The 112,181-nt window shown below is 44.8% G+C and overlaps 2 protein-coding genes across 13 annotated transcripts; both read right to left on the bottom strand.

Annotated features, from left to right (window-relative positions):
• Positions 1 to 22,777: 22,777 nt before the first annotated feature.
• On the bottom strand, positions 22,778 to 111,789 carry CPNE1 (copine 1). Of its 12 annotated transcripts, none has more exons than XM_043527472.1 (17): positions 111,659 to 111,732; positions 107,972 to 108,022; positions 62,978 to 63,106; positions 61,541 to 61,720; positions 48,012 to 48,086; positions 47,665 to 47,736; positions 38,384 to 38,467; positions 37,095 to 37,184; positions 32,952 to 33,047; positions 32,021 to 32,107; positions 31,883 to 31,942; positions 31,258 to 31,391; positions 28,835 to 28,889; positions 28,701 to 28,752; positions 27,199 to 27,332; positions 26,223 to 26,459; positions 22,778 to 24,077 (listed from the first exon to the last, which is right to left on the bottom strand). In XM_043527472.1, exons 3-17 carry the CDS (start codon positions 63,104 to 63,106, stop codon positions 23,961 to 23,963), a joined length of 1,602 nt encoding a protein of 533 aa, XP_043383407.1. In that variant the 5' UTR covers positions 107,972 to 108,022; positions 111,659 to 111,732; the 3' UTR covers positions 22,778 to 23,960. The 12 variants fall into 12 exon arrangements, with proteins under 12 accessions (XP_043383407.1, XP_037771785.1, XP_043383405.1 ...); XM_037915857.2 differs by lacking the exon at positions 32,952 to 33,047 and adding an exon at positions 32,787 to 32,885; XM_043527470.1 differs by having other exon boundaries at positions 107,972 to 108,054; positions 111,659 to 111,699.
• Positions 95,175 to 101,224, bottom strand: RBM12 (RNA binding motif protein 12). The gene has a single exon (XM_037915852.2). It carries the CDS (start codon positions 101,222 to 101,224, stop codon positions 98,585 to 98,587), a length of 2,640 nt encoding a protein of 879 aa, XP_037771780.1. The 3' UTR covers positions 95,175 to 98,584.
• Positions 111,790 to 112,181: the final 392 nt, after the last annotated feature.

Below are 112,181 nucleotides of genomic sequence, written 5' to 3'. Positions count from 1 at the left end.
GGGCAGGGGCAGTACACGGAGCCACCTGCCTCCCCTCCTCACCCAGGGGCCGCAGGGATGTGCCAGCTGCTTTCAGGAGCAGCGTGGAGCCAGGGCAGGCAGGGAGCCTGCCTTAACCCTGCTGCACCACTGGACTTTTAGCGGCCTAAAATCTCCCAGTTTGCCTTCAGTGGCCTCCGGGAGATAGAGCCAGATTCCAGCAGACTCCTGGCGAAACCAGGAGTGTTGGCAACCCTATAATGCTGAGCAACCCCAGGCCCCCAGCAGCTCCCTGCTGTAAAGGATCTGACGCCAGAATGGGGGCAGGGAGAAACTGCACTGTGGGGGCAGGGGGAAGGGGCCAGTCCCAGAGACCATGGATCAGTCTCCCCTGCTGTCAGGAGCTGGCTGGCTCATTCTGAGCTAGCCTCAGTGCTGGATGGCCACTGTGACCGTGGCCACATCGAGGGGCAGCTCCATAAAGTCGGAGGCAACCCGAGCCCCGGGGCTTAGCCCACTTCTCACAGCAGCTCCCTCCGGAGACCAAAATAGTCCAGCTTTGGCCAAACACCCACAAGGGACAAACAGGGCATCTGGAAGACACAAAATGACTGCGGCCTAGTTACATGCCCAAAGCCGGCCTCCCCGGGGGACGTGGCCTGCAGGATGTCCCAGTCTTTGCCACGGGCTAGGAATGTAATTTCTAAATGCACTGGGCTACACCCAAGTCCTCAGCGGGCTGTGAGTAACCCATTTTTCTGGTCGCTGCCAGTTACAAGAAGTTTATTTTTGAATGGGGTTAGTTCAACGTGAAAAGCCTTCCATGTGGGGCACCCTTCCCCCATCTTTTTAATTGAAAGAAATTTTAAAACAAAAAGTCACTTCAGAGCAAAAGAGTTTGAATTTTTCTAATTGTTTTATGGGTTTTTTGACTGAAACACTGTGGGGAATTTGAGCGGAGTTCGCACGTTGTTCCGATTGCCCCAAATCTGCTTTGTACACAGAGGCCAGGCCTGACCGCCCTTCTCTCTGGTTTCCGCCTCCCATGCTGAGAAATGCGGGGATGGTCATTGTCACCAGGCCACTGGAGATGCACCCCCCGAGTGCCGGTCGTGCCCTCCCCCTCCTCTCGCCTGCTCTCTCACCCACAGCCTGGCCTTGAGGCTAGCGGCTAAGGAATGCCACCAGCAGCGTGCACAGCATAGTCTGGCGTAGGTAAACAGTTCTGCTCAGCATACACAGAGCTGCCCATTCCTCAGGAGTGAGTCATCCTGCGGGTAGCCCGTGGCTATTTCCTTTTATTCTTTTATTGCACAAGCACTTCCTGGAACACCACAAAAGCAATGCCAGGGGCTGTGGCTGTCACCTGCGGGAGGGGAATAATGGCACTGGCAGGAGTGCCGGTGGTGGCACCCCCCTCCAAACCAGGCAGAGGAGCCGCACAGAAGGTCTGGTCTATACCCAAACTGGCACCAGTTTCCTGAACCAGATTGAGCCATCCTGGTGCCAGTCTGTGAGCGAATACACCTAGGGTTGTTCTGCACACAAGCTGGCACCAGATGGATGAAATCAGTTTTAATTGACACCAGCTGCTGTGCTGGTGCCAGTCTCTGCGTGAGCCAGGTGTCAATGCAGCACCACCTGGGAAAGCAATTCAAGCTCAGCTCCTTTCCTGCTGGACTCTCCGTTGTGTCCTGGCACAGAGGCAAGTTGGTCCAATCCCTGACAATTCTCACTGCCCCTAACGCTGAGCAGGTAGAGGGGCAGGATCCTGCCTGGCCTGAGCCCCCAGAGAGCAGCAGACCTTTCTGAGAGGGCTGACAGAGCACTGTGGCCGTGCCTGTGATGCTGGCTCCATGCTGGAATCAGTGGCCTCCGCGGTTTGTGCTGCTTTTCCAGTCTGGGCTATAGCTAGAGTGGCCCTAGTGAGTGCACGGACACCGGTACAGCGTTGGCTGTAAGGGTACGGAAGGCAGTGATACACCTGTCCCACTAGACCTGCTCCCACCTAGGGAAATAACATCACAGCTTTCTGGCTTCACGCCTTCCCCACCCACCAAACTCTCCCCCCAAGCTGAGCTCTCCAAGTCCCTACACATAACCAGACTCTAGTGCCCCCTAGTGGGAAGCTGTTTATTGTAACATTCCTTTTGTCACCGTCCTCTGAGCTGGTAAAATTAAATATGAATCCCATAGAATGGGACGTACGTAGCAGGTTATCAGACCCTGCTGTTCATAGCACGTCTACGGCTGGACAGCAACTCTGGTCACTCACTCGTAATGTGCTTGGCAACTAAGGTCTTTTCCTCTGGGAGAGTTGTTCTGTCTCATCTTAGTATTGTACCAACTCTTGCATATCCCTTCAGGCAGTTTGATGTTGGAGGGCGTGAGTCAACAGATGACCTATTTGCTCCTGGATCTCTGGTGGGGGGGTGTTTTGAGATTCTGTTCCAATATTGATCTGGGTTTCTTCCATGTCCTGCTGATCCAGTCTCAGTGGAGGGTGTATTTCACCATCCTTCACATCCATGTTTTGGTCTTGCCTTCATATGTGCAGTTTCAGTGAAACGTGCTCCTCCACTGCTAGGCTATATGAACAAGGGTTCATCTCTTCAACGTGTGTAACTTGTCTGCAAGTGCATGATTTGTCCCGAGGAAATCATTTGGTCTTGACAGGGTCTCCGGTTGTAGTTCTGGGAAGTCTTTAGCTTGTTTGTTGTACTAGCCTTTGGCCTTTGTGTCACTCTTCTTTTTTGCTCCTTCCACTCCTGCCGGTTGCAATGATGCTGAGGCTATCAGCACCAAGGGATGCACGCATCTTGGCATCAAGTGCTGTACTGAAAGCCTGTTTCTCCCTTCAGGAATGGCTTGCTACACATTTTCCTTACTATTAAAGAGATCTGCACAAAGAACATAAGAACAGCCATACTGAGTCAGACCAAAGGTCCCTAGCCCAGTATCCTGTCTTCCGAGAGTGGCCAATGCCAGATGTCCCAGAGGGAATGAACAGAACAGGTCATCACCAAGTGATCCATTCCGTCGCCCATTCCCAGCTTCTGGCAACCATAGCCTAGGGACACCAAATTGAGCTCTGGCAATTTTAACTGCCGGTTCGGCTTTTTCATTTCCCTGTTGCTGGTATGGTGACGATATGATATGACTGCGTTCCCACTGCCAGATAAGATGTACAAACTCACTCCCGGCAAGTGAAATGGAAACTCACTCCCGGACAGTTCATGTAGTTCCCAGAAGTCTGACTAGTACAATAATGAGGTGGCTTCTGTGGTTTGTGTTGAAAGGTCCATTCCTCCTTTGCTCCAAGGTCTGTTAGGAACACTGTGTATTTTCATTGTCTGGTTTTGCTGCTTGGCCTGCATTTCCCCACATGAATCACAGCTGCACACCAGCTCTCAGACACCCTTGGTCATGTTTGGCCAGTATATAGCATCTTTGGTTTTCCAGATACAGGCTTCTAGCCCAGGACAGTTCAGATGTGTTCTTCAGGGTGTTTTCTCCCAGTGATCTGGATATGATGATTCTAGGCCCAGATCCACAAAGGTATTTGGGTGCCTAACCCCCAGATTTAGGCATCTAAGTCCCATTTTTAGGCGCACTGCAATTCACAAAAGTCCCTCTCAGCTGCCAGCTGTAAGCTCCTGTGTTTCTGCGTTTCTGCCTCTGAGCATGAGCACTGCTGCCTCTCTGCAGGCACCCAGACACCTCAGCCCCAGACTGATCCAGGACCCAGGAGAAGCTAGGCAGGCAAATCCTGTCCACCCTGCAGGCCTCAGCCAGTGGGCACACTCAGGGGCTGCCTAACTGCACAGGCACAAGTTTGGGGTGGGGGGGGTGGGGGGGCTGTGGAATGAAGGATGACAAAGAGAGACCAAAAGGCTTTTCCTTAGCCCAGTAGTTAGGCACGCAGCTGGGACATGGCAGACCATTGGTTCAGGTCCCATCTGCCTGGGAGGAGAAGGGTTTGAACAGGATCTGCCACCTCTCAGCCGAGAGCACTAACCACTGGGCTGTAAAGGGACTCTGTCTTCCTCTGGCCCAATTGATATGTAATTGTTTAGTGGAGCCATGTCAGCAGGAGAGATTGCTAGAGGCCTTCCTCGGAATCTCTCACTCTTGCCTACCGATGTCGGGCCAGAGACAATGAGACTCTCTCCAGCCCAGCGGCTCATGCCCTCACCTGAGAGGGAGGAGACCCCTGTTCAAACCCCTTCTCCTCAGTAGGCAGAGGGGGGACTGGACTACAGCCCAGGAGAGTATCCTAGCCCCTGGACTAGGGGTTGTAAGTGAGGCTCCCCCAACTATTTTGGCCTCTGAATACCTGCCTGTGTTCCCTGCAGGGTCCAATCCTGTAGAGGTAAACATCATCTTCCCCCAGTCCATAGATCACAGTCAGAGATAGGCTCCGGAGCCAGGGCTGCAGGGAAGCACCTTTCTCCCTCAGAGGAGTGGGGTTTGAATACATCCCTCATCATCATCCCCCACTGGCTAGCTTAGACGTGCTGACTGTGTGGGTCACATGCTAAGGCGCCTCTCTCTCCCCATGCATTGCACAGGGAGCCTAGTGTTGCTCCAGTGATTTTCTAGACACTGAAAAGTTAGGCTCAGAATCACAATTCCCAAGTCCCTTTGTGGATCAAGGCTCAGCTGCCTTTATATACAACGCTGTCTTGTACACTCACCTTGTCTTGCTAGTTCTGGGGTTCTTGAGAGGCCAGGGGGCCTTTCCCTTGGTGTCTGGCCATCCTGACAGAAGGGCAGATGTGAGCACTTGTAAATCTTGTATTGGTTTGTCCTCAGATTCTGTCTAGACATGCCTTGAAATTGGCATGTAACACTGGCTTAGTTGCTAAGAACACAAGAATGGCCATACTGGGTCAGACCAATGGTCCACCTAGCCCAGTAACCTGCCATGGCTAGTGCCAGATGGTTCAGAGGGAATGAACAGAACAGGCAGTCACTGAGTGTTGCTTTCTATCAGGCTGAGGATCTCATATTCATGTCCCGTTGCCATATTTTCATGCCACAGGGCAGGTCTGGATAAGCACCCAGCTATGTACATCTCAATCCCTTTCTTGCAATGTGCATCTAAATTGCAGTTTCAGTAACATGTGCTTAAAGGCATATTGGGGCCTCTAGCATTTTAAAAAATGCTCTCGAGCAGCTTATGGTCACTTTCTACTTGGAATGGTTTCTCATCTTGGAACACCCGGGCACAAAGAATGTAGGTGATACGTACAAGCTGGGGCACCATATATTAGATAATGAGCTGAACATGAGCTTCCAGTGCAATGCTGGGGCCGAAAGGGCTAATGTGGTCCTTGGATGCATAAATAGGGGAATCTTGAATAGGAGTAAAGAGGTTATTTTACTTCTGTGTTTGGCACCGGTGTGAGCGCTGCTGGAATCCTGTGTCCACTTCTGGGGTCAACGGTTCAGGAAGGGTGTTGTTATATTGGAGAGCATTCGGAGGAGAGCCATGAGAAGGAGTAAAGGGTTAGCAAACATGCCTTATAATCATAGGACTGGAAGGGACCTCGAGAGGTCGTCTAGTCCAGCCCCCTGCATTCATGGCAGGACTAAGTATTATCTAGACCCTCCCTGACAGTTATTTGTCTAACCTGCTCTTAAAAATCTCCAACAATGGAGATTCCACAACCTCCCTAGGCAATTTATTCCACTGCTTAACCACCCTGACAGCTAGGAAGCTTTTCCTAATATCCAACCTAAATAATGAGAGACTCAGGAAGCTCAATCGACTTAGCTTAACAAAGAAAAGGTGGATTGATCAAAGTCTGTAAGTATCTGCATTGGGAAGAAATATTTAATAATTGGCTCTTCAATCTAGCAGAGAAAGATGTAATACAATAAGTGCCAGAAGCTGAAGCTAGACAAATTCAGACTAGAAATAAGACATACATTTTTAATAGCAAAAGTAATGAACCATTGGAACAATTTATCAAGGGTCATGGTGGATTCTCCATCACCAATAACTGTTAACTCAAGATTGGATGTTTGTCTACAAGATCAGTTCTCGGATTATTTTGGTGCTGTCCTCTGGCCTGTGTTACACAGGAGGTCAGATTAGATGATCACAATGGTCCCTTCAGGTCTTGGAATCTCTGAATCTATTAAACAGACTGGTCAAACTTTTCATATGCAAACACTATTGCAAGACATTCCTTTTCAATTTGGACATGTCTTTGGTGGTATGACCTTGACATGAAAGCTACCACCTCTCCCTTTTGTAGGAGAGATGCCTCCGCCCCCATCTCATGGTCAACACAGCATCTGGTTCCCTTGTCATTCATAAGGTAGCATTTCAGGTGGGATAGTTGGTCATCAACTCTTCAGTAGATTGCTGGTGGCATTGTGTTGAGATAACCATGTCCAGACTGCATATTTATCCAGTAGTTACCACAGGGGTTCACAGACATCTGAGATGTTTGAAAGAAGAATTTTGTCAGATAGTTTACAAATCCTAATTGTCTGAACTGATCTAATATCACGAGGAATGGGGACCTGTTGAATGGCTTTTACCTTTTTGTGGTCAGATCATAGCCCCTGGGAGGTCACCAGATGTTCCATGTATGGTCTTGCAGTCAATCACAATTTCATCCTATTTTCATTCAGTTGTAGATTTACTCCTTATCTCTTACTAGCAGACAGACGAGGTTGTGGCTGTGATCTCCTACAGCTTTCACCATGCTGTCTTCTTGTCCATACACCAGAACATCCTCAGCTATGATACTGATCCCTGTGAATCTTGTTTGTATGTCTTGTTGGCAGCATTGACAGTCTTCTGCTACAGGTTTGATCCCAATGGCATTCTCAACCATCTATATCTTGCTGCTGGCGTCCAAAATATGGTGAGATCGCTGCTTTCATTACCCAAGAGCACTTGCCAATATGCATCTTTGGCATAAAGTATTGATAATATTTTTGTTTTTGCCAAGTCAAGTAATATTTCTTCAGTTGTAGGCATTTGGGATTGAGTTCTTTTTAATGCTTTGTTTAAGCAGCTGGCCTGGCTTCTCAGTGGCTGTTTATCCCACTTACGGGCTCTGTGACTTGAGCAACATTGTCTTCTTTTTTCATTTGCTTTGTTGCTTCCATTCTTTTTTTTTTTTTTCCTTAATGCAATGGGTACTCTGCAATGCTTGTGCCATCCTGGCTGAATCATGTAATCTGTTGCTAGGTGTAGTGAGCCTGGAAGACATCCCAGTCTTCAAATATATCTTGGTAACCTTTTAGTAGCTTTGCTGCAGGGATGCTGTGTTCTATTGTCTACTTTTCTATGTATTCTGTTTTGCTTGTGTCTGTTGTATTAATTAACTTGGCTTAGGTTTAATGTCACTAGTAGGGTTGCCAGGCATCTAGTTTTCAACTGGAACACCTGGTAGAAAAGGTACCGTGGCGGCTCCGGTCGGCACTGCCGACTGGGCTGTTAAAAGTCCGGCTGGCAGCGCAGCAGAGGCATGGGCTAAGGCAGGCTCCCTGCCTGCCCTAGCTCCTCATGGATCCCAGAAGTGGCCGCCAGGTCCTTGTAGCCCCTAGGCACGTGGGTGGCCAGGGAGGCTCCACGTGCTGTCCCCACCCCAAGTGCCAGCTCTGCAGCTCCCATTGGCTGGGAGCTGCAGGAGTGGTGCCTGCAGGTGGGAGGACGGCACAAGGAGCCTCCCTTGCCACCCATGTGCCTAGGGGCTGCAGGGACCTGGCAGCCGTGGTAAGCGCTACCGGGACCCCGCACCCCAAGCCCCTCCCACACTCCAACGCCCTGCCCCAGTCCTGAGCCCCCTCCTGCATCCCAAACCTCTCATCCCCAGCCCCACCCCAGAGCCTGCACCCCCAGCCAGAGTCCTCACCACCCCCCCGCCCGCACCCCAACCACCTGCCCCAGCCCTGTGCAAGTGAGTCAGGGTTGGGGACAGTGAGCAATGGAGGGAGAGGGGATGGAGCAAGTGGAGGTGGGGCCTCAGAAGAGGGACGGGGCAGGGGTAGGTCCTCTGGGAAGGGGCAGGGCGTTTGGTTTTGTGCCATTGGAGAGTTGGCAACCCTAGTCACTAGGTTCGTGAATTCGCTGGTTTGACCTGAAAGAAGTGGCTTTTGTGTTGTCCGTATTTCCTGAAACATCAGCCTGTATATGTTGCCTTGGTATTCGGCTTGAAATTTACAGCGTCCTCAGAATGATGGTTTGCTTTGCTTGGTTACAGTTTTTGGCTTTGCTTGGTTACAATTTTTGTTTCTTCTCTCGCATAATGCTGAGGAATTCTTTGTAGCCTTGCACATTGGCTGATGCCCCACTACCTGACATGCATTTTCCAGTAGGTTCGTGTGCTTCCGCCTTGTCGTTGCGTCGAGTGCTACTCTGAGTTTTGAAAACCATTTATCTTCCCCTTCGTCTGAAGCATCAGAGATTGGCCACAGCGGGTGACAGCACATCACTCGTGTCCCCAGCCTGCAGGGCAGGAAGTGCCTCTATCACTCAGAGGTGAGAGTGGCAACTGTACGTCTCACATGCTGTCTAAGCTGGAGGAGGAAGGGGACTTGCTAGGCTATTTGTGCTTTGCCTTTTCGCCGCTGGCAGACAGCGATGGGTGGTGAAGACGGGGCATTCACAGCATACCTGGCCACGTACTGGAGGGAACTCACAGGACCCTTGTTACAAGGGGTGTTGGGGGTGAGATCCTATGCTTGTGATGGCATCAGCCCCCTCCTTAGTAAATCTCCTGGGCCAGACACAACTTAGCCCTGAGCCTTTGAAGAACCCATTTTTGCCCTTGAAATGCTCATACCTGATAGTTTTTTTTTTTTTTTTTTAAAAGGGCAGGAGGGGTCAGTTTGATCATAGAATATCAGGGTTGGAAGGGACCTCAGGAGGTCATCTAGTCCAACCCCCTGCTCAAAGCGGGGCCAATCCCCAACTAAATCAGCCCAGCCAGGGCTTTGTCAAGCCTGACCTTAAAAACCTCTAAGGAAGGCAACTCCACCACCTCCCTAGGTAACGCATTCCAGTGCTTCACCCCTCTTCTAGTGAAAAAGTTTTTCCTAATATCCAACCTAGACCTCCCCCACTGCAACCTGAGACCGTTGCCCCTTGTTCTGTCATCTGCCATCATTGAGAACAGCCTAGCTCCATCCTCTTTGAAACCCCCCTTCAGGTAGTTGAAGGCTGCTATCAAATCACCCCCCCCACACACACACTCTTCTCTTCTGCAGACTAAATAAGCCCAGTTCCCTCAGCCTCTCCTCGTAAGTCATGTGCCCCAGCCCCCTGATCATTTTCGATGCCCTCCACTGGACTCTCTCCAATTTGTCTACATCCCTTCTGTAGCGGGGGTCCCAAACCTGGATGCAATACTCCAGATGCGGCCTCACCAGTGCCGAATAGAAGGGAATAATCACTTCTCTTGATCTGTTGGCAAAGCTCCTACTAAGGCATCCCAATATGCCGTTGGCCTTCTTGGCAACAAAGGCACGCTGCTGACTCACATCCAGCTTCTCATCCACTGTAATCCCCAGGTCCTTTTCTGCAGAACTGCCACTTAGCCAGTCAGTCCCCAGCCTGTAGCAGTGGATGGGATTCTTCCGTCCTAAAGTGCAGGACTCTACACTTGTCCTTGTTGAACCTCATCAGATTTCTTTTGGCCCAATCCTCTAATTTGTCTAGGTCACTCTGGACCCTATCCCTACCCTCCAGCGTATCTACCTCTCCCCCTACCTTAGCCTAACCCCCCTGCCAAGATGCAGGATTTGTTGTGTCTAACCCATCCAAGACAGCTGCTCTCCAGCCTCCTTTTGAAAACCTCCAGTGAAGGAGCTTCCACGACCTCCTGAGGCTTCTGTGCCATTGTCCTACTGTTCTTACAGATACGAAGCTTTTCCTGAGATTTTTTCCTAAATCTGCTCTGCTGTAGTTTGAGCCTATTGCCTCTTGTCCTGTCCTCTGTGGCAAAAGAGAACAACTTTTCTCTATCTTTTTTTATGGCCGCCTTTCAAGTATTTGAAGACCGCTATCGTAGCCCCCCTTAATCTCCTCTTTTCCAAACTAAACATGCCCAGTTCCTTCAGCCTTTACTCATACGGCTGCTGTAATAGAGCCGGACTCACCCAGCAGCGCCTCCTGCTGGTTGTCCTTGGGAATTAGCTCATCAGCCTCTGGAGCGCCCTCTGCCGTCTGGTGATCCACCTTACCACCAGCCCCTGTCCCTCCCAGGACCCAGTGCCTCTTTGTCTGGGGCGCTGCCCCTCTGGCAGCAACCCCTCAGTGTCAGGGTCTCCCCACCCAGGGGAACCCCCCACCCACTATCCCCACTTCACCTCAGTCTTGGCTACTGCCAGTCCCCACTTAGCCCCGCTCCCCGGGCAGACTGCAGTGTATCAGCCACTCATCACAGGCGAAGGGGTTTGGACCTGCTACCTCTGTCTACCCGTGGGCTGCCCCCTTGCAACCCCAGTACCTAATAGGCCCCAATCTAGGCCTCACAGCCTGGGGGTTTCCAGGCCGGAGCTCCCCTGCTTCCCTAGCCTTTCCCCCTCAGCACTACTCCAATCTAGGTATCCCCTCAGGTCCCTGCAGCCAGGCCCTTCCCTTTCTGAATGCAGAGAGAGACTCTGGCTAAGCTTCAGCCAAGCAGCCCCTTTATAGGCCCAGCTGCGGCCATTTCCCGAATCAGCCTAGCTTCTCTTGCCCTCAGCCCTGGCTCTCTCCCAGGGCTGTCTTTTAAGCCCCACAGGGCAGGAGCGGGTAACCACCCCGCTACAGCTGCATTTCATCCTTTTGATCATCTTTGTCACTTGCCTCTGGATCTTTTCCAGTTTCTCTACATCCTTTCTATATAGTGGTGACCAAAATTGGACACAGTGCTCCAGCTGAGGCCTAACCAGCGCTGAGTAGAGCAGTACTGTCACCTCCTCTGACTTGCATCCCAAAATTGCATTGGCTTTTTTTGCAACAGCATCGCATTGTAACCCTTCTGCCTGTCAGAGTTGGCAGCAACAAGGGCCGGGTTCAGTATCTAGGGGTTCCATTCCAATAACACAATGCAAAACCGGCTCGAGCCCCCACCCAGTGACAAATATATACCACCCCCGCTGGGCGCCTCCAAGAGGCAATACTTCCCCTCTCGCAAGCACAGAGTCTGAGTGTAGCAAAAAGCCTTTTAATAACAGAGAGAAACAATGTGGCATTATGTTGGGGAAACACCACCAACAGGATTCATAACACAACCCACGAGCAAAACCCACGCCAAGCAAATTGGGGCATGTCCTTTCCCTTGGGTTCTTGAGTCCAGCAACCCAAAATCACCCAAAGTCCCAAAAGTCCAACGACCCAAAAGTCTCTGTCCTTGGTCAGGGCAGCCACAGAGTTCAAAAGTTTATCTGCAGAGTTTTTACCTTCCAACCTGGGTGGAGATTGAGGGGGGGTGGGGTGTTAAGGGGCACCTTACGTGGTCCAACACTGATGGCCCCACCTCTCCCTGGGGCTCCGCTCTGCCAGCCGCTCTGCTCGCCGTCCCGCAAACTGCTCTGCTCCGCCAGCCGCTCCACTCACCATGCTGCAAATGGCTCTACCATATAGCTTCAGGCTCCCCCACTACTTAACACAACACTCAGTGATTTCAGCTCTTTTGTGATTTCAGCTTGTAGTAGGGGAGCCTCAGTGCTGGTGCACCATTAGCCCAAAGTGAATTCAGCTCAGCAGCCTGTAACTAGACTCCTAATGGAATCAAAATTAGCTCTGATAGTCCACAGTGGAGAAAGGAGGAAGCACAGTTAGCATGTAAGACCCTCACAAGGGGGCCCACACCACCAGGTATTAATACCTGTTCCCAGCCTCTCTCAATTCACAGAGTTTTGGAACCCATGTCCCTTGCCTAGTGAGTGCTACTTAGTTGATGGCGAGTCCCTCCATCATAACAGTTCCACTGTCCTTGATTCCCATAATCAGGGTAATAACAATTTATTCTTCCTGCCCCAATAACAGAGACACTGGGGATCCCACAGCAGCCAAAGTGACCATTTGGGCAGCTATGGCCTCATTCTAGGCGGGGTGGGTGTGCCAATGCAAATGAGATCAGCCCCTGAAGTTCTTTTCCACAACTTGCCACACCTCACCACCAGATGTCAGGGTGGAGCTCATCCTGACTCTGCTTACAGCATTGTTGAGGTTGTGATCCACTAGAACTCCCAGATCCCTCTCAGCAGTGCTGCTGCCAAGCCAGTTATCTCCCATTCTCATGGGTGGCACGTATAAGAGGCTAGGCCTCCCCAAAAGAGGCTGGCCATGCAGGGGACAAGAAATGCCAGATGTGGCCCGGCACTGACCCGCTGCCTTTGGAGTGCCGTCACCAGAAGGTCCCCAGAAGTGGGGGGCCACTGGTGCCTGGACAGTGGCCTTGCCCACATCTGCCCTAAGGCCCTGCTCCCACTTGGCCTCCTCCCTAAGGCCCCGTCCCCATTCTGCCTCTTCCTGACCCCACTCTGCCTCTTCCACCAACCCTCCCCTGCCCGCCACTCCCTCCTCTCCACTCCCTCCCCATGCACAACAGGAAGAGGAGTCCCACAGCTGGGCCAGCCACTGGGAGGCTGTGAATTTAATTTTGCCGTCGATAGCCCAGTGCTCCAATTTATCAAGATCCCTCTGAATTTTATTTCTATCCTCCAATGTGTTGGCAACCCCCCGACCTTTGTGTTATCTGCAAATTTGGTCAGTATGCTCCCTATTCCTACATCCAGGTCATTTATAGAGGTGTTAAACAAGACCAGACCCAGAACAGATCCTTCTGGAACCCCACTTGAGACTTCCCACCCATCTGACATCATCCCATTAATAGTGGCTCTTTGTTGTTTAACCAATTATGTATCAGCTTAACAGTAGTTCCGCCGAGCCCACATTTCTCCAGCTGACTTATCAGAATGTCATATGGGACTGTGTCAGAAGACTTGCTGAAGTCCAGGTAAATTATGTCAACTGCATTCCCCCATCCACCAAATCAGTTGCCCTGTCAAAGAAGGAAATCAAGCTGATTTGGCATGGTTTGTTCTTGGTAAATCCTGCTTCTGCTAGCGATCAGCCCTTCATCCTCCCGGTATTCGCAAATTGAATGTTTTATACATTGATACCTGGAAAGCTACTAGAGCAAAGTCAGGCAGACTGATCTACAGTTCTCCAGCTCCTCCTTTCCCCCCCTTTTAAAGTTGGGCCACTACTTTAGCCCTTCTCCAGCCTTCTGGGACCTCTCCTGTCATCCATGAGTTTGTAAGTATTATTGCTACTGGGTCAGAGATTTCTTCAGTACCCTGGGGTGAATAGCCTCAGGCCCTGCTGACTTGAATTTATTCAGATTGGTCAGAAGATCTCTGACATGTTCTTTACTTATCCCGATCGGCATCCCTGCCCCTTTATTGTCTATGGTAACTTCGTTAGTTGTCCAGTCACGTTATTTTTTTGTGAGAAGACTGAAGTAAAGTAGGCACTGAGCAGCTCTGTCTTCCTAGCATCTTCTGTTACCAGCTCACCTTTTGTGGATGGTTTTGCAACAATGATGTTCCCAAGCTGTAGTGGGATGATAGATGGCACACATAGCCTGATTTTGGCACCAGTCCACCTTGCCATGGAGTACATCAACAGAAAAGGCTACTTTTCTATGGTATTGGAAGCTCTGGTGGATCACCAGGGTCGTTTCACCGACATCAACGCGGGCTGTTCGGGGAAGGTGCACAACACATGCATCTTTAGGAACACAGGCCTGTACAGAAAGCTGCAAGCAGGGATTCTTTCCAGACCAGAGGATTATCATTGGGGATGTTGAAATCCCAGTAGTGGTCCTGGGAGACCCAGCCTACCTCTTACTCCCATGGCTCATGAAGCCATACACCGGCCACCTCGACAGCAGCAAGGAGCACTTCAACAACAGGTTCAGCAGATGCCGAATGACAGCTCAATGTGCCTTTGGCAGTTTGAAAGGCTGCTGGTGATGTCTACTCACGAGATTAGACCTCAGTGAAGAAAATATCCCCATGGTCATAGCTACCTGCTGTGTGCTTCATAATATCTTGAGGCAAAGGGGGAGAAGTTTCTGCAGGGGTGGAGGTGAAAAGGCTCTCTGCTGATTTAGAGCAGCCAGATACTAGGGCTATAAAAAGAGCTCAATGGGGAACTATACGGCTCAGTGTGGCTTCAAGGGCATTTTAACAATGAGCCACAGTGATGTGTGTTGCTGTGGTGTGCTGTGCCTGGCATTGCTTTTTGCCCCTGATATGAACCTTGTAATGAATGCTCTGGGTGTGGTAACACAACAGAAATGCACCTATCGCTATTACCTGTGAACATCAGCCCCAGCCCCCATATGCTGTGGAATAAAAAAGATTAATTAAATTTCCATAAACAGACTTTTATTCCAAACCCAGGCAAACAGACACATTTAAAACTGAACAAAACCTATAAATACATGGGAAAGTACCTTTGCAAGGGAAAGAATAGTCATTTCCATTTCACAAACACATACACCGCCTGTGTCTCTCACAGGTCGGTATGTGTGGCTGTGATTGTGTGTACTCTCCCGCCGGTTGGAGTGGTAGGGGTAGTGCTGCTGCCCCGAAAGATATGTGGAATGTGGGAGGGCTGGTGGGGGGAGGGCGGAATTTAGGGAGGTCCCAGAATGCAGTTCTCTATAGGCTGCAGGAGGAGGCAAACATAGATCTGTTCAGCCTGAGGTTCAGTCAGAGACTGCAGCACGTCTGTTTGCTCCCTGAGCAGCGCTGTCATCTCATACTGCCTGTTTCTCCTGTCCTTGCTATCCCTCTGCATTCTGTCCTTGAGTGTGAGCCTTCAAGCCCTGTGCTCAGAATCTGAAGCACCAGAGGCTTGTAGGACCTTCTGGTACATTTCTTTCTGTACTCAATGATTTTAGATTGTTGTGTGGTTATGATTAATGAACATGTTACGTCATATATCATCATTGTATGTTAAATAGGGTTAAACTGTAAGATTTGCTGCTGCTGGGGAGGGCAGCTGGTGGGTCTGGCATACTCCCTACCCGGCCCCATGCAGCTCCCAGGAAGCAACAACATGTCCCTCAGCTCCTAGGCGGAGGTACGGCCAGGGGGGCTCCATGCACTGCCCCTGCCCCGAGCACCCGCTCCACAGCTCCCATTGGCTGGGAACTGTTAACAATGGGAGCTGCGGGGGTGGTGCCTGTGAGAAGAGGCAGCGCGCAGAGCCGCCAGGCCAGCTTAGCCATACTAGGCCTTGGAGCTAAGAAATGCTGACATAAGTAAGTGATTGAAGACTAATCCGATGCCCTAAGATTACAGGAAAAGATGTACCAATGGGTGATATTGCGAAAAATTAACAGTAAAAGTAATTTTTTGCTTACATGGCCTTGTGCTCTTCTTTCTCCTCTGTATCTGGTCAAGCCGCTCTACCAGTGTGGTGGGAGAGACACTCAAGGCCACATTTGTAGCAGCTAAAGAAACAGTGGACAGAGATACTATTGTGAGTGCATTCACTCCCCTTGATCCACACTTGTTACAAGCACAACATTCTCACTTCTCCTTGGGATTCACAGAGCACGGCGGCAGTCCCCGCCATGGTGAGCACGGCCCAGGGGAGAGGGGGACGTTCTGCTGCAGACTGTGTCTATATGCTGCTAGTCTGTGTGCTGCAATGGTGCCTGCTGACTGGCATGGGAAAGTGTCCTACTGCAGTGGAAGAAATAAGGCAGCCCTCCGCAGAGATCTTTGGCAGAGGATCGCAGACTGCTTCCAGCAAAGCTTCCTTGAGATCTCTATGGAGGATTCACGGGACATCCTGGTGCACATAAACAAACTCTTCCACAGGGCCCCCTATGCCTAGCTGTACAGGGGAATCAGAAGCAGATAGCAACTCTACCTCCACTGTTTATTTCACCACCTCTTCTAGCCTGATTTAAATAAATAGTACCTGAACAGATGTGTCCCTGCAATACTGAAGCAAACTGCATACTTACCAGAGGTCCCTTCCCCTGCATCAGGCTCGCCAGTGCTGGGAGTGGCTTGACTGCTCAGGAGTCAAAAAGAGGTCCTGGCTTGCTGGACACCCCCGCCCAATCGTCTGTCCGCCATACTGCTCCTTCTCAGGGTTCGCTTCGGTGGCCTGTGACTCCAGCTCCCCTGAAGTATCCACAAGGACCTTGGGGATGGCGGTGGGTCACTGCTGAGGATGGCATGCAGCTCCTCGTAGAAGTGGCACGTCAGCGGCTCTGCACCAGAGTGACTGTTTGGCTCCCTTGCCTTCAGGTACGCCTGTCGCAGCTCCTTGATTTCCACACGGCACTGCTACATGTCCCCGTTGTAGCCCTTCTCCCCCATGCCCTGAGCGATCTGGCCATAGATATCCAAGTTCCGACACAGCCTCCTCTCCACACAGACCCAGGAGATCCACCACCTCCTGCGCACTCCAGGCAGGAGCACGTTTACTGCATGGAGCCGGCATGGTCAGCTGGACAGTTGCTACGTGAGCTCTCCATGCCGACCAAGCAGGAAATGGAATTTCAATAATTCATGGGGCTTTAAAAGGGGGCGGGGGAAGATATATGTTTTTGTGTACCTGGTCGCTGAGCAGCAGAGTTCAAAACAATGACCAGAGGGGTTACAGGGAGGCATTGTGGGATACCTCCTGGAAGCCACTAAAGCTGACATAAGTAACACAGTGTCTACACTGCTACTGTGTCAACCTAACTACACTGGACTAAGCGCTATGCCTCTCGCTGAGGTGGAGTATTAGGTGGGTGTAGTGGGCGACTTGCATCAGTGGGAGGAACATTGTAGTGCAGACACTTACACAGTTAGGTCGCCCTAACTCTGTCGTGTGGCCCAGGCCTGAGGGTTAGAGACCTTGCTGCACAGTAGCCAAGAGGCACCAGGGTGGGAAGAGTGCGGCTGCATCACTTTGCTGAGCAGGAGCATTCAGGTGCCCCTAATGGCCACAGCTTTGCAGGGGTTTTGAACGTGGGGCTCCCGGCTGACGGGACCGGAGAGCAGCAGGTGCTTTCTGAGACAGAGGCTCAGCTCAGTCTCACTGCAGGCTAGAAACATGCCGTGTGGCTGCATTCCAGCTACTCCCAGGGTCAGCCGCGGGGCAGACAAGAAGGGGCCAAATGCATCATCTCCTCCGAACAAGAGTTCCTAGCACAATTGGCTGCATTTTAGCTACGTCCTGAGTCAGAGAACGTGAGGCCAGTGTCACAGGGCAGGACTCTCCGGGGAGCAGAATTAGATCCTGAAATGAGACACACTAGAATATGCTGTGAAAGGCCCGGCTGGCAAGAGCAGGTAACCCAGCCTGCATGAAAGCCCTGTCCTGGCTCACGCTAATGCCGTCTTGTCCGTTAGGGTCACCAGATGCCCCGTTTTTAACAGGACAGTCGCATATTTAAGCCTTCTTCCAGGTGTCCCGACTTTCTGTTAAATAGGGCCAAATGGTCCCGTATTTTCTAGGATCGTGGCAGAGAGCCGGCAGCGGGGGCAGCAAGCTTCGCTCTCCCCAGAGCCTGCCCCCGCCGGAATCTCCCTCGCTGCCTCCTCCAGCAGCAGCAGCATCGCCAGGGATGGGCAGCGAGAGCGCGCCTAGGAGCAGCCCAGGCTCCACCGCCCCTCCTGCCCCGCCATCCCGTGTCTCCTGGGCAGCACTCCCGCCTTGCATGGGTGAGAAGCCAGGGCAGGGTGTGCCCCACCTCCTCCATGCACCTGCTGTGCCCCCTGCCTGGCACCGGGGGCAGCCCCCAGGGAAGGGGGTCCCTGCTCACCACCTCGTTTCACCTTGTTGGGGACACTGGGGCATGGCCACTAGGTAACTCGAGGGGATGGAAGACCACAAGTGTCGATGAAGCCCCCTCGCACTAGGCCCAGGTGTCCTTGCCCCCCCCCCTCCCGCCTGGAGGCACTCACAGCAGCTCTGCGTACTAGGCCCAAGTGTCCTTGGCCCCCCTGCCAGGAGGCACACACAGCAGTTCTGCTGAGAATCTGCAACAATATGCTGCAGAGTCAGACTGCCTGAAACTAAGCAAGGCCAAACAGGGGAGATATGGAAGAACAATGCTGAATAAAGCAGCTTTATGTATAGTTTAACAAATGATACAGAGAACCAGGGAACTAGCTGGGAACTGAATTGGCTGGCTATATGGATACTTGGGGCAGCTTGCTATTGGATAAGTATGCTGGGAAAAAGGATGTATAAAAGCCTGTGTAACTTCCTGCTCTGTGTACAGGATTTGAGATTCAAATCTCCCTGTACCTATTTGAAGCTTCAAATAAACTTTTCTGCTTCTCCACCCCGTTGTGATTATTGGGTGTAGCACACCGGGTAACGAACCAACTCAAGCTGTTGTTCAGCCTCTCGGCACTGGGTGCCGGCAACAGCTTTTGGCGTCCCTGGGTGGGCCAGAGGCTGCAATTTAGCCTTGCCCGGACCCCTCCTGGAGGTCGAGGATTGCGGCGAGAACCGACGCCCAGTGCGCACCGGTGAGTTCACCTGGGCCTCGGAGGAGACGCGATTTGATCGACCCCGGAGGGCACAACGGTGCAACGCACGCATATAGTGGAAAAGCAGTTGTGGACGGCGGTAAAGAACCGGTCCCTTAGACATGGGGGAGAAACAGCTGCAGGCCACGGTGAAGAACCGGTCCCTTGGATAAGGTAGGAACCTTTTAAAATCCGGATTGTATGCTCTGTTGGAACCTGGGGACGCCCAGAGTTACCCTGTAGTTATGGGACAGGGACAGAGCTCAGGGGTTAGGGCACGGTGTACGCCCCTAGAGTGCATTCTAGCAAACTGGAAGGTATTTGGTGCAGATCCGATGACTAAGAGCCAATTAAAACAATTCTGTACAGTTGACTGGCCTCAATATCAACTAGAGGACCAGGAGTGGTGGCCACCAGGAGGGTCAATTAATTACAACACGATCCTCCAATTAGTTTTGTCAGTGAATGGGTAAATGGAATGAATATATGTATGTGCATTTGTTTCTGACTTTATGTACTCGACCAGATATTTTACAGCACTGTAATCTGACTCCGACTGGTTCAGTAGCAGCTAATGTTAGTTCCCAGACCCCCATCCCCACTGTAATGGCAGAGCCGGTGTCCCCTTCGGCCCCTACACCCACACCTTGTAAGTCCCCCGAGCAGACCCCAGGTGGGATCCAAATGATGAAAGGGATATGACCCGCCTTACCTCCTATAAGGAGTTGCTTTTGCATGGACTCCGTCACTCGGCTGTCCGACATAATAATTGGGCAAAGCCATATGAAGTAATGCAGGATTTAAAAGAAAGCCCAGGGGCCTTTCTACAGCGTATTCGGGACACCATTCTACAGAACACTAATGCAGACCTCGATGATCAGGCAACTGAGTCAATTATTAAGGGAATTTTTACGAGCAGAGCAGCCCCTGATATTAAGAGAAAGTTACAAAAAAAGACCTCACTGCCGACACACACTCCCCCCTGCATGTGGGACCCCTAGCGGGGTACGGAGTAACATGGGGGGCGGGGGGAGAGTGGCAACGCCAGCCCTGCGCTGGAGGGAGGGCTAGGGAGAGCAGCTCAGGCTCTGCCCGCCCTGCGTGCAGGGAGACAAGGGGGCCTCAGGCAGCCCCGCATGCGGTCATGCAGCTGGGGGGGCTCAGACCACCAGCCGCACAGGCAGGCATGCAGCAGGGCTTGGAGGACCAGCCCTGTGCACAGGGGTGAAGGAGGGGCTCGGACCAGCTCCGTGCCTGGGGGAAGAGGGCCGGGGGGGATTGTGGGCAGGTGGCAGGGGGCTCTGACTGGGGAGGGGGGTCACAGGGAGGCAGCAGGGTGGCTCGGGCCAGCCCCAGGCACCAGTGGGGAGGGGGACCTCAGGCTGGCCCTGCAAGGGCGGGAGGCAGGGCGGGCTTAGGTCGGCCACATGTGTGCGCGTGCGGGGAGGGCAGCCTGGGGGTGTCCCATTTTCCTTTTGGGAAAATATGGTCTCACCCTACATGCCGTCCCTTGGGAGTCTGGCTTCAGGGAAAGGCAGCTATCCACACTCAGTCACCTTTCCCCTCGCTCACTTGTGTTTGCAGCTTTCACGCTTTGCTCCCCAGCTGGACAAGTAGCTTCTCCTCTGGATTCCTTCTCATCTCCCTTCCACAACGTCTGGCATGTCTGGGCCTGTCTCCCTTCCAGAGCAGGGAAGCCCGCTCCAACTGTTAAATAATTACAGCACTAGTTTAGCTATCAGCGAGAGATGTAGACAGGCAACACAACCTTTAGGTCTTAATTCAGTGAAAGGGAGGGAGGGAGCGTGTGTGTCTTTGTGTTTTGCACTCCCAGGCAGGAGACCCTTTCCATGTATAATTGCCAAGTTATTTAACCAGAGAAGAATACTCCACCTTGGAACTCCCACACACTCTTTGCTAGAGCTTTGAGATCCATATAATTAATTACCTAAACATTCTAAAGCTCATTGGGATCCTCAATCACTGTCCAAGTCCATATCAAAGTGCAAAATAGTATTGCAATATTGCATTCCTTCCTTTGTTACCTTTGCCAATAGAAAGCATTATAATTAACCATTTCCTTGCATAGCTTCTCTAGACCCTCATGTTCAGGCACTCAAAACTTTCCAAACATTCACCTTTTGGAGTGAAACGTTCTGTGACTGATCTCTGCCCAAAGATTAAGTATTGTGGGGAAGTCTCAAGGATCCATCCACCCTCCTGAGTTATGGGAAAGGGGGCACATTCATCCAACTGTAAAAGCATTCTAACTCCTTTAACCCGTTTACAGCAAAAGTGGCTGAACTTTGCAAGCTGGCATGTAGCCAGCCCTCAGCGAGGAATGTGCACTTTCTTAAGCTTGAATAAACTACCTTTCATTTAGCTGCTGAGAACATTTTAAAGCAACCAATTGAGGACGCGCAGTAAATTGCTTTGGGAGTTACGCCCTACACATATGCCCATCTGTTTAAGCTGGATGTGTCACAGGTGTGTTCAGAGAACCCCTGGTCTCATGCCTGCTTTCTGAATAGCCTGTTTTAATCAGAAATTAAATGCAAACGGAAGTAACAGGATGAAGGTTTTACACTAAAAGCTGAAACATTTGCATGTCCCAACTTATTGCAATTTTGGCAATAGTATTTGTAGTATTTTCTAGTCCTGTTTTCCTTGTTCAGTGTGTAGCTCAACTTATTAAAGACTACACTGTAAACCATGCGGGATGTGTACTGCGGCCAGTTAGCACTGTGCAGCCTTACTGCTGTATCCAGGCAGCCTTGTGTTTAACGTAGATAGTGTTTTTTTACACTCAGCTCTTGGAGAGTTAATTCAGTAAAGTTTCTCTGGAGTCAAACACGCTTCCTCAAGGTCCTGGAGTTCTCAAGCAAACAATACGTTGAGTCTTGACATGACTGCATTCTGTAAACTGTCATCTGGACTTCCTGATTTGGGGGCACCACAGTCCATCCCTGGCTTGTAAGTGTTAGCTCATCTCACTTGTTCTTCAGATTGCAGGTAGGAGCATGAGATGAAGTTTGGCAAAAAATTCCATGTAACTCTGTGTTCCAACCAGTGCTTTTACTAGCCCTTTTGTTTGGGGTGGGTAAGGTGTGCCAAAGTTTTCTGGCTGCCAGTTGCTGTTAACAAAGTCAATAGCCAAAAGCAGCACTCATGGAGCCCTCATGATATTTATGCACTAAGGAGAAGATTGCCCAGCACATTCGGCAGAGTGAAGGCACTAGGCAATTTGAATTATTTTGTTCATTTAGATCCCAGCTGGCTGTGTAAAGCCCTCCGGGAACACGAGACTTTTTAAACTGCAAAATCCTTTTGGCTTTGTGAGATTCTTGGTATTTGCCTTAAGTACCACGAACCAGAAAATTCTTTCTACTGCTGCTGAGATAAGTGTGTGGAAGTCACATTGAGCAAATTGAGGTTATCAACTTCCAGTGTGATCAACCAACTGATTATTGAGCAGGGTTTGCCAGTTTCCTTCCACAAACTCCTACAGTGCAGGAAAGTTGGGCTGTATAGATCAGCTGGTGAAACAAGAACATTCCAAAAAGCTCGTCTGGTTTGCTCCCATGGGAGCAAACTACCCTCTGCTCATGAAACCTGAGCAGATTAACAGGCCCTTTAGAGCAGAGGCTGCCAGGCTTTCCAGTCATGACTAATGCGCTTGCCTGAACTGGCAAAGGCCATTGAGAGAGATTAACTAAGGGTTTGTCTTCACTGCAAAGCGGTAACTTGGTTTCTTAACCAGGTGTTACTCCTACATCTCCTCCATTCACACACAAAACCCTCACACCCAAGTTTGGTGGTGCTTTCAACCTGGGCTAGCTGGTGGTATAGGTAAGAACCTGGGTTCCACTTTCACTTAGGCTAGTAACCCACCCACTTTTGCGGTGAGGACACAGGCTAACTCACTCCAGTGCTGTAGTCCTCCAATGCCTTCCCACAATTCCCCTTGTGTGCAGAGGACAGACGAGTTCTCCCACAGTTTGCTGGGGAGGAATCAGAGCCCCTCATCCTACTACAGCGCAAAGAACCATGGGATATGCCCCCTGAAGTCCTAGTCACGCAAAGCGCCAGTGAAGACACAGTACCTCTGAGTTCTGTAGTGTAGCTGCTCATGCCCAGGTAGGCTTACTTGGGTGTAGACCACATGAGCTAAATCTGCAGGGAAGGCGTAACTCTTTCCCACTAAAGGTAATAACTGAAAAGGCACCGGCAGGAGAAACAGCATAGAAAGGAACAGGAAATAAGAGCCCACACACAGTTATAAACAAAAGCAGATTCTTTATTTGGAAAACTGAAAGTGGTGAGCATTTGCGGAGCACCAACAAGGCAAAGTTATTTTATTGCCCTTTTGAAATAAACTCTCATCTCTGTTATCTCCAAACATACCCACGGGATTATCCCCATCTTGTAACGGCAGAGAAAGCAGAAACATTACTCACTGGAAATTCAGCCTCCTTCCCTTCTGTGACAAGCACACAGGACTGTCAGAGTTACAGTGCCATCTACTAGGAGACAGGTGAACTGGGAAATCCCACCCTCCTGGGCACAACTGTTCTCTACACTCACCCGCTCTCTCTGCTTGTAGTTGTGGAAGCTCTCACTGGAGGGAAAGAGAGACTGACGGAGGCCTATATACAGAATCAAAGAACTGGAAGGGACCTTGAGAGGTCATCTAGTCCAGTCCCCACAACACAAGCTTTGAATGAAGGCACCATAGAAGCAATTGTTGTAAATAGATAACCTTATAAAATTACTTTTGCAAAATCTGGTAACTGAACTTTAAAAAATATATTTGCTTTATGAAGAAAATGTAATAGAAAATCGCATGGCACTCTACAAAGGCATAACAAAAGTTACCTGGGCCATCTAGGCAGCAGGGGGACTTTGATGCAAATCAGTATACGAGGGTTTCTATCAAGTTGATTTGGGAAGAGAAGAGAAACCCTCTGTCCAGCAATACATGATCAAAGACATACATTGGCAAACATGATAGCAATTAACTCATATTCCAATAAACTCAGCGTGGAAAAAATGTTACTTGGTTGTCAGTTTTCTGCAGTTCCATGCACCATGTGGGCTTTGAAATCTAGTCATAAATCATGATTGTAGTAAGTTCTGAAGTAACTGATTCATACGTATAAATTCTCAGAATTTGGGAGGCCAGGTTTGCTACTGAAAATTACATTATTAACTCCAATTCTTCCACATAAGAACTGCCAGTAGCTACATTTTTTCAGTGTAGCATCTCTGTAAAGAGTGTTTCATTTCCAACATTCAGCAGAAACTAAAGATACATGGTGTGTAAATTAGGGAACCAAGAGTGATACATTTCAGAGGTGCTGCGTAGTACATGAGGTGTCACAGAATTTGTATACAAAACTGATACATAAGCAGAGATGCTCTTCCTGTTTCTTTGGAGACATGCACAGCAGGTACCCTCTCCTCTACTCTTGCTTTGCTCCAGGTAGCTTCACAGGAGCCCAGCCCTGCATCTTGTAATAGGACACCAGCTGCTTAGGAACTTCAGCCAGGACTGTCTGGGAAAGAGCCTCCCGAGGAGCCTGCAGGAGACACCAGTGTGAGCAAACCAATGCTACAGCACATAATAGAGGCCAAGTTATCCATCAATTCCCCTCAGACAAGGAAAGACCCAAAACAATGTCTCTACCGCTTCAGCTTGCTACCAATCAACAGAAAAGAAACCATGAAACCTGAAGCAATATCAGGAAGGGCTTCCCTGTGCTCTGATTGGAAGAATACCAGGAACTCTGATTGGTCAGGGCAGGGCATCCTATTTAAATCTAAAGGGAGGTACAGGAAATTGTCTGCACAACTGGGCTTTACCTGGCTGCTACACTGGACGCTGCAGACTTATCTGACTCCTGACCCCTGCTTCCTTGCCATGTTCCTGATCCTTGCCCCCTGGTCTCCCACTCCAGCTCCAACCCTTGGCTTGACTCCAAACTCCAACTCCTGCTCCAACCATTAGACCCAGCCTCCCACATCCCGCCCCTGACATTAAGGCCTCTTCTATACAAGGAAGTTTTTCAGTATAACCCAAGTTGTAAATTAACTGAATACCATTGTACCAGTAGAGTCCCCCCGACCCCAGTGTGGCCACTCTTATTCTGTAGAAGAGCGCCCTTTTCAGTTTAGCATAAACCTTTTCCCAGGCAACGGACGCTAACGTGAAAAGAGCCAGTCTAGGTTTTTAAACTAAATTATATGGAGAGCCTCATATTCCCCACTGTGCAGCCAAAGAAAGAATAGCTTATTGCAGTCAACAGCAATTCTATGAATCTGACAAAATTTGGACCCCGTTTCTAGATAATTTTAGACAAAAAATATTGAGATGCTATAAGAATGCCAGACCTCCATTCCACCTAACCCCTCCACTTCCTCCCCCTGGTGCCTCCTTCCCTCCTTTGCAATATTCATGTATGTTTATTTTTATTACTGTCAACCCTCACCCTAACATGTTATGCCTATGTGGTATTGTTTGGTTTTGCACCTTTGACAAGTTGTAAAGCTGCAAAATTCTACTGCAGATCCTATAAAACAGGAGGTATTTGGACCCACACAAGCTGTAAGTTGCTTACCTTTTTGTACTTTTAATTGCCTGTTTCTTTTTGAAAATCAGTAAGAAATCAATCACAAAAAGCAGCAACCACTCTTATACCACAACAGGAGAGTCCAAACAGGGTGTCACACCAACAGAACTACATGGATACAACTGGTAAAAATCCCTGTGGGGCAAGGCCCAAGAGAAGCCAGCCTTCCCAGTACCCGACGTGCTAATCCAGAGGTGGAGGGTGCTCAAAGAACAACGGGCCAGGCTACAGCAAACGGGGTTCTTCCCAAAAGCGGCTTTGGTTTATTATTATTTGTATTCTCGTAGTGCCAAGGAGCTCCAGTCATGGACCAGGCCCTGCTGTGTTAGACTTGGAACTACTCCTTGGGGGTGGCCATCAGATCCAGCCCCAGGAGATCTTCACACAGTGCTTTGGGATAGCTCAGCTTGTCACTGTTTCTATGCCGTTTGAAAAACACTTTGCTATCCATGTTAAAATTAAAACGCCAGTTAGAATTCCATTCTGGGCCAACTCCATATAGTACAAGTTTAACTTCAACTCAAAAGTTGGGGAGAAGGTGGACAACAGCCTACAGGCAAAGCAGTGTGCTCCCATGAAGAGTTCAGAGTGCAATCCACTGGGAAGCAGGCAGGCAGGGATGAGGTGGTAGCATGCTCTGCCCTGCTGGATGCCTCACTCCTGTGCCATCGAGGTTATGGAGGCAAAGAGGTCAGGCCTAGTGAGGTGACAGGAACTTAACTCTCATTTCAGGGGAGATATTGCGCTCAGTCTTCTGATCTCCTGGAGGCTGAAAACACAGCAGAGGCAACATGCTAAGCCCCTGGTTGATCGGAAGTACCTCCATTTACTCTTGCTCCTCAACCCAACAAGCTGGGATTGCTCAACTTCTGACGGGCAGGAAACATCTCACAGTTCTCTGAGGAACAGTCTCCAGGCAATTTTGGGCCACACTTCCCCGCAGACAGCTCACTGGCTTCATACACTAACTACATGGTTAACAGAGTCTCTACAAAACCACTCCTCTCTCAGATCAAACCTGTGACAATTGTGTACAATGAGATCAGGATTAACAGGCGGTTTCTTTTCCTCATGTTAAAACAACAGATAACTTACGCTGAGGAACTGTCTGAAAGGCACGAACTGTACAATGTCTCGTGCAGCTGGCTCCCCTGTCAAGGACTTTAATACGCCGTTGTCCCCATCCAGGAATTCCATGGCTTTGAAATCAGCATTGCCAACTCCAACGATAATAACAGACATCGGCAGTTGAGAGGCATTAACAATAGCCTGCCTGGTTTGATCCAGATCAGTGATCTCACCGTCCGTGATGATCAGTAGTACATAGTATTGCTGCAAAACATTCAATCAGGCAACCAGCGAGTTTAACATCAAACCCCAGCAAAAGGCGGCTGCCTTAGCCACCGCTCCTTCTAGGAAGGGAAACCAGATGGGCTTGTGGATAAGGCACAGGACTGAGTGAAATTCTATTCCCCATTTTGTCACACAATATACACGTGACCCCGGGCCAGTCACTTCTCCCTCTGCAACGCAGATTTTCATAATCTGGACCTAGTTTTAAAGGGGGGGGGAGGGGAGTGAGAGGCTTAGTTCAATTATGTTTGTAAAGAATTTTAAGATCCTTGGACGGAAAGCACTAGGGAACAACAAAGTACCACTGAAGCCCGCACCTTGGCTGCAAAACCTGCTCTTTGATGCTGTTTTCCTTGCTGATGGTATTGTTACCCGCACAAGGCCTGGGACAGAGCCCAGTGGAGTGGGAGGGTCTGGGCTCCCCTCCCACCCTCTAACAACTAGTTGTCACCTCCATCAAGCATCAACCATTGCACCCCACCCTATTCAGCAGTAAGCACAGAGCCAGTGTTTCACCAAGATATTACAAGGTGGAGCAAAGGTCACCTGGACTCCACAGGCTGAGTAAAATACCACAGAGATCTGAGCAAGTTGGGGGAACCATATTAGAGGAGTCCAAGCAGGGAAGGAGAAATCTCTTTGCGATTCCATTCGATCGCATACAGGGAAAGTGGAAAGGTCAGGAATGCAGGTCTGTACCCGATAAACATGGACTTACAGCAGCCGTTCCTTGCTGTGCCGACTGAGCTGCAAACCTTGCCACATGGTTTATAATAGGAGAGAAATTTGTTGGCCCATAGAGTCGGACCTGAGGCAGTGCCTGGCGATAAGCATCCACAATTCCTTGGATTCCTATACAACAAGAAGGTCTGAATTACCAGAAAAGCCTTAACATTTTACCTATCTTGCTAATTGTTTTATGAGCATTATCCTTCTTGCATTTTACAATAACTGGTCACATTTAAGGTGCATACAGAAAATCATACTGGACCGATTTCAAAGCAGCAGCCAGTACTATGCATGGCAAGGATGCCGTGGGTGCCCAAGGTGGTAGTTAGCATGGTCAGTGGGAACCTGCAGAGAAGTGGCAGGGTATACGGCAGACTCCTCCCATCTTGTACTTGCCAGATTTTCCAAGAAATGACACTGATTAGTGCTACTAACATAATACAGCTGATGTGAGCATTTCCTCTACAAAAGGAGGGTTTGCAGTTGATGGACTGGTGTGTGCTTAGGCTGCTTTGACTACCAATTTGTGCAAACACATGTATTTCTGCTATCTCCCCCCTACCCCCATTTTCCTGCTTACGCATCTACTGCATATTGTCTAAAGCCCAAATTGTGAAGTCTCTGGGGCAAAGACTGTGTGTTCTTTGCTTGTATAGTGCCTAGTTCAGTGGAACCATCTCTCCATTTAGGGACCTTAGCCATTACTGGACTAGATATACTATTGAAGGCCTTGTCTACGCATGACACTTGCACTGGTTTAACTAAAATCAAGTTGTAAAAATTGATTTAGTGAAACTGTTACAAACTCTTGTGTGGACACTTAAACTGGTTTATTGATTTTGCTTCATTTTGCAATTTATGCTACACTCACACAGCCTGTCACACTGGTTTTAATTGCGTAACTGCAGGACCAAGGCTTTCTACAAAGCTGGCTTAAAGGGACAACCTTGAGGTAGCAAGGAAAGAGATCCTAGCAATGCAGTGGGCAACCAGATTCACTCTGGGAACAAATACTTGGATTCACACAGGGAAACTCGCAGATTTGCAATTTTCTGCTGGCCCCAGACAAGATAGAAAAACTGAAGTTTCTTAGATTTAATGTGCATGTGCTAGGTACTGAATAAAAAGGGAATGAGACAGTCCTAGCTCCAAGGACTTTATAAACCAACTCAAATGAAAGAACAATTAAAAAGAGGATCGTAGACAAGCTACTGTTTAACAACACAGCTTTTGAGAACAAAAGAAATAAACTGCAATACTTTTAAAAGCCACATTTGCAAAAGGATGAATATTTAGTAAACATTTGGGTGAAGCAATGATACATTTCAAATACTCTGGATTCATATGTATCATCCACAGACTAAGATCTCTGCTGCCAGAAAGAGTGGACGGTTGTTCCACTTCCGATTTCTGTGGACATAAAAAACTGAACAATTTAAACCAGCAGTTCTCCTATTCCAGAAACATTAACAAAGACAAAGGTGTGCTTACCCCGACAATAGGGATTGTTGGGGTTAAAGTTCAAGGCAAATTCATGAGAGACCTGGAAGAGAGAACATTTACATCCATTTAGTGAAACACTGACATGTACACAAGAAGTGCTGGCAGAACTCTGAGAAACCTACCTGCCAGTTTGGAGGAACCTGAGCTCCAAACCCAAATGCAGGAAACAGCTTATCTCTGCAGGAGAGAGGGAAACAATAAGAAGCCTGAAAAATTGGGATATCCACCCCCCATTGCCTCCCCTTATCGCTGCTTCAATTGATGGAAGGTGAATGCTGCATAGGACCCAATCCTGCTCCCACTGAAATCAGCAGGGGGTGGTGCAGGTCCTGTGAAAGCATACTGCTGGGGCTCAGCGCTGCAAAGCTTGCTTTGGGTCACTGAAAAGAGCTCAAATCTCTGTTCAGGAGAACACCAAACCCCTCATTCAGCAGTTCCTGCTCACATAAGGCCTGCCTACACCTTAACAGCAGCGGCACTGCAGAACAGGACTGGTGTTCTGGGACAGAGCTAAGTGCAGACACTTATCCAGAGATATTCGTTCCGCACCTTCATGAGCACCAAGACGACCCCCAGTTTTGAAAGCCAGAGAGAGCTGCATCCCCATGTCATTTCCGAAGTGCACAGTATAAAGGAACACAAGTATGCAGCAAAACCAGCCAGTGCAGGCAGATCAGCACAGGTGCATGGGATCATCTAGTCTGACAGCCGCATAACACAAGCCAGATTTATTGAATTGGCCTCGTTAGCACTACAAAAAGTAATTTTCCCTCTCTTGATATTCACTCCTTCTTGTCAACTGTTGGGAATGGGCCACATTCACCCTAACTGAATTGGCCCCTTTAGCACTGACCCCCCCACTTGGTAAGGCAACTCCCATCTTTCCATGTGCTATATATTTATACCTGCTTACTGTATTTTCCACTCTGTGCATCTGTTGAAGTGGGTTATATCCCACGAAAGCTTATGCCCAAATAAATCTGTTAGTCTCTAAGGTGCCACAAGGACTCCTTGTTGTTTTTGCTGATACAGATTAACACGGCTACCCCTCTGAAACAAGCCAGAAAATGTCACTCAGCAATTCCTGCATCAAGCCCAACCACTTCTGGTTGAACTAGAGCACCTCTTTCATGAAGACATCCCAGCTTGGTTTACAGACTTCAAGAGATGGAGAATCCATCACATTCCTTGGTAAGGGTTAATTACCCTGACTGCTAAACATTTGCACCTTATTTCTGGTTTCAATTTGTCTAGCTTTAATCTTGCAGAAATTGAAGTTCTCCACATAGATTGATCAGGTCATCTCTTAACCGTCTCTCTGATAAATGACTCCTTTAGTCTCTCACTGTAAGGTGGGTTTTTCAGTCCTTACATCATTCTTGTGCCTCTTCTCTGAACCCACCCTAATTTTCCAACATCCCTTTTGAAGGGTGGACAACAGAACTGGACACAATATCCACATCCTTGTGAATGTCTAGCCATCAGCTCAAGTTCAACATGGCTAAAATAGAACTCTTGATCTTCCCCACCATGCCTTCCCTGCGACCTCCTCTCTCAATAACTGTGGATACCACTGTCATCTTTCTTGTCACTCAGGCCCATAACTGGGATGCCTTCTTCAACTCAAACCTCTCTAGATCCTCACATCCAGGCTGTCCACGTCCTGCAACTGTTTTCTGCACAACATCACTGAGATACGGCCTCTCCTATCCATCCGTGCAGCTAAAACTCTTCCCCAGGCTCTCCACAGTTCACAGCTCAATTAATGCCACATCCTTCTCTCTGGCCTGGACAAATGCAATCTTGTCCCACTGATATCCATTCAGAATGCTGCTGCAAAGACCACTGTCCTAGCCCGTTGTTCTGACTATGTCACCTCTCTGTTTGCATCCTTTCACTGCTTCCCTCTTCTCTACTGTATCAAACACAAGCTAGCTGTCTGCACTTGCAAGGCCTTTCACAGCCTATCCTCACCCTACCTACCATCTCTAATTCAGTAATGAAAGGTCACACTTCTGTGGCAAGGGGTGCATTTCCTAGCCCATACTGTGGTGCAGAATTGTGGCACACATAATTAGATGATCTAGTAGCCCAGTGATCTCACATACTCCGGAACTGTGGAAGGATAATTAGAGATCAAACTCAATCCTGGTCATCAGAGAATGGCCTTTGTCTGACCCTACTTAACCAGAGGGATGGTCACCACAAGGAAGGGGCTTTAGGGGTTCCAGAAAGATGGTTGAGAATTCCAGTCTCTCTCTCAGGACACACACTGTCCCACTGAAAAAACTAATGATATTTCAGGTTAAGAGAGGACTAAAGCCAGACAGAGCTCATCAAAACTAGAGAGCTGGCTAGCACGTTTCCCACTGAATTAAGACTTGAACAAGCACGGCATTCAGGCATGAAATGTGTCACCGGCAACAAAAGATTAACACTTGACAGCAGCATTTTACATTCACCGATAGCCCTTGACTGCCAGCACTTAGAATTTCACATTTTTCAGAAGCCTGTGGATGAATCAGTTCAAGAACCTCTTACATACGTGTCGTAATCCTGGACCACATTCCCCACACTCCAGATGGCAGTCAGGTATTCATTTATCCCATTTGGACTGATGTAGTGAAGAGAATCTGGTGACTTTGGATCTCCATTGGAGCCAGTGAAGTCTATACCCACCTGATTAAGAAGATAAGAACAGCAGGTCATTGAAGTGTCACCAGCATTACAAGTAAGTGAGAGAAAGAAAACATTTCTATCCAGAATCTGAAGCTCACGGCTAGCCCAACACATGTGCACATGCAGACTGGCATCAGATCTCCCCAGCAGCAATGACCAAAACTGCTCTGGGACCCATCCATTCCCTGGAAGTTCCTGTGACATACCCCCAGGTCACAAGTAGGTACTGGCACCCTAATTCCTAGGGAATAGACAGACACCAGCTTGTTTACTGCTAGTGTAAAAATAAATGACCTGAGAGCAGTTTAAGAAGCTCCCTGCCCATTAGAGTTACTGTGAGATGCAGAGCAATGCTCATGACAATCAACCAAAGAAATTACTTTCTTTATCCTGATCATCTCACAGAAATACAGAGAGGAAACTGTCTATTATATAAAACCTCTGAATGATTGTCGTCATTCACAAAGACAAGAAGCAGGTGAGCAACTCACTGTGAAGTTAATCTGGCAGCCTCCCATGACGTAATCCAGGAAAGAGTATTCAGTTTCAATCTAAAGGAACAAATACTCAGGGTTACACCTCCTCTCCTAAAGGGGCAGAAAAGCTGGTAGTTTGGAAAATAAGCTTACCTTGCAAGATTTTATCCTAACAATTCCAGAGTTTTTGTAGCTCTTTTTCTTTTGTTTCTTCCCAGGGTGAATGCATTCAAATTCCACCTACAGGACACAATGCACATAAGAGCCAGATTACTGACATACTCACCTGAAGAAAGCAGAGTTCAAGAGTTTAAACCAGAGCAGTGCAAAGGATGCGATTCAACCCAGCCCGCCTCTCCAAAAAATAGTGAGATTAATGGGATTTTTAAACACACCCACAGTAAACAGACAGATTCTAACCACTCTGCCACATGCTCTGTTTCAACAATGATATTTTAAAAATAGACTTTCAAAAAAAGTCTATTGCTCTAGAAAACTGGCCTCCTGATGGTAGGGATAAGTCAGCTATGCAGCGATGACACTCTTGGTATGTCTCCTCGAGTCTGCTATGCTGGAGTGAACAAGAGGGGGAAGCTACTCTGCTTCTGCCTGATTCTCCAGAGACAAAGGAAAATTGAGATGATGAAAGCATGGCACAGGAACTAGACAAAGGGCACCAAAATACCTTCAGGAGGAGGAGATGCAAAGGCACCCAGAGTTACAGACTGGGGTGCTTGGGGTGCAAAATGTATTTACTTTTCTGGGATGTGTGTTTATGACATTACAGCACAAATAAAATTACTTTTGAATATGGAGCAGAACTCTACACTAGCACTATCCAACAATCTGTTGCAAACCCTTTGCAGTGAGTTATGGCCCCCTCAGCTGAAAAAATGGGGAAGAAAAAGAAAAAGCTCACCAGAGAGCTGCCTCCTGCTTTCTGCAGCTGAGACAGGTTAGTTTCAAAACTGCCTATCAAGTCATGTGACCCATCACTATCATAATCTGTACAATGTACCTGAAAGGAAAGAAATAGCAGGCAATGGACAAAGGTACTGTATCAGGGAGAATTACAGCTGCTCACCACATGATCTCTCGCTTCCAACAGCTTTGCAGTGATGCAAGTGAACTCCCCTATTAAATCAGAACTGGTGCTGTCATCCATATCACTAACTGAAACCTGATAGTAAAAGAGACACTCAAAGTGAATCCTGGTTAGAGACAGAGAAATACTGCTACTCACCTGTTTAACTAATGGGCAATTAAATGCAACTCACATGCACAGCAGAAGTTTTGCTTCAGTCAGGATCTCTCCCCAACTAAACTGATCTGCTTTGCTAGACTACTGAATATTGTTTACTTGTATGTTGGTACAGAGGTATAAACATGATTTTATTCTGTAGAGGGTACTCAACTGGAATATGGAGAAAGAAGCAATAAGAATGCTGTACCCAACATCTTCCAAAGTCTTTCATATTTGCATACATAAAAAATAATAATATGGACTGCACTGGAGATTGGCAGCTCCAGAGAGCAGAAACCTAGCCTGTCTTCTTTTGTATTTTGCACAGTACCAAGCAGACTATCTATATTTGAATAGTTAATCACATTTAGATCGGCCTGGAGACCTGATTCCCCAATGCTAATGCCAATGCAAGCGACCATGGCATACAGAACATGCTAAGACCTAAATCGGTTATAGCACCACATGATATTAGCCACTAGAAAGCAGTATGTATGAGGTTTTAATATGCACAAAACACACAACACGTATTAAAAATCACAGAATGCAAGTACTCCAGTGGAAACAATCAAAAACCAATGCTTACGAACTGGTGCCTTTCCCCACCTGTTCAAAAACAAACTCCATATGCTCCACTGACTTCAAAACTTACTGACTTTTGGGGGTCTGGCTTTATCAAAGAAAAAATTACCACCATCACAGGGACACAGCTCAGCACAAGCCATCTCCTCACAGTCAGCTTCTCCCAGTGTTCTACTCTCAGGACTGCTCAGGGACCACGCTTTATAAGGGTGTCAGACTCATTCTTTGGAGAGGCCCAAATTACATGTGTAATTATAGCCCACAGGGTTAAATTCAGATCTCACAAACTCCCCTTGATCCACTGCAGCTCTTCCTACTGGTCACTGGGAAATTTGCACAAAAATCAAGGGTGAAATGTGCCTTTAGCTAATAAATAATAACCAAAAGTTCAATTAAGTATCTTATAGTCACATTTGACCTCACTCAGTGGAAGAGCATGCTCACTTTTAAGACCACTGTTATTTCTTCCTTTTACTTCTCTTCCTTCCCCCATCCTTCGTCTCTGTTTCCTCCTTTCCTCTGCATTCCCCACTCTGCAGCCATTTTCAGTTTCCACCATGAGCTTCTCTACCATCCCTTTCATCACCCCATCTGCTAAAACAATTTGAAATGAAATAAATAATGCTCACATTTAGAGCACTGAGGCTGCAGAATTACCAACCTGATGAGGTAACAGGACAGGGAGTTCTCACCTCAGAACCTTACATCCTCTCCATCTAAAGAGCTACTACATCCTCCCTTATATCTGGGTGGGGAAACGCGCCCCGTGAGTCATCAGAATCCACATACTCTTTTCCTAGTAAACTCACACCTGCTAACAGAGATTGAGGCAATATTTTTTATGCTGATGGGAGAGCTCTCCTATCAGCACAGAGCATCTTTTGTACTGGTACAGCTGCGTCCTAGAGACATGGGTTACCATTGCTAGACTGTTACAATGCTCAGAAGGAAACAAACATCTCTGAAACACGCTCTTTTCAGCAATAATGGGTAGACACAGGTGGTCAACACTGACTGCATCAGTGGCCAGCTAGCAATATTGTAGGGAACAGGTCATAACCCAACTGTCAGCAAATACTTATTTCCTGCATTTGTCCAATATTTTGTGGGACCCAAGAGGTCCTCAAGGTGAATAAAGGATGCTCTACCTCCTAAAAATGAAACCACCAATATTCACAGAAGGCGGTGGCTTCTGCTCTACTCCTTATGTCATCAGATTGATGGGTAGTTATCTTGTTCTTTAAAATCTCATTTTAGTTTACATGAAGAACTAATTCCAATGAAAGATTACTTTGGTGGAAAGGAATTGCATCAGTTTAAAAAACAAAAAAGACAATCAAGGACTTCAATTTTTGTCCAAGTTGAAAGAGTTACTTATCTAAAAAAAAAAAAAAAAAATCAAGAAAACCCTGCCGAGGTCACTCACTGCATATCAGTGCAGCAGGGTAGTAGTGCAGTGTGCAAAAGAATTACTGAAATATTAGTTGGTGTCAGCACTAATTTGAGGAAATCAAACCACACCTGTTTATCTTGAACTTTGGTTAATACTCTTGACCCAAAATATCCTCACACAAAAGACCTGCAAAGCTGGTGTCCAGAAACCAAATCAAACAAATAAGACTTTGGTGTCCATGTTAAATCATTTGAACAGTTATACTAATGTATCAGAAGTGCGGAACGGAGGCTTGATTCAGTGTTTGCTATGCAGCATGTAGTCATAATAATGGCTATGAGCAATTTCTACATGAAGCTTAGGAAGCCCCCAAAGTAGACTGACTGAGGGTTCTGTGAAGCAAAAGCTGGACATGATGGCAATGAGTCAAAAAAAGGGGGTACACATCTTGCCCAATCACTCTCTCAGCAGGATGTAATTAGATTAAAATCAGGGGCTTGAACACTTGAGATCGTTAAAAATCCTATGACATTTCTCCCCAGTGTCCTCACCAAATTCTGACTTGATGTTGTATTCTTCAGTGCTATTTAACCACGGTTGTCTTTCAACCCAAACTCACCTTTCTGACTCACCTTTCCACCTGTAATCAGAGGATAATACATCCCTTCTTCACAGGCGTGTTGTGGAGTTTAATTAAATGTTTGTGAATGCTTTGAGGTCCTTGATTGAAAGGCACTATGTGGAAGTATATTATTAGCATACATTTGCCCTGAAGTGACGAATATGGATTCCTACTGTAAAGCACAGCTTTCAGAGCCTGGCACACAAAACCTTACATAATGAAATTCCTCACTCTATGCCATGCTTGCAAAGTACCGAGGATTTTAATTAGCATCAATTTGGCAAAGAGGGACAACAAACATTACCAGCATGGGCCTTGTCAGTGTCTCTCTCACTTCTCCAACGTCTTTGGGTCAAGAGGATTCCTCTTTTTTGGTCACGGTCAGGTTTTTCCCCAATTATGAAGTACATAAACTTATCACTGAAATCTTTTACCCCATATTTAGCACTCCAAGTCATACTTCAAAGCTTTTTTTCCTATTTAACAATCTCAGTAATTCTTTGGATTTATCATGCTGCACACGCACACTGACTGACATGCAGGCCTTTTGCTAAACCTTTAAGACCTGATTCCCAACACAAGGCTTCTTCGCAGGTACAATGAGACAGGAAAACCTAGAAAGAAATGTTTTTTGGGTTGACTGACCAGAGAAAACGCTGGTTTAGAAAGAACAGCATGTGGTTTTGAATTCATTTACTGTGGAAGGGGTAAATTTTTAGACTCCACCTCTAATCAGAGACTTCAGTGAATTAAAAAGATTAGGTAAATACTTGGGGTGTTTTAAGATACAGCAAATTGCCTTATGAATGTGGAGTATTATGCTGAAGACCTACTCATGACCTTGAGTCAGACTGAGTCATTTATTGTACGTAAGAGCTCAAGGAGTTAGAATCTAGACCCAAAACCAGGCCCTTTTCAAGGAAAAGCCTCTGCTCAAGCTGGCAATAGGGAAAGGGTCCCTGCTAGTATGAATGGACAAGACCAAAGATGGCACTTAGGTTTACATTGTACCATCGCCTTCCTCAGCACCATCAATTTGGTTCAGCATTGAATGACCCTCTCAGCTACATTCCAGACAATAACTGAAAGTCTGATAATTCTATCTATAGATCAGTCATTAGGGAAGAGTGTGGGAAACTTCACTTTTGCAATTCTTGACCTATTTTAAATTTGACAGGTGCTACTGCATTCACATAGATTTTGCATTTAATAAAAATGATCTCTTATTTGCTAATATTTAAATTTTTAAACAACTTCTCTAGATAAGCAAAGATTGAACAGCCTGATAATCACATAGCTAGTTAATGTCAACCCAGAGGTGGTGACTTACAATTGCAAAGGAATGAGAGAGAGAATCTAATCACTTACGCATTTCCAAAGACCATACCTTGATTGGGTTATTGAAGTCCCCTCCACAGAACGTTTGCAAGGGAACACTAAACTTCCTCCAGCATGGATTTAAATTGTTCTTAATCACCTGCAAGACAACAGACATAATAAATAATCTTGAATGGGGGATGCCACATGCAAATTGTTAAGAGTTTTAACATTGTCAAAATCAAGAGTTCTACACCATGCTGAGTATCTGGAGGCAATTCTTGAACTGGAGGTATGGCGTTTCAGACTACGTCTATTCTACAGAGCCTATACAAGCAGTGCTATGTCCGTACAGTCCCCTACAGTAGACACAGCTTACAATGACATAAGGAGTTTTTGTGCTGGTAAAGGAATACCACCTCCCTGAAGAACATTAGTTATGGGGACAGAAGCACTCTTCTGTCGACATAGCTGCATCTATCTTGAGGGGTTTGCCAGCATAGCTACATGAGTCAGAGATGTGGGGGGGGGGTTTACACCCCTGACTGACACAGCTTTGTTGATATCAATTTTAAGTGTAGATCAAGCCTCAAGCTGCGAACTTCTCAGATTTTGCATGCCAAGGACATGTCTATACAACAAGCACTACAGAGGCACAGCTGCAGCCACACCACTGTAGTGCAGACGCTTACTACAGCAACAAAAGGGGTTTTTCCATCACTATAGTAAATCTGTCTCCTCGAGAGGCAGTAGCTACAGTGGGGGTTAGGTCAATGTAACTACACTGCACGGGTCATGAGATTTTTCGCAGCCCTGAGCAATGTAGCTAGGGCGGCCTAAATTTTAAGTGCAGACTAAATATATTCTAGGTTGGGCCTGATTAATCCCGGGAGGAGAAATCCGGTAAAACACAAAAAGCAAGAGCTCACAGCTCAGGAGGTGTCACTCTTTCCTCTAAGTCAGGACTGAACTAACACTCCAACAGCATTAAGGGACACTGCATCTTTTTTCAGATCAAACATTAAAAAAGGTCCTAACATATGGCCATTAAGGAGTCTCTACTCTTTTCAAAGTGCCATAGGTCCTAACCCTACTATGCTGTGCAAAATCCCAGGGTGGATAACTACATTCTGTCTACACTTATAAGTTTGTTTGGAAAATACTTTGGAATCCTTTGAAATGAAAGAAACTTAACGAAGCGCAAGTTAGCATTTGTGGCGCCAGAGTTCAGTAGACACTAAAACTAGTTTCTGTAAAATAGCAATATCCTGTTCCCCACAGCACAATACGTTCGCCCTTTTCAGGCAATGAGAGCCGAACCTAATGCCAGAACAGTGTACGTCAGTGTGCAAACCCTACCTCTGATCTGTAGACCAGCTGCCATTTTCCACCATCACTCTGCTTGTAAAATTCCAAAAACGGATCTGATTTGCCCAAAAAATCCTGTAAAAACAAAAAATAGGAGTAATCAACCCCCCATGCTTTGTCCAAATAAATACCAAACACTTAGTGGTGGAGGTTTGGGGTAGGAGTACCTCCGTTTGGGGACGGGAATGACGGAAAGCTGGCATCCCCAGTGGGACAGAAAGCACAGAGAAGTTTGTGTGGCAGTGCACATATTACAGTGGCGCAGGTGCATCACTACAGCCATGGTTGCAGCGTGATAGCTGTTTAAAAGGTCGACCTTCTTAAGTCCTTTAAAATCGACATGCTTAGGCAGATTTGTTGAAATCTGGTGTGCCTCATGGGAGTGTGGGGTAGCATTAGTTATACGTATATGCGGTCACTTGATCAAGGGGTTTCCAGGTTACAGCCCCCCCCCCCAAAAAACAGGTTTCCTTCTGATGCCTTGTACTGTTAAACTGAGAAACTAATGACTAGATGAAACAGAGGCCTTTTGTCGGTGAACTCACACTGCCATTAAATAGTTATCATAGCCCTCCCCTATGACAAAAGGAGTTCTGCATGGAGGGGCTGGAGGATGCTGCAATGTGAGAGTTGTTGGTGGCAGCTGTATTTTGGAGGGAATGTAATCCATGTCTGGGGGGGAATTAGACATGTAAATGCCTGGGGGGATATTACGGGACAGAGGAGTGGGGAAATGAGGGGAGGGGGATTTTGGACTGCAGTGAGGAGGGAGGGGGATAAATAAGGATGGATGATAGGTGAGACAAGAGAGGTTGGGGACTCAGATGTGGGAGGCATGGTCCCGCAAGCTCTGCCAGCACACCCCCACCTCATGTACTCCACAGCTCTGTCAGTGCACCCAATCGTGCACCTGAAACCGCCCCACATCCTGCAGCTCAACCTCGTCAGCCCCAATCCTAGTGCACTCCAATCCCCATGTATTCCATAGCTCTGCCAGTGCACCTCAACCCCCTGCACTCCACAGCTCTGCCAGCATACCCCAACCCCCCTGCACCTCAACCTACCTGCACCCCACAGTTCTGTCAGTTCACTCCAACTGCACCCTCCAGCTCTGCAGTGCACCCCCACCCCCCTGCAGGCCCCAGAGCTCTGACAGTGCATCCCATCCCTCCTGAACCTCATAGCTCTGACTGTGCCCCAGTACCCTCCATTAACGCACATACTTTCACTCTGCCAACCCCACAGTTACTGAAACATATAAGCTCTTCACCTTCTTTTACAACCCATTCACTCTCACCCACAGGATGCCATCTACTAAAGGACAAAAAAAAAAAAGGCTGCCAACTTCTTTCTGGTCCCATGGAGCTGGCAGTAGCCATTGAGAATGATTTGGATACACTCCAGGGGCAGTCAGTGTATTAGATGTTAGGTGTATTTACACTGAAAGGTGAGGGCAGTAGTTGGGTCTGCTGGATAAAGGTGTGTTTGGGAGACAAGGAGATGCATGTATTACTTTGAGGTTTGTGACAGCTGGGATTATGAGATGAGGAGATCTATGTTTTGCAAACTCTAATGTGTGGGAGCAAAGGGAAGAGCTGCACGGGTACCTTCAGGCTCCAGCACGCATCATTTCAGTGCAGTGTTGTGTACATTATATAATTAGCAGGGCAGAGGGGTTTTTGGTTTTTTACACTAGGTATTGTTGGTCGCGAGCTGGGGTAGGACAGCAGTCTAAGGATGTATTATGTGCATACATTCCAGCCAAAGTGAGTGTTCTCACTGTCAGGGGAGCTGTTCTGAATGGAGGAGACAGTAGTTAGCTCTACTTGTTAGAGGTGTGCCTGTGGATTACTTTGAGGTGTGTGACTGGGATATGAGGTGGTCTATGTTTTCTACCCTTGTGTGTGTGACGAAAGGGAAGAGGTCCTTGTGTACCTTCAGGATACAGTATGCATCATTTCTATGCAGAACTGCACAGGTTATGCCAACAGCAGGGCATAGGGTTTTTATTATAGTTAGCAGTGAGGTGACACATGAGAGGATTCTAATGCTTTAATGACAGTAAAGTAAAAGAGATGGTGTCCTCTGAGCAATAAGGGAGTTGTAAAAGGCTGTGAAATGGTTCTTAAACACTATACATGTGGTATTCATTCTGGGGAGTTCGCTATGTGTGAGAGTTTACGCCAGGTTCTGGAATCTTCGGACTCTTACCATGCCATGGGTCACCATGAGTATGTGCTGTGTATATACTGAGTCATTCCCTCAAAAGGGTAGAGGGAATGTGGCGTGGGCTACTTTTTTCCACCCCACCCTGGTTTATCCTTCTATAGTGTTAGATGGAATCCTGTGGGTGACGGTGAATGGATTGTAAGAGGCGGTGAAGAGCTTGCACATTTAATCAACTGTGGGGTTGGCAGAGTAAAGATATGTGTGTTAAAGAGGCATATTGGGGAAGTGCTGAAAGAGGGCACAGTTAAGGTTGCATAGACAACCTTGACTTTACGCTATCCAATTTTCAGAATTTTGAGTTTTGCTCAACTTAAAGTTCTGCAAGGGAACAACATACCATCAAACAACTACAGCTCTGCGTTAAGGAAGTTTTTTGCCATTGAATTGATTTATTTATTAGCAATAAACCACTGTGTGCTAGGCATTTTCCAAACACTGAAGGACAATCCCTGTTCCAAAGGAGATTTGATCAGAGCCTTGGTAAAAGATATGAGCCTCGGTAAAAGATATGAGCCTCTAACCCTTGAAAGTTTGATCAACTCCGATGTTTGAAGTCTGAGTTGTTAATTGCTCCCTGGTAGTCAGAGGCGGAGCTGGGCTAAGCAGGGAGACATTGTATAAAAAGCTACTTGTGAGGCAAACTTGAGAGCCACAAACAGAGACATCTTACAAGAGAGTTTTGGAGGGAACTGCGAGATGGTGTGTGAGAGGCTTTTCTGTCAGGTACAGCTGTGTGTGTGGTTCCAAGATGGCCAGTGATGGAATGGCAGTGGTGACCTGCAATGGATGTGCCATGTTCTCTTTCCTGCCAGAAGCCAGAAGGGATTTCCAGTGCATATAGTGTAGCTTGGTGGCTGTCCAGAAAGTTCTTGGATTTGAAGGGCAAGTAGAGAATCAGAGAAGCTGAGGAATCCCTAGACAGCCAGGTTCAGGAAACATCAGCACCCCAGGTTCCAGGAAAAAAGGAGCGGGCCACCAAGGAGTCAGAGAGAAAAGTCAAAAGGAGGCCTGGTAGTTTGTATCAGGCAAGAGGTCAGGGCGGCATTTTTCACAGCCAGAGAGAGACACTGAAAAGCAGGCTGTGGCTCCCAGAGAGAAAAGGACTGCGAGAAATTCTACACAGCTAGAAGTTTCCAATCAACACCAGGTTCTCAGCATGGAAACAGTGGAAGATACCTCTCAAGATCCAGCTGGTCTAGGAATAGAGAGATGCATGGGACACACTTGCAGGTGGCAGCTCAGCCCAATCTGTCGGAAAATAAAGCCTGCCACCAAAGAATTCTCTTACCATCCAAGGAAGACAGGCAATCCGTGTTGGGGATTCAATACTCAGAAAAATCAAAAGAACATTCTGCAAGGGACAGGCAACAGGTTGGCGTGCTGCTTTTCCCAGAGCCACGACACCAGATGTCATTCTAAGATTCGATGGGCTTTTGGAGTTGACAGGAAAGGATCAATTGCTGATGGTTCATATCGGCGCTAATGACACTGCACTGAGAATATCCTGTGGATAATAAATTACTTCAGGGAACTCAGAAATATGTGGAAGAAGAAGAATGTCCAAGTGATCTTCTCTGAGTTCCTTCCTAATCCTGTCCCATCAGCAAAGGAAGGCAGAAGATTTTGGAAGTGAACTGCTGGCAAGGTAAGTGTTGTAAGGTGGAGGGTTGTGGTTTTATGGAACATTGGTCCACTTTCTATGGGGAGAAAGGGCTCTCTAGTTCAGTCCCTCTTCTACTGAAGTAGTGGCCATCCAGTCTCCTTAGCGACAGGCCAGCTAGAGTAGCCAGGAGGTCATTAAACTAATAACAAAAGGGGAGGGTAAGAAGAGGAAAGATATGAGCACTCAGCACAAAACTGACATGCTGAAAACAAAATCAACCAAGGAACCAAAGTACACAAAGAGAAGAAATTCCTGAATCACCTGTACACCAAAGCTAGGAGGAGCCTGGGTAACAAACAAGAGGAATTGAAATTGCTCTTTTATGAGCATAAATTGATCTAGCTGGTATTACTGAAACCTGGTAAGACGATTTGCATGACTGAAATGTTAAAAGTGAATGGTCATAGCCTATTTAGAAAAGATCAAGTAGGCAAAAAGGGAGGGGAAGTAGCACTCTATGTCAAAAATGGCATTAATAGTTTCTGAGTCACTGATAACTCGGAAGAAAATGATCATGAATGCTTATGAATCAATGTCCTAACAGATAAAACGCAAGATGGGGTATTAGTTGGTGTCTGCTACAGACCCAAAATCACATGAGGGAACAGGATGACCACCTCTTTGGTATATATCTATAATTAGTAAGAAGAAAATCTGTATGATCATGGGGGACTTCAATCTGAGTGACACATGCTGGAGGTCTCATGCTGCCAGTCCTATTACATCCTTAGAATTTTTAAATATTGTAGATGAAAATTTCCTAACTCAAAAAGTGTTGCATCCAACACAGGACAATTCTACATGAGACTTCGTCTCGACTGATAAAGAGGAACTTATCACAGAACTAAAAGTTAATGTAACTTAGGCACAAGAGAGCATGACTTAATTACATTTATAATGTGCACCCAGAATAAGTCCAGACCTGTGATTATATAAATATGGTGCTTTAAAAGGGCCAATTTCACAAAGCCAAAAACAATTACGAGCCAGATCAGATGGGAGGAAGAATTTAATCAGAAAAATGATAATTTGGAATCATTTAAGACGACCTTACTAGATACCCAAAAAGCCATAATCCTCACAATCAAGGAAGAAGCCTGTATGGCTTAAAAAAAACCTGGTTTAGAGGGTGAGTGAAGGTAGCTATAAAGTGACAAAGCTATAAAGACGTAAGACTAATCTACATTACAAACTTATGTCTTGGTACACAGAAGACTAGAAGAAAGCCAATGTGTTGTCAATATTTTAAAAGCGTAAATGAGATGATCCAGGTAATTACAGGCCTGTCAGTTTGACATCGATCCTGGGCAAGTTAATGGAACGGCTGTTACAGGACTCAATCAATAAAGAATTAAAGGAGGGTTATATCGTTAATGCCAATCAAAATAGAAAATACATTCTTTCAAACAAAGGTTTGTTTTTTTTTTAATGAGATTACAAGTTTGGCTGATAAAGGTAATAGTGTTGATAGATTCTCTATCACTGACAATTATTCAATCAAGATGGCGCGTTTTCTAAAAGATCTGCTCTAGGAATTATTTTGGGGCCATTCTCTGGCCTGTGTTATACAGGAGATCAGACTAGATGATCACAATGGTCCCTTCTGGCCTTGGAATCTATGAAAGGAACAATCTATGAAAGCACAAACCTTTCAGTTAAGATGAATCACAGTTAAAAGTGAACCAAAATTACATTTTCTTTCCCTTAAAACGAGGAGATTACTTACCTGTAGCTGGAGATTCTTCAAGTATTATCTGTACTCCACTAAGGGTTACGCATGTGTGCCATACACGTGCGTAATTTGAAAGTAGTGTCTGTTGGTCTACAATCCAACCTGGCTCGCCTTGTGCTTCCGTCAGAGGTGATCAGTTCCTTCTCTACCGTGAATCAGACAGATCCATAGCAGAGGGGAAGAAGGGCAGGAAGTGGAATACAGATAGGAACCACACATCTCGACGAGCCTCCAGTTACAAGTAAGTAACGTCTTCTTCATCTTTGAACGATGGCCCCTATCGTATTCCACTGAGACTGATTAACAAGCAGTACCTAAGTCGGACAATGGCGCAAGGATGAGGATGGAATGATTGTGTTGAGAACTGCTGTACCGAAGGAGGAGTTCGCCACTGAGTCCTGCAAAGGTTGCAAAGGTGTGTACAGAACTCCATGTGGCCACTCTACATATGTCCTCTGAGTGGCATGTCCTGGAGGGAGGCCATGGTCAAAGCCCGGGCTCCTGCGGAGTGAGTCCGCAACCTGGTGTGGGGAGGCAGGCCAGCTGGTAGCAGGAGTTTAATGCAACCCGAAATCCACTTAGAGATTCTCTGGGTAGAGATGGCCTGTCCTGAGCCTTTCTGCTACTGCAACAAACAGCCTGGGGGACTCCCTGACGGGTTTAATTGTCTGCAGGTCGAAGGCTAAAGCCCACTGGACTTCTAGGAAACGGAGTCAGCGTTCCTCTGCAGATTTGCGTGGCTTTTGGAAGAAAAGAGATAAGTGACTGGATTGATTGATGTGAAGCTAGGAGATTACCTTTGGTAAGAATTTGGAATGTAGGCGCAGGGATACCTTAGCACTATGGAAAATTGTGTAAAGTGGGTCCACCACCATAGCTCTGAGTTTGCCGACCCTTCTCACGGAAGTGATAGCAACAAGGAAAGTGACTTATATATAGAAGGGACATAGAGCACGATGCCAATGGTTCAAAGGGTGGTTTCATTAGCATGGGTACAACTAGGTTCAGGTCCCATTCGGGTGCAAGGGTTTGAATGGGTGGGAAGGTTCTGATGAGGCCCTTCCAAAACCTAGCAGTTAGTGGGTGTGTAAAGATAGGGTGACCCTCCATGGGAGGGTGGAATGTGCTAATTGAAGCCAGGTGGATTTTCAGAGAGTTGATGGCAAGGCCCAATGCCTTCAAGGACAAAACACAGTCCAGAAGGCGAGGGATCCCCATTGATTCTGGTAAAACACCCTTTTGTTGAACCCAGGAGGTGAAGTATTTCCACTTGGCTTAGGCGGAGGTGCAAACAGAGAAACTTGGACCCCTTAGGTGGAACGTAATAACGTCTTTCTCCGTCAACGTCTTTTGGGGGTAGGCATGCAGGTAGTTGGGGTGTGCCATAATGTTCTGGCAGGCTCAAGAATGGCATCATTAATAGGCAATGCAACCCAAGATGGTGCCAAGGAGTGGAGAATATCCAAGAGTTTATGCTGGGTGTCTTGGATTTCCTCCAGGGTAATATAGAGTTCCCCGGCGACTCTGTGCAGTAGCTCTTAGAGCTGTCTGAAGTCATTTGGAGGCGAAGGGGATACTGTAGTCACTGCCTCATCCATAGAAGAGGAGGGAAATCTCAGTGATTCTGGCGGCACCCTCAGAGCTAGGCTAAGGGATTCCTCCTCCTCCAACGGATCTGAGTGCCTGCTAGAAGGGCCCTCAGTGGGGAGGCAGGTGAAAGTTCCCTTGTGGATCAGGCTAGTTCTGAGGGAGGGCATCAGGACCAGAGTCTGCAGTATGGACAGTAGGTCGGATCCGGAGGATGTTGAGGTGGTCCCCATGGCACAGGGTACGGTGGCTCCATGGGTGCCAAGACTGGGATGGCCTCCATGAATGCACATACAGGTGGTACAATGCCAATAATCCCTCTCCGGTGTCCAATTTGTCGGAGGATGAGAAGGCAGACTCCAGGGCCATTGGAGGTACCATCAGAACCAGTGGAAGGGGACAGATCATCTGCGTGGAAGGCGAGGAGTCCCACAGTTGTTGTAGAGCAACATTCAGATGTGGAAACTACAAAACCTGAACCATCAAAAAAGAAAATCAACCTTCTGCTTGTGGCATCTGACTCAGATGATGAAAATGAAGCATCAGTACATACTGCTTTGGATCGTTGTCAGGCAGAACCCATCATAAGCATGAACGCTTATCCTCTGGAACGGTGGTTAAAGCATGAAGAGACATATCAATCTTTACTGCATCTGGCACGTAAATATTTTGTGACCCCGACTACAACAGTGCCATGCAAACACCTGTTCTTACTTTCAGGTGACATTGTAAACAAGAACCGGGCAGCATTATCTCCTGAAAATTGTAACAAAACTTGTTTGTCTGAGTTATTGGCTGAAATAGGACTAACTGGACATGTAGGCTCTAAAGTTTTACATTGTTTTATTTTTGAATTTATATTTTGTACATAATTCTACATTAGTTAGTTCAACTTTCATGGTAAAGAGATTGCACTACAGTACTTGTATTAGGTGTATTGAAAAATATTATTTCTTTTGTTTTTTACTGTGCAAATATTTGTAAACAAAAATAAATATAAAGCGAGCACTATACACTTGGTATTCGGTGTTGTAATTGAAATCATTATATTTGAAAATGTAGAAAACATCCAAAAATATTTAAATAAATAGTATTCTATTATTGTTTAACAGCACAATTAATCATGATTAATTTAATTGCTTGACAGCCTTAAATAAAAATTAATATCATGAAGTTCACACCAAGAGCCCACCACTTTTGGAGAAAAACAAAAAATGTTGATCCATTTTCAGCTCTATTTAGAATGCAACACTAAATATATAACATTGTAATCTGGTGGTTCCACAATAATTTTCTTGGAATAATAAATGGGATAAAATACATTTACTTTACAACTTCCCATATCTTGTGTGGTCTTCAATATGTCTTTGTTAAGACTGAGTATGCATTTTCCATATTTAGATTGTGTTATTTCTCATCCAGTGTTAATGATGGGACATGGACAGTCCAGGATTGTGCTACAACATAGAAGAAAAGTACACCAACTTTGCAAAGGATCAGACAGTCTCACCCCAACATAGCATGAAAGGAGCAGTCTGGAAACATCAGAAGGAAGAAGGTGGATTATTTTTTTGCCCGATGATGGACAGTAGGGCATACGGGGGAGGACTCCAAAATCTGGATAATTGGGAGAAGCTGCAGATAAGGATTCAAAACTCAACTCTGAACCTTTGGAAGTTCTCCAGTTGTTATCCCAATACATTTAATATTTAGCCTAACTCAACTTTCAATTCTACCTCAAGGATGTTTTTTCATGTAAACTGCCAATTATCAAAGACACATCTCAATGAAATCACCTCGAATGAAAGGCAAGACCAATCCCAAAAGTGTGGTTTGGTAACTTTGTATGTGACATTACATTCAAAACATAAACAGCATGTTTCTTGTTTAAGCATTTACTAAATGTGAGTACTTCCTCTTCCACACTGTTCTCCTGATTTAAAAAAAAAAAAAATTAGCGAACACAAACACACATTCAGAGCGAGCAGAACTGAACTCCACCTTACTGCAAGTCCTGAATATAGCTATAAAAACATGTGTAACTGTGTAAGAATCAATTACCTTTTTGTCCAAGTTCTGTGCTTCAATCTCTAGACTGACAACTCTTGTGTCTTTTATCTCTTCTGCTGAAATCTGTGTCACAAGAATTTAAAGACAAATTAATTTCCAGTGAAGTTTAGCAGACACTCAGGCACATGAAAGGGCCTTTGCTTCTGGTTGTAAATATGTTTTCTTGCACACACACACACACACACACACATCAAGTAACACAATTTAACACTGCCAAAAAGCAGACAAACTTTGAAATTAATTTACCCAAAGCTAATTTATTTAACCAAAGAAATTTAACTCTACATAAAGTGACAAGCTCATTCATTCTTTTAGGGATATACACAAAGCACGGTTACCGTAATGGTGCCTTTTCCTGCTGGCTTTCCTTTCTTCAACTCCAAAGGCCGAGTGAGTGTTTTACTGGAAACAATCTAAAGCCAAATGAAGACATACATAATTATGGAGTTAGACCCAGAAAACATGGTAACTCTTCAAGTGTAAATTTCCCAAAATCACCTAAGTGACAAAGTCCCTAAGTTCCATTTTCAAAAGTAACCTATACCCCTAGGAGCCTAAGCATCACTGAAAGTCAATGGGACTTATGCTCCTAAATCACTAAGGCATTTTTGCAAATTTTACTTATCCTAAAGCTATACATTCTGAGGCTACAGTATTCATAGAATCATAGAATCATAGAATATCAGGGTTGGAAGGGACCCCAGAAGGTCATCTAGTCCAACCCCCTGCTCAAAGCAGGACCAAGTCCCAGTTAAATCATCCCAGCCAGGGCTTTGTCAAGCCTGACCTTAAAAACCTGTAAGGAAGGAGATTCTACCACCTCCCTAGGTAACGAATTCCAGTGTTTCACCACCCTCTTAGTGAAAAAGTTTTTCCTAATATCCAATCTAAACCTCCCCCATTGCAACTTGAGACCATTACTCCTCGTTCTGTCATCTGCTACCATTGAGAACAGTCTAGAGCCATCCTCTTTGGAACCCCCTTTCAGGTAGTTGAAAGCAGCTATCAAATCCCCCCTCATTCTTCTCTTCTGCAGACTAAACAATCCCAGCTCCCTCAGCCTCTCCTCATAAGTCATGTGCTCTAGACCCCTAATCATTTTTGTTGCCCTTCGCTGGACTCTTTCCAATTTATCCACATCCTTCTTGTAGTGTGGGGCCCAAAACTGGACACAGTACTCCAGATGAGGCCTCACCAGTGTCGAATAGAGGGGAACGATCACGTCCCTCGATCTGCTCGCTATGCCCCTACTTATACATCCCAAAATGCCATTGGCCTTCTTGGCAACAAGGGCACACTGCTGACTCATATCCAGCTTCTCGTCCACTGTCACCCCTAGGTCCTTTTCCGCAGAACTGCTGCCTAGCCATTCGGTCCCTAGTCTGTAGCGGTGCATTGGGTTCTTCCGTCCTAAGTGCAGGACCCTGCACTTATCCTTATTGAACCTCATCAGATTTCTTTTGGCCCAATCCTCCAATTTGTCTAGGTCCTTCTGTATCCTATCCCTCCCCTCCAGCGTATCTACCACTCCTCCCAGTTTAGTATCATCCGCAAATTTGCTGAGAGTGCAATCCACACCATCCTCCAGATCATTTATGAAGATATTGAACAAAACCGGCCCCAGGACCGACCCCTGGGGCACTCCACTTGACACCGGCTGCCAACTAGACATGGAGCCATTGATCACTACCCGTTGAGCCCGACAATCTAGCCAGCTTTCTACCCACCTTATAGTGCATTCATCCAGCCCATACTTCCTTAACTTGCTGACAAGAATGCTGTGGGAGACCGTGTCAAAAGCTTTGCTAAAGTCGAGAAACAATACATCCACTGCTTTCCCTTCATCCACAGAACCAGTAATCTCATCATAAAAGGCGATTAGATTAGTCAGGCATGACCTTCCCTTGGTGAATCCATGCTGACTGTTCCTGATCACTTTCCTCTCCTCTAAGTGCTTCAGGATTGATTCTTTGAGGACCTGCTCCATGATTTTTCCAGGGACTGAGGTGAGGCTGACTGGCCTGTAGTTCCCAGGATCCTCCTTCTTCCCTTTTTTAAAGATGGGCACTACATTAGCCTTTTTCCAGTCATCCGGGACTTCCCCCGTTCGCCACGAGTTTTCAAAGATAATGGCCAAGGGCTCTGCAATCACAGCCGCCAATTCCTTCAGCACTCTCGGATGCAATTCGTCCGGCCCCATGGATTTGTGCACGTCCAGCTTTTCTAAATAGTCCCTAACCACCTCTATCTCTACAGAGGGCTGGCCATCTCTTCCCCATTTTGTGATGCCCAGCGCAGCAGTCTGGGACATCCATTGACACCCCCTGAAATCTAATATATCACCTCTAATTATTGCCTCCCAATGACACCTTGAGACACTGATATTTTACTATAAGGATCCAAGAAATTCTAGAAATAGAAAGAGGCCATTCAACAAGCCAGGTACTGTTTTAATATATTTGAACCCCACCTTCCTACCCCTAGGCTGAACATCCAACCCTCTGCTCCAGAAATGGTGTAGGGGGGGTCTCCAATACTCATTCAATCTCTGCTGCAATCACCTTCCCTTTTCACACAAAGGCAACTAAACACAGAGAAGTAGCCCTGCTAGAGTTCCCCAATTACCCCATACTCATTTGTTAGATTATACTCCATGATGTTTGATGCTTTCTCCATTTTGAACAATAAGCCATCTCTATTTTCTGAACTTAGAAATTTTAAGAATTTTTGTTCTAGATATTTGTTTTCCAGGACATATTCTTGTGCAATCATCAGAAACGTATGATTTAATCAGGATGGAAAACATTGTTTCTCCCATTGATTTAAAAGGGGCCTACAAAGGATATCTAAAATTTAGGGCTGTCGATTAATTGCAGTTAACTCACGCAATTAACTCAAAAATTAATCACAGTTTTAATCACAAAGTTAAACAATAGAATACCAATTGAAATTTATTACATATTTTTGCATGTTTTTCTACATTTTCAAATATATTGATTTCTATTACAACACAGAATACAAAGTATACAGTACTCACTTTATATTATTTTTATTACAAATATTTGTACTGTAAAAATGATAAAGAAATAGTATTTTTCAATTTACCTCATACAAGTACTGTAGTGCAATCTTTTTATCGTGAAAGCGTAACATACAAATGTAGAGATTTTTTTTGTTACATAACTGCACTCAAAAACAAAACCATGCAAAACTTTAGCACCTACAAGTCCACTCAGTCTTACTTCTTGTTCAACCAATCGCTAAGACAAACAAGTTATGGGAGATACTGCTGCCTGCTTCTTATTTACAATGTCACCTGAAAGTGAGAACAGGCATTCGCATGGCACTTTTGGAGCCGGCGTTGCAAGGTATTTACGTGCCAGATATGCTAAACATTCGTATGCCTCTTCATGCTTCGGCCACCATTCCAGAGGACATGCTTCCATGCTGATGGGGTTTGCGAAAAAAATGCGTTACTTAGAATTTCTGACTGAATGCCTTGGGAGAGAATTGTATGTCCCCTACTCTGTTTTACCAGCATTCTGCCATATATTTTATGTTATAGCAGTCTCGGATGATGATCCAGCATATGTTCGTTTTAAGAACACTTTCACAGCAGATTTGACAAAATGCAAAGAAGGTACCAATGTGAGATTTCTAAAAATAGCTACAGCACTCGACTCAAGGTTTAAGAATCTGAAGCTCTGTCCAAAATCTGAGAGGGACAGGGTGTGGAGCATGCTTTCAGAAGTCTTAAAAGAGCAACACTCGGATGCGGAAACTACCAAACCTGAACCACCAAAAAAGAAAATCAACCCACTGCTGTGGCACCTGACTCAGACGTTGAAAATGAACATGCGTCAGTCCGCTCTGCTTTGGATCATTACAAACGCGTCATCAGCATGGACGCATATCCACTGGAATGGTGGCTGAAGCATGAAGTGACATATGAATCTTTAGCGCATCTGGCACATAAATATCTTGTAATGCCAGCTACAACAGTGCCATGCAAACGCCTGTTCTCATTTTCAGGTGACATTGTAAACAAGAAACGGGCAGCGTCATCTCCTGCAAATTGTAACCAAACTTGTTTGTCTGAGTGATTGGCTGAAGTAGGACTGAGCGGACGTGTAGGCTCTAAAGTTTTACATTGTTTTATTTTTTAATGCAGTTATTTTTTGTATATAATTCTACATCTGTAAGTTCAACTTTCATCATAAATAGATTGCACTACAGTACTTGTATTAGGTGAATTGAAAAATACTATTTCTTTTGTTTTTTTTACAGTGCAAATACTTGTAATCAAAAATAAGAGCCCTGTACACTGTATTCTGTGTTGTAATTGATATCAATATATTTGAAAATGTAGAAAACATCCAAAAATATTTAAACAATATTGAATACCATTTATTGAACAGTGCAATTAATCACAATTCATTTTTTAATCGCTTGACAGCCCTACTAAAAATATTGGACTTGTGACCTTTATTTTTGCTTTATTATAACACATAAAGAAAGCCTGAAAGGAGTTGTTCGTTTGGGGTTTTAAGATTTTTTTCTGCTTGTTCTGTACCTAAATAAAAATTAGGAGTATCTGCTCCCCTGGTTTTGCTAGAGGACATGTTGGGGGTCACAGCACATGTACACTGTTAGCTCTCACACTTCAATGGAAAGAACAGGGGTGTTTGGATTTTTAATTAAAGACCTCTTCTCTTCAAAGTGTTAATCACTGAAGCTATATATATAGGTGTTAAAAAAAACTTTAAAAATAGTTTTTCACAGTCTGACTTAAAATCTCATCTCCTCTTCAGATGTAATCATTTCACTAGTTTTCCACTCAGACAGAACAGGAATTTCTAATTTAAAAAAATGCAGAAGACTATGCTATAATCACTTTAAAACTTTCTTTAGGCAGAAGCCCAGCTTCCAGCATACCCTCTTCCAGGGTTGGTCATCTTTAACCAAGTCATTAAATGTAAAATCTTCTCTGCCAGCAGAGAGAGTGAAGATCATTATCACAATTAAAATGTGCATTGAAACTCATGTACTGTACATATGAAAATATATAACTAAGCACCTCGGGCTATGTCTACACTTAAAACACCATAGCTGTGCTGCTGTAGTGCTTCAGTGTAGACACTGCAGTGACGAGAGGGGTTCTTCTGTTGCTGTAGGAAATCTGCCTCCCCAGGAGGTGGTAGCACTGTCTACTCTGGGTCTTATTGGGATCCAGGAAGTGGGCGGGCGAAGCCCGCTCACTGCTAAAGGATCCCCCCACAGCCTAAGAGGGGGGTCCACAGGACCTGGAAAACCCTGTCTACTCTGGGTGTTAGGTTGGCTTAACTATCTCAGGAGTGTCTATTTTTCATGCCTGGGAGACATTGCTGTACCAATATAACTTTGCAGTGTAGACCAGCCCAAAGAAAGACTCTTCATTGAGGGCTAGCCTCACAATAAGCTTCATTTTTTAAACTGTGCCCATTCAAGTTATTTAAATATAAACTAGGGGGTCGCACGTTTTGCAAGTTCTACAGGGTGGGCTCACTGTACTCACCTAGAGGTTCTTACACCCCTCCATTCTCCCCACGAGCTCCCAGTGTGCTACCCTCCCATCCGCCCTCTAATCCAGGGACTCCCTGTAACTGCTCTCCTCCCTGCACACCAGGCTCTGTGCATCCCCCATTCCCCACCATTGGCAGTGGCTCTATGTTTTCCCCATACCAGGGGCTATATGAGAAACCCCCATTCTATGATATTCTCTGCCAGATGCCCTGTGGGCTCCCCTTCCCCCCATTATTTCCTCTCTTCTTTCTGTCTAGGAGATAAGTCACTCAAGATGTCAACATGCTGAACTCTACTGGGAGGATGAACAGAGTTGAGATAGAGGTATTGTTATGCTGGAAGGTGCTAACCGTTGAAGGTGTGGCTCTGCTAAACAGATGCCAGAGGCTCCATGTGTTCCCCATTTTTCCCCTTCTATTTTTTTCGCAAAATAATCAGTTTCTGCCCACTGAAACCTAGAACATTCCCTGAAATTTTGAACAGATCACAGTCAGCATTCAAAAATTATCATGTTACAGACAAAGACCGACAGATGCTATCACAAACTGTGCCCAAAAAATTATTTCTTGTTTGAATGTAAAGAAAAGCTGCACACATTTTGCTCCAACTCTTTAAAAGAAACCAGCTTTGGGCTGGGAAGTTTCCATATCAAAGAACGCATCTGAGCAAGTTACAAGCAACTGATACTAATGTTTCAGAACAGCTTTTTCACTTGGCTTTTGGGAGAGTTGGCCAACCAGGATGTCACGTCGTAGAGGGGACGTCAGAAAGGCACCAGAACTGCTGTGGTCTCTATGTTGCGGGCAGCGTAGACTGATTAAAACCTAAGCAATTTAAATCACAGATTCTAATCATGATTTAAATCAGCAAACAGGAAACCCTGATTTAAATAATCAATTTTAATCTTGTTTTGCGTTTGTGCTTTGTAGTTATTTTCCTTAAAAAAGGGCTGATTCTCATTGGTTGGTACCATTAAAACATGCTGATATGCAGCTACTCACAGCCTTTCCTCCAAATTTGATGCTGATTCTTTTTGCTAATCAGGAGGATGCAGTATATCTACGCACATTTATTCAGATTCTTGATTTTAATATATTTATATCATGTTAGAAATTGGTGAAAGACTCATTTCTTATTTATTAGATGATTAATTTTGGACAGAAATTGGAATTCAATTAAAATGTGAAAAAACAGCATTTTGAAATTATTAGTCAAATAAAACTACCTTAAATGTGCTGGATACATAAGAAAAAAGGAAGTTTATCAAAACACGTTTTGCACTTAAAACTAACTGATTTATGAATCAAACGAAGTATTATCTACACTGAGTAAACTGAACAAACAGTTACCTTCTCATAACTGTTGTTCTTCGAGATGTGTCGCTTGTATCTATTCCAATTAGGTGCGTGCGCACCACATGCACAGTCACAGGAAGGTTTTTCCCCTAGCAGCACCCGTCAGGTCGGCTGTGGAGCCCCCTGGAGTGGCGCCCTCATGGCGGTGAATATAGGTCCCTGCCGATCCACCGCCTCTTCAGTCCCTTCTTGCTGAATACTCCGACAGAGGAGAAGGCGGGTGGGTTTGGAATGGACGTGAGCAACACATCTCGAAGAACAACAGTTATGAAAGGAAGGTAACCGTTTTTTCCTTCGAGTGATTGCTCATGTCGATTCCAAGTAGGTGACGCCCTAGCCAGGAGGTGGGGTTGGAGGTCATGGAATCACTGACTGGAGCACCGCTCTGCCAAATGCTGCATCGTCTCTGGGTAATAGCGTAACGAGAACTGAAAGCATGAACCGAGGACCACGTTGCCACCCTCCCTATCTCCAGGATCTGGGCCTGGGCCAGGAACGCTGCCGAGGAGGTCTGCACTCTTGTGGAATGTGCCGTTAGTGCAGGGGCCAGTACTTTTGCCAGATCATACCATGCCTGGATACAAGACGCGATCCAAGATGAAATCCTCTGCGATGAGACCGGAAGGCCCTTCATCCGGTCCGCAACTGCCACGAACAGCTGGTTCGACTTATGGAACGGCTTTGTGCATTCAATGTAAAATGTCAGCACTCGAATGTCCAGGGAGCGTAACCTTTGTTCTTGACTATCCATGTGAGGCTTCGGGTAAAAGACAGGCAGGAGAAAGTCCTGATTGGTGTGGAATTGGGACACAACCTTTGGGAGAAAGGCTGGGTGAGGCCTACGTTGCACCTTGTCCTTATAGAAAATGGTGTAAGGAGGTTCAGAGGCTAGGGCTTTAAGCTCTGACACTCTCCTTGCTGACGTAATGGTGACTAGGAATGTCATCTTCCATGACAGGTAAAGCAGCAAACAAGTCGCCAGGAGTTCAAACGGGGGCACCCATCAGTCTGTAAAGGACCAGGTTGAGATTCCACGCTGGGATAGGGATAGCTCAGTGGTTTGAGCATTGGCCTGCTAAACCCAGGGTTGTAAGTTCAATCCCTGAGGGGGCCATTTAGGGATCTAAGGAAAAAATTGGGGATTGGTCCTGCTTTGAGCAAGGGGTTGGACTAGATGACCTCCTGAGGTCCCTTCCAACCCTGATATTCTATGATAGGTTGCTTAACCTGCGGGTATAGCTTGTCCAGATCTTTCAGGAAAGCGGTGAGGTGCAGACACTCGAGGTTGGAATGATGAAGACGACCGTGGTCTTGGGTGATCAGGTCTGGCACCAGGGGCAATGCGATTGGGGTGTCCACTGACAGCTAAAGGAGCGTGGTGTACCAGTGCTGGTGAGGCCAAGACAGTGCTACCAGTATGATCACCGCCTTGTCCCTGCAGAGCTTGAGCTGAACACTGGGGATGAGTGGAACCAGTGGGAATGCATACAACAGATGGTCCGTCCAAGGGAGGAGAAATGCATCCCCTAGAGAGAGCAGGCTGCGATTCCAGAAGGAACAGAATTAGGGGCCTTTTCTGTTGCTCTTCGTGGTGAACAGGTCGATTCGGAGAACTCCCCACCTTTGGAAAATGTTGTGCACCACATCTGGGAGGATAGACCACTCGTGACCGTGGAAGGATCTGCTGAGATAGTCCGCCAACTCATTCTGAGAAACTGGGAGGTAAGATGCTTCCAGGTGAATGGAGTGGGCTATGCAGAAGCTTGAGGGCTGCCCAACATAGGGGAGAGGAACAAGCCCCACCCTGCTTGTTTATGTAAAACATCACAATTGTGTTGTCCATCATGACCCCCACGCACTTACCTTGCAATTGGGCCTGGAAGGTTTGACGTGCCAGTCGGACCGCTCTCAACTCCTGGACGTGGATGTGGAGTGAAAGTTCGTCCTGCGACCAGAGACCTTGGGTCTGGAGTTCTCCCAGGTGAGCGCCCTATCCCAGCGCTGACACATCTGTCTAGAAGGACAGAAAGGGCTGGGGTTTGTTGAAGGGGACTCCCTTGCACACCTCCTGTGGGTTGAGCCACCAGTGGAAAGATTCGAGAACCGGCACCAGGAGGGTGATCACCTTGTCCAGGCTGTTGCGCCCTGGACAGTAGGGTGACGACAGCCAAGCTTGGAGAGGCCTGAGCCTCACGAGCTGTACCGAGGCGCCTCAAGCAACCCCTTGCTGAGGTAGTAGGGTACCGCCTGAGGCTGTGTATGATGTCTGTCATTGACCAAAAGCGAGCCTCTGGCTCGGATGCCCTAGCCTGACCCGAGTCCAACACTGCTCCGATAAAATCTATCCTCTGTGTCGGGTATAGGGTTGATTTGTGCTCGTTGAGCAGGAGACCCAACCTGTCAAAGGTGGAACTTACAAAGCTGACTTATCACTCCACTTGGTCCCTGGAACGCCCCCTGAGCAGCCAGTCGTCGAGGTACGGGTAAACCTGCACCTGCCTCTGGTGTAGGAAGGCGGCTATGACCGACATGCACTTGGTGAACACTCATGGGGCTGTTCACAGGCCAAAGGGGAGGACCGTAAATTGGTAATCGTTGTGACTGACCACGAATATGAGGATCCCTCTGTGGGCAAGAATTATAGAGATGTGGAAATACACGTCCCTGAGGTCGAAGGCGGCGTACCAGTCTCGGATCCAGAGAGGGGATAATCATGCTTAGAGAGACCATGCGGACACTCAACTTTCTCATGAAACTATTGAGGCCTCACAGATCAAGGATGGGTCTAAGACCCCCTTTGGCTTTGGAGATTAGGAAATAATGGGAATAGAATCCCTTGCCTCTTATCTCCCGAGGAACCTCCTCCACTGCTCCCGCGGCAAGGAGCGTTTGAATCTCCTGTATGAGATTCTCGTGAGAAGGGTCCCTGAGGAGGGACGGGGAAGGGGGCTGGGAGAGAGGGGAAGAGCAGAATTGGAGAGAATAACCCATTTCCACCATGCAAAGGACCCAGCGATCTGAATCTGTGACCAAGCACGATAGAAGTGGGACAGATGGTTGAGAAAACAGGGAGAAGGATCCAGTGTGCAGACCGGTGCGTCAACCCCAGACATGCCTTCAAAAGGCTTACTTAGAGCCTGACGATGGCCTTGTCAAGCCCTGGCCCTGGCTGGGAGGAGGATGGGGAGGCTTGTGCCTGCCATTCCTGCCCTGCTTCCTGGAGAAGTCCTGCCTGTGCCGGGAGGTTAGAAATGCTGTGGGGGCTGTGGTTTAAAATGTTTCTGCTGGGTGGCAGGGGTATGCATGCCCAACGATTTCAGCGTCACCCACGATCGTTTAGGCTGTAAAGCCTGGAGTCTGTTTGCTCCACAAATTAAAATTCTATCTGATGAGGATTGCTTGCTGGTTAGCAATCCTCAGATGGAGCCCTCTAGTCAAGTAGACCTTCCAGACAAAGAGGTCCATCTGTTTGGAGTCTTTCGACTTGGGAGTTGGGCCCTGTTCCACGTCTCTCTCTCTCGTTTACTGCCACCACAACTAGCGAGCAGGGCTGCAGGTGAAAGAATAAGTACTCATACCCTTTAGTGGGTATGAAATATTTCCTCTCCACGCCCTTGGCTGTCAGGGGATGGAGGCAGGGGTTTGCCACAGAGATTTTGTAGTGGTTTGAATGGTCTTTAGGAGGGGGAGTGCTACCCTGGATGGCCCTTCAAGATTTAAAATGTCTACCATCGGGTCCTCCAACTCGACCACCTCTTCAGCCTGGAGCCCCATATTGCGGGCGATCCTGTGTAGCAGGTCCTCGTGTGCCTTGTTAGCGATACGGGGCAGCCTGGAGGGGGAAGACCCTGCTACTGCTTCATCTGGCGATGACGACGATCAAGCTAGAAGCAGCACCGGGCCCTCGTGGCCCTCCTGCTCCCTGGAGGCATCCTGCTTGGTGCCGTGACTCTCGGTGACGACTGCAGCCTCGGTGCCAGTTGTGGGTGCAGGAGCTGGACCCGACTCTGCACCACGAACGGACACTGTATCGGAGCCCCAAGGTGTGGGGTGGTCCCTGGCTGACGGAGGTGCATGTCCTTCTGAGGCCACAGACTGGGAACCCCTGGAGACTGTGCCCTGGGCCTGGTGGTAGGCCCATGGGGTCCAAAATGGCCATTGTGCAGGTCCCTGCCACTGCACCTGGCGCAGCACCATCCTGGCATCCTGCCTGTGCCGGTCCGACCAGTGCCAACTGGGTCTTGAATAGTTGGACTCCGCCTCCAAGTCCGATGACTGAGACCTGGAGCATGAAGACCATGGCGGTGCCAAGGGGGATGGTGACAGAGAGCAGTGCCACATGGTCAGTGCTGGAGAACGGTGCTGCGTGGATGGAGCTGGGAAATGGTGGGGCTGGGCCAGTGTCAGGGAATGGTGTGGCGGAGTGCAATGCCTCGGGGAAGGTGGACGCCTCATTGTAGCAAGTTACGATGCGACGCGCTGCGGTGCAGGAGGGCCATCCCAGCTGGTGGGGGACTGCAGAGCCAACATGGCAATCAAGTCCCTTGTGGCCTTGAAAGTGTCCGGAGCGGAAGGGAGTTCTAGCTCCTTCACCTGGCACTCATGGTCAGGAGAGTCCACTGGCACCAGACTTGACAGCCCCCGTTGAGGGACCCAAAGTCAACAGCAGTGGCTCCTGTGTTGATGGTGCTGGGAGCTCCTGCGCAGGATGCACTCCAGCAGCACTGTCCGACCCGGCAGCTTTCAGTGTGGGTGAGAGCCCCCTGCCTGTTTTCTTATGCTGCTTATGTGGCACCGGGGAGTGTGAGCGGTGTCACGCTGCTTCTACAGACTTCGGTGCTGGGGAGCACCGGTGCAGAGGGTCTCTATGGCCACAGTCCTTCCTCGGCACTGTAACATGCACGGAGGCTGGAGCACTCTGCAAGGACGTGCTCGGTGCCGGATCCTGCCGGCCCAGGGCCGGTTGGGGACAAAGGTCTGCTTCCATCTGGATCTGCTTTAGCCTGAAGTCCTGCTCTTTCTTCATCTTCGGGCGGAACCTTTTACAAATCTTGCACCGGTCTATTTGGTGCACCTCCCCCAGACACATGAGGCAAGAGTCATGGGGGTTGCCCATTGGCATAGCCTTGTGGCAGGTTCTGCAGGGTTTAAATCCTTTGGATCGAGGCATGCTCCGAAGCCCAAAGGTGGAAAAGAAGGATTTGTGGTGGGGGAAATCCCCACTCCTACTAACACAAACTAACTATAACTACAGAAGTGACTATGAAAACTGAAACTATGAAGACATGGGGAAGCACTTGTGAAAGCAAGCGACTGGAGTTCCAACAACCATCACTGGAGGTAAGAAGGAACTGAAGAGGCAGCAGGTCGACAGGGACCTATATTCACTGCCATGAAGATGCCACTCTAGGGGACTCCACAGCCAACCTGACTGGTGCCGCTAGGGGAAAAATCTTCCAAAGACTGTGCACGTGGCGCACACATACCTAATTGGAATTGACATGAGCAAGCACTCGAAGAAGGAGGATTATTTCTGGTCACCATGCCCTTCAAGGTTTTAGAACTAATAGATCTCACCTCTCATACCTTGTTTTTATTCATAGATTGGAAGAGGGAAACAAGCTTACCTATCAATTCCCAGACAGTTACTCAAGTCTGAATGAAACACTGAACTAGCTGAATAAACTGAAATGAAGAAGAGTTTTAAAGCGTTTGAAAAGAGGCTGCTGCTGTCAAAATCTGGTTTTATACTTCAACAAACTCTCATTTCAGGTGCTTAGTCAGTGACTTCCCGAAGATCGACAGTTAGAATTTCTTTAAAATTTCAGCAGCAAACAAACATTAATTTTTAAATTTAAATTATTTTAACACATTATAGTAAAGTCAGGCCTTAACACAGGTTGTTATAATTTCATATTTAATTTTAAGTAGGCTTATTTTTAGAAAGAAAAATGTATTTAAATTAAAATGGGCTTTTTAAAATCATCATTTTTTATTCACTCTGCTTGCCAAAAGATCCTACATCTGTAGAAAGAAGTCAGCTGCAGACAGAGTAAAAGATACTAAAGGTATTTTGGATGCCAAATCCCCTTTTTATCTGGGGTCAGTGCTGACAAAGGTATGTCTACACTATGGAGATTATACTGGTAGAGCTATGTCAGCATAGCAAAGCCAGCATAAACCTGTAGTGTAGACACAGTCTACATGGATGGAAGACTGTTTAGGGGACCAGTGTAGGAATACCACCTTTCCAAACAGCAGCAGCTACGCTGACAAAAGCATTCCTGTCAAAATAGCTGCATCTACGCTGGAGGTTAGGTTGGCATAGCTTGTTCACAGCCCTGACCAACTCAGCTATGTCAACCTCACTTTTAAGCACAGACCAAGCCTAAATATAGTGACTGCAGCAGAGCCAGCGCTATGAGTCAGAGATCTACTCAGTACCATTCTAAATGGAATGAAAGAAATTCTGTATTTCTGAGGGTACTCTTAAAATACAATGGCTGAGAGAACTTGAAGCCATTTCAGACTTAAGCTAGGGGCACACACTCTTTTTCTAAGGCCTGCCCTACTTTTAATTAAGCTGACATAGCTACGGCTGAAAAATGCACACCCTGGAGGGACTTAGCTATGCTAACCTAAGGCCCGGCATAGATGCAGCTAGGTGGACAGAAGGTAGTCACTGAGCGACTGCTGCCTGGGGAGGTGGATTACCTACAGCAACAGAAAAACCCCTTTTGTTACCGTCAGAAACGTCTATGCTTCTGTGCTACATTAAGCTGTAGCACCCATAATGTAGACGTGGCCTATATAAGATCAGTTGAAAGGATGAAATTCTTTCACCCCGAGTATGTCAAAGCTTCTGACATCTAAGTTTCTCACGTTTTCAGATTTAAACCTACATTTATCACTACTTTGCAGAACATTAGAGATGACATTTCTGCAAGTACCTGTCCCAGTGTACACTCAACCCCTCCAAGGTAATCATCATCATTTAAGTCAAAGGACTTGTTATCGATATCATATACGCCAAACTTCAGCTTCTGCACTTTCTCAAAGTAATAATCAATGAACAGCTTCTTGGAGAATTCAGGCTTCTGGCAGTTCTTTATCTTTTCAGTTCGATCCAACTATGCAAAGAAAGAGATGGAGACAATCACTATATATAAACATATTAACCACAATTTCCACAAAACTCTTTATGTCCCTCACCCCCAAACACTTCTTCACTGGCCTTTATATGCACCGTATCTGAGGGTCTAGGCTGCTAAATCTAGCCACTGCCACAGGGCCTGCTGACTGCTCTGCAACTTTGTACTCCCTGAATTTTAGTAAAGAAATTATATAATCAATTACCACTAAATCTGGTTTAGAGAATCTGACATTTAAGGAAAACAGACACTGACATACTATGTCAGGGGTTCTCAGGACAAATTATTTGGTGGCCTCAGAGTGCAGCCACCAGCTCTTGCTCATGGCTGCTCTCACACTTTTTCCTAAAATATTTAATTAGCTTTAGGAAAAAATAAATAAATATGCACATCCAAATCACTGTAATTTATTTATTGCTAGCTGCTAAGTCTGCTGTGAAAAGCGACATTAAACATACCAGTATCACTTTTCACAGCAGACTTACTCAGCCCCACAAGTCTGGGGACAAATTAAGCCCTAGGTGGGGGATCACGGGAGACAGCAGGGGCTATGGACAATGGTGCGGGGGGGGGGGGAGGGGGGGCGGTTTGGCAGTGCAGGGCTGGAGCCTGAAGCCCCGTGGGAAACGGAACCCAAAGCCATGTGGCAGGAGCCCGAAGCCAGAGCCTGCCTCCCTGCCACCCCCCGGCTGAAAGTAAAAGCCTGAGCCCCACCACCCATGGAAAGGTGGGGAACTCACCAGGTGTCTCCAGAGAGGGGCAGGGCCCAACCCCTGCTGGAAGCCCCAGCAACTAACACCAAAGCTGTGCAACCTGGAGCACCAGGGAAGGGGAGGGACTGCTGCCCCTCCCCGTCACAGCTCAGGAGGCTGTGGCCGCAAGAAAAGCCCCTGGTGGCCACATTTGAGAAACACTGTACTATGCGTTGACTGCCCACCTCACAGCGAAAAAGCAGCAGCACATGGCACATCATAACAGAAAAACAAACATTCCTGTTGTTTCTCCAAGTTGATAACCAAACGATTCTTACTCCATCACACTCAAGAGACATGAACTTTAAAAGTCACAAAATTTTTGACCAAATATTAATTTGTAAATATTTGCAGGATTTAATTAAGCAAATTACGCAATTACTAGGAAGAATAATAACTGGAAATATTTACAGTTAGGTCATGTTCTGAAAATATGTATTTCTGTATGATAATGCAAAACTGGAGATTATAAGCTACTTTTTACCTCTGCCCATTGATCACCGCCCACATTTTGGAGTAAGACACACAGAGGGTCAGATTTTGAACCAACATCTTTGTCAATGAGATTCTCACAGGATATGGACAATTCCACCTTAGTCACACACTGAGCCATCTGCGGAAGAGAGTTCAGAAAAAGAATAAATGCAAATGTTGATAAAGTACTTTTCAATAAAACCATGTCCCTCACACTGATAACAGTGACACCTAGCAAGCCACACAACACAGCAAACAGAACCTTAGTAGGATAAATACACCTCAGCGAGAGGATGCTTGGGAGCATCTCCCAAGAATTTCTCTTATGAAGCTCACAAGTTGATTCTCAATTCCAGTGTTTATATTCTGGGTATTTCTAAAACAAGGATTCCATTTAATTCTTGAAAATTGTACACAAGGCTTGAAATACACAGCCATGTAGAAAGATTAATTTAGGAAGTCCGGGATGCACACTTTAACACACTTGAAACTTCCTTTACCAAATAATAGCACTCCACCAGAGAAGTAGATCGCATCATGGAACAGACCACTCAAATACCCCGAGAGAATCTGCCTGAACTCCCTCCATTGCACATCCCTAGTTCTCATCTACGACCCCACAACGAAACCCATTCAGGGTATCATTAAACAGTTACAATCCATACTCAATGGGGATCACATCCTGATAGAAATCTTTCCTGAACTCCCTCTTCTGGCCTTCAAAAAAACCCCCAACTTCACCAAGCTCATCGTCAGAAGCAAGCTCCCCACAGACACACCAACTCAAAGAGGTACCAGACCCTGCCAGAACAGATACAAAACCTCCAGACATATCTCAACTGCTATAATGATCAATACCCCACACAACACACCTTTCAATATTTGTGGGTTCTACACATGCCTATCACAACACTGTCATGGGTGCACAGGTTCAGCGCTCTGAAACCACTGTGAATAGGGTTGCCAACTTTCTAATTGCACAAAACAGAACACCCTTGCCCTGCCCCCCGCCCCGCCCCTTTCCTGAGGCCCCGTCCCCACTCACTCTAGCCCCCCTCCCTCCATCGCTCGGTCTCCCGCACCCTCACTCACTTTCACTGAGCTGGGGAAGGAGTGCAGGAGCAGGTGAGGGCTCCAGCTGGCAGTGCGGGCTCTGGGGTAGGGCCAGAAATGAGGGGTTCAGGGTGTGGGAGGGGGCTCCGGGCTGGGGCAGGGGGTGCAGGTTCCGGCTGGGAGTGTGGGCTCTGGGGTGGAACTAGGGATGAGGCATTTGAGGTGCAGGATGGGGCTCCGGGCTGGGGCCAAGGGGTTTGGAGTGCAGGAGCGGGCTCAGGGCTGGGGGTTGAGATTCAGGAGGGGGTACAGGCTCCAGCTGGGGCTGTGGGCTCTGGGGTGGGGCCGGTGATAAGGAGTTTGGGATGCAGGAGGGGGTTCCAGGCTGGAACCGAGGGGTGTGGGGTGCGGGCTGGGGTGTGGGCTCCGGGAGGGAACCTGGGTGTGGGAGGAGGCAGGGGTAGGGGTGCAGGAATGGGTGCGGGAGGGGGTTCCAACCTAGGACAGGGAGTTTGCGGTATGGACTGCGGCCGGGCGGCGCTTACCTCAGGCTGCTCTGGGTGGGTGGCATAGCAGGGCTAAGGCAGGCTCCCTGACTGCCCTGACTCCGCGCTGCTCCCGGAAGCGGTCGGCATGTCCGACCCTTAAGCACGGGATGATCAGGTGACTCCGCACGGTGCACGCTGCCTGTGCCCGCAGGTGCCGCCCCTGCAGCTCCAATTGGCTGTGGTTCCTGGCCAATGGGAGCTGCGGAGCCAGTGCTGGGGACGGCACACAGAGCTTCCCTTATCGCCTTTGCACTTAGAGGCCACACATGCTGACTGCTTCCAGGGAGCTGCGCAGAGCCAGGGCAGGCAAGGAGCCTGCCTTAGCCCCGCTGACTGGACTTTTAACGGCCCGGTCATCAGTGCTGACCGGAGCTGCCAGGGTCTCTTTTCGACTGGGTGTTCCGGTCGACCCTGTTGTAGTGAGACAACCCCTCAGGGCACACTCTCACTGGGGCAAGCCTCCTTGGCTTCAGCGCCTCCTAGGTCTGACCTGATGCTGTGAGCTCCCCACAGTGAGCACACCTGAACAGGACACCTGGGGAAGCCTTACGTGCCTCCAAAGAGGCATGCACCCTCAACTTCCGCAGTCAGCAGTGACTCTCAGCCAGTGTTGTAAACCAGGAAGTTTATTAGTTGTCTGGAATATAGCATAGAACAGATCTTGTTCACACAGAAAGCAGAAAGATTCAGCAAAGTCCATCTTGGGAAGACCCAGACCCCTGAGCTCTTCCCCTCCGTCCCCCGAGTCTCAACCTGGAGACTGATCAGCATCTAGCAGCCCCTCAGTCATACCCAGTTGCCCCACCTCTATCCTTTGCCTCTTTCCCAGGCAAACTGGTCATCTGGCCTCCACCTCTCTCTTTGTCTTCCCATGCGTCAGAGCCGGCTGACTTCTTGCAGAGGATTGGCCGCAGCCATCAGTTGCCAGGATACAGACTGTCGGGTCATTGTCTGGGCCTAAGCAGTTAGAGGGCAGTAACACCTGCTCTCTAGGGGTCTCTACAATTATCACACACCGTTGTCCTACTATCTAGATACTTGTGCAACACATAAGGGAAACTGAGGCACCACACCAGTCACACAAAACATTAAAATTCCCACTTTGTCAGTGGCGTACCTCATCCAGTAAACTAAATGCCCCAACATCCATCACGTGAGTGAAATGAGACAGTCATTATGCTCTCAAATGAACTCACGCAGAAAAATGATGAGACATAAACACCATATCACCCCAGGGCGAACATTTTGCACAAAACAATCACTCCATATCTGACCTCTCAGTCTTTATCCTCAAAGGAAACCTGCACACCTTCAAAAGCTGAGCTTATACTCATAACTCAGCTAGATACTAAAAATCATGAACTTAAGACATTGGATTTATGACTCTGTACAACTATCTGTAACCCACTAACCCTCCTGTCCTATGACTCTAGAGGTGTTAATTGCACACTTCACATGAATCATTTCTTGCAAAATGTGTTAACTCCTTTTCTGTTCCACGCTTGTATTTAGATGTGACACAGAGGCCTGGTCTACACTACTCATAAGCTGCCTTACGTCGACCAAACTGTGTAAGCATCTACACTAAAACGTCCCTTCTGCCAATGTAAGTCCCCCACTATACTGACGTAATAACTCCACCTCTGTGAGCGGTGTAGCGTTTAAGTCGATGTAGTTAGGGTGATGCAGTGTCTGTGTAGATACAGCATTACTTACATTGCTTGTTATCGCCCGAAGCCCCACTGCTCCAGGGCCGACAGCCAGAGCCCTGTCTCCAGCTCTCAGGCCCGGGGCTCCGGCTGTCAGTGCCCCATTTAAATGGGTACAAGCACTCCTGGTGAGGATGCGCATCACTGACAGAAAGAGCGTAGTGTGGACACAAAGAGCCAATTTAATTACTGCAGTAGCTGTATGTCGACCTAACATAAGTCTACTTAATTCTGTAGTATAGACATGCCCTGAGTACCCTCTCCTAGACCCAAAGAGCTCTATGTAAGCTTGAAAGCTTGCCTCTTTCACCAACAGAAGATGGCCCAATAAAAAAAAATTACCTCACCCACCTTGTCTCTCTAATCTATTAATTTGGCAGGAATGAACATTAACAAGGTAGTGTACGGAGTACCAACAGAGTTCCATTGCAACAGAATATTTTAATATGCAAATTTCAGGACAAGAGTTCCCTTACTTTAAAAATGACAGTAATTATAATTCGTATTAATTGATACCTCAATTTGATTCCAGTAACAGACTCTGCAGACAACCACTGAATTCTCTAAGAAAATAAAAGCAACTTTATCAATCAAACCTAAATCTTCAAGAGAAAAACTTAGTGCACCACAGTAAAACTACAGGTTACTAAATACATTTTCACCACAAGCACTAAAACAGAAATGTCTCAATATTTTATTCAACAAAATATTATTTTGTAAAAAAAACCAAACAAAAACATTGAATGCAATGGCTAGCTAGGGTTAACACCGGCAGATTTTTTTTTTAATTTGACAATTTCATGTCTTGTAAATACAGTCTAAAGAAAGTGATCTTAAAAATTTACAACCAAAATTCTGCTAGCAATCTTTTAAAAATCTCTTGTACTGTCACTGATGAAGAAAACCTATAGACCATACAATGTTTAAAGTACAGGAATAAATATAATTTAAAAGCAAATATCCCCTTGTCTGAGATTATTTATTGTAAATTCACATACCAGGCTTATTCCCCTTTCTGCTGAGTAAAAGGAGAAAGACGATCCTCTACCTATGGATGCTTCTAGTCTAAGAATCTTTTTCCACCCCAGAGTTTATATTTTTTCTAATGTCGCTCTGTTATCGATGAAGTGAGCTGTAGCTCACGAAAGCTTATGCTCAAATAAATTGGTTAGTCTCTAAGGTGCCACTAGTACTCCTTTTCTTTCTGTTAGTAAGAGCTCTCAAATGTGTGTGTCTGGACAAATTTAATTCATTCAAAGCTAATCTTTTCCCTTTATATATCAAAGTGTGTGTGTGTGGGGGGGGGGGGGTTTCAAGCTTCTACAAATCAGTGAATGAGATTGTATCCTTGTGCAACAAGTCTTCAGGTTCTTATTCTTGCTCAAAACTGTTTGGAATATTGAACTGATAGCCATAATGTAAAAACAGGGTTGCAGGCTAACCTGGCAATACATGACTATGCGTGTACAGTTTTATATTTCATTGTATAGGGTTCCAGAGCTCTCTTTTAGGAGCTAGAGAACCCTTTGTAGAATATAATCTGTTATCTAATTCCCAGTTTGCTTTCCCTGCAGTATTTTGCTCTGTTTCAGTCCGAGGGTGACCTATGCCAACTGTCCAGACTGCCAAGTACTCCCTTTCTGACACCGGAAAAGAAAGCTTCAGCTGGAAGAGGCTGAGCCCTCCTGGTGCATGAAAGGTCTGAAATACAATCATCAGAGGGGTAGCCCTGTTAGCCTGGATCGGTAAAAGCAGCAAAGAGTCCTGTGGCACCTTATAGACTAACAGACATATTGGAGCATCAGCTTTGAAGTGGGTGACTACCCACTTTGTCGGATGCATGAAATACAGTTGTGAGTCTCTTTCCTTGCCATATAGGCTGATAGGAAATCCTGTGCAGCCTGATGAAGACTAACACAAATTTAACCACCACTACGAATCTAAGCGCAAGAACACTAGCCTCTACTAGGCAACCAGGCGGCTCGATGCGATCCACGTCTGCAAACAACGAAAGGCGGCGCTCCGGGAGCCCCCGGGGCCTGCCGCGCACAGCCAGGGGACGAAAGGCGGCCCGGGCTCGCGGGATGCTCAGTACACCCGGCGCCGCGCTCCGGGAGGCGGAGAGGAGAGCCCGGAGCGGAAAGGGAGGCTGCCTGGCTGGCTCTCCCCCCGCCCTGCGCCCCGACACAGAGACACAACCAACTTCAGCTATGGCGGCCAGCCCCGGGAGGGAAGGGCCCTGCAGGCCGGGCGCCAGCCCCGGGAGGGAAGGGCCCTGCAGGCCGGGCCCCCGCCAGGCTCCCTCGCCATGCAGCTGTGGGCAGGCCCCGCGGGCAGCAGCGCCCTGGCCAGGGAGCGCCGGGCACAGGCCTCACTCCGCTCCCCCCGGGGCAGCGGGGGAGGCAGACCTCGCCCGCCGCCCGTCTGCCCCCAACACCCCGCGGGCTGCGGGGCGCCCCGGCCCGACCCACCTCCGCTCTCCCCGCGCGATCCGCACCCGGCGCAGCAGCGGGCGAGGTGTCGGCTGCGGGCGGGCCAGCGCAGCTCCGGCGCCCTGCCCTGCCAGCTCCTCCCCGGGGCGGGGACGCCCGGCTCGGGGGAGGAGACCGCTCCCCAGCCCGGATCGCCGCCGGGCCCTCTCCGCCCCAGCAGCTGCTCGGCGAGGGCCCACGAACTCCAGAGACTGTCCTGCCGGCAGCAGGGGACTCCCTCCAGCCCCGCGAGGGGCACGGCCCGCCCCTGGGGCGGCTCCGAACAGCGAAGGAAGGGGCAGGCTATTGGGAAGCGCAGTCGAGGTAGCGGCTGAAGAGGGCACAGGGATCCCGGTAACGGCGAAGAGGAAGAGTGGCGGGGTGGGCAGGATTGTGCGGAGTCTATAACAGGAGCCAGGGAACACGCTGGGGTTGCAGCTTCCATTGGTGACAATGAGCGAGCCGCGCCTGTTTGTTCGCTCCATGCCATGAGCTAACTGACCAGTTTGACTTCGAGCAACACTAGTTCGAGGGAGGGAGTACGTTTCTCCTGGCGACAGTAGATCGCTCCGATGATAGCTAATGGGTGTTCTGGGAACCCAGGTATTTAAGGAGGATGGTGTTGAAATTCAGTGTCAGAGGCGACCTGAGGCCACGGAGTCCTCAAATATAGCCCTGGATGAAAAAAGCATTTACTAGAGCTCTTTAAGTGCTTGTGATGTCAACTATTGCAGAAAAATTTAGTTGAAGTGAAATCTTAAATGAAGTTTTCTTACAAAGCTGGTTTTGGGAGAGGGAAGTTTTCTCATTTCCTTTCTTCAGCCCTCAAGTACAGATAAGAAAATGGGCTCAGACTAGCAGAGTTGTCTCCAAGGGAATAGAAAATCCCTCCTGCTGAACCCCCACTAAATTTGAGGATTGTGCCTGAAAACTAAATATACATGTTCTGAAACTGCTTAGAATCATAGAATATCAGAGTTGGAAGGGACCTCAGGAGGTCAGCTAGTCCAACCCGCTGCTCAAAGCAGGACCAATCCCCACTTTTTGCCCCAGATCCCAAACGGCCCCCTCAAGGATTGAGCTCACAACCCTGGGTTTAGCAGGCCAGTGCTCAAGCCACTGAGCTATCCGTCCGCACCATGCTTGGCCATACAGAGTTCTCTACAGCACTTAATGCTGGAGTAGACCTCTGAAATATTAACCACAACAAATACTTCATGGTACTTTAATCACATTAAGCAGTTTTCTCCCTTTCCTGACAGTCTTTCAACGTGAAGAAATTAGTTAAAATCTTAATCCTCCGTTGTGGGTTAGATTGCTGCATATGAAATATACAAAAAAGAAAACTATCAGGTAAGAGAAGTTTTTCATTCTAGAGCCCCTTCACATCCAACAAAATTTGTGAAGGGATGTGAAATAAGCAGCTAAGAGAGAGAGGATAACTACATACTAAAAAGAGCCACTAGGATGCTGAAGGTGGACAGATTTTAAGAGATTACTGAGGCACTGCAGGTTGTGGCACACACCTTGCGAATACTACCACCACCACGTGGCTGCCTTGTAGGTTATATCATCAGAAGCATAAGAGCTTTCTTCCAGTGATTATTCCTCTCACAGATTAGCCAATAAACCCTTAGCAAAGTTAGAACTTTAGCATCCTCCAGTCCAACTCAGAAGATTTTCAAGCTTGCTTGTCCTTCTTTCTTGGGTGACAGGTCTCTAATAGTATTTGATTGCTTCTTTGAGTCAAACAGATCCTGCAGTACCTTTGTGTATATCCAAGGTGTGCCACTCTTGTGGTATTTCTATTTAAATGTATTTATTCTTAGCTTCTTCTATGGTGTTCATCACTACATGATCTGAGCATGAGAAAATACACGAGTCCAGCACACCTGTGAGGTATTATCATTGTTTTACAGATGAGGAACTGAAGTAGAAAAGTTGGTGACTTGCCCAAGTTCACACAGGACATCTGTGGCAGAGCCAGAAATCTTACTTGGATCTACTGCTTCAAACTCCAGGTCTTTAATCTCAAGGCCATCCTTCTCAGGGAACTTTTAAGTAGACAGGAGTTACGTCTACACCAGCACTTAAGTAGTTTTCCTTACTACTTCAGGGAGAAACATTGCCGAAAAGTATCAGCAACGATTCAGTTTCCCACTGTAGACAAAGCTTGAACATTTGTTTTAATATTCAGCAGCTCACACAAGTGTTCCTTGTGAACTGTTCTGAGACCCACATGTCCACAGTGATGTTCTTCCGTCTTCTAAATTATTCCACTTGCTTCTGCAATAGCAGTCTCTCTGCTGGTATCAAGGAGGCTTGGTCTAGAAATCTGTCCTGTTGCAAAAGGAAGAACGAAAGTCCCATCTCTGAGAAATGGAGGATAGCAAGGATTTCTTAGGCTTCACAGCTACTTTGGGGAATCCCTTGGAAAAAATAGCTGCCAAACAGTTTGTCTTCATAGTTCTTTGATGCTATTTGGTCTCTCTATATATACACGCTTCCAAGGCAGAGTAAAAGGTGTCTGACTACCATATTTCATGCCATTAAATAAATAAGGCTTACAGGGAAATCTCTGAAAGCTATCTTTAACCTCTTGTCATTCCAAGACATGGAATACCTAAACTTGTCTATCCAAGCAATCATGTGGAGGGTGAGGCAGAACCAGTGGCTGAGACACACAGTGAAGAATAAAAGCCTTAGAATTATGTTGACGGAATGACTTCTGTGTGTAATCCTCTGGGGGATGAATAACCGTTGGCAGGTGATCACTGTATCTCTGACAGAGATCAGTTTTGGAAGAGCGACATAGCACTTCTTGTGTCTTGGAACGAAAATCTAGTTAACTTCTGTGGTAAAATTACCACCTTTTAAATCTGTAATTGCTGTTCTGTTCATGTTTTGTACCCAGAAGAATTATAAAGAGATACATGCCAGTAACCCAACTGAGTGTTGTAAATCTCACTACGATTTAATAAAAATATTCTTAACAGGTTGCAAAATTTTTGCAAACTGTAGTAAACCAAAAGTACAATATTTGTAAATGAAGTTACTACAATGAGTGCTATAACAATGCACGTATATATAAAGGATAATCTCTCTCCCTCTCAAACATATATAATTTGTTTATTTAGCATTATCAGAATTGGGGAACGTCTATTTAATCTTTCTGAGGACCAAGTCAATACACATATAAAGCCACCGGTATTTAATCATTAGTCGTCTTATTCAACTCGTAGCAAGTCATTTTCTTTAACAAAAAAATAATATTCCTTTTAAGTGGGTTTTATACTTTAATACAGTTATTTGGCCAAACACTCAAGACTGATCATCATTTAACCCACGTGACTGATGTTAGTTGTGTTGCTTAATACACTATTGTACAACACTCAGATCCTACAGTGCTGAGAGGGTATAAAAACTTATGTAGAGTAGAATTTAATGAAGCTTTAGGAAAAGACACCCTAGTTCCATTTCCACATGTGAGTAAGCTATTATCCTATATTGCTACTATTGACCTTCCGTGTCACATTCTTTGGTAGCATTCAACCACAAATGGGCTGTGCACACAGCCTCAACAGTCTACCATTACCTCTGACAAACTAATCAGCCTGACTTGAGAGAAACCAACAGCTGAACTCAAGATCCTTTTTCCAAATGCACCTATATATTGTTCCTCCCCAGCCCAGCATAGAACACATTTAATCTCAAGTCTATGTAGTTCTTTGCAGCCCTAATATATTTGCTCCAATTCCCCAGGACAGACACTGCAGTACAACTTTGTACAATGTCTATCATTGGGAAAGACAAAGGTAAAAAGGTCAGTTAGCCCAGGCTTCTTAAACTTTACATATTGCCAGCAGTAAAAATTCCAGCAAAAAAGGAAATACCGGAAAGAGTAATTTCCACCTTCAGTCTCATTAGTGCACTCAGAGATACAGGACAAAGTAGAGCCTAATGAAGTAGAAGGAGGAGCTGCTCAGCAAACAGAACCATCTCTGTTTAGGCTTCAGTAACAGGCATCCTTTGCAAGAAGACAACCATTACTCCTCTATTTGTGTTTGCACACAGTACAAATCAAATACATAAATGCACATTTCAAATGTGTTAAAAGCGGACAAGCAAATAGGAACTGCCGCATCTCACAAAATGAAGACTTATTTGAATCTTTAAAGAAAATAAGTGAAACTCAGCCCTACCTCCCAAATGATCCCTCATCTTCCTTCCTACTTTCTCTTATTAAAATCACCAATATCTTAATTTAAACCACGTGAGCTCAGATGCCACAGTGATGAGCACTTAAAAATGTTATCATAATAGGATGTGGCCACACCCAGAAGTCTCCACCAGGCCCAACTGTTGCTCAGTTTTAGCTACGGTGTGAGGATTTGCCTTGAAAAGTATCTCAGATTGAACCATGTTTATCTGGGAAGATCCAAAGCAGAAGAGATCTTTCTTTTCAGCGAGAAAGTGGCTTTTCCCATGAGAACATCATCTACTGGGCCTAATCAAAGGAGAGTACCAAATGTAATGTTAAGCAAACAACAGGGCCTAGTGGAGAGACAGCAAGACTTCATATCTAGTCCAGCTGCTCCTGAGGAGAGTAGAGAGGAGCCTTCCCTGGAAGACTGTATTCTTTCTGAAACAACTGTCATCTTAGTAGTAAGGGAAAAGATTTTACTGCCTCTGGAGGCAGTATACAAAAGGACTAACTAGAGGAAGGGTAACCCCTTCACAAGTTCAGATAAACATCCACACTTTCATCTAAATTGACAAACCTTGAGACTCAACACATGTTTATTTGTTGCTGACAAGCCGAAATCCCCAGAGCTCTCATGCTAGTTTCCCATCTGCTGCATTCATTTTGGCAGTGACCCAAATCTGTCTACATCTCATAGCTATTCAGTGCACTGTATTAAGTTAGACGATATCAGTCTAGTTCCTGAACATGTCTATCAGAAATTCACCATCTTAACTTGCAACCTAATTATCAGTTCCAGCAGAAAGACCAAAGGTTGCATGGTCCATTGAGACTGGAGGGACATTTGGATCAGATTGGAAGCACACAGCTGGAGTAGTTTGAGGAAGCTTGTACTTCTGCTGCCTATATGTGAATAGAGGGCTCAAGGTCTGACAAAGGTATATTCACTCCAAACAGAAGTGTAAATATAGTTCTGCTAGATACCCCACTTGCTCTTTTGCTACTTCATTCAGAATTCTAGAGCAGCCCACACTAAGTCCTAGAATTCTTAAGTCTTCACTTGTTTTAATAATAGGGTTCATTTTGGGGGAGCAATGTGGTTTCCTTTAGCATTTGCTTTACCTCCCTAAGCCATATGTTTTTGGAATCTACTTTCCAATTCTTCTTGGTAAAACAGTAAAGTATAAGTTAGTTACTGTATTACTTGTATCTTGAGCTTTCAGGATAAGCAATGGACTGATAGAATATCTCAACATAGCAATCCCTTCAGTTCTTTTCCCTCTTTTCCATAAAGCTTCCTCTCAATATCCTTGAGAGGTCAGTGAAGGAATCTTGAAGGCCTCCAGTTCCTCAAGGATCAGCTTTTTATTTGTCACTATGCTTTCATCTAACACATCCACCCTTTTTTAAAAGCATGTGGAGGTTTTGCACATCTCTTCCTGTTGTCCCACACAACCCTCTTTCAGTTTTCATTGGTTCTACTGCCCCAAAACTTCCCTTTGACAAGGAGTCAGACAGCATACTCCCAAGACCACAGTGCTTCACCATCAGCACTAGTCAAACACTAGAATACTGCACAACTACTTAGTTTCACTAAGATGCCTTTTAAAAAAGGGCAGGTACTATGAAATAAAGGCGTTAGTCTCTAGGATTCATCTGCAAAGGGAAGTCTGAACTTCCAGGCCACAGGTGAAGAGGCAGGAATGCGGTGATCCCAGGATTAATATCAAGCCTTATGTACTTAAACTAAAAGGGGCTTTCCATTTTTTGTGTAGCCTTCCTCTTTTCTTTTTAAAGTACACATTTATTTAGTAACAAACCAAGACACTTCAGTCACCTTGCAAACTCAAGCCTACATTTCATTAGCATAATGCACATGGCCATCTCAGAAATAAAGTAATCAATAAGTTACCTTGTGGGTAAGCAGGGTCACATTCCCACTGATGCTCAATTACCTGAACTCTTCAAAGTATTAGTATGCTGCATGTATGTGCAATTTTTGAAAACTAAATATAGCTCTCAGACTTCTGATAAGTTACAATGCTGCTTTTGGTGCCACAAAGGTTGTACACTACTGGATCACTCCCCAAAATTAAAAACAGTTACTAACCTGTTCCATAACTGTTGTTCTTAGAGATGCGTACCACATTTCCATTCCACTCCTGGTGCCTGTGTGCTCAGCACACAGCCATCAGAAACCTTTTCCCTCAGTTGTACCCATTGGGGGCTCAAGCTCCCCCTGCTGCTGGTGCTACTGCATGCAGGTTTAAAGGGTAGAGCCACCCCTAACCCCCATCTCTGGCCAGAGCTCTGATGTAGAAGGGTAGGAGGGTGGGTCATGGAATGGACACGTGTAACAAATCTACGGAACAGGTTAGTAACTTTTTTTTTCCTTCAAGTGATTGTACATACGCATTCCACTCTTGGTGTCTCACTAGCTGTAGAACAGGAGGTGGGATCAGAGTCTATTTCAAAAAAGATCATAGAACAACTCAACCCACTCTAGCATTGTCTCTGGAGTCCTGAGGCACAGCTTTGTGGGAGGCAAACCTGTGAACTGAGGTCCAGGTTGCCGCTCTACAAATGTCTACAATTGGAATTTCTGCCAGAAAGGCCAAAGTCAATTGTGACCTTGTTGAACAAGCTGTGACTCTGTTGGGTGGAGCAACATTATCCAAATTATAACATGCTTATATAGGACGCAATCCAGAAAAAAATTCTTTGGGTGGAGACTGATTGACTTCTTACTCTGTCAGCCACTGCTATGAACAACTGGGAAGACTAAAAAAGTGTCTGGTTCTATCTAGGTAAAATGTCAAGGCTCTTCTGATATCCAAGGTTTGCAAAACCTCTCTGTTTGTACATAGCTTCAGGCAGAAAACAGACAAATTGCCTGGTTGATGTGAAAGAGGAAACCACCTTAGGGAGGAACTTTGGATGAGGGTGCAGGCAAACCTTGTCCTTAAAAAAAGGATCATATACGGAGGTTCTGAAATTAATGCCTGCAGCTCCCCTACTTTCTGGAGGATGGAATGACCACCAGAAATGCCACCTTCATTGACCGAAGCAGCAGCAAGCAGGTCTTGACAATACAAAGTTTAGATCCCATAGGGGAACAGATTCTGGTACGTGAGATTATAATTTGACTAAGCCCTTAAATAACCTTATGGACATATCATTGGAAGAAATAGAGTGATTGTTCACTTTAGGATGGAACACTGAAATAGCAGCTCGATGTACTTTGATGGAAATACCCATCAAACCTTGGTGCTTCAGGTATAATAAGTAATCCACAAACAGAACACCTGAACGTACACCGGCTGAATCTGTCTACCAATCTAGGGAGGTGAGGGCACTCTTACCACAGAGTCTAACTGATGCCAGCCACTCCTGCAGAGTTCTGAGTTGTAGTCTGGCGTACTGAACCACATAGGTGACCCAGAACCCTCAAACAGTTTTGTGCTATTGTGACCGGGCAAGCCTTCAAACCTATGACAACTGAACTGCCTGAAACCTGACACTGGAAGAAAGGCATTGGCTTGAGAGGAGTCCAGTACAGCCCTCATAAACTTTATTCTCTGGACTGGGGTGAGGACAGATTTTTCCGTGTTGATTTTAGCAGTCCCAGACCATGAAACATTGACTGGATCATGGCAACACTGCTCTGCACTTGCTGTTTGGTCTGGCCCTTGACAAGCCAGTTGTCTAGGTAAGGGTAAACCTGCACTCCTGATCTTCAGAAGAATGCAGGTACTACTGCCATGACCTTTGTAAAGACCCTGGAAGCTGCTGACAGGCCAAAAAGTAGTATAGTGAGCTGGTAATGATTTTGATTTACCAGAAATCAGAGGTATTTCCTGTGAGCTTGATTGATTGCCACATGGAAGTAGGCATCTTTCAAGCTGAGGTCAGTGTACTGGTCCCCAAGATCCAGGGAAGGGATGACAGAAGCTAGCGTGACCATGCAAAACTTTATCCTTTTTAAAAATCTGTTGTGTTGATGCAGGTCTAAAATTGATCTGAGATCCTCTTACCCCTTTGCTTTTGGAATTGGGAAACACTGGGAATAAAACCCCTTCCCTCTGAAATCACATGGAACCTCCTCTATGGCTCCCAAATGAAGGAGTAATTGATTTCTTGGATAAGAAGTTTTTTGTGAGAGTGGTTCACAAAAAGGGGCAGGGAGGGAGGGGTAGAAGCAAACTGGAGAGTATATCCTGCTTACACAGTGCTCAAGACCCAGTGGTCCCAAAGTAATCTGAGATCAAGAACTGTGGAAATGGGACAGATGGTTTGCAAAGGTCAGGGGGTTTGGGTCTGGAGATATGTTGACCTTGAGTGATCCATCAAAATGGCCTCTTTGGAGTTCCCAGGTGTCTTGAGTGGCCCAGAGACGAAGTAGCAGGAGGCCTACACCTATAATGCCTGAACCTCTTTTTTGGTAGGTCCTACTGAGGAAAAGTAACCGAAAAATCGGGGTGTCTACTGTGGACGACAGTGCTTCCTGTCTCCTGCAGGCATGTACCGACCCAAGGACTTTAGAGTGGCTCTAGACTCCTTAAGTCCATGAAGTTTTCTGTCCATCTGGTCTGAGAATAGAGAAGGACCCTTGAATGGCAAGTCCTGGAGAGTGCTCAGTATGTCATAGGGGAGACCAGAAGACTGCAGCCAGGATGATCCACACATGGCCACTGCAGAAGCCATGGTTCAAGTTGCTGAGTTTGCTACATCCAGCCCTGCCTTTAGTGGTGTTCTCCCAACTAATCTACCCTCATTGACTATGGAACCGAACTCCTGTCTAGCGTTCTCCGGAAGCAGCTCTCTGAACTTTTCCAGTGAGCCCCATAAATTAAAATCATACTGCTCCAGCAAAGCCTGTTGGTTAGTGATACACGAAATAAATCTTTCTGCCAAATAAGTCCAGCCTTTTAGCATCCTTTGATTTAGAGGTGGCAGCCTTGTGCCCTTGATGCTTGCTCTAATTAGCCATTGTCACAACTAAAGAGCCTGGTGGTGAGTGAGTATAGAGGTATTCAAAACCTTGGGAGGATTCATAATATTTTCTTTCTGCCTGTTTTAAGGTGGGAGACAGTGAAGATGGAGTCTATCACCGAGCCTTTATAGGCTCTAGTATCACCTCATTAATTGGCAGAGCTACCCTGCAGGGACCCACCATTGATAAAATGTCAACCCGATGATGTGAAAACACTCTGCCCTCTTTGAACTGTAAACCTAATTCTGCAGCCACTCTCTTGAGCAACTCCTGATAAAACTTTAAAATAATCAGGAGGAGGTGAAGTGTGCTAGATGAAATGGCTTCATCTGGTGAGGGCAAAGAGGAAGCCAAGACTGGAGGGAGTATAATCTTCTCTACTGCCTGTTGCTCTGGCACCTCCGCCTGATACTGTACCAGGCCCAGTACCACACTCTGGGGTTTGAGCCATTCAGTACATAGACTCTCCCTTCTAGACAAGGGCACTGATATGCATGGTGTGGGGGAAGATCGGTAAGTGGGGGAAACCCCCCAGGGTTACAGAAGGGCCACTGATGCAGAGCAGAGCCTCACTATCCTGGTCACATTCTAATGGGAGTTTCCACTGAAGTGTGTCAGTGGTCAGCAGGAAGAGAGGATCTGAGCAGAGACTGGGAGGTGCTGCTTTGTGTTTGAGTTACATACAACCCCACCTCCAATCCACCTAGGAGGATTTCCATTCTTCTGACTATGGTGGAGCTGATCCCATTGGTCCCAGGGCTGAGTGCAGGGAGCCAGGCGATGCATGGAGTAACGCCATTGTGGCAGGCTTCCCCCGGGAAGCAGGCAACAGCAGTGCTGGAGATTGAATCTCTGGCAGTGGTGTGGGGGGACTGGACTCTTGTAAGGATGGAGGCACCATACACTGAGAGGCAAAGCAGGTTTCTTGGTGTGACTACCCCAGGGGCATTTGCAGCAGCAAGATAGTGTCAACTTCTTCCGCACCACAAGAGACTGCCACTTCTGGCACCAGGCTCAACAGAGTCCCCTACAGCACCAGGGCCAACTGTGCCAACTTACGCACATATTTAGAGGAGAAGTGCTCAGGTTTCTAGTGCACTCTACTTGACGGCTTCTTGACCCTCTTCCCAAATTTAGAATGGGGGAAACCTTCTCTGGAAGGTTTGTATTTCTTCCTGGGAACAGGCAAGAGAGAATGGTGCTAGGCTTCTGCTAACTCCAGAGGTGTGCTCCTCACTGAAGCTGCAGCACTCGGCACCAAGTCAGATTGGGAGAGCCCCAAGACAGCACCAACAGTGGCCTGAGCGCTGCCTCCAACAGCCTAGCCTCACTAGCCTTCTTTGTCCTAGGCTTGAATTCCCTGCAAATCGGGCACTGGTCCTTTACGTATGCCTCTACCAAGCACTTCAAGCAGCTATTATGTGGCTACAAAAAACAGCCTACAGTTTGAAACCCAGTGACTGGGGCACAACTCAGTACCGTATCTAGAAAAAACTCCAAATGGGGAAACGTCCAAAAAAACTTTTTTTAAAATTAACAGAACTAAAACTTACTATCCTAACAAGACTAAGAACTAGACTAACTATGTACACACACACTATGTTCACACAAAGGCTGAGAGACAAACTGTTCTGGTATAGAAAAGAGTTCCAACAACTGTCCCGGTAAGAAGAAACTGAGGGGGACTAAGGACAGCTCTGTGCTCATACCTGCATACAGTGGCATGTGGAAGCAGAGGGAGCTCAAGCTGCCCAACAGGTACCTCTGAGGGAAAACGTTTCTGATGGATATACGCTGGGTGCACAGACACCAGGAGTGGAATACACATGTGCAACCACTCAAAGAATGCATTAATTTATCTGTGAATATTTCCTCCTGATGCCATCCTCCCTTGGAAGGAAGATATCCAATTCCAAGAGTGGGACTACTGTACACAAGAAGCTTAGTCTCAGTTCATAGATCCAAGCCAACTCAAGCATGCCAAACGATTACCACACTGAATTGCACGCATACCAGTAACTTGGAAACATTCCAACTGAGGTGACTTGGAAATCAAGTTTTATAAAAAACAAACTCTCAAAATGTTTTTGGAAAAGTACAGAGAAGCAACCCTTGAACATGCATTGCTTACGCACTGCACTGAAGAGTTGTCTAATGCATTTTGAGTCTGATACAGCGTTCCAGAAGATTCTGGATTCTTCAACACTACTTGTTTCTATGCAAAAGAAATTGATCTCCTTGATATAAAGGGACACTTCATTTATACCACTGCAACTCTGATACTGAAACTTAATCAATTTTCTGGGTGAAGTTAATTTGTATACTATATCCAGGGCCCCACACAATTGCATAATTCTGCAACTGCTCCTTGCTACCAAATCTTAGCTTTCATTTTTTAAAAAAATATTCTTCTAGCCCTTATAGTTATGAAAATAAACTTGATGTTTTAAAGTGTAAACCAATGAAGTGATGCCCGCCTGTGTCTGCAGAGAGCCTGGAGCTCTGAGAGATTTGAACTGTCCCACCCATCTCAGTCAGAGCCTTGGGGATTCTGGCATTCTCCTAAGTATCAATCCTAAACTCATGGAGGATAGGTCCATCAACGGCTGTTAGCCAATATGGTCAGTGACACAACCCCATGCTCTGAGTGTTCCTAAACATTTGACTACTAAAAGATGGATTGGATAACAGATCACTTGATAAATTGCCCTGTTCTGTTCACTCCCTCTGAAGCATCTGGCACCAGCCATTGTCAGAAAACAGGATACTTGGCTATCTGGACCATTGATCTGACCCAGTATGGCCATTCTTATGTCTCTGCCATGCTAACATCAGTCTACTGCTGCCTTTCACGCTTCAGCTTTCCCCTCAAAGAGGAGTTAATTCTATTATAATGAATGCTCCTTGACCCTTTTGCTCCCTGGAACAGTGCAAGAACCAGAGTTGGAGTCTAACTCGTAGCTAAGGAACTGGACCACATAGGCTGGATATACACTTCCCTTCCCCTCATGCAGATTGGGGGTGGGGAGGAGGTTCTGAGCCTAATCATCTGGACATCAGCATAGTCACCGAACTCCAGGGAGTGAGGCCACCATGAGAACACATCAGAAACACATGATCAAAAAATTATCATTGATAAATGATATGTCAAAGAGAATTTTCAAATGTGAGCCACAGCTGTGCATGTTTTAATGGAGCTGGAAATTAAGGTTACTTCACAGAAATAAAGTAAGTTAAATGTTACTGCCCAATTTAGGGTTTCTTGTCACAGAGTTTAGGAGCTCACGCTGTAGAACTTAGTCCCATGGAGCATATCAGGCTCCTGGATTATATCACATGGCCGTCTTACCCAATTGTTACACAGAAAATGTTACAACTATTATATCATTTGTATCTAAATGTACAGAATGACAGAAATGCCATCTCTCTGGCAATATTGGCTTTTTCCCAACAGCACACTCTTCACTGCTTTGTCCTGTCCAGTTTCAAACAACTCAGGAAGTAGAGCTTTCATCATTCCTCACAGGAGACTATTCCAGTTCAATTGATCTGTCAGGCTTTTTCCTCTTGTATTCTCCTTTTATTTTCCTTCACTCAGTTTAATCCCATGACTCCTATCTTATGACCTTTTTTTTTTTTAGATTAAACTTCTTATCCCTAGTTATCATACATTGTAGAACTTTGCCAGATTGCCAGTCCACTTTTCAAAGTTCATCCTGTAACATTCACATGTTCTAGCTTTATGAATATTATATTGGGGGGGAGGGGTGACATCAGCATTTTCTGAATTTAGGAGTCAAGTTGTACTACTGCTGTTCAAAGTATGACCACACTGCTGGCACCTTTCTGAACCCAGTGTAGTTCCAATCCCAAGTGTAGCTATGTTCATGTCACTAAATGCACCAAGAGTTTCCAGGACATGAGTCACTGGCAAGTCTTAAGAAGGAAAAGGTTTACACACTCTTTATAGAGAACTAAGCATCAGAGCCTACGAAATCCGATTGTGGGTGGTGGGTTATATGGTCTCCTCCCAGCACCACTAGCCCCTCCCTACCCCAATTCCATAACACATCATGGGTCCTGCAGCTGAGGATTGTGGAATATGGTGGGAAGAGATGATTTTTCAGCCTTTCCATCCCCAAAAGATTGAGATTCACTACCCTGCTGTTCTTTGGCAGCAACAAAACAGTCTCAAAGATAGAGGGTGTTATGAAAATTGCCCAAGGAAGTCCTGTAGTCTGATGGTAAATTGATACTTGTGTATTGCACTTCACTTCGGAATACATCAGTGCACTTGGTTTAACTGGCCAGTCAGGAGACCAAATTTCTCAATGCCCTTGTAGGTTTCGTAAATGGAGTGCTATTGAAAGTGTCAGACTGAAGACTTCTGCTTGTCTACAGAACAGCAGCAGTAGCAAAAGGTTCCATACACCATTCCCTAGCAACCTGACACAGCCCTGTCCAGGAATAATCACATTTAGGGGCAAGAGGGGAATCAAGTTTCTGTAGCCCACACAATAACCTTGGTTTCAATGCTGAGCATGCAAAGAGGGTTTTGACAGGCAAAGTCCTGTGCACAAGAAATCAAACAGATTCCATTTTTCAAAGGCCAAAGGACAGACATCAGATAGTAAACATTTTAGTCTATGATAACTTGGAATAAATGTGAACCTAAGGCCAGAGGTGAAAGGTTGTGTATCATTACCACGAGTGCCAGGGAAAACTCAAGAGGGAATAGAGTTTGCAGTAGATCTGAAAAAGCACCTAAAAATTTGAATGCCTTTCTAAACCATATCGGACTGAAAATTTTGGCTGGAAATTTCGTGAGAACAGGCTCTTGAGCTTACTCATACTTCCTGTTTTCAGGAAAGCTAGAAATATGAAGTTTGAGAGAGGTCAGCATTTCTGGCACAAGTTCTGACTGGAAACTATAGCAGACAGGCATGTGAAAATGAATAATGAAAAAATATCCAAGAACTTGTAAAAAGGTTTGGTTCAAGAAACAGGCAAAGATTCCAGATGGAAGATATTTTTCCCATATTAGTTCTCCCCTCAATACCTACCAATTCCAAGTCACTTGTTCCCCATTTAAAGTGCTGTAATCTAAAAGCCTGTAAATGACACAGGAATACAGTTCTCATATCCACTGTATCTGGTTTACATAGACTGAGGTTATGTCTACACTTAAAACGCTACAGCAGACGTGCTGCTTTAGTGCTTCAGCATAGACACTACCTATGCTGACAGGAAGGGTTCTTCCATTATAGGTAATCCACCTCCCCGAGAGGCGAATGCTTCCATCAACCTAGTACAGTCTACACATGAACTTAGGTCGACTTAACTACACTGCTCCGGGGTGTGGATTTTTCACACCCCTGCACAACATAGTTAAACCGACCTCATTTTCTAGTGTAGATCAGGTCTAAATGTTGTACCTTTTATCCTAGTTAAGCCATGGCTAGGTGTGTTAGAATGCATTAACATGAACATTTGAAAAGTGTAGTGTAGACAAGGCACGTTGCCTTTAACATACAAGTTAAAAACCTAGGAAGGAGCCTTGGCTCTACCCAGTCATCTTAGAACATCTACACTACACTTTCCAAATATCTTTGTTAGAGCGTGTTCCCTAATTGATTCCATCACACTGTTAAATCCTAGTTTAGACAAGGCCAAAGTAGTTACAGACTTATTTTTCCTTCTCCAGTTAGAAAAGGGAGCACTGTATCCTAATTCTATTTTCTCTCCTCTTCTCTGTGTATATCCGGTTCACGTTTCTAATTTTAGTTTACCTCATGGTTTCTCAGATATCCTGATCAGCTTACTCACTCTCTTATTTCAATGTGAAGAACCCCTAAACTCAAATACCATTAGAAAATTCAATTTGCTCTGTTATAAATGGCCAAGTGACAAAATGGATATATTTGTTCAATAATGTATAAATTAACCTTGAGGGATTGTCATAATTGACTCTAAGCTAAAGTGAAGAGGCAGTCCCCATTTATGATATCCAAACTTAAAGCCATAATGAAGAGTCTGATCATTTCACAAGTGAAACTGAGATTACTTGGTAAAAACATTAGCAAGCCTTCAATTGTTCCTTCTTCCTTTCTTTTAGTCCAGCATTTCCCAAAATCATGAAAGAAGAGTCCCACTTCAGAAAAATGAAACTAATAGCTACCTCTCACCCTCCTCCAATGCCACCATATGTTGTTAAAGGCCTACTCAATTTATATATCTGCAACACCCCCACTAGTCCTTTAGACACCCCCAGTAATTACACCCCAAACGTTTGAGAATGACTGGTGTAGCCCTTCAATATAGGATACTTCTTAAATGAGCAGTAAGATAATTAACATGTTGACATTTAAAGTTTCATCATTTGTACCCGAGTTAACATCCATTGAAATGAATGGAGCAGTTTGCAACTCAGATATTGTTTCAGGTTCTCTTCTGACTCAGGCAGGCTTCACTGGCTTCAGTTACACTTCTTTCATGTTTTGAAAGTGTTCTTCACAATCATACCAGCTAGAAACTACTTGTTCACAGGCAGCTAAAGTCTTCAAAATTTGGTTATTCTAAAACATGGCTGTCCCAATTTTCAGGATTCGGTTTTATTCTCTCAAATTAAAGATGTTCCTGTTATGACTGTGAAAACACTCTGTTTGGTTTTGGACAATTTTTGTCAGGGTTTCGCCTTTTTATTTTTTAGTGCGTCTGACTCACTTCATTTTATATGTTTTGTCTTGGCCTTGCTTTTATATAAATTAAAATGTCTCTGTCATCAGTCAAAACAAACTGCATAATTTCAAATTCAAGTAAAGATTCTAATACCTAAATAATACGGATAATGACCAACTGATTTGAAATCCACATCTGATCACAGATTAGCAGTAGTCTAGTCTCTACTAGCACAGTCTGCTATTGAGCACTCACTGGGTATCTCTACACTGCAATTAGATACTCATGTCTGGCTCATGGATCTCAAGCTACGGGGTTAATTGTGGTGTAGAGGCTCAGGCTTGGGCTGCAGCCCAAGCTCTGGGACCCTCACACCCTGCAGGCTCCTAGAACCCAGGCTCTAGCATGAGCCTGAAAGTCTACACCACAGTTAAACAGCCCCTTAGCCCAAGCCCCACAAGCCAGAGTATTCTGGCACAAGTCAGTTGCGGGTGTCTAACTGCAGTGTAGACAGTCGCAGTGCGTATCTGTAAACTGTTTTGTTCCTGGTCATTACCCAATCCCTCAAGCCAACAGAGAATAGCTTTTTAGGGATGTCTGCACTTGGGCCATTCACTGGTATCTATAGCAAGCCCTAGCTTATGATTTGTTGCATATAGCAGACTTGCTTTGACTACACGCATTGTGGAAACCCTTCATTTTATTAGCGCAGCCCTGCACAGCAGTATTTTCACCTACAGTAATAGATCCTGAGGGTCAGGGTGGCCTGATGGTTAAAAGCTTCTATGTACATGCAGTTAAATTTTGATAGTCCAGTAGATTCTGCTTATTAGCAACCTCTTGGTGGACAGAAAAAAGTTGCCATTATCTGACAGTTGCCAATAAGCTAAAGGCAGGTTTGCCAGGCTGCAGCCAGGGATGGAAGTACTGGGATGTGCCCATACGGGGCCCCAAGGTAGGCTGTGGGCAGTGGCAGGGAGCAGGCCACTACCCAGCTGTTGTGGCTTTCCAAAGGGGGGGGGGGGGAGGGAGGAGCTGAGGGAATACAGGGCTGTACTGTACCACTCCCTGTGCTCTCTGAGTTGCATCCTACTCTGACACCAGAGACCCAAGCTCTGCACATCCCAGCATCCCTGTTCCCCATAGAATGCCACAGCCACAGGCAGGTTTGCAGGGCTATAGACAGGAAAGGCAGTGATGGGATGTGCTGAGCCCTGGCTCTCAGCCTGGAGAGTGCAGGGAGAGGTATCATGCACCCCCCAGCGCTTCCCTGTCTGCAGACCCGCAAACCAGTTTGCGGCTGATGCTCAGCCCAGCCCCCCAAATCTACCTGCAGGCCAGGCTTTCCATAAAACAAGTTAGTAGCCAACATGCCTATTGCTAATATCCAGGTCAATTAACATTATAGTCAATTGGACAATATCTGTTCCATGCAAAATGTTTTTATTAACCGAAAGCTATTACTATCTGGGTTATTAAACAGAATCCCCTGTATTTTGAATACCTGTAGTTTGCACATTGCCATAATGCACCCATTCTTTTTAGTAACTATGAGTGAGTAAAAGCATTGAAACCACATGAATTGTAATTGGTGTAACCTGGGGAATCTGGGATCCATATGATCAAGGGCAGCTTTAAGCATATAAATTTAATTTTTCTGCAGCTAAGTGAACACAGACCCAGAGAAGGTTAGCCCTTATTTGTATTATGGTAGCACCACTGTTCTAGGCATGTCGTAAGGGACAGTCCCTTCCCCAAAGAGTTTCAATCTAAATAGACAAAACAGACAAAGGGTGAGAAAAAGGAAGTATTATCCCTATTTCACAGATGAGAAACTTAGGCTATGTCTATACTAGCACTTCTGTTGGTAAAACTTTTGTTGGTTAGAGGTGTGGGGGGAAAAAAAACAACTGACCGAGAGGAGTTGCACTGACAAAAGCAGCAGTGTGGACAGCACTATGTCAGCAGGAGATGCTCTCCCGCTGCTCATTGGGGGCAGTTTAATGACAGCTTGAGCAAACTTGGAATGAGGTCGCTCTTCAAATTTCTCTCTCTAGTCAACTCTGCAGTCTGCCTTTCACCTAATTCATTCTTCTGAAATCATTGTTGCTAAAGTTACTTCTGACCTCCAACTGGTCAAGTCTAACAGCTCTTCTCTGTCCTCATTCTTCTGGAATCATTTACTGCCTTTAACAAAGGCGACTGGCTCTTCCTCTACACATCTCCTTGCTCTTCTGAGAAAACGTATCTTGGCACTCATATTTCCGACTACTCTCGCTTTTCTTTCCCAAGGCTCTATTCTCCTTTCTTATACTCTCAAAACAGAAAAGGAGAATAGTGTGTTCTGTCGTCTTCTCCTTCTATAGTCTAGGTGATTTCATCTACTGCCATGTGTTCAACTATTACCTTGATGCTAACTACAAATACACTGTTCCATCACAGCTGCTCACCTTCTATGCAGTCCTGCACCTATAGGTGCATCTCCAATACCTTCTCCTGGAGAGCATCACTGCGACTTTAAACTCAATGTCGGAATCAGATATTCTTTCCTCTCCCCATTCTCTATTAACATCAACCTTACAGTCACCCAGGTTCACAATCTTGATTTTTCTCCAATCACATTCACACCCATGACAAATCCCATTGGTGGTGGTTCTACATTTCCAGTGTTCTTCCTTTCAGTCTTTTTGGCCATATTAATCCTCCTCTGGCAATTTCCTGCCTTACCCACGACAACTTGCTCTCTTCCCCAATGCAGCTCTTCCTTTGTTTGCACACAAACCTTCCCTATTCCCATTCCCACTTTTCTAAAATATCTGGTTTGGCTTCCCCTCTTTCCATATGGAACCGAATCTTCACTTCATTTACAAAGCCCTTCAAGAACTCTACTCCTACTATCCCTCCCCCAACCCTTACCATATTCTCTCTGCCCACAATTTCTGTCACATTCTTCATGCCACCTTTTGTGCCTGAAACAGCCTGAAATAAATGTATGCCAAACACACCCCATCTCTTTAATAAACCCTCTTAAAAAAAAAGCCATCCTTTTAATGACGCATTCCAGTTGATCGTACATCATTCTGTGTTTGTTCTGCATTGTCCATATTCATGGCTTTATACTGTACATGCTTCAGGGCAGGAACTTATGGGACCATACATCTGTCTCATAGTGGGGTATGCTATAAAAACAGCATGAACACCATTTTAGTGACTTCTTACGCAAGACAGAGTCTTTCATATGAGGTCCATCAGCAGCACCCAGTCTGCAAAAGATTTGTAGTGATGCCAATTAAGACCATCAACTGCAGGATTAACCTTGGCAATAACATCAGTGATAAACTGCTATTAAGCGCTAACTGTGGTGTGACATTCTGGCCACATACTTCTGTCCTGCACTGTAGTAAAAATGATTGAGACAGGTGACTTTAGAGGTCCAGAATTCATTCCTTTAGAATATTTTGAGATATACTGGAGTTCTCTGATGTCTGCCCAGGCATGGAATTAGTGAGGGTGTCTCACTAATAGCCATCTACATACTTCAACCCCTTGTAGGTTGATCATATTTTCAAAGTGAAAAGCTGACACTATGGAGGGGAAAAGGGTCACGGGGAAGAATTTTGGTGGAGGACAAAAAGTTATTGGGAAGTTGTCTTCTTCCTTCTCCCCCATTCAGAATGAAAAAAAAGGGACACTTTATAGTAAAGAGCAAGATGGGAGAACACAGTATTTACCCATCTCCCCCCTTTGCTGTTCTCTTCTAGTTCCAATCTCTCCCTGTCCAGTTTACCTCTCCTCCCCCCATACACCAGTAAACCTACCACCTAATTCACTCTTCACACACACACACTCTGCCAACACAACCCACTCCCCTCCTGTCTCAGAATCAGGCTAGCCCAAAGGCTAGTGCTCCCTGTGCTAACTACTCCTTCCTCTACTTACAGCCCACACGCCGCAAGGATTCCAGGAGGTGCATATGGCTGCCGACAGCCCAGTTCTCTGCAGCATATTGTCAGAGAAAACCTGTATTTTCTAATGAATTCCTTCCCCCTCAACTGGAGGTGTTTTGCAGGGATAGGAGTATCCCCCCAGTAGTGGCATGTACTGCACCCTGCAGTACAGCCACCATAGTACCTAGTTGTGACATTATTGATGGGTCTTAGCTCCATTTGGCCCTAACAAACAGTACGTGTCACTGCATCTACTTAGAGCAATACTAGCTAGTCTCACAATAAGGTGAAATATCCCAATATTTCTAAATATCCCTGATTTAGTTGGGGATTGGTCCTGCTTTGAGCAGGAGGTTGGACAAGATGACCTCCTGAGGTCCCTTCCAACCCTGATATTCTATGATGAATATAAAATGTTTAATTTGTTTGACTGATAACTCTAAGATGGTGAACATATTTCTTTTCATTTGGTGTTCACTGAGGAAGAAAAATCAAGCTAAGTTTGGGTGAGTAAAGTTTAATATTTATAAAGGTACAAAAGATATAGTTGTTGCACAGTATAAAATCTTTGGCTTATTACTGGTATTATAGTAGCAACTAACAAGGATCAGAGAGACCCATTGGACTACACATTAATGAAAAGTATAGGTACAGGAAAGGAGATGCCACACCACCTCATAAAGCCAGGCCAAAACACTGGGCAGGTACCGTATTTTAACAGCAATTACTGCTTATGCCAATGCCTTTTCTCTACCAGTATGCCCCTCATATCTGTATTCTTCCATTATACAGGAGCATCAAGATTTGGAATGATAACTTTAATGTTTCAAGAAGGTAAAGTGTAAACCAACTATTGTTTTTGCTCTTATAGTTTTTTTAATTGTTTGAAATAGCCGGTCCTCATTTTGCTTTCATGAACCAAACAGGAGGGAGACAAAGTCGTACTATCTCGAGTTCCACCCCTTCAAGACACTAAAATGAGATCCCACTCAGTGGTCTGTGCAGGACTTCAGGATACACTCACCCTACTCCTTTCATGCACTCTGACACCAGGGAAAGAATTAATGTTGAAATATTCTTACTTTCAAAATTAATCACCCCACTGAGATGAATAGGGCAGTTCACATCTTTTGGAGCTCTCTCACATTGCCTGCAAATCAGTATATTACTGACTTTGTATAAACAAAGGTTAAATAAATTTAAGTCAGTTTCTGCATCAGTTTAATTCAATCGAGTTAAACAGATGCACTTTTTTAGTAATGACAAATTCTACTCTTGGTTCAGTTTGAAGTGGTCTTCGCAGCCATAAGGACTACAGACTTAAAATTATTCTAAAATGAAAACTCTGACCTTAGAGCAAAAAATGACAGCTATCTTAACAAAAAAGTACCCAGTCTCCAAAAACCAGCCTCTTTGTTAGGGGAACGAAGAGTGATGTCACAAATTGTCTCTCTCCCTCCTTAAGAATGAGCATGCCCATCTGCCTCAGCTGTGAGTAAAGAGAATTGCTCCTCAGTTTAAATGTTTGTGACATTCAAATCTGCCAGAGATCATGCCAATGTTCTCCAGCAAAGAGAGGGGAATTAGGACCAAATTTCAGGTATTAAATTTAAAAAAGGTACATTTCTACGAACTCCAAAAGGTACACTTTTAGATATATGCTTTAAAGTCTTTTTATTTAAATATAATACTAGTCAGTGTGGCAAGTTTCCCTACAATATTTTTTTATACACAAACTGTGTCTGACCTGGGACAAAATAGAATAGGGGGGAAATGATGTTGACGATTCTTTAAAAAAAAAAAAAAAAAAAAAAAATCAAAATTGTGTTAATCTTTAAGAACAACCAACATCCAGGGCAGGATTTTCAAAAGTGCTCAGCAATGGCTTAACTGCTCCCCCTGAAGTCAATATATTTTATCCTTTACTTAATGGAAGCAGATTTAGGCCAATGATGAACTCTCATGAAAAATAGACCATGTGGGATTTTCAGAGCGTACACTTTTACATTTTAGATTACTATGTTAAATAGCACCCATATTAACTAGTCTTTCACTTTTGTTTGTTTTGCTTTCTAGTTCTCATTTACTTGCTCAATGCTGCAATATTTAGATTGTATTAACTGCAGGGCTATGTTTATATTTAAAGAAAATTCTATTCTGTTTTTACAAAAATATATTAACATCTCTACTAATCTTATTAAAGCTTACATGAAGAAAGCCTAAATTTGGGACTAAACTTGACCAGACAGTGTCCCTTTAACCAACTTGAAGACAAAAGCATTCAATTCCCTGATCTGCCACTGATTTGAGAAAGTGTCAACAGCTCAAGTCACCCTCCTCCACCTGGCTTTATTTTTGAAGCAGACTCATAATACAGTAACTCCTCACTTAAAGTCGTCCTGGTTAAAGTTGTTTCGTTAAGTTGATGTTCTATTAGAGAACATGCTTGTTTAAAGTTGTGCAATGTTCTAACGCCTTCCGCCAGCGCAGACCTGCGGGCCCCAAAGATCAGCACCTCCCCTCTCCCTCAATCAGCTGTTTCATGGCATGCAGGGAGGCTGGGAGGGAGGGGGGATGAGCGAGGACGTGGCATGCTCAGGGGCGGAACTAGGCTGGAACAGGTGGAGTGGGGCCTTGGGAGAAGGGGTGGGGTGAGGGCAGGGCCTGGGGTAGAGCCAAGGGTCAAGCACCTCCCGGCAGTTTGAAAAGTCAGTGCCTGTGGCCCCAAAAGCCTATGGCTGTCTCCAGCTATGTAGGGATCTAGATGCCCAGTGCCTCTGTGTTGTCCCCCGAATGTACCATGCAACCTGGCAGATTGGTTCCCTTAGGGGACGACTGGTCTCCCGGGCACTAACTGGAGCAGGCATTTGTGTAATCTGCTGCTCAGAGGCTAGCAGACACATCCCCACTGGGTGCTAGGGAAGGATGCAGCAGTGTCACTTTCTGTGTGCTAGTGATGAAGTGAGCTGTAGCTCACAAAAGCTTATGCTCAAATAAATTGGTTAGTCTCTAAGGTGTCACAAGTACTCCTTTTCTTTTTGTGAATACAGACTAACATGGCTGTTACTCTGAAACCTTTCTGTGTGCTGCCGCTTGCCTGCTCTGCCTGGCTCCCATGTGGAGCCCAAACCCGCAGAGCTTGCATGGGGAGGACTCCGCAGGCCTAGGAGTGGGGGTGTTGTTGACCCAAGCCCTCACCAGAACTCTGGGGCCAGAGGATTTTCACTTACCTAGTATCAGCTGAGAGTCAAACCACATATAATGTCTTTTGGCTGGTGAAATTTTTTTCCCTGGAACCTGAACACCCCCCCACACCCCATTTACATTAATTCTTATGGGGAAATTGGATTCGCTTAAGATCGTTTCACTTAAAGTTGTATTTTTCAGGAACATAACTACACCGTTAAGTGCGGAGTTACTGTACTTACCCAACCTCAGTAAAACATTAAGATCCTCAAATGAAAAGCTCTAAGTAAATGTAGTGCTAGAAGAAAGGCTCCACTTATTCCATGGCAAACTGAACCTAAATTCTGCTGGAATGGTAGCCTGGAAATTCTAGGACAGCTTTACTTATATTTTAAAATGGAGATTTTATTAAATTAGTTATGAAAATAAACTAAATAGCTGCTTTTTAGAAACATGATGGGACAGCATTAATGACATTCAGCTTTCATTGTACAGCAGCAGATTTTTTAATTGCCAGTGCATATCACTGTAGTGACTGTCAGAAGGGGGCACAGTTGTGGCTTTTGCCTACCTCAAATGTATAGAATGGAACACATTAGTATCATGAGACACAATATCTGGATGTTTCTACCAAAATAATAATGAACTAATGAAGACAGTTAGGTGGTCATCTTTACATTTCAGAGTTAAACCTTCCACTGAAATGAATATGGGCACTGCACACCCTTCATATGTATTGTTTCAAAGCAGGGAACATTGCTTTAGTTAAACTATCCACAAGAGTTAGAAACATTTTTTAAATAAACGCTTAGATTCTGGAGCAAATTTCAGCAACTATGGAACAGTCCTGATTGAAAGTTAAAAGATCAAGTAGAAGATATTATCACAATGAGAGCCTTTTAAGTTTCTGAAAGCTAGACAAAAAACTATGAATTTTTGATGGGAAGGGGCGGGGGAGGGGGGGAACAGTTCAAAATTTCACGCAGTTAGCCAAAGAAGTTTTGTTTGTCGTTTTTATTTTAACTAGTATAGACTTCGATTGTACTTTCAGTTTCCACCCAAACCTGCCTTCAATTTTGGTTGAATATTGGGTTTCTACTGATGTGGAGAACAGCTGTATCATGAAGTTTTCAAGTAACCATTTATATATATTCTATAGTGATAGGTCCAAAAGGCAAAGCGTGAAAAGCAAGAGGACTTTGGTAGGAGAAGATTCCTGTATTCACTGCATTATGTGTCAGATCCTACACATCTTCTATTGTAGAGGCTAGAGAAATTGTACTTTTCATCCACTGTCTTCGTTGCAGAGTTTTGTGCTGCACAGCCTTGGAGTCAGCCAGGAGAATACTCATTAAACCCTATTCCCAGAGCTGTAGTAACTCCATAGTGAACTAATATACAAATGATGAAGTGAGGAAAGGCCACAGTAGTTTATAGGTAATAAGAAATGAGGAAAATAAGTTTCCAAAGGGGGAAACATAAAACCATCTTTTCACTTTCAAATGGGTATTCAACTGAAGGATTATAAAAACTGAGTTGGTGCAAGTCAATCTTCTTAAGAGGAAGTATCTTTTACTGGGCTACAAAGCTTATTTTAGTACATTTGGGAAACATCTGGGAACTACATTTGCAAAGGACCATTTCATATACAACATGAGGACATGCCACAATTTGAAAGCAGAGAAAACAAGCAAATTTAAGTTCAGATCTATGATGCCGTAAGGTCCCTAGAAGTAGCTACCTTGTTTCATTCCCCTCCCCCCTGCAAAAGAAAAAAACGTACACAACATTGTTCCACAGGGACTGTTCCCATTAAAAAAATTGAGGGTCACCACATACAGGAACCTGCAGAGACAACTTTGCCAATGTAGAAAATGAAGGGTGTAGGCTAAACCATCCATTTTGACGCACATGAACCACATGTTGAGACACACTGGAGCACTGAGAGAGAGAAGTGCATTAAAACAAAGGAGAGGCAAGCTTATAAAACTATAATTACCAGACAATTCAATATTCAGACTCAAAATGACGGAAGACCTGAGACAAGAACATCCAGATGCAGCGGGTGGGAAGTATTCCCCAGAACATGGAATTTCAGGCCCTTTTCTATTGGGGGGAAAAAATAAACCCTTGAGACCTACTGAGTCAGGAAAATCATCTCTATGGAAAGGAGCTACAGCACATTCACCAGAGCAGACACCAGGAAGGAACAGTGCAGGAGAAGAGCCACAAAACTTACTTATGGAGAGAATACTAGCAACTGATAAAGATTTTTCATTTTGAGGGAAAATCCTTAAAGGGAAATAACTTGAAAACTATCTTACAATTTTGTGCCTACCTAAAACGGAAAGGTCTTATAACTAGAAATAATTAGAAAAAAGTTTTCAAGTTTCACTTTGTGCATGACACCATTTAGCGTACAGTCACTTTCCCTGTTCTGCTGATGGCTAGTTGTACTCCCTTTTCATGCACTAGTATGACATCAAGCACTGCTCTGTGCATATGAGGTCCCCATCACTATTCTTCAAGGCCCTGCAAGAGTGTTTTCCAGTAGCAGCTAAACAAACTGAAGAGGCAGCAGGCAGGAGCTTGCAGGGGAGGGGGGAGAGGGGTGGCTTGTTCTCAGACTTGCCCACTTTCCGTTCTGAAAGCTCCGTTTTAATAAACGAGCAGGAGAGCAGAAAACCCGTTTTTAAAATCATGTACGTTATCTAAAGCATGAGCAAATACTTTAGAAAAGTCAATTTAAAAAAAAATCTCAGTTTGACAGCATCTTTTGAGTTTAAATATAAATGTTTTCCAGATGTTAGTCCAGCTACTGAGTCTCACTAAAAATAATTAACTAGAATCAAGCAATCTTACTGCAGAGGACATAAAGACTGCAGACTTCCACCTACACTAAATTCCAGATTTGTATAAAAAAGTGAAGTCCTTTGATTCTGGACTTCAGTCGTTAACTTTAAGAAATTAGAGAGGAAACTCCAACACAGAATTTAAAACCAAATGAATCAGAATTGATATGGAATTAATAAAAGTGTTTATTATGGTAACTGAGATGAATTTGTTCTTTGTTAAGAACTCCATACCCTATTCTACAAAAAAAATGCCACAGAAATATACATAACAGCTATTGGATAAGATTTCTTTCACGTGTTCTTAAGAGAACACAAGTAAACTGCAGTCAAAATAAAGCAAAAAACTCTTGATCTATTTGTGGAATTCTCTCAAGAGCTCAGTGTAATCTGGCATAAACTCTTGTTGGTTTACCCATATCCCTCCCTGTTCCGGATAAACTCTGAGGATGGACATTTGTGTGTGTAAACCTATTATGAAAAGGATACTCTTGCTCTTATTTTACTGTAAAGGACATAACCTTCAATTTTCTAAACCAACAGAACCCCAATCACTAACATTTAGATTTTTTTAAATGACAGTATTCCTTTATTAATAAAAAGTTTTAGCTTTCCCAAAATACGATTTGTTGTGCAAGGAAACATTCTTTCCTGGAGTATTAAAAGCAGCAGCTTTATTTTTTTAACTTGTTTATTAAATAAGACTACTTTAAAAACAGAAAAAACCTTAGATTTAATATCATGGCACCTGCTAGCAACAATTCTTCCCTGTCAATTATAAGCCTCTTTTTAAATAAGGTGTTAATAAAAATATAATTACACACTGTTGAACTTGTTTACTAATAAGCCCAAGATTCATATTTTCTAATTAATTGCCATATTTTTACACATGATAAATTTTTCTGAGTGATAATTTTACAAGTTGAAGGGACACAGATATTTAGACCCTTCCGACTAATAACTTCTGTTTTTATGGTTTCAAATTAGCCAAGGTAACTGACAAGCAGCACCTACTGTTAATAACTAACGTCCACTAGGCTGCCACCATCATCTACCAACCTCTTACTGTTGCTAGCTACCTGACACCTGTAAGCTCAGATTTTTTTCTGTATGAAGTTTAAGTTATGGATAAATAGTATCCTAAATTTTCATTACCTTGATTTTAACAGTTTGGGACAGTTTGTCTAACATGAAAAAGTTGCTATGGCAACTTGGTGTATGACTGATATTTTCAATTAATTTTAGCTCAATGCATACTTTACACTAGCTTTAAGAAATTAATATATTTAACTACTGTAAAAGTGCACACCTACAGTGTTTATACAAAATATACCTCAAAACTCTCTAGGCAAATAGGATTTCTTAATATTTATGGAGAAATCCACAGATTTACTTACAAGTATATATTTTACACAGATATATTTACTAACCCATTACACTAAAGGACAATGAGCATATCAGCTGTTTGGCAAGATGCAGAACAGAAAACTCAAACCCTTCTTTAGAAAGTTCCTCTTCCAAATACAACACATTTACATAAATTTTTGTAAACAGAATTAAAGCTTTTACAAATGCACAACTTATGAAACAGCTTTACAAATCTTTAGACCATACAGAAAATTAAAAATAATCAGAAAATGAAAGATTTCCAACACAAACCTGCAGCTTGTTAGAAAGTCTGAAGGAACATGTGTACAAGCATGTTTCACAGTGAAAGCAATATCTAGAGTATTTTGAAACGTATACCAAAAATCCCACACCCAAATACCAAGAGGAGCAAGATGCACAGCACTGTATTAAATCTTAGATATACAAGGAATCAAATTCCAGATAGCAGTAGTTTAATTACATTTCACAACAAGAAATGCTTTGTTGTGATTCATTCAAGCTTGAAATACAGTTACCACCAGTTTCTGCAAGCCACATACTAATAAATTCTTAATTCAATTAATTCTGTGAACAATGAAGGCAGGGTTTCCTTTTCAATATTTTTATTCTAGTATGAAATATGAAGAAACAGCACCCAAATAACTGCAATATAATATGAAATTTTAATAAAAATGTACTGTTTGAAGAACAGAGCAAAACTGAAAAAAATAAACTGAAAGACTTATTTTGTCTCCTATTCAAATATCCCATCTTTCTGACATCAGTAACAGAACTTTCAGCCTTTCAAAGAGGAAAAAAAATCTGCTGTTGAAACAATATCCCCAAAGACTGTTAAAATGCATAACATGAATGTTCAGAGACAGTTTTATTAACAGGAGGCTTAATTTTAAACAGTATATACAATCACATCACTTTTCCATAGTCAGAGAGCATCACCTAGTGATCTGTCAAAAAAAAATTATACTCATGAATTACAAAAGCATCTGTGTAATGCAACCACCTCTTTATTGTAGTACACCTTTATACAATCCTTCCAAAAATTCCTGTACTGTGAAATCCTCTCAGGATGTAGTGTTGCACAGGCTTTCAAATCTCTCCTATACACCACATGAATAAAACTGTTGCCACTTGCACCTCTAAATTATGCCAGGCTACGTACTTCAGTGTTCCATGATATGCAACACTAAAAGGCACCATTTTTCTTCAACCAACGAACAGAATAGTTTATAGACTGCTGTGTTTAAGTACAATGATTTGCAGGGAACAGTGGGATTTTCAGACCAAGAGAAGAGTCTGAATTTTTTATAAGCTAAGTGTAGACAAACTGCGAGTTCTATTTTTCACTCTTCTGTAAAATTGCTTTCTGATTCTCTATTCTCCATTAAAGGCTTTACTGCACAGTAAAGAAAATGGCAATTCTTTACTGAACTGGAATTAAACAACATAACTTTATTGAAAAAAATACACAATAACTCAATGAAAGTAGATTCAAGTTTTTGGGAGAAAATAAAATTTAGTCTCTGAAGTGTCTCATAACAATATTCAGAGTCACTGGTAATTTCAAAAATTTCTTTCATATGTTTTACACTATTCTTAAAACTTTAACTGGACTCCAATATTCTAGTAATATTAATCCCTTTGGTTCTCTTAAATGCGACATTCCATGTGAGACGTTCCAGAGATGTGAGAACTACAACATTAAATATCCAAACTAGTGCTGAAAATCCTATCCCAACTGATTTATGTAATCCTAACAAATCAAGCTACTTAAACAATGATGAGTGTTTTCTAGTTGTTGCTTGTATGGCATCAACTTTATAATTCATTTTTAAGTAAACAGTCAACTCAATATATTTGAGGTTATACCTACACTTATGTGGCAAAAGTCTTATTCTGCACAGTTTTAAATGCAACAATAAAAATAACTAAAGGTTATTCCACAAAGAACAGCTTGAATTTTACAGAACAGTTCTGCTCATATGCATAGGAATTAGTTTGGTAGACACATCAGCAATGTGCATAATTTGACTGTTCACATACAGCAAGAACCTTTGAAAAACAATAAAGGTACATACACAAAACAGTTAATCTGTGTACACTGAGAATTCATTCAGTTGCAAAGTAAATTCAGGATTTTAAACAAAGCTTTGACCTGTAACAAAGCAAATTCAGCCAGCTTTTAACCAAATCTAGGAATAGCTATCTTGTTTTACAGTGGCTTGCAATAGCACCCACTCACTGACTTCATCTTAATACATAACTACTTCCCTTATCCAAAACTACATAAAACCAATCTAGATTCCTTGATAAGCATTATGTGGCCAATTCAGCTTTAGCAAACTTTTTCTATTGGTGTATAAGAATCTGTCTCTCTTCTCCACACAGCCGTACTGGGAAATTCACTGCACACTTATCCTTGCAGTAATTCTTCTGTAAATGGTTAAACCAGTGCTCTGCCTTATCAAAACAAATTTGTTTGCAATTTAAACAATCCACAGGTTCTACCCTGGAAATACTATAAAAACAATCTGGATGAATTAATCACAGCACTATGAATATCTATTCTACAAACATTTTATATGAACAGCTACCCTAAAACAAGTTTGACTTTTCTTGAACCTATAGGTCTGTCATTGAGATCAACAACAGCTGCCATTGCTTCATCACGAGACTCAAATGCAACCATTGCTTCTCCTGTGGGCATACCTTTTTCATTGTACTTTAAACACACAGAACCTGGGATCACTTGGTAACCATAAAAAAAATCCAAAATTTCATCCACTGATACCGTAAAAGGCATGTTTTGCACTTTAATGACAGTTGGCCCTGGCTTTCCAGAACCTGTTCCAAAACCAGGGGGTCCACTAATATGTAAGTTTCCTGGTCCAGGTCCAAACCCTGGAGGTCCACTTAAATGTCCAAGACCACCTGCAATACCAGGAGGGCCACTACCAAAGCTAGGAGGCCCACCTAAATTACCAGGCCCATTCCCGAAGTTTTGAGGTCCCCCTCCAAAACTTGATGGTCCACTCAGATTACTAGGACCACTCCCAAAAACTGGGACATCAATACCGGCACCAGGTAAACCACTACTTCCAACTGAAGGCATTCCTGGTCTAGAATCACCAAAGCCACCTATTCCTGGTGGTGGAAGAGGGGGACCAAATGTGTTAGACCCACTAAAATTACTGGGAAAATTAAACGGAGGGCCATTATTTGCATCTTTTGAGTTACCACCCATAAAGGAATGCTCATCACCACCAGCATTTTGCACTCCTGGCATTGCTGCATTCCCTTGCATTGGCATTTTCAGCAACTTCTTCCCTTGGGATGGTGGATTTCTCTCAATTTCTCTCATTTCTTCTAAGGTGATAATACGTAAAATAACATCTCTTCCATTCAGCTTTTTACGGTGGAGGCGCTCTGACTTACGAGCATCATCTTCTGTTTTGAACTGAACCAGTGCTTGTCCTAAACCTTGCCCATTGTTATCAACAAGAATTTGTACAGAGTTTTCTTCCACTGACAGTCCCTCTAGAAACTGAAGGATTTCCATTTTTGTAATATTGTATGGAATATTTGATATATGTGCACACAACTTTGGTGGGCCTGTTTCTCCCTCAGTATTCATCATGACCTCTCTCTGATCATAGCTGAAGTTCTGCAATCTTTTCCGAATCATGTCTATCTTTTCTAACATACCCTTTTTGGTTATGGGATGAACTTGAATAAAACGGTTCCCTATGTACTGTTTATGATGACACAAAGCTGCCTTGTAGTCAGCTTCATTCCTGAACTCAACAAAGCCTTCACCAATTGCTTTCCCATTGGGTCCATAAGCTATATAAATACTGTCTTCAACAATATCTAACTTTTTAAAGAAATCTATCACATGTTTGTTCTCTGATTCAAAGGGAAGACCTTTCAGATAAACACAGAAACCCTGCTCATGAGGAGATCTTGACCGTGACCTTTTCTGTCCACTAGGAGATTTGGACCTAGAAAGCGTCTGCGGAGGAGGATGGGTTTGTCCAGTAGGACCCATGGTTTGCTTGAAAGTTATATGACCTCCAGCAGACACCCACTGTCTCTCTGTTGCAGGACTAACTTCAACATAGCGCTGAATCATCAGCATTCTGTTTCGCTTCAGTGCTTCAAAAGTATCTTGAGGAGAGAAAAACTTAACTAGTCCATTTCCATTATTTCGGCCTACGTGATCCTTCAGCATATGTACTGCATCCACACGGAGCCCATGGAAAAAGTCTTTCACATCAGATTCTGTTGCAGAAAAGGGCATTCCATGAACACTGACATACAAGTCATCTGGATTGATAGAATGAGGTTTCATACCACTTTGAGAATTCATCTGAATAGGATTTACAGGATTCATAGGACCCATAAACAATGGATTCAAGCCACTGTTCATACTCATTGCTGTTCCAGACCCATTCATTCCAGTAGGTAAAGGTGCTATGGGTGGAGGATTCATAGGAGGCATTCCTGACATGGGAGGCATAGGTGTCATTGGTGGTACAGGAGGAACAGGGGGTATTGGTGGTACAGGGGGAACAGGGGGCAGCGTAGGTACAGGAGGCGGGACAGGTATGGGGGGAATAGAAGGCATTGGTGGCAAAGATGGCATAGATGGGATAGGAGGAATTGGTGGAGGTGGTACTGTGTTCATAGGGGATGCTGTGCTAGGTATAGTTGAGCTAAACGTTGGGCTACCAAAGGTAGCTCCAAGATTTGGTGGTGCAGTTCCCATACTGGCAGTTGAGAATGTGGGTATGTTTTTGTTGCTTTCATGCACAGAAGTAGCTGCAGTTACTACACTAGGAGAAGGATTGTTAAAATTAGGTACTGTAGTAGGTAAGTTTACCCTACCACTCATTCCAGAACTAGGCGGTGGTCCAGACCTGCTAGCATTAGCTGGTGGCATGTCTAAATTGGCAGTTTCAAAACGCCTACGACTAAGTTCTATCATGTTTTGCATTTCAGTTTTACTGCTCAGCAACAGCGTTACTTTTGACCCTTTAATGGTACCACCTGTGCGCATCATACCAAGCCTTGCATCTTCATCAGTGGCAAAAACGATGAAAGCCTCACCCAGTTCACCCCCTACAATATGCACGCCCCCATCAGGAATGGTCAATCCAGAGAAGAAGTGGCGAATGTCCATGGTCCCCGCCACAATCGGGAGACCTTGCAAGCGGATGACCACAGCCATGCTGCGCTGAAACAACACACACCTGCAGATGAGAAAAGGCAACGGCTATGTCAGACTACTGTTTATGATACCACGTATTTACCTACAGACACCATCTACTACATTGTTTACACACTCCTAAAGACATCTTGAAAATTAAAGCATGTTTAAGTTCTAGACTTTTATTCAAATAAAATATTAAACATTAACAACACAAGATTAACTCAAGGTTTGCACCAAAAATTGCAAAATAATCTGTTAAATCAAGATTTTAAAGGAAAGTCAGCCTGAGACCCAAATAAGTGTCAATACAAAAACCAAGAATGAAGTTAAATCAGAACTGTTACTTCAGATGGTTCAATATTTAGTGGAATGTACAAAAAAATTAATGTTTCAGCTAAGCAATTGAACTTCAGCGATCACATGCAGAAAATGTACCGCACACCTTGAATCTTGGAAGACTACTGAAACAAGAAGACACTTTTGTATACTTAAAAGACTCGTGCTCTGACTGAACAGAAAAAGTGCAATACTATTGAATAAAGTTTAAGACCTTCTCTTTTGCACAGATCTTAACTACAAAATCTTTACAAAGAGAGGGAAAGGAAATCAGTAGGAATCAATCATAGCCTTAAATTTAGCTTGGTCAAATTTTTAATCATAGTTTTCAATTTCTTTTTATTTTAAACAGCACATTTACCGCCCCCTACCCCAAAAACAAGAGGGGAGGGGGGAGGTTAAGTTTTTTGGGACAAGGACTATCTTCCTCTGTGTTAATGCAGTACCTACCACAATAGGATCCCAATCCTAACACGACCTTTGAGCCTTACCCCATATAAACAATATGCTTCCAGATACACTTTATTAATGGAACTTGCCCCAGAACTACAAACTCCATTATTTAAAACTGGTTTATAAACAGTATTTTCCCAACTTTCACTTGCTGCCTAAAGGCAAAGCCTGCACAAGGCCTAATGATCTGTGGATCAGAACCAGGACATGGGCACAGCTATATGGTATCCCAGGTGACTGTAATTATGTAAACCTTAAGGCCAAGATTCTCAAAGATGAGTGCCTAAAGTCAGACCCACTAACTCAATGGCTTTACATTTTCTAAGTTTTCAACAGTTTCCACTGACTTCAATAGGAAAACTGGGTGTTCGCCACTTTTTTAGAATTAGGCCATTTAATTGGGTGCCTAACTCTGGATTTAGAGGCCTAATTCATTTGTTAATAAACTTGACCTAAATCTTTAGCCATTTCCATCCTTCCTTCTCCCTTTAGGCCTGTCCAGACTAGGGAAATACCAGCATTTTAAAATGGTGCCTAAGCATCTAGTGTAGACAGGAATTAAGACCTTTAAATATGTGTTAGCAGGTTGAGATCAACTCTAAGTTCACCTCCTAACCTACACAAGATAAATGATATTTAAAAGCAGTGTGAATGTTTTTAAAACACTATTTTCCTAATCTATTCTGGACCTTAGAGCTAAAGGTCGATGTCAGTGGCAAAGAGAAATAAATTTCTACCTCTCACTGTGGGCCATAACTCATATACCAGCTGGAGAAGGATGGGGCCACAGTGCAGGCTGTGAATCATACTGATAGTGAGGGACAGTCTGCATTGTCATCACTCCTTAGAAGTGGTCACCCTTCCCACCGTACCACTGGGGGTGGTACAGGCTACACAGTGAAATGTAACCTTGTGCTATGGTTTTTAACTTGATTAGGAAGAGAGATCAAGGTTAGGTTGGAGTTGGCTAATGCTCATTAGTTAAGCCCAACTACTTTGCTACTATAGACAAAAGGCCCTAGGATATAAAGGTGTTATGTTAACATGCATTATAGCTAGGTTCCCTCTTGTCTTTACCCAGTTTTGCAAGTGTAAAAGGCAGAGTGTCTTGTCTAAACTAGACTTAGAACGATAGTTAGCATGTCAGCTAGGACATGCTTACATTTTTATCTTAAATCTCCAGACCAAGGCCACAAGTAAAATATGTTAACCTCAATTTAACTAGTTGAGGTCAACCATGGAGGAATTTTAGGTTTGACCTCATCCTGCTAAATCTAGACAAAGGGAGTTAACCTGTGTATACATACACCAGGAAAAAGTTTAGCTAATTCTGACCTAATTTCAAACATCTTAGTTTTCCTCAAGTTATTTCCTAATCTAAACAAACACTTAGCAGGAGGATAAGGTTTCAGTGCTTTAGATTTTCCAAGCCTACCCCAATTCCCTGATTCAGAAGCCAGTTTATTGTCCCGGGTAGTTACCAGCATCTTCCTTCACCTGATCCTCTCCTCCCCTAGAATCCCATTAGCTCCCTCATTAAGCAATGAAAGCCCGTTCAATACTTGGATGAAAACCTCTGAAAACTCCTATATGCCACAGTAAGTGGTGTTAGATATCCATAAGGGAATTAAAAACCAGATGAGCTTCTGCAGCATTAGGAGGCAATGTGCTACCGAAGATGTCACACCAAAGTTGGATGTAAAACTAAAGTCCTAATCAATTGTGATCATAAGATCCCACAGCACTTTCTGCCACACTAAAAGCAATATTTCTCAGTGTACAAGTAAAATTCAAACTCAGTTACGCTTGCCTCCCTAAGTTCCCCCAGCAGTTTTGATGTAGACTTTATTCTCCAATTCCCATTCTGAACTGTTGAGTAATATTGCTGTGCACTGTTACAGAAAATTCAAAGAATATCCACATTGACACCTGGTTGAACTAAATATTCAGGCAAAACAGAAGGCTACCACCATTTTGGGGGGAAATGAGCAGTCCCGTGCATTATGGCCAACAGATCAAAGGCACCTAACTTTATGCTCTCAAGCAGCCTGTGTTTCACTCTAACTGGAGAAAGGCCATTTCTATCCTTTGAAGCATTCTGCAGTCTGCCCTTTTCCTCCCCTAATCACCATCAGCAATGGGTTTTAACATTATGTAGGCTTTGCCCCATTCCTAATTGGCATTAGAAGTGTGGCTGCCCCCTCTGCTTCCTGTCTCCTTAAAGGCAACAGCAGAGATATTAATTACCTGCAACAAGCAGTGCCCTACCTACTATACTGGTACACTATCTGCTGTGCTGCTGCTCTAGCTTTGGTTACATTTTGGTACCAGAATTTCCTAGATTGAAGGGACTGAAACTGCTAAGGCAACAGAAAATGTGACCTAAATAAAGTGGAATACATGAAAACATATTGGTATTTACCAATAAGAAAACACTTTCTTCCACAGAAATACCAAGCGTAATTGTAAAGGAAGATATATTCACCACCCTTTAAGTGAGTATTTTTTAAAAGTAAGTCTCTTTCCAGTCTTTTGGTAAAATATATTTTTTAAACTTTTGGAATGTGTTTAGTTTGGCCATTTGTCTCATTTCAATACTTTCTAGAAGTCTTACAACATGTTTTTTAAGTTTATAGTAAAAAATCTGAAAATTAAATTTGTTTGCTCAACCATTTTTCAAGGGTAATGGTATAATTTTCTTCTGAACAGCAGAAGTGTTTACATCACAGAAGTAAACCATTTGTCAAACCCTGTATTACTCAAAAACTGCTATGATTTCTACAATAGCATGTTAGCATTTAAAACTTTTTTGTTCTCCGTTTTAAAAAGGAAGTGTTATCCACGTAATTTTAGGGAAACATAAATTTAACCGATCCTTAAATAAGGCTACAAATCTCCAAAACCAGTGATTTCTAATGAAAATCCTTACAAATTTAAGGAAAGCAGCATTACTGAACTGTTATAAAAAAGGGAATTTGTGCTTCACATCACAGGATAAAATTCATATTAGAAGGACATGATGCTTAAATACATGCCAAAATTACAAATATTTAACAGGAAACTATTTTTAAAAAGCTAGGGGCCCAAGAGTGTCCATATTACAGCACTGATTAGTTTTGAAAATCATGTAATACAACCAACTAAGGTATTCAGGAACTCCAACTTTTAAATGTTAAATATTAAGAGACATAAGTCCTCAGCATTATCTGCTACGTAAAGAGATTAAACTTATATATTTGTATCATTTTTACTCATATACCCTCAAAAATCACACGTTTTTCCACTACTTATTTTATCCTCTGTCAAATTGAAAACACTGACTTTTTCATAATGACCTCCTCAAGGATACACCAGGAGTGTCACAATAATGGATAAGAGCATTAACTGCTGACAAATAAAAATGTTTACACAAAAAGGTGATTTGGATGGGTTTTCTACTTGTACAATTTTAAGTGGTTAGTAATTACATATTTTTAGTGCAATTTATATTTTTTAATTTCTCCAAAGCAGCGGAAGATTTAAGGATGTACTTAGAATCCAAGCTACATTTCTTACTAGATATTTTAAAAAAATGTCAAACTCATTCTGTGGAGAGAAAGAGCATTTTTATTACACCAGGGGCCACGTCATAACTACCTGTGATTCAAAGAATTACAACTGACATCACACCATTTAAAAAAATACATCACATTTGCGGGGTCTCTATTTTCTCATGTATGCATGCAGTAACTCTAGCATGTTCAAACGCAGTAAGTGAATCAGAAAATTAAAGATTTGTTTCAAATGCTGCACTGCATATCTAGTTTATAATCTTGTCCCTAAGTAATCATTGGTAGGTTTCACAGGTAGCATGTCATTGAGATGACTGAGGAGTTCAGGCCTCTTCGAACTCTCATTTCAGGTTAAGACAGTGCTGTATCGCATTTGAAAGCTTATCACTGCAACTATAAGCTTGAAGCTTTTTTAAAATTATGGTTTCCATTCTGAAGACCCAATGTTTTATGGATGCCAGACAATTACATTTATTATCCTGAATCTGGCCCACAGGCCAGAAGTTGTCTAACTGCTAATAATCTGTTAATTTAACAAATTTTACTTTAGCTTGATATTTTGAAAGTCACCTATTTAGAGGGACTGGGATTCAGATTCCCAGTTCCCATTAATTTTAATGGGATTCAGGTATTCCAACTTGAAAAGTAAGACTTATGTATTACAGAAAATAAACTCTTTCTGTAATTTAAAATTAACAATCATAAATGCAGGGGTTTTTTTTAAATCACTCCTGGTAGGATCTCTTATTTGAATTTTACAAAACTGTTATAGGTAAAAAATTAAAATATTGAAAATTAAGGTCCTGATCATGCAAACACTTAACAGGTGATCGAACTTTACTCAAATGGCTAGATGCTTTGACTCAATGAGACTACTCGTGCTTGAAGTAAAGCATGTCCATAAGTGCTTGCAACATCAGGTGTTAAAACTGTATTTTTGATAAGCTTCTTAGTTCCATAACAACATCTGTCATTTCAAAACAAAACAGCTTCAATTTTAATATAAACATTTTAGAATTTCACTGTAACAAAATTATGAACTCCTAAAACCACTCTCAGGCCCAAATTCACAAAAAATAGGAGCCTATACTTAAGCTCTTAAGGGTAGAATTTTCTAAAGCACTTAAGTGATTTAGATGCATAAATCCCATTGATTCAAACTACAAACCGTGATGGAGCAGCATGGCCTGGTTAAAGCATTTCCAGTTCAATAGGTGATGGTTGCAAATATAGTGTGGGCTTATCAATTGTGTTCAGAGTTATGTTGTTCTCATTTTAAGGATGACAATGAGCCGAGACCCTCATCTTGACTTTTGCAGTACAGGTGGGCATTTTAAGTATGAAGTATCTATGTAAAATCTGAAATTCTACTAAAGTATAAAATCCACTTTAGCAATTTATGACTAAAAATGGAAAGTGAAGAACTACCCACATGCAAATAAAAATCTAGTTTAAATTAAAATTAAGAAATCATTTCAATTAAAAACTTATCATGTTTATCTTGATAGACAATTACTTGTATTTCCAGATTCAAAAATAACTGCTATTATCGTAAGTGTGCAACACATAAGAGGACAATATTTGTAAGTGTTATACTCTGACAATGTGTAACTTTCAGGAAGATTAACAGAAACTGGGTACACAGAGAGGATAAGAAGTAATTTAAGGCCATATGTAAAAAGCGTTGAACAGAGAAGGGACTGGAGTAACCTTTGAATTTACATGTAGTTCACAGGTATAAACACAAGTTTGGAAGGCTCAACCTAGTCCCTACTGAGTATTAATCTACAGTACCATCAACAACACACGCACGTGTCTGGCAATCCTTGGACAGAGTCTAGAAGGCAGAATAGCATTGATGCTGAAGGAAGGATTGAAGGTATCTAGCCCAAGATGTGTTAGGGGACTAATGATAGCTAGAACTGGGCAGGTAGGAGACTTTTTTTTCCCCTCCAAGGACTAGCATTCACCTGTTAAATTAGAAAAGCCTAAATACCTTATCAGAAATAAATATATCCGAGCTCTCTAAATACTGCAAATCCTAGCTATAAGAACCCAAATAGTATATATTTTACACACTGATATTTATAGCTTTTAGGAACATGCAGAACTACTGTCTGCAGCAAATACCTACATTTACAAACAGTGGAAAATTGGAGAGAGTATTCAAAACTACCATATGCTGATAAAACAGCACTACTTCAGAATATGGCAGAAAAGTCATTTACAAGGACAACATTGCCATAACAACCATTCCCAATGGGAATCAGAGCTAAAAAGCCAAACTCTGTGTGCGCGCACACGCAATTTTTACTGACCAAAATATTTTTCTACCAATTCATATATTCCACATAATTGTTAAGAATATTTCTTAACATGTAGTCAACACGCATAAAAAGAAATCTTCATGTCAAAAATCTCTTACCTGCAGAGACTGATGTTTTTTTCTTAATAAGTAGCAGAAGCCAAGCCAATCCTGTGGGCAACCAATTAAAACCAACTTTTAGACTGCAATAAAGAATAAATGGAGGCAAAAATCAATTCAGGCAACACAACAGCAGTAACGGTCCACAATGAACTGTATATTAAGGAAGTTCAGGTTTGAGACCACCACAAAGCACTGCATCATATACCAACAAGACTAAGTGTGCAAAAAATTTAAACACTTGTTAATCTCTTACACTTACATTTTGATAATTGCACTTGCTTAATTATACTTTGTTACCAAATATTAACTCATAAGTATGCCTTGGCAGAAGAATACATATAAATTAAAAGCCAGAAGACACTCATTACACAGAATTTAACATCTCAATTTTTTTCCCCCCTTTTCAGATACCCATCAATGTATCTTTAGAAGGCAAGGGTCACACCCCTGACCCCCCAAAACTCACACTGTAGAATCAAATCCTGATACTGAATAATAAAACCTTACCCAAACCATTTGTTACTAACACTATCAAGTCAATTGCTTTTTAATTCTGCACCTTCCTAGCCCCACCTAAGCAAAACAGTACCTTATGCTGCAGCTGATAAACACTTCTAGAAACTACACAGACCAACATCCTTCCAAGAACCAGCAAAAAATTTTCAGTTAAGACACATGTCAAAGTCTCATCTTTGGAAAACGCACATTTTCATATACGGTACTATGGGAACCCATGCCTTTTTGTTTGTAGTCTACAACCCTAATCTAACATGCAATACAAGAGTCAGATGCCAGTAATTTTTTGTACTCAAGATTATTAAATTTCTATTCCAGGGATCACAAGAGTGAGCAAAAAAGCTATATGGTTTTACTGGAAATGTGTGTGTATGTCTGAAAAAAAATCACTTATTAACTATTCCATTACCTAATAGACCACCTCACACAATACTCTTGACTCTCTGGAGAGTACCTACGGAAAAATATATTAAGAAAAAAAATGAGCAACATGTAATCAGAAAAAGTATGAATTAGTTGCCCTTTTCTCATGAAGTTGGACCACTGGGGGCATCTGCTGTAAACATTCAGTATTGACATGCATCCACAAACTGGCGTTAAATGTACTGCATATAATCTAGAAGAATTCACTATCAAAAGATTAAAATAAGCAGTCACATTCAAAAACCTTTCAGGAAACAGGACACCAACAGCAAAATTACAAGTGAGAAAAATATGTAAACTGAAGTCCCACAAGTTACACTTTCGATTAAAGTGACAAATATACTCATCTCCAAAACAAAGCCATGCTTTTTTATTTTAAAAAAAGAGGACTCAAGACCAGACAACCCCAAATTAGGAATCTGCTATTTGCTCCAAAGAGTGGCCAGTTTCAAAAAGTAATTTCCAATACAAAAAGATATGACATAACCTAAAGGACAGCTTTCACACAAATGTTTATCTATTTAAGTATGGATTTGGAATAGATCTTTCATGCAGAAGCAACATTTTACCAAGAAATTCCAGATAATTCAGAACATTTCCACTACACAGATCAAAAAGCATTCCAGTTGTGTACACTTATCTAGAAACCTAAAACTAATAAAAATAGGCTAAAGTAATACCGCACTAAAGATACATTATACTACAAAATACCACATTATAGTATGCAAAACCCAATAGCGTTCTTCAAATAGTCTACCACGTTTGAACTTTGTATTGTACCCATCCAGCATAATTAATTTACCATTAGCCAACATCATGATTTGTTTAGACAAATCTAAGTTATTTTCTAGATCTTGAATCAGAACATTTAAAAGAGCACATTTAAGAGCACTTTAAGTCACGAAGAGACATTATTTCATGTCAATTTGGTGCTCACAAGGGTGTTACCTCCATACACAACCAAATGAAGTAAGAAGCGGGAACTGCTTTTCCATACAGAACTGACAATTGTGATCTGAATCACCCTCATAATTCTAGATTTACACCTTTCTTGAAAAAATTCAATTCTGCCACATTCCCCATTGGTTTTGCACTGCAGACAAATATCCACTGGAGACTAGGATGTGACCCAATTTAGGTCACAAGTGAAAATAAGCCATGAGGTTCTCTAAAGGTGGGAAAAAATACACTGATCTACTTGCCTAACCCCAGCAGTGAGAGTTGGGAAGGGAAGCTTGAAGAGATACACAAGCCTAAAGGACACAAGATAATACAACAAGAACCAAGATATTTTCTCCCACAGAGAAAGAGGAAAATTCAGAGAATAGATTCATGTTTCACAGATTCCAACATCTAGTCCAACCTCCTGTATTAACACAGAATCTAGATGCATTCTTCTTAGGACCCATTTTGAAGCACATTTTCCTATATTCTACAGCACCTAAGAAAAAGCTACAGTAGTTCTGAGTACATCAACAATCTGCAGTTATGATTAAAGTAACACCAGTTTACATAAACATCTTTCATACAGTTACATTCCTTATGTTAGCGATAAGGGCATTTTATCCTATTTAAACTTCACTTTTGCCAACTCCTCCTCCCTAGTCTTTCTAGGGAAAAAACTGATAGAAACACATATTATAATTTTTCCAGCACAGCTTCCTTTTTCATCATAGCCACATATTCACTTTGGAAAAGAGCAAAAGGCTTCTTGTAAAGCTAAGAGCAAAGAGGCAATCTCCAGGTCCTCTCACTGAAAGATGCCCACAACTGTTCCTGTCCACTATCAACAGTGGATAACCCAACTGTCTCTCTAAGAGAGGCTGTAATGATTAGTTGTATTGCCTATGATTGAGAAGTGAGCCTATTCAAACCAGAATGAATTAGAGCTAAGGCATGCCAAGATCCTCTGACACATACCAACCGGTGAAACAATGTGAACCACAAAGGAGAATTCGATTGCCACAAATGCTGTAGTCAGCTCACCAAGTAAGAAGTGTTGTGCTTACACCTTGTATCCAGCTGGCCTATGAGGGTACAAACATCACCATCACAACCTAATAGTGCCATTGCTTTTATTTCTGCCCCTTCCCAAAGGCATACAAGCTTCACGTCAATTTGTTGTCACGGTCACGGCAGAGCACTCCTTGCACGCACTGAGGGAGCCATCACCCACGAGCGCCCCGAGACGCGAGCACGTTAAAGGCGAGTCAGTATCCAGCTTACTCCTGTTTCCCATCCTCCGCTCCGAGGCCCCTGGAGCCAAAGCCCCGCGCCGGGACGGGGCTCACGCTCAACAGCCCAGCGCACAGACGGGCGGAAGCCGCCTGGCTGTCTGCGAGAGGAAAACACGGCTCCGCGGCCAGGGCACTCCACGCCCGCCCGAGCGCGCCGCCTACCCCGCGCAGAGGCCGCGCAACTCGCACGGGCCGCTCCGAGCCGCGCAGCTCAGCCGGGCCGTGAGCGGCGCCCGCACCTACGGCCCCGGGCGAAAACGGAGCGCTGCGAGCGCGGGCGGAGACACGGGCACGCTGAGGCCCGCGCCCCGGTGAGGAGCAGGAGCCGCCCAGGCCCTGGGGCCTCCTCAGCCCAGTCCCTGCCCCTCCCCCCTTTGTGCGGCTGGGAGGATACGTTCCGTGCCGGGCCCGGCCCAGCCCCCCGAGACAGGGCCCTGCCGCGCGGGGAACGGGCCACTGAGGGGACGGGACGGGGCCGAGCCCGGCCCGGACGTTGCCGGTTCCTTACCGAGGAATCTGTATGGAAAAAGGGTTAGAAAGGAGCTAATCGCCGCCCGGGCCCCGCTCCCCGCGCGAGCCCAGCGCCACCGACCGAGCAGCGCCACAAAATGGCCGCCGCGGCTGAGGCGCCGCTGCGAGGGAGCGGGCGGGGCTTCAGGTGAGGGGCGGGGCCTAGCAGGAGGGAGGGGCGGTGCTCTGGTGACGCGCTCTCGCGCGCTCCGCCTCTGCCCCGCCGCAGAGGGGGCGGGCCGCGCAGCCGGCCCCTCCTCGGCCGCCGGGGACTTGCTGCCCTGCTGCAGCGCGCGGGGCGGGGCGGCGGCCGTGCGTAGCGCGCCTCGCTGCTGCTGCCGCCGCCTCTGTCCCGGGCTGCCGCTCGCTCGCGCCTCGTGGCGGGCGCCCCAGCCCGGCCCTGCCCCCACCGCGCCCCAGCCGCGCCTGGCGGAACGATGCGCTGCGCGGAGCCTGGCGCCCCGAGCCGCCGGCCGCGCCCCCTTCCAGCCGCGCTGCCACGTGGCCCTGCTGGAGGGGAG

This window comes from Chelonia mydas, chromosome 13 (genome assembly GCF_015237465.2).
Source record: "Chelonia mydas isolate rCheMyd1 chromosome 13, rCheMyd1.pri.v2, whole genome shotgun sequence".
Lineage (NCBI taxonomy): Eukaryota > Metazoa > Chordata > Testudines > Cheloniidae > Chelonia > Chelonia mydas.
Note: the sequence above shows the minus strand (reverse complement) of the source record. Positions and strands in the feature narration are given on the sequence as shown.

What these genes read in the sequence shown, in the direction of transcription:
- RBM12 (XM_037915852.2), bottom strand. Translation starts at nt 101,224, where the DNA reads ATGGCTGTGGTCATCCGCTTGCAAGGTCTCCCGATTGTGGCGGGGACC.
- CPNE1 (XM_037915853.2), bottom strand. Translation starts at nt 63,106, where the DNA reads ATGGCTCAGTGTGTGACTAAGGTGGAATTGTCCATATCCTGTGAGAAT. An exon ending in AGCTGGTCTACAGATCAGAG is followed by an intron (nt 37,185 to 38,383) that starts GTAGGGTTTGCA and finishes GTTGTCTTGCAG; the next exon opens with GTGATTAAGAACAATTTAAA. An exon ending in ACTTCAATAACCCAATCAAG is followed by an intron (nt 32,886 to 37,094) that starts GTATGGTCTTTG and finishes CTTTCCTTTCAG; the next exon opens with GTACATTGTACAGATTATGA.